At 38.0% G+C, this 110,000-nt stretch overlaps 4 protein-coding genes and 1 pseudogene across 23 annotated transcripts in view; 1 reads left to right on the top strand and 4 right to left on the bottom strand.

Moving 5' to 3' along the window:
* Nucleotides 1-12,205, bottom strand: part of celf6 (CUGBP Elav-like family member 6) — a 174,348-nt gene extending 162,143 nt beyond the window's left edge. For 7 of the 8 annotated variants that reach the window (XR_014535480.1, XR_014535481.1, XR_014535482.1 and 4 more), the window contains exons 1-2: nucleotides 11,452-12,171; nucleotides 703-785 (exon numbers count right to left, since the gene is read on the bottom strand). Coding sequence is in view for 5 of the 8 variants with exons in the window: in XM_083553050.1 (XP_083409176.1) it covers nucleotides 703-785; nucleotides 11,452-11,701 (333 nt within the window). In the remaining 3 variants the exon portion in view is untranslated. Of the gene's footprint in view, nucleotides 1-702; nucleotides 786-11,451 lie in introns of all 8 variants that reach the window. The other variant, XM_083553046.1, reaches the window with a different exon arrangement.
* A 32,972-nt stretch (nucleotides 12,206-45,177) lies between these two features.
* parp6a (poly (ADP-ribose) polymerase family, member 6a) lies at nucleotides 45,178-69,109 on the bottom strand. Of its 7 annotated transcripts, none has more exons than XM_083552985.1 (23): nucleotides 68,682-69,109; nucleotides 66,930-67,063; nucleotides 66,077-66,154; nucleotides 65,433-65,527; nucleotides 63,987-64,047; nucleotides 63,788-63,878; nucleotides 62,587-62,653; nucleotides 61,868-62,017; nucleotides 60,683-60,833; nucleotides 59,852-59,905; nucleotides 58,501-58,596; nucleotides 57,698-57,790; nucleotides 55,854-55,979; nucleotides 55,546-55,611; nucleotides 54,351-54,418; nucleotides 54,188-54,236; nucleotides 53,928-54,040; nucleotides 53,227-53,299; nucleotides 51,637-51,706; nucleotides 50,920-50,999; nucleotides 50,726-50,789; nucleotides 48,060-48,144; nucleotides 45,178-46,742 (listed from the first exon to the last, which is right to left on the bottom strand). In XM_083552985.1, exons 2-23 carry the CDS (start codon nucleotides 66,942-66,944, stop codon nucleotides 46,640-46,642), a joined length of 1,848 nt encoding a protein of 615 aa, XP_083409111.1. In that variant the 5' UTR covers nucleotides 66,945-67,063; nucleotides 68,682-69,109; the 3' UTR covers nucleotides 45,178-46,639. The 7 variants fall into 7 exon arrangements, with proteins under 7 accessions (XP_083409111.1, XP_083409109.1, XP_083409107.1 ...); XM_083552983.1 differs by having other exon boundaries at nucleotides 53,928-54,037; nucleotides 59,852-59,983; nucleotides 68,682-69,077; XM_083552981.1 differs by having other exon boundaries at nucleotides 59,852-59,983; nucleotides 68,682-69,035.
* Nucleotides 69,110-73,087: 3,978 nt separating this feature from the next.
* pkma (pyruvate kinase M1/2a) lies at nucleotides 73,088-87,996 on the top strand. 6 transcript variants are annotated; one of them, XM_083553001.1, is made up of 11 exons: nucleotides 73,088-73,424; nucleotides 80,081-80,265; nucleotides 80,485-80,576; nucleotides 81,637-81,768; nucleotides 81,855-82,041; nucleotides 82,219-82,489; nucleotides 82,635-82,785; nucleotides 82,947-83,099; nucleotides 84,185-84,351; nucleotides 85,675-85,856; nucleotides 86,997-87,996. In XM_083553001.1, exons 2-11 carry the CDS (start codon nucleotides 80,109-80,111, stop codon nucleotides 87,101-87,103), a joined length of 1,599 nt encoding a protein of 532 aa, XP_083409127.1. In that variant the 5' UTR covers nucleotides 73,088-73,424; nucleotides 80,081-80,108; the 3' UTR covers nucleotides 87,104-87,996. The 6 variants fall into 6 exon arrangements, 4 of the variants coding, with proteins under 4 accessions (XP_083409127.1, XP_083409128.1, XP_083409126.1 ...); XR_014535477.1 differs by lacking the exon at nucleotides 84,185-84,351 and adding an exon at nucleotides 84,700-84,866 and having other exon boundaries at nucleotides 73,272-73,424; nucleotides 85,675-86,715; nucleotides 86,924-87,996; XR_014535478.1 differs by having other exon boundaries at nucleotides 73,272-73,424; nucleotides 85,675-86,715; nucleotides 86,924-87,996.
* LOC310732560 (trans-1,2-dihydrobenzene-1,2-diol dehydrogenase-like) lies at nucleotides 87,284-94,739 on the bottom strand (annotated as a pseudogene). The gene is made up of 6 exons (XR_014538161.1): nucleotides 94,645-94,739; nucleotides 91,621-91,730; nucleotides 91,382-91,542; nucleotides 91,001-91,253; nucleotides 89,648-89,935; nucleotides 87,284-88,315 (listed from the first exon to the last, which is right to left on the bottom strand). The product of XR_014538161.1 is annotated as a trans-1,2-dihydrobenzene-1,2-diol dehydrogenase-like (transcript).
* Nucleotides 94,740-94,966: 227 nt separating this feature from the next.
* On the bottom strand, nucleotides 94,967-102,978 carry LOC310732504 (trans-1,2-dihydrobenzene-1,2-diol dehydrogenase-like). Its single transcript, XM_083553126.1, has 7 exons — nucleotides 102,828-102,978; nucleotides 100,743-100,854; nucleotides 100,501-100,664; nucleotides 100,131-100,383; nucleotides 96,797-96,921; nucleotides 96,554-96,704; nucleotides 94,967-95,262 (listed from the first exon to the last, which is right to left on the bottom strand). Exons 1-7 carry the CDS (start codon nucleotides 102,915-102,917, stop codon nucleotides 95,153-95,155), a joined length of 1,005 nt encoding a protein of 334 aa, XP_083409252.1. The 5' UTR covers nucleotides 102,918-102,978; the 3' UTR covers nucleotides 94,967-95,152.
* Nucleotides 102,979-110,000: the final 7,022 nt, after the last annotated feature.

The raw sequence follows: 110,000 nt of genomic DNA, 5'->3' as shown, positions 1-110,000 counted from the left end.
CAGTCATATAGACGTTGGTTCTCTTTTCCATAATGTACTGTATGTTGTATATTATCTGATCTTTAACTGTTACACAAACACAAGTGTTGCCAGAGTTTGTATTGTACTTTATTGACCATCTTTCAGCTTTCCTGTGATACATCATTTAGAAGAAATCAGCAAGTAATATCTGAACACAGCACAAGACACAAGTGTGAACTATTGTTTCAAAAAAATAAATAAATAAATAAAATTGAGTGAGTGAGTCCTACTTCAGCCCAGCAACACAAACACTGGAGCGAAGAACCTGCTGTATTCTCTATAAAAGCCAAGCTCACTGAATAGGAGTTTGCAAAACTTCAGCTTTAGAAGTGCATCCCGAAAGACATGAATTGCTTCTGACAGCATCTAAGGTCACGCGCAGTGAGTTTCGCAATGCCGCTAGTCGGTGGATAGTAGCGCTACGCCTCCACACCCGCGTAAGGACCAGGCCAAGCCTCATGGAGCATCATTAAGGGGAATAGCAAGATCAGACAGCATGGAGACTGAGCGAGGCATGGCACACTGCCAATCAGCTCCAGAAACACAGGCCTTCGATTGACATGATTTGTATCGGTTAGATTATGGGTTCAGCTGAGGACACCGCAGCCTAGCAGGCAGGAAAGAGAAAAGCAGAGAGAGAGAGAGAGGGAGAGAGGAGAAGAAGAAAGAGAGGAAACGTACCCCAGGCAGAGTCTTCTGCTCATGGAGAGCGCTCTGGGCCTTCAGCGCAGACTCCCTGGCACAGTAAGTTAGAAAGGCACATCCTGTAAACACACAAATACACAATCAGGCATCAGTGAGGCGCTTTTGTAGCATTCTGATATGATAATAAAATCATCTCCAAAAGTCTTTAGGTGATCAACTGAAAGAAAAAATAAGAAACAAATCAATGCAGATGTCTGGCAATTTATTTATGCTTTATTTTTGTTGATGTTGTTGTGTGGTTTTAAGTTGGGGTTTTTTTGTTTGTTTTGTTTCCTAGTTTTTTTTTTTTTTGCTAATTTGTATTTTTGTTGTTTTTTTTATTTTTGTTTAACAATTTTTTTTATTATTATTTATTTATTTTGTGTGTTTAATGTTCTTTTCTGGGTATTTTTTTTTTTTTTTTTTTTTCAGTAGATTTATTTATTTATTTATTTATTTATTTATTTGCTTATCTATTTATTTTTATGTGTGTATAATTAATTAATTGATTGAATTCAATGTAATCTATTTATACAATTCTTATTCTATGGCTCTATAATGTATTACATTTTATTATAATATAGAAAACATGACAAGCAGGAAGTTTTCAAGTGATACAAGAAAAAAAAAGAGGAAAAGAAGAAGAAAAAAATTCTTTACATTTCTAAATCCCCAAACAATTCTCACTTCCACTCCTGACAATCATTTTGCATGGTTGTTATTAAAGAATTAATCATTTGGGTTTGTAAATGAAAAAGCAGAATATTAATCAGTGAAACAGTTCTGCAGTTACAGTATGTAACCAAGAAATTGCAGCCATTTGCTTTTACAGGAAGTAGAGAGATTCTATAATAAACCCCTGTGAGTGAGCAGACACCATGTGACCTTTGTAAAGAGTTATTCTCTCAATGATACATGGTTTGCCCAGGGGAACACAAGCTCCAAAATCACCCATCAGTCTTAAACTAGCCATAAATACCAAGCACTTATTCAGTACTGTAAGCAGGATGTGTTCAGTCACATGTGTGTAGTGAGGATTTAATACAGAAACACATTACTACTATGACCTCAGACTCAACTACTGACTCTGTAAATGGGGTATTTTAGTTACACATAACTTTGACTCATAGCTGGAAAAACACCCTGTTTTAACTGGGAATTTCTAGTCGAGATTTCTTCTCAAGCTCAAGTTCAGCAAATGACATCAAATCCACATGACTGCTAACAGCATTAACATTAAACAAAGCAGTATTTTCTCAATTTAAATGACATACTGGAGTTATACATTAGGATATTGCTAAGAGAAGACAAACATTCAAGATTCTTTGTTGTATTTTCCAACTTGCAGCCTGAATACACAAAACCAGCAACAGTATTCCAGTACTAAGTCCAGTACTAGTGTCCAATCTCAGACATTTACAATTTAACATATGTTTTTGGTTGAAAATTTTAATTTGAATGCCATCAGAGATGAATATTTAATAAATATGCAGTAAAGTGTAGAAGGCATTATTAATTATTTAATAAATCTCATCAACATAAAAAGTTAAAGCATCTTTACAATACAGATTTGTTTTATTCATACACCTGAGCTTGTAGATGTGATTATGGAGTGCTTAGTCAGAATTTCAAGAACACATCCCAAAAATCATATAAATTTCACGAGTATTGTACAACATAATGAGGCTTCACTGCCTTTAATACCTCAAAACAAATTGGTGTGCAATATAAAAAAAAACTTAAATGCCAAAATACCTGGATGTACTGGATCAAGTGCTATTTTGCAACCTGTGGAATAACATGTGTAGAATCCATATTTTTAAATGACATTAAATTAAGATTATTAATGTGGAAATATATAGTATTGGCAATATACTATAAACCTGATCGATTTTACTCTTTTCTTAGTCACACATCATCATATCACAGTAGCATCTTGGGACACTCTGACTTTAGAAACATCTGGCAACCCTGGAGATGCCAGAATGTTGGAAACTGGATGTTTTTTTTTCCCTGTGCCATTTAATTTCCCTATTATATTTATTTAACCAAAAAGCATGAAAATAAGGTCAGATTAACAAGCTTGCATGTCAATATCTCTCAGAGAAATGTTTAATAAGCAATTATTATGACTTTATTATGAGATTATGACTGCATTGTTCCACCTCTCATAGCAAATTGTTTTGTTCCTTTAGGTGCATTTACTAATCTGAAAGGGAGAAAACGCATTCTTACCCCCAACCATGCAAAGACGATCCTCTCTTTGTCTGAGAATAAAGGAAAAGAACCTAACCGAACTATTCCAGCGTTACTTCATTACATAAACAACCAGGGTTCGCTATGATGAGCTGGAACACACGCAGTCATAATCTCTAGATCCGTGCTAAGTCTAAAGCTTGTTAATCTCTTACTACAAGTTTCTATGAACAAACGACAATCTATTGACATTCAAGCTAGTTAATCACACCTCATATTCATGCTCTCTGGTTAAATAAATGTAAATAGGAAAATAAAACGGCACGGGGGAGAAAGCAGACATTTTAATTTTTAATCTTTTTTTGTAAGTCATTTCTTACCACCGTAATTATTGCAACACAACAAACAGGTTCCTGTTCAGGACTGAATTCATTTACATCCTAATGAGGCCTAATTAGAAATTTTGATTTTGGGAAAAAGAGAGGAGAAAAAAAAAAAAGGTCCCAGTGATGCACATGTAGTAATAATCATGATAATCCCTTGAGCTAGATGCTAATCATTATGATAACTTGCAGAAATTGATATGAGAAAAAAAAAAGTGGAAAAAAGTGAATGCTTCAGCACCAATTGAGCAGAGGATTTCTCGGGTTAATGAAGCGGAGAGCTATGGCAAAGAGAAGGTGTCATTGTTTTATGTTTGGAACCGATATATATATGGTCACATGACATATATGAGTAACATCACAGTGTGGTTTGAGGTTTGCAGTTGAAAAGAATGTAAAAATGATGTAATCATACAGAAAGTGATTCAGCAGAGGTTCATGATTTTGATCATGATCTATTCATGACCATGGATTCTGGAGAGGAAGGGTGACATGAGTAACAACATAAGCTTAAACATAATTAATTCAAAAAGCTTTTACTTAATGTTATAATTGATTGGAAGCTGCCAGTCATCCATCATACAGCGTAGACGTACTTAGTTTTTTCTGATCCAATATATGGAAAAATGTACTGGAACTTTTCCATCGAAATGTACTTCATCCCCAAACTGTACCATTCATTTTTTCTTTTACTTGATCTAGAAGACCCAAACCTGTTCTTGCATTTCAATGTCCCTGTCCACAAAGCCAGTTCCATGAAGAGATACTTTATATTAGTTGTAGTGGAAGATCTTTGGTGCCCTCCAACAGAGCCCTGACAACCCAATTGTAAACCTTCGGGGTGAATTGGAAAGCCGAATGCACCCCAGGCCTCCTCATTTCACCTACATCACCACCAGACTTTTCCCAAACACCCTTGTGGCTGAATGAGATAAAAAAATCTCCACATCTACACTCTAAAACCCCGGTGGAACATCTTCCCAGAAGAATAGAGTTTTTTTAGAACATGGGATGATCATGTGTCAACAAACTTTTGTTTATGTAGAAATTGTACTTCGGTTTATCTTAAAAAAAAAAAAACACTTAAAGATCGAATAAGCATAAAAAATATAAGACTGTTTTTTTTTGAATGTTTGTTTTAATAATTGAAATGAGGCCTCTTTTTTGCAGCTTTTGGCTGCGAAACTAATTTCGGTTACCAGAACTTGATGATAGAAATTCTTTTAAACACCATATACACACTGTCTCTCTTTACATTTTGCTATTTTGTTAAAATGTATTCAATTTAATTAAGATAATTTGCTTTAAAGCAAGATCTTGGCAGCTGTAGAACATTAATGAACTACTCCAATCTGGTAAGCATGTTATTAACTGCGGAAGAAATGCATGAAGCAGGGAAATTCTTGCCCACATGGATGTTTATTGGTGCTTCTTGCAGTTATCATTTTTTTTTTACTACCAATTACTAAGCTAATCAATAACCAATTCAATGGGATATCAGTTAATATATGTCAGTCAGCAGCTCCTTTTTGAACTGTTGGTCACTCAAAAGACATAATTGCTATTTCATTTAAAATGTATGGAGTTGTGAATGAGGACTTTATAAAAAATAATATTTGTTGAAAAGCTGATATAAATAGTAGGGCACTTTTTCCCCATCTGTCCCTATAGACGAGCTAGCGCTGAATATGTTCTTCACACACGTCCACCAGTTTCATACAGTGTCATCATTCAGGCTGATGCTCCTGGTGGCTCAAAGCAACACATTTCAGTCTCTTTTATCACCAGTGTCAAAGCAGGGGCTGCACGATTAATGTGTTTTTTTCCTTTAATCATTACCATGATGTGCATTCCTTTTCTTTTTTTTTTTTACAACTGCACTTTTTCCTGTAAAAAAAAAAAAAAAAAAGACCAGCCAAATGTTTCTGAAAGGGTTAAACCCAAGCCCATAAAAACATGCCACAGGCCAAGTCAATACTGAAATATTGTTCCCACCTGGTGTTTTATATACAGTATAATATATATTTATATACAAATCAGGCTCCTCCTATCATAGCATTAAATATTTGACTATTTTGGGTATATGTATATATGTATAAGATTTGATGCTATGATAGGAGGAGCCTGATTTGACTACCAATCTCAGTCGAATTTTTGGCAGAAGTGTTATGAAACATAAGAATTATTATAAAAAATTGTAATAATCACATGTACATAAGTATTCACATCCTTTGCTCAATAATTTGTTAAAGCACCTTTGGCACCTATTACAGCCTCAAGTCTTTCTGAGTTTGATGCTACAAGCTTGGCACACCAATATTCAGGCACGTTCTCCCATTCTTCTTTGCAAAACCTCTCAAACTCCATCAGGTTGGATGGGGAGCGTCGGTGCACAGCCCTTTTCAGATCTCTTCAGAGATGTTCAATCGGGTTCAAGTCTTGGCCCTGTCTGAGCGTCCCGTAGCCACTCCTTTGTTATTTTGGCTGTGTGTTTAGGGTCGTTGTCCTGTTGGAAGATGAACCATTGCCCCAGTCTGAGGTCCAGACCGCTCTGGAGCAGGTTTTCATCAAGGATGTCTCTGTACATTGCTGCATTCATCTTTCCCTCGATCCTGACCAGTCTTCCAGTTTCTGCTGCTAAAAAACATCCCCACAGCATGATGCTGCCACCACCATGCTTCACTGTAGGGATGGTATTGGCCAAGTGATAAGTGGTGCTTGGTTTCCACAAGACATGACACTTGGCATTCAGGCCAGTGAGTTCAATCAGTCCTTCAGGTGCCTTTTAGCAAACTCCAGGCAGGCTGTCATGTGCCTTTTACTGAGAAGAGACTTCCGTTTGGCCAATCATTGGGACCTTCAATGCTGCAGAAATTTTTCTGTACCATACAATCCTGTCTCGGAGGTCTACAGACAATTCCTTGGAATACATGGCTTGATTTGTGCTCTGATATGCACGGTTAACTGTGGAACCTCATATGGACAGGTGTGTGTCTTTCCAAATCATGTCCAGGTGGACTCCAATCAAGTTGTAGAAACATTTCAACAATGATTAGTGAAAACAGGATTCACCTGAGCTCAATTTTGAAATGTTATGGCAAAGGCAGTGAATACTTATGTACATGATTTTTTCCATTTTTTTTTAATAAATTTGCAAAGATTTAAAACAAATCTTCTTTTATGTTTTCATTATGGGATATTGTTTGTAGAATTTTGAGTAAAATAATGTATTTACTAAATTTTGCAATAGGCTGTAACGAAATGTGGAACTGCAGTAAATACTTTTCAGATGCTCTGTTGAGCGCTCACACACACACACACACACACACACACACACACACACACACACACACACACACATGCATGTCTATCTGATTCGACTATGTAAATCATTCATCAAGGACACGCCTAAAATGTATATATATATATATATATATATATATATATATATATATATATATATATATATATATATATATATATATATATATATATATATATATATATATATATATATTTATTCATTTTTTGCAATCCTATTAGATTTTAATACATTTATGATACAAAACTAAACCCACCCAAAATAACCCATGTTTTTTATTTTCAAATGTTTTGCCATTAGTATTACATTTCTAATAACCTAATAATCATCCTCTATTACTAGCCCACGATAAAAGAAGATTTCAGTGAGAATGATATTATAATTTATATGAATTTCAACTATGAGGGTGATGTGTATGTAATTTGCACACAAGGAAATACACAGCTGCAAGCCCCACCCTTAGCCCTATAGTTGTTGAATGACTTGAAATTGTTAGGATCATGTCAGCTCCAGCTATCTCAAGTCAAGTCAAGTCAAGAGGCTTTTATTGTCGTTTCTTTTATACACAGTTAAAATGAGACAACGTTCCTCCAGAACCCTGGTGCTACACTAAACAACAGATCTATAAATACTATGAGCATGGCTAAATTACTTATCGTTCATGAGCATGCTAATAAAGGATAATGATAGCAGAGTTCACCTAAAGTCAACTGTGAAATGTTGGTTCAGCTTACAAACATTTTTTAGGATTTCTGTCAGACAGAATTTGTACTGACAAAAAAAAGGGCTAAAACTCGGGGCAGGATTGACACTCTCTCAACCTGTATGAGTCATTTTTTTTTTGGAAAATGTCAGTAAAATAGAAAATAGAAAGAGCGTGACCCTTGGGACTGTTACTATACTACAAGTATAGATGCACCACCTCTGTAATGTGAGTCTAGTGAATGGGGTGCTGGTATGAAGTCAACAAAATGCATCTATCAGGGCTAGTAAGTATTAGAAATTTTTCGGTAAAGAGCTTTTGGTTGCAATCCTTTTTTACGTGCGAAAAAGAGTTAAAATCTTTTATTATTATTATTATTAAACTTGAAAACACACAACAATGCCAGGTGTGTAAAAAAGAAACTAAAGTTAGCGCAGTGTCACTGTGGCTACTCACTCTACACTGGAAATAAGATTTGTTTTTGCGGATGCATGTAAACAGTAAAGATTCCTAAGCATTAGCGTTAGCCGCTAACCAGGAAGTGGATATCGGCTAACGCTAGGGCTATGGATTCTTCAGCGTTTGATGTGCAGACTTTCTCTTAAAAGGAGAAAATCCTTACAATTCCACATAACAAGGGAGTGAATGAATGAAAGATGAAAGGAATGAAGACATTTGTTGAAATAAGTAGAACAGTTAAGTAGAAGATATTAGAAATGTAAATATTAAATGTAAAACAGACACACACACACACACACACACACACACACACACACACACACACACACACACACACTTACATACACATCTTTATTACCCAAATGGGGTCTAACAAACTTGTTAATTAAATTTTCATTAATTTCATTATATTGAATCAATTGCATTTGTGCCAATTGAATTAATTACTTAATTTAATCAATATAAAAAAGGTGTATTGCATTAATTTGTTTTATTTACAGTATTTTAAATAAAAAAAAATTAAAAATAAATTTTAAAAAAGCTGGCATTTTATTACAATTGTTTTAAAAATGTAAATTGTTTAAATGCTGATCACAAACGTTAATAATAATAATAAACTGCGTTAGTAAAAAACGACAACCAATTGTATTTTTTGCATTTCTTCCCCCAACCATGCAGAAAATGAACCAAACAAAGACTTAAAAACTGAGACATGTACCGAACCATGAATTTTGTGTACCGTTACACCCCTATTTAATAGGCGTGGCCAATATGCATAACTGTGCCAGTAATAGAGGCATGACTGGCTTCCTGGTATTTACATTTTATCCAACTCATAAAGGAAGATACTCTACCATTCACAAAAAAGATATACCCTTATATTGGTTCCACAGTAAACAAAAGATACATGGAAATAGCCAAACAGATGTAATCTGTCACAGACAATCGTCGCACTGGAAGTTTTCTCGCCTTAAATAAAATAAAACCACGCGGTTGCCAGCTCTGTCAAATGCTTTCCTTGTTAATCAGAAAATAAAAATGTCAATGGAAGAGAAGCAGAAGTAACATAGTGGAAGAAATAACAATTCACAAAGCTGCCTTCCTGTTCAGCGCGCAATCTATCCTGGCTCGTTAAAGCAGCACCATCTTTCCTCTGACATTTTCACACTTTTGTATGCAGTGGAGTCCATTTGTAAAGCTATTTAAAACCAATTACATCTTTTATATAAGACTATTGGGGCACAAGTAATGAATGATAAAATTGAACATTACACAGATCAGGCTCAGTCCCACGGTGGTGGACTTTTGTGAGCTCAAGAAGTGGGCGGTAAAAATTTTAACATGATTTGTCTCCTACACGCACACACACACACACGCACACACACACACACACACACACACACACACACACACACACACACACACACACACACACACTAAGGAAAGGTGAAAGCTCACCTGCTAGCTAAAATACCTGTGCAATAAGAACTCAAAGAGCTGAAAGTGTGAAATAAAGCTAAATTGCAATTACAGTTCATGCATTACAAATGAATAGCTGTGGGAGTTTGATGACTTCTGTTTTGCAATGTTTGCAATTCTTATATGGATGATTTCATATTTATAAAAGTGTTGTTATTGATGCTGAATAGTTGATAATGACTTTAGTTAGATATCGCTAAAAAAAAAACAAAATTCTCGGCCTAATAACTCATCATTTATTATAGAGACAATGTTAGAAAATATTTGTAATAAATTTATATGAGATATTTTACTTTTTTCTTTTGTTATAATATTATTATTATTATTATTATTATTATTATTATTATTATTATTATTATTATTGGTACAACAGTTAATTTAGAAGTGTATATATATATATATATATATATATATATATATATATATATATATATATATATATATTTATATATACTGATCCTACTATGATATTTTAAACTGTTGAGTGTGTCATTTATGCATAAAGGAGCCTACTAAATCCTACAATCTACAGTTAACAACTAGTATCTCCAGTACTAGTAACTACAACTAGTATTATTTTAATTCACCGAAAAAACATGTAGAACAGTCTCGTTTTCTTCTTTTGTGCAATAAATCAAAATCTTAAGAGCAGTATTTCTTATTGGTGATCCTATCATGAAATTTTTTTTCATTAACTGCCAGGATTTTAACTCATCAGTCCGTTACCAAGCCTTTTGTGTGATTCTGCTCCCAAGGTAATAGTGTGTATCAGAACAGTCTGGTCACTCTGATACACATTCTAGACAAGGATTGGCCTCTTAATTATAATCCTGCATTAAGAGCCAAACTCAGGTAACATGTGTACAGTATGGGCCTGTATTTCTCACATGTTTACAAGCTGATTTGTTTTGCTCCTCCATTGTCACTCTCACACAGAGACAACTACAATTTCTCGTCTGAGCCGAGGATTGTGGCAGTAAAAAGCAGACACCCTGGGCACAGAGAAACTTCAGGGATCTATAAGCTGTGTAACTGTTTAGTGACACACCTGTGCTTTTTCTAATAGGCATAGTGCCAGTGTGTTCAACGACTGGTTCCACAGAGGTACTGTATAAATATAAATCCACCCTGTCTCAATCGCATGTAGCTGTTCTTTAGTGAGCAGGCAGTGCTCTGAAGGGGGGGGGGGGGGGGGGGGGTTTAAACGGAAATGCAGAACTCGCAGTAGACAATAAATAAACAAAATAGCAAACATAAATAATGAGGATGTCAATACATACCTACTCAAATACAATTAACAAATTTGTGCAAAAAATCTTAGTATTTTTAGAAAAAAATAATAGTCACTTTTTATTCCATTAGAAAAGCTCTCAACTCCATTTTTTCCCATTTTCATTACTGTAGTCATTTTGGAGTAGAGACACTCTGCACTCAGAAATTAAGCACCAGCCTTTACTTTTTTTTCTCAGTGTTGTGGTAAAACGATATGTAGCTTCAGCGTACGTTAGATATGATAGATTTTAAAAGTTTGTGGATCGTAAATTACTTCCGGATTTCCGGATGAAAGATACACACTAAAAACGTGGGAAAAAAATGCCATTTGATGCATTTTGTTCCTGAGAGATTGTGTTTAAATCTGATTGTACTTTTTTTTTTTTTTTTTTTCAATAGTGCTGCATTAAAGTCAGAGTATATTATTATTATTATTAATAATAGTATTATTATTATTATTATTATTATTCAAAATACTTTGCTGCAATAAATTACAATTAATTCATTACTTATTATAAAACTATTTTCTTTTTTCTGACTTAATTGAATCTTTTTTTTTTTAAACCTTTTTAAAAAAAAGAAAATAAAACTTTCACTCACACGCCTGGCTTCTAACATCTGGCAACATCCTAAATGTCTACCTATAATGATCCTCATTATGTACATTATCTACTTTGCTATAAAAGTAGCTGCTATTCACGTGGACGCGGGAACCCTGTGAGCATGCACCGACACGTGCGAATATACACATGCATACGCTACACCACACAGAAACACGCGCAAGGAGGGACACGCACGCACGCATGCATGCACACACGCATGCAGCCGTCCACTTGGATGTTGCATGCAGTCGCGTCTGTGTTTCTGCGTATCAACCCGTGCAAAGAGACAAAAATCAGACAGGGGTGGAAATGGAACGGAACGTGACCGACCTTTATGCATCCCCGTGAATCTGTCTTTGAGCACGGTGAGTTCGTAGATCTTGCCGAATTCCTCAAAGAGCGGCTTGAGGTCTTTTTCTTCCAGGTTGCGCGGGATCTGACCCACGAACAGCTTGATGGCGTCGTGGTCTTTCATGGGAATGGGGCTCTGACCGAGAGCGATGCCGTTCATTCTGCTGGAGCTGTTCGTGGTGCTGAAGCCATTCTCCTGCTGCACTCCGCTCGCCGCTACTGTAGCCATCTTTCTCTCTCTCTCTCTCTCTCTCTCTCTCTCTCTCTCTCTCTCTTACTAACTCACTCACACACTCTCAACACACACAGACATACACACACACACACACACACACACACGCACACACATAAACTCACTTTCTCCCTCCCACCCTGTCACCGCCCCCTCCTCTCTCGCAAATACACTCAGTCTATCTCTATCCTTTCTTTTTTCCTTTATCTCTCTCTCTCTTACCCACGCACGCTCGAATCTTTATTTTTCCCCTCTTTATTTTCTCCCTTCTCTTTTTTCTTTTCTTTTTTTCTCCTCTCTCTCTTTCTCTCTCTTTCTCTCTCTCTCTTTCTCTCTCTCTCTCTCTCTCTCTCTCTCTCTCTCTCTCTCTCTCTCTCTCTCTCTCTCTCTTTCTCTCGCTTATGTTCCTTTTTGCTATCTTTCCATCCCGCGCTCCCGTTTCCAGTTTTCACTCCCGTTTTCTTTTCTCCGTGGGTCAGCCACTGTGCCACTCCGCCGAGTGACGTCATGCTTGGTCGTAAGCTATCGAATAAACCCCGTCCCTCGCCTTGAGAATTTGCATACGATGTTCGGATCAGCCAATGGCAGGGCAGTACGGCAGAAGGGCCCGCAGGGTGGAGTGAGAATCCAAACATTTGTGGAAAGGGAGCTCGGGGAAGCAAACGGCGGGATACACACACACACACACACACACACACACACACACATTTCGATGTCTATTTAAAGCAAAATAATAAAAGGACGTGAATATACAAAGGAGTTTAATTTCCACCTGCACCTAGATTCCACAATTTCTTCTTCATTTTATAATAATAATAATCATAACAATCACCATCATAATCTGAACACAACAATTAAAAAATACTATTTCAGATTAGGACATGAAGATTGAAAACGTGCATATAGTTCCTAATGAATACGAGCTTGAGTAATGCCTGAGTAAAGAGGAAAGAAGTCTAATATATATTGACGAGGAGCCGCGTGAACGCGCGCGGTTTTAGCACCACGGCCAGCAACAAGTGTGGGCGCGCTCCCTCCGTGGCGATTCAAGGAATCATCAGTATGTACCCATTAATGCATGCACAGTTATAGACAGCGTTTTGGTTTTCTGTGAGAGAATTGTGTTGAATCACAAAAACACAAAAAATGATGTGTGTCATACGTCACACGTTTGTAAAGATGTTCCACTAAATTTTGGAGTGTGCTTGTGTAGATTTGTGAGATTTAATTAAGCCACAAGGGTGTTAGTAAATTTAGGTACTTATGTAGGTGAGGTGAGGAGGCCTGTGGAGAAGTCAGCATTCACATTCATCCCAAAGGTGTTTTAGAATTAAGGGTCAGAGCTCTAAAGCAAGCAAGAAAAGCTCTTCCAGTCCAACCCATGTAAAGCATATCTTCAAGGAGCTGGCTTTGTGCACAATGGCATGGCACACATTTGCCATGGATTTAAAAGTGATGGTTCACCACGATCCTTTCAAGTTATTATAATGCATTTAAACAGTTCTTAAACAAAGGACAGTAGTTTGACCTTTTTGAAACAGACTAATAACATGTTTTCCATGACCAAAGAAAATGGCTCCTGACATTTAGGAAATGAGAAGCTGCATCAGTTAGGGTTAAATAACTTGTTGCAGCTGAAACATAATCACTGCAGTAATTATCCAATGTAAGCCTCTTTAATTTGTTAAATCCAAGTGGTGACTTCTTTGTCCATGCTGTATTTGTATGTACATGCCACATGTACTGATTATCTATTCATCATAGCTCCTGTTAGTAGGTGGGATATATTAGGCAGCAAGTGAACATTTTGTCCTCAAAGTTCATGTGTTAGAAGCAGGAAAAATGGGCAAGCATATGGATTTGAGCGAGTTTGACAAGGGCCAAATTGTGATGACTAGACTACTGGGTCAAAACATCTCCAAAATTGCAGCTTTTGTGGACTGTTCCCGGTCTGCAGTGGTCAGTATCTATCAAAAGTGGTCCAAGGAAGTAACAGCGATAAACCGGCGACAGGGTCATGGGCGGCCGAGGCTCACTAATGTATGTGGGTAGCAATTTGCAGCAATAAAACTGGTACTCAGTAGATTGTATGGCCTCCATGTGCTTGTATGCAATGACAATATCGGAGCATGCTTTTAATGTCCTGGTGTATCTCCTCCCAGATCTAGACCAGGGCATCACTGAGCTCCTGGACAGTCTAAGATGCAACCTGGCAGCGTTGGATGGACCAAAACATAATGTCACAGAAGTGTTCTATTGGATCTAAGTCAGGTGAGCAATGGGGTTTATTCAATGTTATCAATTCCTTCATCCTCCAGGAACTGCCTGCATACTCTCGCCACATGAGGCTGGGAATTGCCATGCACCAGAAGGAACCCAGGACCCACTGCATCAGTGTAGAGTCTGACAATAGGTTCAAGGATTTCACCATGATGCCTAATGGCAGTCAGGGTGCCATTGTCTAGCCTGTAGAGGTCTGTGCGTCTCTTCATGGATATGCTTACCCAGACCATCACAGACTCACTACCATATTGGTCATTGTACTGCTTGTGAGACCTCTGTAGGGCTTAGGTATTGCCTCATGCTACAAGTAGTGACACTAACTTTAGCCAATTGCAAAACTAGTGAAGAACAGTCAGAAAAGATGAGAAAAGAAACTAATTCCTGTTTTAGCAGTCATCTCATTGTTGCCTTTCTAGTGCACTTGTTGTTAATTTCAATAACACCAAAGCAGCTCAGACTGATTAACAACCCCCTCTGCTACTTAACTGACCAGATCAATAGCCCAGAAGTTTAATGGACTTGATGCTATACTCTAATTAAAAAGTGTTCTTTTAATTTTTTCGAGCAATGTATATATATATATATTTATATGTGTGTTTTTTCCTAAATTAAGACATTTAATCAAAAGGTTTAGTCTTTATATATAAGTGCCTACCAGATACATTTGAACATCATGTTTTTTCTGCAAATGAAGCATTCATTTCACTTGATAATACATTTGGACATTTTCCAAAGCATTACTATCATAAAGACACACTTCAGAATGTCTGGGTTCACAGCCTGGTTTTCACTCTCCCATCATCAGCAATGCAAGGGATGTGCACGTGAAGCTCTACAGGAGACGAACCAGTCGATGTTTATACGCTATCTATTAAATATTCATGTTTATCCATCGTATATATATATATATATTCATAGTTTTCCTGTGCTCATCATTCTTAAAGATCTCCTATTGCGTTAATGTTCCAAGCCGGGCATGTACGCTCCACGGGCTGCTTCTCGCTATTCATTTCTATAAAGGCGTCGCTAATTCCGCCTCACTGATTCTTATTGGGCTTGTTTTGTTTTTATTTTTGTTTCCTCCGCTCTGGCATTTCGCAGCAGGCGTCTTCACAGCTGTGGCACTTTTTTCCGAAACATCTCACGCGGGGAGACTCTGCAACCACATGCTATCCAGCCTTCATGTTGCCTCATGCCTGCTTTTTGTTGCAAGACAGAGAAAGAGAGATAGAAAGACTTTGAGGAACTGATGGACTTGGCGAAAAAAAAAAAAAAAGAAAAAACACCTGCACAGCTGGAAGAGCCGAGAGGAGAGTGTACTCAGGCAAAACGCTGGCAGCTGGAGGTCGAACCCACTGAGAGACTCAGAATACGAGTCAGTCTGGAGTGGAGATCTGCAATGGAATATCGTTTTTGTAGTTTCATTCAAGTTTATTCAGTTTAACTGCAACAGTGACCAGAGGAATGCATTGGTAAATCTCAGATATTAATAAACTTGCTTTTACTCTCTTTTAAAAGGGTATTGAACTGTACTGTTTCTTGTTATTGTACCTGTACTCTCAAGACGTTGTCTTTTTCCAAACATGTATGTATCTCACCTGTTTTCATTCAGTGTCCACAATTATCCTGATTTTAGAAAATGAAAAGGAATTACTTTGAAATGATTCTGGTTTCATTTTACTCTTAAAACTATATTCCATTTTCCACTTCATGTTTCTCCATCTGTCACCACTGGTCAATTGCAACACCACACAGCGACACCAGTTGAAATTCTTGAAATACCCCACGTTGTGTGCTGTTGTGGAATCAGACACAGGACAGCAAGTGGCGGTTCACTGGAAGCATTTAATCTCTCACCTGATAAACATAGAACAAATAAGCAGCCTCTCAGGTATTACTGCCCTTATTTGTTTTCTCACCGATGAGATTCTACTACAAAAACAGAAGAGAAGGAGATAAAGGTAAATCAACATCTAATATTAAAGCATATAGGAGAAACAATCATTTTGGTCAGGTAACGACATCAGACTTAGAAATAAACAATTGTGTGTGAATTCTTTTTAACAGTACATGTATATTTAAAAGGGTAATTTCTATACCTGTTACATGTATTTATTTTGACCTGGCGCCCTTCGTGGCAGACGTGTTTGCTTCGTGCTCCCGATTATCTCCTTATTTGTGGTCAGGGAGTCAGGCAAAGTACGATTTTCATTGTACAGTTTAAACTGGTGTACATGACCAGTAAATAAATGTATCAATAAATAATGTTCGTATAGTGTACATATAAATATTTTTTTTAAAGCATGGTATATTCACATTTCCACCTGCAAAGTTATTAGAAAAAGGTTCAAAAGATGTGCACTTGAAGAAACCATTTTTAGTGACAGAATGAGTTAGAGTTCAGTATTATTCAGAGTGTATTCTGTGTGCCATCTATGTTACTTCCTCAAAATTGTGGCACAAACATGGTTAAGTTTTGTTTTGTTTAGTTTTTTGGTATTTGGTAAATGAAAGAGGGCGTAACCTTCTCCAGCAGCTGTCACTGGGTGAGGATGACTGGCAGATGGAGAGAGAGAGACTGAAACAGATGGCATTGATATTCATCAAGCTCCCGCAAAGAGGACTGACAGTACTTTATTTTAGGGTCCGTGCTGATCTGAAGCTTTATGCACAGGCATATAATGTGTATGAAGAGGAAGGTTATTTGTTGGCCATTCTTCTCCAATTCGAAAGACCGTTTTTCAGATCTGTTCCCACACCCGGATCTGATTCCTGCTACTCACGCCGAGGTACGAGGCATTTTTAAGCGGAAGCAAATTCTTTTTGTTAGTGTTTAAAAACTCTCAGTCATGTTGATGTTCCTTGGTGTTTTATTGCAGCAATTTCTGCTTCAGTAGGTGACACTGTGACCTTTCCACACAAAAAAAAAAAAACAGCTAATAAAAACCATTCATCCCGTAAAAAGCAAGGGACTGAATAAATGAAAAACAAATGAATAAGAGATCACTGGGACCGCTATGAGTCATCTGGTATTTGGCAACTAATGAATCCCAGAATTCTCACTGGCTGCCAACCTGTGGGTCTCCTGGAGCAAGCTGGCATTTCTCTCTGCGTCCGTTTCCTAGATTAGCGCCACAGCAGAAATGTGTCACAGTACAAAAGGGCAAAGAAATTGTGAAACTGTTAATTATTTCTTGGTTTTGACACAATGGCTAAAAAAAACAAGCCACACAGTTCCATTGTCCTCTATTGAGTGTCACAATCATTGTGGAGAAATGTTGTGTTGTCCTAGTATGCAGTCCATTAACATTTGAGGGATGTTTACACAACAATGCAAACATTTCTGCAAATGTTAACACACATAGGCTTAAAAAATAACCAAGAAAACTGTCCTGATGCCCTGATTGAGTTCTTATTTAATTGGACACCAATCAGCTGGACGGTTCTTTACATAAAACCAAAAAAAAAAAAAAAGTAGGTTACTGTTTATTACAATTACAGTTAACAGTTTTGCACTAAAAAATAATACAACTACTGTATATTGAATTAATTTCTGGTGGCACCAAACCTTTCTGAGTCTGGTTCTGCTCAATGTTTTTAACTTGTACCATCCCATAGAGTTTCTTCCAACCACCATCACCACTGGCTCATCAGGAAATTAAAATAGAAACAGATTTTGGAATTAAAAAATTATATAATATTAATCTATTGCTGCTTTGTGACGAATTCCATTGTTACAAGTAGAATTGATTTGAGCTAATTTTGATTTTATTTTAGAAAGAAAGGTGCTTTTTACTTGTCACGTGTACTTTACAGAAGAGTGAAATTCTCTCGTCGTATATCCCAGCGATGTTAGAAACTGAGGTCAGAGCACAGGGTCAGCTGTGATACAGAACCTCTGAAGCAATTAAGGTTTATGGCCTTGAGGGTAAGATCAGCTGCCTTCATGACTTCTTCTCATTTCAAGGTTGTACTTTGTATGTATTTGATCAAATTTGATTCAACGTTTTATGGTGATTCCTGTCCACTGACAGAAAAACAATGATCAAATTCTTCATAGATTTGTAGATAAAATCAGGTACCTCACAGTACACAGTGACCCAGGTTTCACTTAGTGTCACTTTAGACACACTTAGGATCACAATTTTCCCATTGGCAAATGAATAATATTTTGGAGGAATACAAAAAAATATTTTTTACTTGTCACATGTACATTACAGGACAGTGAAATTCTTTCCTCGCATAACGAATCCCAGTGATGTTAAAAAGCTGAGTTCAGAGAACACCGTCAGCCATGATACAGATACCTGAAGCACAGGGTATTAAGGGCCTTGCTCAAGGCAATACTGGGACTTGAACTAGCAACTTGAAAAACTCTTTTAGTATGGAATTAGTTCTAACACTATAGGTAGTTTTTCTTGTCACTTATATTGACACTTCCCTAAACAAAATCACTTTTTTTTGTTTAAATTTAATAAGAAAAATTAGCTTTTATTCTAAGAGACTGAAAGTCAAAAGTGTAAACTGTAAACTCAATTTTAAAAGTAAATATAAAAAGAAAAAAAGCACGATTTGTCATTTATTAATGAACTTAAATTGTAAATGTTGCTGTGATATGCTGAAAATACGGATATTAAATACTTCTAACTTTTCTGGCTTTATCAATATGTTGTTATTTTTATGCTAGCTGTTGTAGCAACCCCTACTTTGTCTATCCTTGTAGGCAATAACCAGGTAGCGGTCAGCTGGATCACAAAACTGGTCAAAAATGTAACCATAAAATTAAGCAAAAGAAACAAATATGGCTTGGCATGAACAAAGCTGTAATGGTTGGCAAGACTTTGTAATGAATGGAAGTTCTGTAATGAGTTGTTAATGGTAATTGGAGACAAATGACAGACAGACTGTTTTAGCTGTCAGCATTACTGCCCAAAAATAATGTCAGTTCATTAAAAAAATTACACTGTTAATATCTACTTAAAAATACAATGGGTCATTGGGCAACACCTAGGGATTAGCAAGTGCGCTATGCTAATGCACATGCAAAATTAGTTTGGCTGGGGCAGAAAGAAAACTGTTGCTAATATTGTTTTGTTGATGCCATTAGTAGCGCCTTGTGAGAGCGTAATAAATAAAGAATAATTATACAAATGAAAAGACAGGTATACCAAGGAATTAACAAGGGGCAGATCCCAGAGCCATTAGTCAGTGGAATGTGAAATGAAAGAGCTAAGTCAGATAACTAATTAATGTTGTGTTGGGAGCATGTGGCTCAGGCATGAATATGAATTATGTGTTGCTCCTGAGGGGTCACACTGACACTATTGCTTCTGATTGTGTGTAGAGGAATAATGACCTCATACCAGTGGATCTCTTAACTTTTTTTTTTCATGCATCCCACTCAATTTTGATTCCTGTTCATTTGCAACTTACATCTACAGTGAATAATTTAAAATAATATAGAAAATAATTTGTTATAGCCAATCATTATTATCACTAATTAGTAGAAAAAAATTATATGCAGAAAAAAAAAACACGTCCAGCCTCGGTTCCTAAACTTTTGACATCACAACACCAAATCAAAGCACAGGTGAACAATTTTCTACTATGAAATTAGAAATCTGTCTAGTAACACACAACAACAATATGGAGAACCAAAGATATTCACTTATCACTAGTTTAACAGGCTCTAAATTCCAGTGTTAAAGCAGCAGATAAGAGATAATTCAATTTAATTTAATTTGTATAGTGCATTTAACACTTAACATTTTCCCAAAGCAGCTTTCCATAGATAAATAAATTACAAATATAACTTTTGCATTTATAAATCAGTCCATATAAGGTTACTCATTCTTTTTTTTCCCTAATGAGTAATCCAGTGGTGATAGTCACAAGGAAAACCTTCCTGAGAGGGTGTAAGTAGAGAAACCAGACTCGACTGGGAACCTATGCTCACCTCACTTTACAAGATCTCCAGTCTTCTGGGAAGGCTATTAAATTAATTTAAGAACCCAGATATGAGGATTCTATTGACCTCAACCTAATTGAAAACATTAGAGATGATCTGGAACTCTGACTGCACCCGAGGCCTCCTCACCTCACCTACATCAGTACCTGACTGTAATAACACCCATGTGGCTGAACAACCAGACATCTAGTGGAACATCTTCCCAGAATAGTGAAGGTTATTATAAAAGCTAATAGGGGACCAAATCTGGACTATTTATTAATTTGTGGCTTTGTTGAATGTAATTTAAAGCAATATGTCCAAAACACAAAATCAGTTTATGTATAGAGTGATGAGTAAATTTGTTTTAAATAGTTAAAGAGATTTTGATATTAATCGGGGAAAATGTATAAACCGACTGATCACATGACCCATAGTTATGAAAACCCTGACATATGACAAAACACATAAGGAATTTTATTTAAATTTTTTTGTTTTTTGTTTGGTTGTTTGCTAGCTGTTGTTTTTTTTTAATAGTCTTATACATTTGAGTAAATTATATATAGTTTTTGTAATGCATTTTATATTATGCGCATAACCATATTGATTTCTGTAAAGAGCAGCAAAAAATAGATGAAAAAAAAATGTATTCTAGCCAAATTCATCACTGTTACTCTGGAGTGTGTGCTGAAGTAGTATGCAAAAAAAAGTTTATCAGTGTGGAGTTTAATAAGTTAGTCTACAGGTGAGAGGAGATATTATGGCTGTGTAATGAAGAAGTGATTGTGCTACAACAGCGTGACAGGCTGCTAGGGAAATGTATTTTTTCCCCTGTTCTGTGATAAAATGTAAATGGCTTGATTATGGAAGAGACATGCTTGACAGCCCATTCAATGTTTAGCTTTTTTTTTATTTATTTATCTTTTTGCTTTTGGCTATGTAGCATATGAAAACCATGCTGTTTGGATATTAGGGCAATGAGTCACGAACAATCTTTTGCACACGGCCCACATGTACATACACACTCACATACAGGGACTTAAAAACACATGACAGGTAGCAAATGAAATGGATTATCAATTTAAGGGTATTCAGGGCACTTGTACAATTCTGGCTGATAGACTTGAGGCAATCAGGCACAAAAGTGTTTGGAGCAGCCAATGAAGTGATTTACACTCGGTCCTATTCGGAATAAGTCATGAGTTCATGTTAAGCTAGTACACTAACCATACACAACCCAACCCTGCGGATTTACACTGACTGGGTATTATAGCATGTTATGACTCAATTGAAAAAAAAAACACAAGCAATATAGTGTTGGATTGAAGTAAATAAGACTAATCTCTTAATCATGCCAGCGGTTAGTGGGTGTGATATATTAGGCAGCAAGAGACCATTTTGTCCTCAAAGTTGATGTGTTAGAAGCAGGAAAAATGGGCCACCTTTTGATGGCTAGACGACTGGGTCAGAGCATCTCCAAAACTGCAGCTCTTTTGAGGTTTTCCTGGTAAGGGGACCCAAAAGCAGAAGATTGGTGAGGCTAAGATTTAAACTCATGACCTTCTGTTTCAAAAATCAATGCCTTAACATCTAAGCTATCATACCCAATTTTGTCAGCTGGCAACTCTTTATTCTAACCAATCAGATCGCTTGTTGGGAGGCAACACTATTACTAGTACTATTACCCTTAACTTTTTTTGACTGCACCCCAGGCCTCCTCACCCTACAACAGTACATGACTTTACTAACACCCTTGTGGCTGAATGAGCACCAATCTACTCAAGCACAATCAAAAATCTTCCCAGAAGTAAATATAATGTCTTAAAATAAATGAATGATCTTATATTTGTTTTATTGTAATCTTATTATAAAAAAAATACTGACTAAATGAATATATTTAAGATATAAATTCTTGCTAAGATCACTTGTGTACTGTGTATATTATCTGCAAATTTTTTTTGCATGAGATCAACAGAAAAAAAAATGCTTTTGGAGATTTTTGTGAGCCTAAAAATAGTGCAGGCTGACAAATATTGAGGGATGGTGTGTTCCAGATTTTTGGAGCATAAAAACAAAAGGGCGCTTCCCTAATTTTCTCGGCTTGTACCCTCGGGATGTCGAGCACGGCAACATTTGACGGTCTTAAAACTCAATTTAGAACAGCCTGTCGAGCATTTAGAGATATATAACTCTATAGCTATCACTCTCTGGGTTGATAGAGTAATACATTTCAAGCCTTCTGTGACTCCACCCTTCCTTATCTAGACTTTCTCTTTCCCTGTTCCTGCCTAATGAATGAACTCTTCTGCTCTAAGTCCCATCTTTTTGTAATTAGGAAAAAAAGAACGAGAGGTGTAATGAGCTAGCGAAAGAGAATGGCATGACCCAGAGCAGCAGTCGAAGTGCACACGAGGGAAAAGGGAATGAAGGGAGGGATATCTGTTAAAAAAAGAGGAATGTAGACATGGAGGAGAGAAAAAGAGAGGAGGGGAGTTAGATGTCTAGTCCGGTGTAAGATCCGATATGGTGTGGGGAAATTTGATAGGCATTTTAATGCTGGGCAATGACATTATTAATTAGTGCATGAGCGTGAAGGGTACTTAACACTTGGATAAAGACGTCGAATGATTGCGATGTGTAACGGCCGCTGCGTTCAGCCCGGGAGGAATACTAATCACTGGCAAACTAAATCAATCAAACTGTGAACAATTGACTATCCATACGGTTAAAGCTTAAAGGGGAAGGAGAAGGTGAAAGCAAGTGCGACAGAGATGTTGCAGGTTCTTTTTTTCAGCTCAGGTTTTTTTGTTTGTCTTATTTGTTAACAACAAATTTCCACAGTTGCATCAGCCATGTCGTATTTCCTGGACCCACAGAGTTTTTGAGAACCTGGTGGAAATGAGAATGTGGAAAACAGAAAACCTTTACAAAGCATGAGAACATTTCTCCAGGTTTCCTCCAGGTTCTCCAGAACTCTTTGTGATTCCTGGAAATGTCAAGACTGAGGGAATGAGACAACACAAATGAGACAAACAAGAGCTTCATTTTTGCCATGATTTCAGGAGTCAATTATGAGATCATGCAAATGTTGACTCAATAATACTGTATGTTTAATCATGACATGCGTAACTGTTGAATAGTCTATAAATGATGATGAAATGTATGTAGTTTCAGCAGTTGGGGATTTTGTGAAGCATCTATTAGCAATGAATATTGAATATGAACATTTGCTTAGGACAATATACACTATATGGACCAAAGTTTATGGACACCTGACCATAGAATGCATATGTGTAGAATATACATCGACCAGACATAACATTATGACCACCTGCCTAATATTGTGTTGGTCCCCTTTTTCTGCCAAAACAATCATGACCCATCGCGCATTAACAGCATGAACTTCTTTAGCAGTTTGAGCTACAGGAGCTCGTCTGTTGTATCGGACCACACGGACAAGCCTTCGCTCCCCACGTGCATTATTGAGCCTCACCCGCCCATGACCTTTCGCCAGTTTACCACTGTTCCTGTCTTAGGCCACTTTTGATAGATACTGACCACTGAAAACTAGGAACATTCCACAAGAGCTGCAGTTTTGGAGACAAGTTTTGGTCACAATTTGTCAAACTCTCTCAAATCCTTACGCTTGCTAATTTTTCGGTGGATCGGTGTATATTATATAGATAAGATTTTGTGGACACTCAACCATAAGATTTGTATGTGTAGTATATATGCTTTAATTTATTAAGGCGTTTCCAGACATATTAAGGTTCTTTTTAAGTGTATAATATACATTACCTCACAGTTAAATTAATTCTTTGCATATTTCATTGATGTAAGGAAGCTGGGTTCAAAGAGCGGTGTCAGCCATGATATAGCACCCCCTGGAGCACAGAGTGCTAAGGGCCTTGCTCAAGGGCCCAAGAAAGCAGCTTGGATAGATTGGGGCTTTAACCCCCAACCCAGAGCCTTACCTGCTGAGATTAACCTCTGAGCTACCACATTCCCACCACAGATGTGGTTCTTTTTAAACTGTTACCACAAAGTTGGAGGCACATATCCTTGTATAGGATGTTTTTGGATGCAGTAGCATGAAATATTTTCTTCAGTTCAACTAGGGGACACAAACCTGTTCCAGTATGACAATATCCCTCTGAGAAACAACAGTTCTATGAAGATATGGTTTCCATAGGTTGAAAGATCTCCTGCTATAAAGCTCTGACCTTAACCCTATTGAACACCTTTGGGATAAATGTAAATGCTGACTGCACTCCAGGCCTTCTCACCTTGCCTACATCAGTACCTGACTCTAACTAAATGTCAGGATTTGTGTGTGTGTGTGTGTGTGTGTGTGTGTGTGTGTGTGTGTGTGTGTGTGTGTGTGTGTGTGTGTGTGTGTGTGTGTGTGTAAGAGAAAGAGAAAGAGACTGTGTTAGTCCTCTGCCCAACCCTCAGCACTCATTCATGTTTTACAGTAGGAAAAGATCTAAATCAGCTGTGTATCAGAATAAGGCAAGAGAGAGAAGGAGAGTGTGGGCTTGGTGTCATTTTGAAATACACCTCATCACCATTCATTGCACAGCCACGCAGCCCAAACTGTCATAATAATTGCGTCTGGGAGTATTAATTGAAGACCTATAATGGAAATAAAAGCTGTCGACAAATGCATCAAGAGACAAAGAGTAAACAGCAAATGCAAACATCACTGACAAATGAATAAAGGATTTAGAATTGATGGATGAGATGGACATGTATACATTCATCACCTGGGAAATCGAATTATGCTGTAATAACACTACACTGTAGGCTTATAAGTTACAAAGACCAGAAGCAGTTCGCAAGTATCTCTCTCAAGCTCTCTCTTTCTCTCTCTCCCTCATTCTCTGTATTACTTCCTATGGGGGTGAAATCAGATGTGTGTGCAACCTAATTACTTGCGGGGGTTACGGTTTATGACTAAGAGTAACAAAAAAATTGCGAGGTTTTGACTCTCCTTTTGATGATTCCTTTTTCAAAGGGAATTGTTCATGTTCTGTAGCGTAAACTTAACGATACTTGTGAATTACTTGTCTGTTTTGATTACTACTTTAAATGAATAATACAATAATAAAATAGTTTTTCAAACATTTGAATGTAATTTATAAGTAAAAACTCGCAGCTTCTCGATAACGATCCGATTTTTCATGACTTACTCTCAGTCCGGTTTCAAATGAGAAGTCGCAAACCATCGAGTTTTAAGGTTTCACTGTATTGTTTTTTTTCTCCCCCAAGACCTTCGGCTTCATGTGACTGTAACAAACTTGGAAAAAAGACATCCAGGGTATAATTGAAGCAAATAAGTGACAGTAAAGCTGTTTCAGATACACAGAATTGGGCCCCCTGGTAGACCCAGGAACTTCTGGACTGATCAAATGACAAGAGATTTGGAAATGTTTGAGGTTTTCCAAGGTGAAGGTGAAACCTGTGGTTAGGGAAAGACAAGCCTAGACTGACTTCTCTTATGACAATGACTTGGAAATGTGGAAATGTGGAAAGACAATGAATAAATGAGCAAATGAATGAATGAATACATGAAATAGGGTTATTTTAAGGATCTTTGAATAGATTTGTTTTTCAAAGGTACTAGATTTCTGAAGTTCTGTTCACTCAATTTAACCGTTAGTTAAGAATTTTTTGTGTCTGCTGTAACACTTTACAAGTTCTTGCTTCAGCTTTAGATGTTCATTATGCATGAGAAAGCTTGTTCACTTGGCCTTCAGGAACTTTCGTACCCCAGATGTTGAGACTCTCCATCTGTGTCATCATGTCTCATTTTGTATCACCTCCAATCTGAAGGTTGCATCTAGCTTCAGGCTGAGATTTATATTAGCTTGTTGGAGTGTGCAGATGCACAGGTGGCTAAGCAGAGCTGTGGGGCAAAAGTGGTGTTGAATTTGTGCTTTCAATTTAAGGGCACTCAAATTAGTGTGGAACGCGATATGGGGAAAAGTGAATGAGGTTTGACAATTCTCATTTGTTCAGCAGCTTTTTTATTTGGAGAAGTTAATCATGAGTAATACTGGTCTGAATTTCCAGCGTCCAAGACTGATGGATTCAAATAGGCAGAACCACAAAACCAGTTTAGATTCTCTTTCTCTCTCTTACTCTCTTTATCTTTCTTTCTCTTTCTCCATTTTGCTCTAAGCTGTAATGCAGAGCCTGTTTCCCTACAGGGCAAGAAAGAAATGCAAATTTCAGAGACATGGGTAAAATGTTCCTCCAGTCTGGTGCGTCCTGATATGGACTAGCTTGCAGCTTATTTGATTAGCTTAATTCCAACCTCCTGTGGTCCTCCTCAGCAATGTTCCTCATGGACTGTAGACAAAAAAATCAAGGCAAATTATTCCACCTCACTATTTAATGAGCAATTTGTTCTTAAAGAGGGAACGACACAGGATGAACAATGTGTAGTCCGCATGGGTGCATATTTATATCTATTGTCCACAGTTATGCCAGATATCTTTGGTTTCTCAGCTTTTGCAAAGCACAACATTTGTCTTTCATCCCCAAGTTTTAAAAGATAACAGAATTGTGTTGTTATTCATATCGTAAAGCTTGAAAGATGCTTTTTTTTTATCTTTGTTTGTGTAAAAAAAAAAAAGGAAATCTCACAATAATCAGTCAGAGAACACAAGCAACAGCTTAGCACAGACACATAAAACACTTTTGAACAAAAAAAATTGCTTGAATAAAATTTTGCATAGTTGATAAAAATGCATCTGATTAAATATAATTGCATACTCGTGTTTATTAGTCTTCATGTGATCTTTGCAGCTGGATAAATTTAATTAATGTCAGAAATATAGCCCTGAAATATAGCCACAATTCGTATGATTAACTGCACGATCACATCACGGTCATTATTAGATTATTATTTCCATATTATTACAGAGAAGATTTGTGTTGCATAAAAATTATGCAAAACTGCACTTCATAACAACCATAAAAAAAACACTAAATACCTGAATATTAGAGATGTGCTCATTTTCTTTTCATGTGTGTTCTGACAAACATTAATTGGTGTATTTTTAACATTTTTTTAAATGTTCATTGTACAGTAAATGTGTCAAAAGTTTAATCTAGTCAAAAAATATTTTATCTAACAAACTATCAAAAAAGTTCAAGAGCAGTTTTGTAACATACCAAAAAATTGCAGCACAAAACTGCATGCACAGTCACAGGGAACACCAGCTCTCATAAGTCAGTGTGCCAAAAGACGTTGCTAATTTGTCCACATGCTTTATAACATGCGTTACCACATCTGCAATTTTACCAGGGACTGCAATTTAGAGAATTTTGAGAAGCAAGTGCTTTAAGAGGGGAAGAATATAAGTGGAAGACCATGACAGATCAGAAAAACATTTAATTAGCTCAACCCCCAAAAATGTGGAAACCATTCGGCAACTTGTGCATGATGATTGCCGGAGAACAATCCAGAACATTGCCTCCATTGTCGGTGTGTTATATGGAAAAGTCCAGGCGATCTTTACATGTGATTAGAACATGCGTTGTGTTGCTGACAATTTTGTCCCCAAGATCATATAGAAATGTACAAATGTTTAACTTTTTCATTGAAAAATCCACCTTTCCTTGTTTTTCTGCTCAAACATTCAAATGAAATACTTTGCTGTGCTTCTTGTAAAACTTGTCAAAGGTGTTCTACACTAGCTGGGGATTTCTTTCTGACCTTCATTCCAGAGCAGTTCGATAGGATTAAGGTGTGGTGACTGAACATCATAGATAACACTGCAGCTGACTGTTTGTTCTCTAAATAAGGCTTACAGAACTTGGACAAATGGTTTGGGTCATTGTCTTATTATATGGTGAAGTTCTATTTAGCTAAAGTCTAGATTTATCTGCATGGTTTTGAAGTATGTAATGGTACAGGTAGCCATGTTGATTCAGTATTCTTTTCACAATTTAACCTACATGTATATATATGTATGTATATAATGTTCTTCAAATATACACAGGAACTTGTGAAATGGAAAATGACGTATTTGCTTTATGTATTTGATCTAAAATCTACTGTTATTGTAAGATGACCATTTGATGAAAATGAATGGTATTTAATTACCTAGTTTGTTGCATATAAACAAAAGGAACATGCATGCGTCTCTCAAAAACGATGAATGTATAGGTGTTTCCAATCTGTTCACAGGCACTGTATATCTCATCATTTTGCCATCATTGTTTTTTTTGTTTATGAACAACATGCATGTATTTCTTTTTAAATGGTTAGAACAATCTACAAGAGAATAATTCTTAAATCTTTGATGTTAGATCCCTATTTCCTCACCAGACTATTTATTTTCTTTATTAAATTCAATGGAAACAAAAATTTTAACAAAAAATGTTGCTTTACAGATTACCAGAAAACCGGAAAGAACATACATCCTGACAGAGAAGGCAAAAGTACACACATCCTTCACTCTAAAAGAAGTACAGACACTCATGTTTTAAAAGACTCTGGTTAAAGGTAAAACACTGACTACACTTTTTCAAGTAAAGAAGTTTGGGTTCATGTACTTCAGTAAAAAGTAACTATTTTTACTACCTGTTTTAGCGTCACACTGGTAACCGAACCTCACATCATTTTAATATACCAAAATAAAAACAATTCTAAATTTGTTACCTAATGAATGTATCCAGGCTGAACATCCAGCATAAAGAACACAATCAGAGAAAAGATGATGATCAGATGATCAGGAATGTGTCTGTTCTCAGTCATGTTTACATCACTGACTACCTCTGTCTCATCCACGTTAACCCCAAACTTCCTGATGCCTTCTTCTTCCGTTCATTGTTATCTTCATAAACTAGCCTACGTCTGTGGTGTGTGAGAGCCAGGAAATGATACACCAGTGGTAGGCTGAAAAAACTGCATAATAACAAGAAATAGGTTGATGGGCTGAGTTGAAAAATTGAAAAAATATTGATCATGTCACCAAATAGATTAAAACTAAAGTAATGAACCTGTTTTGAAAGTCCAAAAAAGTAGTAGAAAGTACAGACTTTTGTGTAAAAATTTAATTAGTGAAAGTAAACGTTTGTCAGAAAAATAAATAGTGAAGTACTGATACCAGAAACATCTATTTAAGTAATGAAGTATTTGTACTTCATTACTTCCCATCTCTGCATCCTGAAGACTTTCCTGCGGTGGGAAACTTAACAACCAATTTCCTGTATTAAAACTGGAGATAAATGTTATTAAAGAATCGAATAATCTGATTAAAGAAGGCTTCACTAACAATTGAGTGAGATTACCTTTTAAATGTTTTTAATTCTTATGAAATTATTATATATATTGGGTTGTTCAGTTATATACCTTTGGTATACTTTTAATGTATAGGACAAGCTTCTGTTATCTACATCTAAGTACTAGACATACAAAAAAAAACTAGTGTAAAAGTTAATTTGCTCTCAATTGCCTCATTTCTTACCTTTACAATAAGAGCATCCAAACATACAGATGCAATCAATTAATTGCTGCTGGTGTAATAACAATTCAATTACTTTCCTGTGTATTACCTAGTTCCTTTGTCACTTAGTCACTAAAACAGAATTAATATTGAAATAAAAAGTTATTAAATCATAAGAAGCATAGGTAGAAGAAAAAGAAGACAGAGAATGGAAGATAGAAAGATGGAGTGCAGCAGTACAAGGAGTAACAAGCAACAAATGGAGTAATAAGAAGGGAGTGGTAAGGTAGGAGTATGGCAGGCCAACAGTTATTCACTGGTAAAACCAGTGGTGTTACATACACACCCACACTTCCTTTAAAAATCAGTTATATTGATCTTTATTCTGAGTCCAATGACTTTATTAGCCCAGTCACGGTCCATTGGCTGGATCTTGACGGCTTGGGCAACTTAACTTAAAAGTAAAAGCATGAGAGATAATTTCTTTGGAATTCATTTCAATCCAGTCATCAGAAAAGCTACAGCCACTAACCTCATCCTTCACCCAATCAAAAGTATTGCTAGACTCTGTTATCAATTGCCCCTTAAGATGTTTTACGCATATGCACTTGTGAAAAAGTGCTGGATTAAGTATTCAGGACCAGTAGAGTTTATTGAAGCTGGAGACTCCAGAACATCTACTTAAACAAAACTTCACCATTAATGATTAGATGTTTTTCTATGTTGGATTACTCCTGATTCAGTACCACCAGTCCAATCTGAGTTTAACAGTGCTGTGAAATGTGAGAATTTCACTTATTGTATACTTTTTATAGCCATGTAACAAAAGTTTTAATTAGAGTTTTAATTCATTAACAATATGGATCAGTTGTTGAGTAGAAATTCTTCCTCTATTGGGTTGTACAATTATACATTTTCATGATACCTTCCTATAATGTAGATGCAAAGCTTCTCTTATCTACATCTCAGTATTAAACCTATACAAAAAAACCAACAATCAGTGGAAAAGTTCATCTGCTCTATTGCCTTATTGGTTACATTTACATTGAGAGCATCCAAACATACAGATCCTATCAATTAATCACAACTGGTGTAAATACAATCCAATTAACCTTTCTTGGTGCATTGTGTTCCAAGGATAAGTTCTAGGATCTATTCCTATCAAGTAAGTTGCAGTAATTACTGTACTGTAATTCATGTGCGTTTCTCAGAGTAAGCTTTAGTCACAAAAGGTTTACACAGTATTCACATGAAATAGAATACATAAATTCATTTTCTTATTTATATATATATATATATATATATATATATATATATATATATATATATATATATATAGAGAGAGAGAGAGAGAGAGAGAGAGAGAGAGAGAGAGAGAGAGAGAGAGAGAGAGAGAAATTTTGCATAGCAGTGAAAGTAAATAAAATTGCACATTGTATGAGTAGTGTTATATAGTAATTCTTTTGAACATTTTGTAGATATGTAATACTGCACATTGTATGAATAGGTGATTTTGCACATGTTGAATATGTATAAATAATATTGCAGTGGGCTCTAACATACCGTACCCAAACAGAACAAAAGGTAAAGCTTGACTCAGAAAACTATGCTATTGCATGATTTGCAATTAGCTATAATTTTAGTTAATGTTAATGTTGTTGTTGGTTGTTTGTTTCGGCTCTTAAACTTGAGCTAGATCTTGAACTTCACACCACCAAAATTCAGTAATTATATTAATTCTGATGAAAAGAGTCCGGCAAAAATAACATTTTTGAAGTGATTTGACAATATTGCCACGATATAAGATTTCATCTACTAAAGGTATAAAAAAAGAGACAGAGATATTACTGGTCATGATACCCAATAAAGATTTGAGCACCTAACTCAATTTATTCTTCCCAATTTACTCATAGCCACTTTCCACCTGCTAGCTGAGTCTTTTCTATCACACTCGCATACAGTCTGCGAGAGGGAAAATGAAACTTCGGGAACATCTGGTCATCGGGAAAGCCACTATATCTTTAGAAACCGTTGCTTGTGTAATGCAATAAGGCAGCGCGACACGCTTGGGCTGATATGTGCCTAGTTGCAAGCTCTAGCATGCCATGTTCTATTTCTTTTGGTGAAGAACTCATAAAAGTTGCATTGTTTAGAAATCTGGCAGAAAGCTTTGCTTCGGTATTCTAATTGGCTAAAACGTGTTGAAAATCTCAGGTACTCAGGAACTGCAAAAATTGACTTCTGTATCAATGCACTAGACAACCGAGGCTTACTGTTAACAGCAAGTTGGTGCATCTCAATCAGCTCCCAAGGTTAAGTATATAGTGTACATGAGTTTGGGACCTGATGAGGACCCTGGGACACACATGACTTAATGTCCAGTTACATGACAATGTCCTTGAGTTCTAGAGCAATACTACTGGCATTTATCAACAACAGGCCAGGATGAACCATCTAATAACCTTTTAAATACATCAAATATCTAAGTTTATAGAATATATCATGTAAATATGGCAACCCAATCACACAATTTTTTACTTCAAGCAAAATCAAAACAAACTGTTAACAGAACATTAAATACATTTTAGAAATTGCTAACGTAACAATTTGACGGCTATGACACCAATATCGAGCTGACATGCTTCAGAAAATATGACATCATTTTCTGTTCAGTATTGATGCATCATGGATTTGGAGTGCATTGTGGTATTTTCGAAAAAAGCCAACTGTCCAGTGCACTGAAAAAGATTTTTGTAATGAAGAACAAACTTCCTAATCAGTGCCCTGACAAGTGAACTATAGAGCCGGATTGAGACGCACTGTTTAATCACAAGTAAGGGTTCTGTAAGTGCTCTATTTTGAAAAAGGTACTTGCTACCTACAATCCTTCACATCACCAGAGTTTTCAGTTTTATAATTGTTAATAATAGCTGATATGAGTTGAAAAACCTGTTGTTATGGTCACAGTATGTAAAGTTTGGATAATTCGTAGACATGCTGCAGTGCTTTTTTTGAATCCATGCAAATGATTGTTGTCCTTCTACAGTTGATGATATTTGCTTGCAGACTACATGGTTAGTCAGTGGAGTCAATGTCATTAAAGATTTTGAGTGCAGGATTGTAGACGTTTTCAAACTCCTGACATACTAAATTTGTTGAGGAAAATCTACAAGAAGAATATGGGTGGAAGCAGCTTAGTGGTTGAAGCATTGGACTTTGGATTTAAAGTCCTAAATTCAAATCCCAACCACTCATGGGCCCCTGAGCAAGGTCCTTAACCCTGTAGCTGCTGAGTTGTATGATTAATTTTTATATTTAGTTGCTATTTTAGTCGCTATTGATAACATTCACATTTATGGCATTTGACAGATGCCCTTATCCAGAACGACTTACATTTGTCTTATTTATATAACTAAGAGCAGACTGAATAAGTGTCTGAGACTGAAGTGATTTTCTAGAGCAAGCCAAAATTTGTTTCCTAAAAGTTTGAAGAATGAGAAAACAGTTTTTTTTTTTGTTGTTTTTTATAAAATTGGACACCTTTACAAGAAGACATTTGTGGGTATGGAAAATTAGGAGGAATTTTGAGGAGCTCTGTATTAACATTTGCACTAAGTATCCAACTTTATCAGAACTGATATAGGGGAAGTGTTAGCTTAGTGGTTCAACCTTTAGGTCATTGATCGAATAGTTGCAGTTTCAAATCTTAACAATGTCAAAGCTGCCATTGTCGGGCCCTAAAATGAGGCTCTTTAACCTTTCTGCCCTCGGAAGACTATGGTATTTGGGCAGACAACCTTATCCAGGGCAACTTTGCATTTCATTCAAATAACTGAGCAGCTATGGGGTTAAGGGCCTTGATCAGGAGCCCAGGAGTAGGAGTTTGGTGAGGTTGGGATTTGAACTCATGACCTTCTGATCCAAAGATCAATGCTTTAACCATTAAGCGACCTCTCCCCATAAATGTAAATGTGTTTGTCTAAAGAGCATAAATCCATAGATTCATAGAATCCATGCCTATATGTTTATATTGTAGAATAAAGTGATCCACTTGATTTTCCTTTTTTTTCCCTTTTCTTTTTTGCCTGAACACAGAAATGTTGAGAGACTATTGATTTATTTGGTCCTAGCTTAGTGACAACTGAAGTAATTGGCAACTCTGGGATTTTTGTAAAGACATGCAGTAGTTTCTGTTTATGTACATCATATAAAAAAAACCTGGCAACTCAGCGTGTGTATATAATATTTATGATGAAATGAAAAGAAGATTTGGGCTGGTGTGTCGTGGTTCGAAGCCGGCAGGAGGCCAAAGCAAGCGTTGCTAGCTGTCCTTGAGTAAAGTCGCATGACAAACACCCTAAAGGATTTCCAGCAGAAAGCTAAACATCTGAATGACAAAAATGTGTCACTCCACCCAGAAATCAAACGGCGACGATTTTAATATAACCTTCATTTTTAAAAGTTCAACTTTTTCCTTTTTCTGCACGCCGCAGCAGTTTTTAGGTGATTTCCTACGAAACTACAAAACAACACCGCGAGTCATACTGAAGGAGACACACAGCTTGGGAAAAAGGAGGTAAAGAGAATATAGGAGGTGACCTTGTGCACTATTTTACACTACTAATCAACAGAAATAGTAGTGAGAACACATGATTATGAAGCCAGGCGATGTAGAAGATGTGGGATATTTGGAATTGGACCTGTGATTTAAAGTGGGAGGTTAGGGGTAAGTGTTCCTGGGTGCACTTTGAAGGTTTGCATATGAGAAATGAGGGAACATCTTACTCTAAACAATGCAAGAGGTATCTGGTTCCTAGGAATACAAGCACACACACACACACACACACACACACACACACACACCTGTGTTCAAAAGGCTGTCATCAAAGCCAAGCACAAATGTCAGGTCTATTGGCAGCACCACAACCATAGATTTTGAATGTCAATGGTCAAAGACAGTAAGAAAGACAGCATGAAAGAAAGAAGAAGAAGAGAGAGAGAGAGTTTATTTTTTGTTTACAGAAAAAATGTCTGGTGTTTTTTTTTTTTTTTTTTTTTGGGGGGGAGGGGGGGGTTATATAGCGGCATCTATGAGAATTTTTCTTTTTTTTTATTGGACAAATGTTTTATTGTGTTTAATCTCATTTAAATATATTAGTAATGAGATAAAAAAGAGTCCTGCTGATATAAATCAATGTCTGAAATCAGTTTTCTCCTCTCCCTCCACTGTTTAAAAATCCTGATCAGTTTAGGAACACTACTTAGACAACAAAAGTATGGAGCACCTGACATTTCCAGCCATATGTGCTCCTTTCCCGAACTGTTACCACAACGTTCAAGGCACACAATTGTACAGGACGTCTTTGAATGCAGTAGTTTTACATTTGTGCTTTGAACTAGGAGAACCAAATCTGTTCCAGCATGGCAATGCTCCTGTGCACAAAGCAAACTCCATGAGGATATGCTTTAGATGGGTTGGAGTGGAAGATCTCCTGCTACAGAGCTCAGATCTCAACCCTACACATTTGGGATGAATGTGAACGCTGACTGCACCCCAGATCTCCTCACCTCACATACATCAGTACCTTTTACTACCTTTTACTAACTTTTTTTTTCACTTTGACTATCACCCTTGTGTCTGAATAAGCACAAATCTCCACTTTAAAAAGGAATGGAGGTTATTATAGCAGCAAATGTGGACTAAATGTGGAATGGGATGTTCAAAAAGCACATATGAGTTCTATGGTTAGGTGTCACACAAACTTTTCTGCATATAGTGTGTGTCTTGTTCTCTTGAAAACAGGCTTTAGAGACATTTTTTTTTTTTTTTCAAAACCAGCACTAGACACTTCATTAAAACCCGCAAATACACGCTGATCACTCAGAAATAATCATCAACGCTTACACACGGATATGCAAATTCGTTTCTGTCAGCTCTGACATTCACTGCAAATGAGGTTGTAAACCTGAATAACTGAATAAATGAAGGATAAGAACGTTCAGAGCGTAATTGTTTGCTGATTTCGGGATTGCCGGTGTGATGACATTGAACAAGGAGACGCACCTGTGTGAGGAGACTGACAGAAGATAAAATCCAACAAACAGCACGTTATCACGAAGAGAACAAAGAGAGGAAGAAAAGGAGGGCAAACAAAGAAGGAAGCTATCAGAATGAACACGTGCAAATTGCAAAACAGAGACGTGCACATGCATATACACACACACACACACACACACACACACACACACACACACACACACACAAACATCCTACTGAGCAGATCTTAGAGGATCCTTCAGATTCCAGGAGGGTAATTGAAATTGCGGACGATGCGGGAGGTATGTGCACGGCACAACACTTCAGCTTCAGCTCTGGGGAAATTCAGCACATGGATTTATAGAGATGCTGACTTCAGAGAAAAGTGAAGCTGTGTCTTCTCATCAGTACTTGTTTCACTGGCAATGATTTTGTTACTGAAATTTATTGAGAGAAACAAACAAGCAAACCAAACTATATTTGTTGCAGTGGCAGAAGGAGCATGGACAAGCGTAAATGGAGGACAAATCTGGGGGCGGTGAGTGGTAATTATCAAACACCTGTTTGTATTGTTCTTTCCACCACAAGTGAACGATCCCAGGTTTTGCCACCAGTGTAGAAAGCTGGTTGGCTCAGGAGAGAGGAAATGATAGTCAGGAGATGGTTTTCACCAGCTTTATTCTGCCACAGTCACTATTACTTTTGCATTTACTGATCACTAAATAAAGAAACATACACCAAACAGGAATAACACTATGTCGACCTGCCTAATATTGTGTTGGTCTCGCTTTTGTACCCAAACTGGAAATAACATCTTCAGCTACAGGAGTTCGTCTGTTGAATCGGACCACACATGCCAGCCTTCACTCCCTCGTGCATAAATGAGCCTCGGGCGCCAATGACCCTGTCGCCGGTTCCCCATTGTTCCTGACTTGGAGAACTTTTGATAGATTCTGACCAATGCAGACCAGGAACAGCCCACAAGAGCTGCAGTTTTGGAGATGCTCCTCCCCAGTCGTCTAGACATCACAATTTGTCAAACTCGCTCAAATCCTTACACCATTTTTCCTGCTTTTAACACGTCAAATTAGAGGACAAAATGTTCACTTGCTGCCTATTAAATTCCACCCACTATCGGGTGTTTTAATATTGATTATTGTAGCAGACACCAGCACAGAGAACCAAAATGTCAGACATGTTCTTTATTTCTGCATTCGCCCCTCCCCAATCCCCACAACACATGATAGTGCATCAGGCTGGTAATTGGCAGACAATTTGCATATCATGACACCAGGGGCCATGATGAAGAGACAATCAGTGTTATTCACGTCACCTGTCAATGTTATATATAAGTAAGAGATATGTTATAAAGTGCAAAGTCAGCAATGGTACAGCGTCCCTGGAACAGACAGGGGTAATGGTTCCCTATGGCCAAAAAGAGGCAGCTGGGTGGTATTGGAGTTTGAACCCATGGAAATTTTGATCCGTAACTCAGAACCTTTATTGTCCAAAAAGAAAATGACTTTATTTGTTTGATATGTAATGACACCGGATCTTGTTTAAGGGCTCAAAAGTGGCAGCTTGACAGAGCTAGAACTTCACAGTAACTCAGTACGATTTGACTAAAACAAATTGGACGAAAAAAATTCTCCTCCCTACATTTTCTTATAATCACATTTGAAAAAAATCTTGGTATGCCATATGGCAAAAAATGTCATATCACGAAGCAAAACCTAATACAGATTCAAGATTTAGTAGAAATTCTATTTGTAATCATTTCGATAAATTCAAATCATAGATACACATGAATCGGTTGTAAGAGTTCTGCGTGAAAAAAATGAATGCATTTATCAAAAATAAATGCATTCTATCATGACAGCTTCCTGATAATGCCAAACTCATCTAAATTCACCTCAGCCCCAGCATGTCACATGATCTCAGTCATTCACACCTGTGTGTCCTTTCCACATCAGCATCATTATACAAGTCCTCAGTGTCTTATGTTCTTACGTTGCCGATCATCTGTATTTTCATTGCTTTGTAATCCATGTTAATGTCGTTGTTTTTAGGTCTTTTTTTGTTTTATTAGCAATTTACTAAATCAAATCACCTCCACTTGCGTACGCCTTTGCATCCTATACAGGCAGCTACCGATTAGCAGTCAGCTAGTTTAAATGCCAGAGTTATTATCTTTGTGAGATCAAAGCAATCATGCTGGGTAACATTTGAGAGATTACACGACCGAGGCACAAAAGAGCATTTTAGTATAAACATATTTCATATTCTTTTTTTTACTTTTCAGAATGGATTTTCCCTTTACAATAAAACTTACTCTGTCATCCTGAAGTCCACAAGCTCCTGTTTTCTTTTCTCTTTAAACAAATTCATTCCTCTTTCTGCTGTGTACAATTTTAAAAATTAAGGTAATCAACATTTATGGCATTTGCCAGACAACCTGATCCAGAACAACATACAATTATCTAATTTTCAGTTCTTCCTGGGACCTTTGTTGCGATTGTAATCTGGATTATCTAAAACAGAACTGACTCATGATTTACACCATCATTAGTAGCTGGAAGTGTGAATGATGGCCTTCTTCCTGCTTACATCTGCTGGGTTTTGCTTTCTGCTGAGGTTTCTTTTTCTTATCACCGTCGCACTTCTCAGCGGACATTAAGGCAGGCTGTATACTCTGAAAGATGGAAGAAAAACGTAAATCAACACAATGCTGCGTAATTAAAAAGAATTCTAGGACATAATGTACTGTACGATTGGCTTTAAGTGCGCTGCTGAAGCAGTACCAGATGAAGCTCTGTATTTTTAACACTGCCTCGTTAGAATATATTGCACGATGTTACTTTAAAATATTACATTGCAGTTTTGTAATAGTGGTCTTGCAGCATCAGGGTTCCTTTTTTACCCTTTCGTGTCTATCCATATCAATATCCATGACAGTAATTAATTATTTTTATACCAGGATTGACAAGTACATAATCATTTATGCATCCCCGATAATGATGTGAGAACATTGACGACATTGCAGTGCTACACTTATAAAAAAAATATATATATATGTATATATTTTATTAACTTCCCATGGGCTCTCCACCTGCAGGAAGGACCGTAAGGGACGGTGCTGTGAGGATTGGGCAGCAGTCGAAGGTGGGGGCCTGCTTAGACTGCTGCCCCCGCGACCCGAATTACGGATAAGCGGGAGAAAATTAATGAATATTTTATTAAAATGTGTAAATATATAATCGGCTATAATATGGGGAGTTGATTGTACTCTTAAAGCACCCTGATCATAATATCACTGAAAAAACAAAGTTTTTTCTTGTTGCAAGAAGTCAACAAACAATAACTGACATTAAAAGTGTATCTTAGCACATAAAAAGATTTTTGGGATTTGAATACAAATTTCATTTTTGCATTTTCACCTGAAAATCTAAATTTGTATCTTGAATTACTGATTGATGCAACACAAACAGAGTTTATTTAAAGCCTAGGTGTAAGAGAAGCGCTAAGGAAACATATCTAACACACACACACACACACACACACACACACACACACACACACACACACACACACACACACACACACACACACACACACACAAACAAAACTTAATCTATTGAAGTCTAAATGTCTTGGAATAAAAGTGTAACATATCATAATGTGCAAAAAATGAAGCTCTGTGAATGTTTTCTGGATGCACTGTATTTTATCATACACTATATGGACAAAAGTATTTCTACATGTGAATTTCTCAGCCATGTGTGTGTTTTTTTCCTGAACTGTTATCACAAAGCCAAAGCATTTGCATGAAAGATGCATTACATCTTCCTTGAACTAGGAGACCCAAACCTGTTCCAGCACGACAATAGTGCTGGAACAGTCAAAGATAGCTCCATTAAGATATACATTGGATGGGTTGGAGGGGAAGATCTTCTGCTATAGAGCTCTGATCTCAACCCTATTGAACACCTTTGGTTTCCTCGCCTCACCTACATCAGTACCTAACTTTACTAACAGCCTTGTGTCTGAAAAGCACAAATGTCCACAATCACACTCCAAAGTCTAGTGCAACAGCTTCCCAGAAGAGTGAAGGGAATTATTTAAGAGTAAATTGGGACTAAATGTGGAATACGATGCTCAAAAATCCCATACTATACATGTGACCAGGTGTCCGCTAATGTTTAGCAATATTGTGTATCTCCGAACGGTTAAATGCTCTGCTCATTTTGCGCATAAAAAAAAAAAGTAGAAAAATATCCAGAAAATTGTTTTTGCATTTGCCTGTGTAATATTTATTTCTTTATTCATTTGTTTTTAAAATGTGCAATACTACTTTGTTAATTAAGTAGTTCTTTGTTAATTGCATTTTATTTTTTATATATTTTTTAATGTGCCACTGGAAGCTTCTGTCACAAAAACAAATTTCTTGTAAGTGCAAACTTACTGTATATACAATTGTGTGCCTCAGAATTTGTGGTAATTCGGTGGAAGAGTCAGGTGTCCCAATACTTTTGCCCATACGGTGTATGTATGAATAAGGACTGTAAGCTGTAATTGCCCAGTAATTAATCTTTATTTTTTGTACATCCAGAGCGAAGGCAGCTAACTCATTTTTTTATTTGTTTAAATCATTTGCACAAATGAAAAGGCACACACACACACACACACACACACACACACACACACACACACACACAAACACACACACACACACAGTTCCTCTCTGTGTCTTTCTCTGAAGCTTGGCAGGACGACCCATCAGAGTGTCATTGTCCTTGAACAGACTCCCAAAAGAAGCGGATTGACAGCTGCCGGCTCGGCTGACAGATGGAAACGAGTGTGTTGGAGCGAATGTACAGTCGCTTAGTGAACATCAACACACTGCTAGTTTCTTTTGCCCCTCTCCCCTCTCTTCCCAATGGTTCTACGTTGGCTCCAAAACCATGAGAGGGAACCAGAGAGAATGTCATCACCATGAACTATGCATATGGAGAAATAGATGACATTGAGTAGGAAAAGAACGATCGGGAGAATGAGAAAGAGGAGAAGGAGGAGGAGGAAGTGTGGATGGATGGATGGATGGATGGATGGATGGATGGATGGATGGATGGATGGATGGATGGATGGATGGATGGATGGATGGATAAATGATGGGAAGAAAGACGAGTGGCAGCAGAGAATTCGCCTGGTGGGTGTGAAGTTTGCTGATGTGCAGATGTCATCTACGCTGTGAAGTGGAAATAATAAGGAATTAAGATTGTCTCTCAAGACAAAAGATTTCATGCAAATGGGATAAAAACAAGAAAGAGAGAAGAGAAGAGAAATATAGCCAAATTGTTTTCTCTCTCTCTCTCTCTCTCTCTCTCTCTCTCTCTCTCTCTCTCTCTCTCTCTCTCTCTCTCTCTCTCTCTCGGAAAAAAATGCAGAAATCCAATTCTTGTTTAACAAAAAATATTATTATTATTAATTGATGAAAAGTATTGGTGAATGTTTGGTGAAGTATTGCTGTACATATAACATATAAACAAATGCAGTTAATATACATGAATTAAGATTAGTGCAGAATAAATGTCATTTTTCATAAAGGTAAGAAAAAAAAAACATTTATAGCAAGTGGAAGAAATACAAGGGCAATTCTATCTGTGTTTATATCTCCTTCTAAAGATTATTAACATTTGTGTCACCAAAAGTTAGGATACATATTCATAGAACAAACAATAAAGACAGCAAAAAAAAGCTACAGAAATAAAGTGCAAATAAAAACTATTAGCAATGATAGAGTGTAAAATAAAGACAAGCAGTTTTACTAACAGGAAAATTAAATGACAGAAAATGTAATTAAAATAAGATATATGCATACCAGTAGAGAATGGTGTGTGTGTGTGTGTGTGTGTGTGTGTGTGTGTGGCATATTATGACCACCTGCCTAATTTTGTGTTGGTCCCCTTTTGTTGCCAAAACAGTCGTGACCCGTCGATCATTAACAGCATGAACTTCTTCAGCAGTTTGAGCTACAGGAGCTCGTCTGTTGGATCGGACCACACGGCACAGCCGTCACTTCAAACGTGCATCGATGAGTCTCAGCCACGACCCTGACACCGGTTCACCACTGTTCCTTACTTGTAGCACTTTTGATGGATACTCACTACTGCAGACCGACATCCAGGAACATTCCACAAGAGCTGTAGTTTTTGGAGATGCTCTGACCCAGTCGTCTAGCCGTCACAATTTGTCAAACTCGCTCAAATCCTTACGCTCGCCCACTTTTCCTGCTTCGAACATCAACTTTGAGAACAAAATGTTCACTTGCTGCCTAATAAATATATCCACAAACTAACAGGTGCCATGATGAAGAGATAATCAGTGTTATTCACTTCACCAGCCATAATATTATAATCTCATAATGTCATGCCTGATCTGTGTATCTAAATGCTGGGTTTTTTTATTAATTAATAATTAATTAATTTTCTCCTTTTTGAAGAATTATAAATAAAAACCATTCATGGTCATTGATATCTTTTAGACCAGTATTTTAACAATAATCATACAATGAGAGCTGGAACTGATCCAATACCCAGGTTTCAATACATTTTGTACTGTAGCAAATGGAAATATCTTGACTGGTACTGGAACCATACCGTTGTACACAAAGACATACATTTATTTTTAGGATTGATATTGTTTTTTTTTAGAACCGCCATGTATTTGAATGAATTTTATTCAATTCCAGCTATGACGACTCTTGAATCCCAATACCACCAAGCTGCCACTGTTGGGGACTTGAGCAAAGTCCATAACCTTGTTTGTTTGTGAATGGAGTTAAAGGAACCCTATGGAAGATCCACAAAAGAGGTTCTTAAGAGTTTAAGGGTAGAACGAGAACATTAGTGAGAATAATGGTAGCTCAGTGGTTAGGATATGAGACTTCTGATTGAAAGGTCATGAATTTAGCACTGTCAAGTTGCCATTGCTGAGCCCAAGAGCATGGCATTTAAGTGTCAACTGCTCTGGTTGTATTAATCACATAATTGTAAGCCACTCTGGATAAATTGAGTGAATGTGGATATGAAGTTATGTAGATGGAAAAGCGAGCTTGATAGGCTGAGGCTCAAAAATCAGCATTATATATATATATATATATATATATATATATATATATATATATATATATATATATATATATATATATATATATATATATATATATATATATTATAATATTACACTCCAGTGCTCATGTTAGTTCTCACTCTCAGTGTTCTGTATTGTTTAAAGATTTATGATCACACTCTTGATGTCACCCAAATGAGGATGGGCTTCCCTTTCGAGTCTGGTTCTTCTCAAGGTTTCTTCCTCATAACATCTAAGGCAGTTTTTCCTTGCCACAGTCGCCACGGCTGCTCATCAGGGATAAACACACACCATTCACCTTGACTGTTGATTTCCGTAAAGCTGCTTTGAGACAATGTCTGTCGTAAAAAGCTCTATAGAAATAAACTGGACTTGACTTTTCAGTATTGGTATTGAAAACATTGTATCATGGCTTGTTTTCTTTAATTCCGGTGAATAGCATAAATCTCCACTTCACACCTAATAGCAACTAGACACTTCTAAGTCAATATATGACATAAACATAAATTATATCCATAACTGTAATAAAGCTGAGGCTATAGTTTTTGTCTGTCATTATTTTCCCTTCACAGAAGGATCTTTAAACAAAACACAATCATGGTTGATTATTGATAGAGGAAGCGAAAAACCAGACCCGTGGTGTTTCGTTGTACATCTGACCTTCTGCTGCAAAAAGGCAGCTTTCCGAAAGCTGTTATTTAAAAAAAAAAAAAAAAGAACTCGATTGAATTGCTTCTTTTGTGCCAAAAACAAAAGGACCTGTTTGTGGAGGCAAATAAAGGAAAAGCAAAAGGAAGCACAAGAAAGGGAGCATCACCATAGAGAGGGCAGGCCACGTGTTCTGACCAGGCAGCCTCACGTTCAGCCCACTTTTATCTAACAAAACAAGCAGCCACTCTGTGTGTGTGTGTGTGTGTGTGTGTGTGTGTGTGTGTGTGTGTGTGTGTGTGTGTTTGTGTGTGTGTGTGTGTGTGTGTGTTTGTGTGTGTGTGTGTGTGTGTGTGTGTGTGTGTGTGTGTGTGTGTGTGTGTGTGTGTGTGTGTGTAACCTCACATACTTTGCACATACGTGAAAAAAAAAGGATGCATTTGAACAGAGCCAGAGCTCCCCCTAAAGGAACTGCATGACAAAAGGAGATCTTTCAGTATGTTCCCAATGAATGAAAAAAGTAAGAAGTTTTGGAGAATATTCATAAAAGGTCAAGCCTCCATGTTCCGATCTCAGTAATCAATAAACCAGGAACTTAAAGAACATCTAGATAAGCTGTACAAGGGTGACGAAGGACATTGAATTCCACTAAAGACCACCTCTTCCTTCTTCTTTGGATAGGTTCAAGATAACATTCTTAAGATGCTTAGACAAAAGTATTGACTTTTCCAGCTATATGTGGAACTGCTAGCACACAGTTTGAGGCACACAATTGTATAAGACGTCTTTTTTTTTTACCTCACATGAACTAGGAGACCCAAACCTGATACAGCAAGCTTCATGAATACATGCATTAGAAGCATTGCAGTGGAAGATCTTCAGTGGTCAACAATAGAGCTCTGACCTCCACCCTGTTGAAAATTTCGAGATGAATTTGGACACTGACTGAACCCCAGGCCTCCTCACCTCACCTACATCAGTACCCGAATGAGAGAAAATCTCCAGAGGGTGAAGGTTATTATAAGAGCAAATGGAGAATACATTTGAAATAGGATGTTCAAAAAGCACATTCAAATCTGCTCAGATGCACACAAACTTTTTGTCCATATATTGTTTTTGTAAACGTGCTAGAATATAAATGATTTAAAACAAAATCCAGGCTTTATCTTATTGACAGTCAATGGATCAACACATAACTGCAGGAGTGTGAGAGACCACACTCTAAAAAAGAGTCTGAGGTGATCGTATGTCTTATAAAATTGCAGGCGCAACAGTTTAAAAGCATTGATCGACAAAACAGGCCTCATTTTCCACACAGGTGTGTTTCTAATGTTGTATTGTTGTATTGAAGGTCGCCCTCTACAGGAACACACAAAGGGAACGGCAACTTTTGTTAGACTGTAATGTCTGGTGTTTGCATCTCAGGACTAGCAACAAATTACTTCTGGTCCCCCTCATCAGGACCACCTGAGCCTACAAAAACATAAACCCTAGAACCTTTTCAATATTTTTTCTGAGAAGAAAATGCCTACAAATTTCAATATGCCAACAAAAGTCGAAAGGCATTGAGGGGTTTGCAAATTGCATAACCACAGACATTTAATGAGGATTAGTGCGTATGCGCTAGCATGTCATTTAAAAATAAAATCTAAAATTTCTGAGACTCAGGAACACTGGGAATTATGGGACACAGGAATTCGAAGTAATATTCAATAAAAAAAACAACAAGACTCTATTCAGTCTTACATTTTTCTTTGAATACAAAATACACTGAATTATCTGCAACTGTGCACACAGCGACCTTAATTTTTGCATTAGGTGACTGCTTTTGAATGTTTTTTTTTTTATGCTGGAGCACTGGGACACAATAAAAGCAATAATAAAGCAGAACTGGACAGACATAAATGCACCCAGGAGCCTGTAAAGGAGACGAAAGACGGCTATCCTGTTTGTTCGTTTGCAGTTAACACAGATTTTATTTACAAACTGCTTGCATTCATTCAAATGCCCCAAACGACGGCAAACATTCGTCAAGTCCGTAGTGTTCGTTCGCACGTTACACAGGTTTGTTTAAGTGATAACAGACTCCGAGCTTGTATGTGGAGAAACACATGGTTCAGGCTTGAAGAGCATTTTCAGAACTCACACCAAGCTGAAGGAATATATTTCAAAAGAACTCGAGCCGGAGGATTCAACGCCTCTCAGTTATACTGTATACTACGAAGAAACAGGGTTTGTGTCCATAACCAGTAGCTGTAAAGGAATGTTAAATGAGGTTTTGATTTCTTCGATTTATGTTAAATGACCTTGTCAGAGAGCTTTCCCCGCCCAGGACATAATGAAATTAGAGAACTCGGTGATTAGGAGGAATAGCTGTGAATATGAGCAATAATGAAATTCCGTTATTTAATTTGTCAAACCGAAGCGCCCGTGCTCCCGCTGATAAATTAACAGTAAACATCTTTCCAGCGCATGTGTATGTGTGTGTGTGTTCATGTTCATGATCGTGTTTCTGCCATGCTGTGCACCGGAGACAAAAGAAAAGGAAATTGATTTTACCAGAAGGAGTAGCTGAACAACAGCAGCCTCGGAGATAACCGCATCTTGGATATTAATACGCCATTACTCAAAGAATATGAAAGTAAACAGATCAAGAGCAGGATGTTTCTTTCTTCTTTTTTTTTTCTTGTAAAAACGCAATAAGGGTGCAAGAAGATCTGGCGCTCTCGATCCCGAGACCTGAAATATATATACTTTTTTAAAGATTCCGCCTGATAACTGTTTGGTGAATGAGAATGCTATAAACAGTAGAAGAGGTGTGATGGAGCGATACGGTTATTCAGCTCAGGACTGGACGGAAATGAAAGCGAGTGTCCGAGGATCGAAAGATAGGAGGCCATGGTGAGATGGGTGAGTTCACATCAGGTTGATGGATAGATTTAAGCATCCAATCAGGCATCTTGTCCGTCGTGATGGAAGGAGGTGGTATATAGATGCCACGAGTCGTGAAGTTCTGTTCTTGCTTTAGCATTCGTTGGCAGTGAAACTGCCTCTGGGCACAGTGTGCCAAAAGTTGGGTCTTTATAGTGTGCCATATAAAATACTTCCACATAAAGTTTGCTTCGTACTTTCTTATCACTTCCTGCTACAGATGGAGAAAAAGGACGGGTCCGTACGACTCAGCAGCCTCGAAACGGGACACGGGGAGAAGAGAGGGGACGCACATCCAAACCTTCTCATGAAAGTCCAGGAAAAGAAGAAAGAACAAAGGCAGAAGAGAAGCACAAGGGAGGACAGAGGGTGGATTGAAAGATTCGGTTCTCCTGCTTCTTCTCTCTGAGCAAAAGCTAAGGTGCTACAGCTGTGTTTCTGCAGCACCAAGTCCCTGGAGACAGCCCCGAGGTTCCCTCTCAGCCCGAGTAGATCTGAGTGCCAATCACACGCATGATCTCCTTCTGCACCTTGGGCTCCTGGGTGTTGATGTTAGCATCTCCCACCTGGCCATCTTCATATCTGAGAGAGAGACAGAAAGAGACAGGAAGAAAGAAAGAAGAGAGAACAGTGTGTCACAAACTTCCACTAGCTGCAGCCAGAACTTTCTTAGTTATAAAGTAGATTAAAAAAATGAGACATTTATTTATAGAATGCAATAAATCATTTATATATTAAAGACATAATATACACCGAACAGGCATGACATTATGACATTATAACATTATGAGCAGAGAAGGGAATAACTCTGTTAGTGGGTGGGATTTTTAATGAAGCTAGTGAACATTTTGTCCTCAAAGTTGACATGTTAGAAGCAGGAAAAATGGCATAAGGATTAGAGCGAGTTGTGATGTCTAGACGACTGGGTCAGAACATCTCCAAAACTGCAGCTCTTGTGGGATGTTTCTGGTCTGCGGTGGTCAGAATCTATCAAAAGTGCTCCAAGGAAGGAACAGTGATAGCGACAGGGTCATGGCCGGCCGAGACTCATTGATGCACGTGTGATAAAAAACAATAAAAACACCTGAGAGTTGAAATATCATGAGCACCAGGGTGTGTGATTTTGAGTAATGTTCTTTCTACAGTCAATTGGAGTTAGAACCAGGTGTTCCTCAGCAACTCATAAATTAACTCAACATCTGAGATCATTATAGATTCAACACCAACTCCTTCATGTCAAAGCCTTTACATTTTCAATGATGGAGAAACAGCAGATAAAGAGGTTGTTTTTACATAAGGTTAAATGTCTCCAAAATCTCATTGAAGTCAGATCCAACATAATACATATAACTGGTTATGAATCATTTGCCAAGCAATGTGGAGGGGTAGATTAGTGGTTAAGATGTTGGACTTTTGATCCGAAGGTCATGAGTTTGAATCCCACCACTGACGAGCTGTTACTGCTGGGCCCTTGAGCAAGGCCCTTGGCCCTTAAATGGTGATGTATTTTATAATCATTCAAAAATAATAATTATTATATAATCATATATTATAAGACAATAATCTGGTTTAATACAAAATACAGTTTTTGGTCACTGCATGTTCATAGCCATGGTCCTGGACTAGTTTTTGGGCTCTGTTCTGCACGTGTTTTTTTCTGCTCAAACACACCTTAGCTGAGAAAAAAACAGATGTGTTCAAACCAGAAAACAATTTAAACATGTTCATGTTCCAGTTATTCCAGGACTGGGGCTGGAACTCTAAACCAGAGATTCAGGATATGCATGGATTCATGTTTGGTCCAACATCGCCCCCTGGTGCGAGAGCATAAAGCAACTCTACATGTTCACAGAAAATCATACACACTAAACATCACACACTCAGTTCCTGGGTACTTACACAAAGAAAAAGCGTGTGCACACGTGGTCGGAAACAGGACACACCCAGATGTTTCCGTGTTTCTGGAGGTCTTTGGATGTGATCACTGTAACAGATCATATTACAAATAATTAACGTCATACTCTTGCAGGATTTTCTATGTTTCAGTTAAACCATGGTGAAGAGAAGAACACAGTCATCATGCTCGAGTTCAAGCTTCTCTATCATCTTCTCTAAGAGCAGCTGCCTGAGGTCATCTCGGTCCGTTCAAACACACAGACCCGGCACAATCCAGTACTGATAAAATCTCACTGAGGAAAGTAACTATGTTTATTGCATAAAACTCATCCGAGAGTATTTTTTCCAGCACTGTGCTTTTCCACAGCATTAACATCTAAAAAATATGAATAAAAAAAATTCTATGTGAAATCTGCATGAAATTCATACTACCAATTTTTAGGGGATTTTTTACGGGGGAAAAAATTCTGAGGGTGTTTTGGTAAGTGGTGGACCTGGAAACAATCATGGAATCATGAAAAATCTGGACAAAAGTTTGTGTGCTATCCCACATTTAATGTCCATTAACTCTTATAATAACCTCCACTCTTCTGGAAAGATGTTCTATTAGATTTTGGAGTGTGGTTTTGGAGATTTGTGCTCATCTGGCACAAGGGTGTTAGTAAAGTCCTGTACTGATGTAGGTCACGTGAGGAGGCCTGGGGTGCAGTCAGCAATCCAATTCATCCCAAAAGTGTTCAATAGAGATGTGGTCTTAGCTCTATAGCAGGCCAATCAAGATCTTCCACTCCAACCCATGTAAACCAGATCTTCATGGAGCTGACTTTGTGAACAAGGGCATTGTCCAAGTGAAGGGAAAATGTAAGACGTCCTATAGTGTGTGCCTCCAACTTAATGGTTAACAGTTTGGAGAAAAAACACATTTGGCTATATAAACATGACATTTCTATATTATATTGGGAATTATACTGCTGTTACTATGAAATATTCCAAATATTCATTGACTGATTTAATGTTACTACCTCAAAGTTTTCCATGACAGCACGTCCTAAAGTCTTTTATTCTTCTTCTACAACAGCAATTTGCCAAGCTTTTAATTTTTTAGATGTGTTTAATGATGTACGGACATCTGTGAAACACAGCCATAAACAGACAGCCCATCTCTTTCCTGTATTTTATACTCGTTTTCTTTAAGCTAAAAATACACAAAAAAAAAACTAGTCTTCTTAACAATACCATTCAAATCTTAATAGAAAATTTTAACATATTAGACACAGAATAGGAATCAAATCTTTCAGAGCAGAATGAAGAATGAGCTGTTGTGAACTAAAGTACAATAATAAGAACATTTTGGCCGGGAATTTGCCATAAAATGCTTCTTCTGACTCAGTGTGTTTGGTCACTTCCTGCAGGAAATGATTGTAAGTAGACATTTTGGTCTACACTTGGAAGGTAAAAGCACCAGGGAATAAACTCAGTAAATCTGAAAGCTCTTAAATATAAACTAATCGGACTCGGTAAACAGACCCCTGGACACTGTGCAACTTTTAGATATTTTATGCTTACTGTGCGAGTTCACATAAAAATGAGTGGTCATGATTTATTTTTAGGAATGCAGATAAAACACAATGATATTTATTGCACCTGCAAAATAATCTGCAGGCAAGAAATAATCTTTAGTAGAGGAGGAATAATTCATCTTTCAAGTTTACAGTAAAGTCTCTCAAACAGCATGAGACTCGCAAATGACTAAACACTGCAGACTATCTATCTATCTATCTATCTATCTATCTATCTATCTATCTATCTATCTATCTATCTATCTATCTATCTATCTATCTATCTATCTATCTATCTATCTATCTATCTATCATCTGTCCGTCCGTCTGTCTGTCTGTCTGTCTGTCTGTCTGTCTGTCTGTCTGTCCCTCACTTCCTTTCTTTCTATCTATCTATCTATCTATCTATCTATCTATCTATCTATCTATCTATCTATCTATCTATCTATCTATCTATCTATCTATCTATCTATCTATCTATCTATCTATCATCTGTCCGTCCGTCTGTCGGTCTGTCTGTCTGTCTGTCCCTCACTTCCTTTCTCACTATCTATCTATCTATCTATCTATCTATCTATCTATCTATCTATCTATCTATCTATCTATCTATCTATCTATCTATCTATCTATCTATCTATCTATCTATCTATCTATCTATCTATCTATCTATCTATCCCCCCTTTCTCTATCTTTCTCCAAATTATTATGATACAACAAATATAAAAGAATAAAAATGAATAAATAAAATAGAAGTGCAGTAAAATAAATATCAATTCTGAATTTATTTGTGAGTCGCCGGTTGTTTGCTAGATTTTACTGTATGCAAATTTGTGCAGGAAATAAGTTATTCCCCAAAGTTTATGTCTTGACTGCTGATTATCGTATAGTTAGAAATTTGTTGTTTCATCTGCGTTCCTAAAAATAAATAATGAACACTTATATTCTGTATGTGTCACTGGCATTTCACTGCTTGTCACACTCTGTGTGGTTGCGTATATGACAAATAAATGTTAAAATCAGTTTTTATCTGCCTATAGAAAAACAACATTAGCGTGAAGGTTTAGATTTCCACTCAACTAACACATTTCTAGACACGTTTGCACTACTTACCTTCACAAAGTGCAATGCAGTTTAGATTCCGACTCTGTAGAAATCGTGACTGAATCGGACGACTCTGAAAAGAAAAGAGAAGAAAAGAGAAAAAAATAAAAATATAAATTTATACTTAATTTAACTTAGTTTTAATACCTTGGGTACAAAATGAGCCAAATGCATTACATTCCTGGAGATTGTAAAGCTCTTACTTGAGGGATAGTGTTCATACGGTTATAGCGCTGCACCAGTTCATCTTTGGTTGGCATCCGGTGTTGTCCTTTACCCATTCCTGTATACACACACACACACACACACACACACACACACACACACACACACAAACTGAGCTATCATAACCAATATTTTTATACAGCACTCCCACTAAAGCCCATGCATCACATCATGAAGCATTGATGATGAATGAAAAATGCAATTGAATTAATGGAGCAGGTCCTACAATTAATCACATTAATGAAACGTTATTATACCCTAACTACAATAAAACAGTCCACATACTACAGCAGTTATGAGTCCTAACATCCAAAACAGTTATAACACCCATTTGTGTGCACTCTGACTATCAGCTGGGGAACTTCCTATGTTTTGTTTGGCCTGAGCATGTACACCAATCTTTGTTTATATGCTGTCAATCATGTGGGCAGCTTCTTCCAGGAATTGAGCTCACGACTGAAATTTATTTGTCGGTTAAATACATGAAAAAATGAAAGAAACAACAGTACAAATAGTATAACGAACAAATCCGAAATATGTACACAACAAGACCTCATGTAAATGACGTTATATTTGGACAACACACATCCACGAGCATGGTATAAACAGCACGGCACCGAAAGCACATGATGAGGCATAGGTGAGCACGACAGAGACGCATGGTGCCATGACACGATTCCGGCTGTGAGGCCTACCTGAATATCCAAAAGATATGCTGGAGATGGGGCTGAGATAGATGCCCTTGCCATAGGCTGCCCCATGCAGCTTGGGTTGAAGAGAGGAAGATTGTCTGATATTAGTCTAACTATGTTATATTTTAGTCATGGTTTAAATGAGGTTTCATGTCGACTGTAACTTGACATCTAATTAGATTTGCTAGATCACTTCATTGACTCCTACAACTTCATACCTTACAACTCTGAAGTACACTACATAGTTAAATGTATGTGGACACTAACCATCACGCCATAATCTGATCAGACATAACATTATGTTGCTGTTGCTACCAAAACAGTTCTGACTCATCCTACATTAACAGCATTAACTACTTCAGCAATTCCAGCTACAGGATTTCGGCTGTTGGATTGGACCACACGGGCCAGCCTTCACTCCCCGTGTGCATTGATGAGCCTTGACTCCTGACACCCATTGCTTTATCGCTGGTTCACCAATTTTCCTTCCTTGGATCACTTACCACTGCAGACCGAGAACATCCTACAAGAGCTGCAGTTTTGGAGATGCTCTGACCCAATCGTCTAGACGTCGCAATTTGAAAAAACAATTAGACTTCCTCAAATTCTTACGCTTGCCTATTTTTCATTTGGGGACAACTTTGAAGACAAAATGTTTCCTTGCTGCCTAATAAATATATCCACTCACTAACAGGTGACATGATGAAGACATAATCAGTGTTATTACCTTCACCTGTCCTAATGTTATAATTTCATAATGTTATGCCTGCAAACTGGTGCATAAAAAAGAAAGTACAGAATGCTTTGATACATAACATCATTATCATTTTCCTTCCCTGAACCCCAAACCAGTTCCAGAATGGCCATATCCATCAAGATATGGTTTATCAAGATTGGAGGGGAAGAGCCTGAGTATCCTTAGGGGTCTATCTGAACCCCAATAAACAACAAACTTTGGGATGAACAGCAGAGTCAAAATGCACCCCAGACGTCCTCGTCTGACAATCAGTGCCTGACCTCACTGCTAAATGAACACAAATCCCTAGACAAATCTAGACAAATGCCTTCACAGAAGAGTTGAGAATATTAAAAGAGAAGCACTAAATCTACAATATGTTCATATAAAGTCACATATAAAGTGTTCATAAGGACAGAAACTAAAATATAACAGAATAACCTGCATCTTTTTCCTATGAAGAATAATTCATTGTATTTACTCATTCATCTTTAGTAAACACTTCATCATACATTGGGTTGCTATGGGAATGTTCTCAACATAGAAACCAGTCCATTAAAATGTCCTTACATTACATTACATATTGGATGACTGGTTATAATTAAAGACGAGTTGATATTGAACTGGAGTCCTAATCACGTTGTATCCCCATTTCACATCCAGTTTTTCTTCCCACTATTATATTTATTACTTTAGTATGATTGTAAAACATGAACATCACTCTGGAGTGTGTGTAGTCATAAGCATAGCAAACCTCAAAGTCTCTTATGACCTGAAACCTGAAAGTAAAATGACATTCGGTACTAGTAAAATGCATTTGTGCCCCAGCAGGCAATCTGTAGCCTGTAGATAGATACCTGTAATTTGGTATAGGAGGCGTTGACTAGTCCATTTCTCAGAACAGAGTGCCAGTTCTCGATATGTGAACCACTACAATGAGAAGGAATATTCATGTGAAAGCTTGTGAATATAAAATCTGATTGTGTACATTTATGCATAATTACTCTGCAACTAAAGGTATTTTCTTTCTTTCTTTTCATCACATTTATCACGGCTGTGTTTGGGGTTTTTTTTACACGTCAATAGAAATCTGTTTAGAGTGGATTGTATTTTTTTAAAGGTGAATAAAGTGTGGAGATCTTTAAGGGTGTAATTTGCTGTATAAAAAAAAATCACTATACAAAAACAATAGTGTCATCAGGGTGAAGTTGGATTATGCGTATAAGTAAAGATCCTTAATTTGTATGTTTATTTTTTATTAAATGCCAACGCGAATGTGCATTAAAAATTTAAAGAAATAGCAGCTACAGAACAGGTGGTTGAGTTTAAATTGTAAATATGTTGGGTCTATAAGACGGATGGGTCTATGACACCAATATGCATATATATATATATATATATATATATATATATATATATATATATATATATATATATATATATATATATATATATAATTAATTAATTATAATTAATTACAATTAATATAATAAACCATATTAATGCATGCTTTTTCTGGTTGTAGAATAAGCAGTAAAGATAAAATAAAACTGCTCACTGGAATGCAAAGGTGCTACCGTAGAGCTTCTTGGCTGTCCGAAATCGAGCTTCTTTTGCAGGTGGGCTGCTCAGGAGCAAGAACTGATGGGACGTGTGCATAAACTTCAGCTGCTAATTAAACAGATTGTAATGCCCAGACTCAGCAGGTAAAATAAAGTAAATAGCATACAAGCATACAACATAATGAAATATCAATGTATCAAATAATACTGAATTTCACACAAGCCAGCCTCGAAGAAAAAATCTACCGTAGCATACCCTGCTTAGAGGCAATTTGACGATATGAGATCTGTTACTGGATATTATCCTACAGAAGGCAGAAGAACACAATCAGAAAGCAAATACAAGAGACAGACTAGTATCTGTGTAGTTTATAAAACTGTGAATGTACATAAAAGCTGAATATATTTATGTCACATACCACTGTAATAAAGGATGAGCCAGGGGGTCGAGTTTATCCATTTGTTTCTTTATCTCCAAATAGGATCCCTGTTATTATACACAGAGCCACAATTACACAAAAGACCACAGACAAATGTCTTTAAACCCTCAGAGTATAATAACAACAAACACTGCCTCATTCCTCATAGTAAAGTTCAACCAAAGAGATATTAACTGATCCCTAGTGTTACAGAAAATTAAACTCCATTATTCCTTATACAAGAACACCAAGAAATTCTCCCACACTTGTTATCCTGATAATCGCTGTAAAGACACACTCACTAATTTCATATAGTATTGTGACACAGTGCTCAACTATCCCAGGAACTATAGACATGTTTCCTGATGCCTCACACCCACACATCCCTCAGGTAATAGGGCTGCACGATTTGGGAAAAACGGCATATTGGGATTATTGTGGTCAATATTGGGATTGCGATATAATAAATGGTATCATGAGTCCAGTTGATTGGCTATCAAGGAAATTGCACACAGATTAGTGATAATGCTGAAATTTTCCAAATGTTTTTGAAGAAAATTTTTTTTTATTCTTTTTGAAGAACCTTTAATTTTGCAAATCTTGCACAATTCCTCTTTCTGCTCAGTGTTGATGATCTTAAAGCTAAAATATCGCCATATAACAGCGTTTTTTTTTTTTTTTTTTTGGGGGGGGGGGGGGGGGGGTTTGGCTAGCAGTAAAGTGTCGGTCTGTTCTGCATCCATCTACACGTGTTCTCCACACGCATGCATTCCTGATAGCACAGTAATTGAAGACATAGTCAACTATTATACACACATTCACTCATACTATTATAATGCAGTAACACCAAAGTCGTATTCATCCATGTCTCTTAGCAGAGTAATACCAAATACATAATCACTCATCCCTCATAACCAGTAATACCAAAGACACTTAATTTAACACCTAATTCGACATTTAAAGGACAGTATCTCACACATAGTTACACTATAGACATTCTCATTTAGGATACGGTTACACAAAAAACACTCACAGTTACAGTTACTCACAATAGAATTAAGGCAAAAATAAAAAATGGAAAGTCCAAAGACAGACACATCAAAGTATACCAAAGACAGAAATCTCATGAATGACACTAATTTATCTTTGGAATAGGTACAGCATTAGTATTTATTACTTTATTACAAAACAATACCTGAGTCATTTCCCGTATGGACATAACACTGTCTAGCGCCTTCTGCAGTCTTTCATAATTCTTCTTCTGTGGCCCAGCGTCCATGGAGAAGCATGCGCCATACAAACAGAAACGTAATTAAGTGTAAAACTGCATAGATTGATGAAAATGTCAAGTTTAAAACAAGTTCATCACTAGATCACATCATATAACACTGGTAAATATATATCTACAAATTTGATACGTATTTGAGAGTAAGGACAAGTAATATCATAGCGGAAATTGTAATATACAAACACTAAGTCCATGCTGAGAAGATGGGCAATCACCTTGGGATTAAAAGCGAGGGTTTTGGGATCATTGGGGTCGACTACGGAGGGATATGGTTCAAAGATGATGCTCTTTCTGGGAGACTCTAGAGCAGCTCTGCACATGGCAACTAGAAGATCCACAACCTGTATAAAAAAAGCAAAAAAATTCAAAATCTAGTGGAAGGATGGAGGTTATCGGGGACTAAATGTAGAATGGAATGTTCAAAAAGCCCAAGAAAATTATGGACAGGTGTCCACAAACCTTTGTCCATATAATGCATGTATAAGTGATTAGACTGAAACCTTTAAATCATTTTGTTCGCTTGTGTAAAGGGTTTAGGGAAACACTTACAAACTAGTTCAGGAAAAACTGTATTTAATGCAACTTTGATAGAAAAAGATTTGATTTGCCCTTCAGAAATGAATTCTCCACAGCAGGTGTGACAGATGGAATGAGTCATAGCTACAAGCCAAATGTTCCCTGAATCCATGGTAAATATCACTGCTATGACCACCTCATTAGACGCCTACACATGCTGCATTCAGATGCGTTGTCCTGCCCACAAACACACACACACACACACACACACACACACACACACACACACACACACACACACACACACACACACACACACACACCTGTCCTTCATCATTGTACAATCATCGATGACTGGAAAGTGCTTGTTTTTGTGTTTTTCAAGCTGGTAGTGTTCATCTGAGCTGTGATTATTATTGTTGTTTGTATCACTTGCAGCACAGTTGGTACTTTTTTAATTTTATTTATATTGTACAATCATTGATTTTCTTATTGAAGATTGTTTTTACATTAAACTGTGAAAGTGCGTATTCATAGCAACTACAAATATGAAGCAAATTTTGAGGAATGTTTGTATAACACTCTTGTTAATAATTAGCTAAACCTTATGCAAGTGTAGAAACAACATTTTCTTAATTGTGTTCATTTAGAGAGGGCTCATAAAGGGCAAAAATACAAACGCTCGTGCAACCTGGTTGCGACTTTTCCACAACCTGGTATTGAGTCAGGACCAAGTGGTTGGGGACTTCTGGTTTAACCCACATTTGTGTGTTCTTTACCTATAAACCTGGATATTGAAGAAACTGTCATGTAATGAGGAGAATGGATGCAAGTGCATAAAATAAAAATGAACCTGGAACAGAAATGTAAAATAGGTACAGAGGTCATGTGACATAGCAAATGAAGGTGCAGTGGAAAACAAATCTTTTGCCATAATCCTGTAAGAGTATGTTTATCTGAATGTGAAATTGCACCTGCAATCTGCAATAATGAAAAAAATTAAATAGCTTATACCTGTGGTTAGATTTGATATTGTCATAGCATGATCGATCATTAAATGTGCATAAAGTACTTTATAAGGGGTCAAAATCTCGAATTTTAAATGATTATTTTTGAGTTTGTTTTGTACATTTATGTAAAAACCTGCTCTTAGTCGATTCAAAATACAGCACACATGATGTTAACAATGCAAAATATAACCACGATGGATGGAAAGAGGCACTTATCAAGAGAAAATGCTAAAGAAGTGTTCCTTACAAATCGATTACTAATATAAGATTGCAGATAAAAATTGAGCTATGCAGCTATTCTGCCTGTTTGTTGCGGAGTTCTGCAGTTCGGCATTTCTGATGTGATGGATATTATTTTATTGGTTTCATGTTACAAATTACTTTATTTTAAGGTGTAAGAGTGTTTATTTCAGCTATTAGGTTTCTTTTCAGCAAAAAGAAAAAAAAGAAGAAAAAACAAACTCTTAACAGTGCACACAGAGCATCCTAGACAAGTGCGTGTGAAAACTGTTAACATGTATGTGTTTGAGTACCTCAGCTCCTGTAGCCACCTCTTCGGCTGCACCTGACATCACTCCCAAAGTGTAAAATGAGAACACACACAGCTCTCTGGTGCATACTGCAGGCTAAAAAAAAGAACACCACATCTATCAGAGAAACGCAATACGCTCCTATCATTAATTATACAATACAGCACTTTACAGTGATGAATAAGACGAGGGTGGAATGTCTTTGCTCTGTGAGTGCCATATGGAGGTGTTGCGTTCGTAAACAATTCGTTTGAGTGAATGAACCTTTCTCGTTCAATTCAACATTTTGAAACCTTTTTTTCTACGCTGAAAGCCTAATTTGAACATATGACTGCTTTGCTTGCATGTCATTGGTTGATTTAACCCATTGAAAAAAAAAACATGGCGCTGGTTCTAAATCAACTGAATGAACTACACAAACAGATAACTGTTGGTCATTATTTATATTAATGGCATTTGGTAGAGCTTTTATCCAGAGCAATGCTTATACAACTGAGCAGCTTGGGGTTGCTGGAATTTGAACTCACAACCTTTCAACCAGATGTCTAACATCTAAACACTGAGCTACCACTAATGAAATTAGAATACAAAAAATTCATTTTGGTGACCAGAATGGAGTCACTGGAATTAATCAGAATGAACACCGCTAGTGTGTGTGTGTGTGTGTGTGTGTGTGTGTGTGTGTGTGTGTGTGTGTGTGTGTGTGTGTGTGTATGTGTGTGTGTGCGTGCGTGCGTGCGTGCGTGCGTGCGTGCGTGCGTGTGTGTGTGTGTGTGTGTGTGTGTGTGTGTGTCTGTGTCTGGTACCTTGAGCATAGAGCCATTCTGAAAGACGTGCTGCTCATCACACACCACGCAGTACTCATTCAGGGTCGGGATGCGCTGCTCAGAATACTTCATTATCTGAAAGAGGAAGAGAAGAAGAAGAATAAACAAGTGGATGACTAACTTACACCTGCACTGATTACAAATACATAAGAAATATTAAGTAGATTTGAAGGTGCAGTCTGTACACTTTTGATGTACCTTTTGATCAGGGATTAGTTGTACTTGAAAGCTAATTCAGAAGAGATTTTTCCCACTGAAGAAATTTAATTAAAGGAAAAAAATGTCTGTGGTTGTGTTTTTTTTATTTACATACTGGTTTCCCCCCAAATATTTTAATCAAAGTTAGATTTTGGATTGATATGTTTGTTTGTAGGTATACATGGTGTTTAAAGGTGTGTGTGTGTATATATATATATATATATATATATATATATATATATATATATATATATATATATATATATATATATATATATATATATATATAAAACTTTATGTAAAAAAAAAAAAAAAAAAATATTGGAGATACTGTGGAGATAATGTATTAAAACTTTATTTATCTACAAAAAATAATTATGTAAAGAAATAACTATTTGAGATTTAACCAAAAACACCTGTTCTTTAATTACATAGAGAGAGAGAGAGAGAGAGAGAGAGAGAGACAGAGAGAGAGAGAGAGAGAGAGAGAGAGAGAGAGAGAGAGACAGAGACAGAGACAGAGAGAGATTCATTCATTAATTAATTTTGTTTTATATGTATGTAAATATGTAAAGAGAGAGAGAGAGAGAGAGAGAGAGAGAGAGAGAGAGAGAGAGAGAGAGAGAGAGAGAGAGAGAGAGAAAGAGAGAGAGAGAAAGAGAGACAGAGAGAGATGCATTAATTAATTAATTAGTTTTATATGTATGTAAATATGTAAATAAATGTTTTTGTTGTTTTGTTTGAGGGAGATGTTAAAGAAATTATTTTTTTTTGAGATTTTGTTGATTTCTTCAGCAATGTGCATTTCATGTATTGTTTTATACATCTGCACTGACTACATTAATGTTCTACAACATGTGGTCGGGTCGATTTCACATCACAAACACACAGATGAGTAAATTGTCCATGATAATGCTGCACGTAACTGATGATTCTGACAGATTTATGACAAATCATCAATTTTGCAAGGTGAATCATGCACATGAGTGGATGCACGCATTTTACACTTGTTGAGTTCACAGTTCATCAGCACAATAACATGAATGAAATCCATAAGATGAAGTGATTAGTCTATTTATGTATGAAGATTTGTACTGATTTTTTGGTTGTAAAGCTTGAACCAAGATGGTACCTGCACTAAGAAACCGTACTCCAGAGTGGGGATGTTCTTGCAGTGGCCGCCCGCCTGGGATGAGAAAAACAATTCAATCAGCTGCCGCGTGGTAATCTGCGCCGGGGCCCTGCCCGCCGGGACTGCCACAGTCTGATGGGTCAATGGAGACAAAGCATTATGGGAAAGGGCGCCAGCCAGCCACGCTAGGCAGAGGCAGACGAGGGGGGAGACAGGCTTCAGGAAGGGGGACCTGTGGTGGCTTTAAAATCATCTTCTGTCAAAATGGCTTCATTGTAACTGAATTTCAGCTGCAAAGAACCATTTGATTGGAAACGTTCAGCTTGGCAAAATAGCACTGTAAGAACCTTTTCAGTCAGTTTCAAACAACAAATAAAGAATGATCATTATAATATACATAAGGGACACTATAGAATAAAGAAACATGACTTTATAACAAATATAATAGCAAATCCAAAATCATGACCATTAAACCACAAAAAAAGAGCACCACAGCAAAACCACAAACGTCATAAACAAATCAAAAACCTCACAGAAACAGAAAGGGAGAGAAAAACGCAAATATGGAAACACAAAAACAGAACCGAAATCTTTACACTTTTACCATGTATTTAAAATTTCCTAAACATTCGGAACCCAAAGTGTACCAGACAACCAGTGTATAACCAGTGTACACTATTTTGAATTCAGTTATCAATGCGTTAGACCTGTGCTGCTATTCTTTTAAACATTGGAAGCGTTACATGGCTGCGTTTTAATTGTTTGTTGTAATTCAGCATAATGGGTGAAGTGTGAGGTGTTCATGAGTCATGAAATAGGCTGCTATCTGACCTGGCTATTTGGGGGATAACTGAACAGCTCCCCCTTCGGGTTCTTCATGGTACAGGAGATGGATCGATTCATAAGACGAGTCATTCTCAGCTCAGGCACGTTCAGTTTCCCCTTCAGCGCCGTGTCCTGGATCAGGGGAAAACTGGGAGATCTGGAGCCAATATAGAGACATTGGGTATGAAGAATCATCAGGGTTGTAAAAAGAATTTCAGAATCTATAGCATAATCCTGTAACGCAGTGATGTTTTTTATCATTAGAATTGAAATCTTGTCATTTTAGTGCTGTTTGAGAGCTAAAAAAGTGGCTGTCAGGTGAAAGCTACTGTATCTAAAGAGTTATAAGTCTAAATTGTAGAATCAGGCAATATAAAAATGGCATTTACAAGCCATGATGTTTATATCTGGTTTTATAATACTGTTGTGATGTTACCATCACTAATAATTATCATGATGCACTATATAGGCGGAAGTTTGTGGACAACTGGCCATGAGATTTTGAACATTTTCTTCCACATTTAGTCCCCATTTGCTTTTATAATAACCTCCATTCTTCTGGCCATATGTTCCACCAGATTTTGGAGTGTGCTTGTTGAGATTTGTGCTCATTTGCTCAAAAGAGCATCAGTGCAAACATCAAGACTTTTTTCTAAAATCAGAGCAGATCTATTATTGTCACCATGTCATCCCAAAAATCTCCCAGAAGAAGGGGACAGCTTTCCGAATTAACTATAAAATTCAGAAATCAAAACAGGACTTTATAGTTATGGATTTTCCTTTTTTTTTTTACAATATTACATCTAGAGATTATTTACAGTCTATACATATTATATTATATATTAATATATTACATATATACATGTCTAGAGCACTTTCTTAGTGATTCTGAGTGGTGTTGATATGTTTGGGTTTGACCAGTAAGTCATGTTTATTTATGATGTAATGATTGGAAGCTGATGATGATGAGTTCAGCCCCACTGAGAGGGCTAGTAATCGTCAAAAAGAGAGGATGTGTATCCGGGCAGGACAAGCGACAAGCACATTGTACACATTGTACACACAGTTTATATGCTCTATGTTCTCCACTAAATTTACAAAGTTAAATTCTTTAAATGGAAACACACCAAATTGCATGATAATGACAATGTAGTAAAATAGAAAAAATCGAATTAGAAACAGATGTCATACTTAGGGATAGGGGAGAAGATGCTGAGGCCTGCACGAAACTTCTTTATAGTCCCTCCAGCCTTAAACCAGCTGTGTCTCTTCTCCTGCTGAACTTTCAGGAACTCATTACTCAGGTGTTTCCATTGCTGGGAGATGAAGGTGCTGAGGATCCTGAAGTATTAAACACATTTTGTACTTTTGTATATTGTAAAACATGAAAAAGTTTTATTGGTGATACGTATTTCGTGTTTCTAAGGAATTTATATTAATTTGGAAATGGAAATTTTTTCCATTGGTAAATGGGACACAAATAAATAAAGAGAAGAAATAATGTATTATGAAAAGCTCATTAATAATGTCCTTGTATATTATTATTAAGCATTTTAACACCCACACACATCCACTATTAAAATTATTTAAACTACAAACCTGTTTCACAGACATTCCACATCATTTAAAAAAAAATTTTTTTTTAAATACATACAAATTTCAACTAATGAACTTGGGCATTGAGAGTAACTCTGTTTTGCATCAGGCCACCTTATTATCTTCCCAGTGCATTTTATTTCCTATTTATTCAGTAATGACTGTATAATGCAAGGGAATGTGAATAGAATATGATAGAATGTAAGCCAGGCATCCGGATAATTGAAAATGTTAAAGACAAGGAATTTAATTTGATTTACACAAAAGGAAAAATGTTGCCAAACTCTGTGCTGTCAAATTCTAAGATGTCTTACTTCTTTAGTTGAAGTCCGAGGCTGAATCCATCTTTATTAGAAGGTTGAAATACATCGACTGAGGGCTCTGTAACAGATTTAGTTACACTATAATGTAGCAAACACAAAAGAAACAAACCAAATGGCAAAATATGATAATATGTACCACCATTAACATGGGTAATTAAGGAGGTGGTAGCTTAATAGTTAAGACATTGAACTTGAACTTTTAATCCCAGCCACACCAAGCAGCCACTCCGTGGGCCCCTGAGCAAGGCTCTTAACCACATAGATGCTCATCTGTATAAACAAGCTAAATGTAAGTCGCTCTGGATAACGACGTCTGTCAAATTTAATAATTCTTCTGTACTTAAAGGTCAAATCATGATCATGTTTCAATTGTTTGGTGTAAAATTCACCACATTTGGGTTCACAAACGCATTTAAAATGTTCGAAGCTCATTAACATGGAACAAATATTGACTTTTCTTTCTGTAAAAATCAAGTTACTTTGCCAATTTGTTACGTTCTTGATGATTTTCTGACTAATTATTTGTTATTAAGACCATTAAAAGCTTCAGGTTTTGTCAGTTATTGCCCAGCAGTGTATGTATAAACTGTATATACATTTAGATGCCAGTTTATTGCCCTACATTTAAACTAGCAGTTGATTCTAGTGCATGCATCATCTTCTGAACATGTCAGAGATCTTTTGTCAATAATTTACCATGTAACCTCCAGAAACATAATATACACCAATCAGGCGTAACATTATGACACTATAACATTATGACAGGTGAAGTGAATAACACTGATTATCTCTTCATCATGGCACCTGTTAGTGGGTGGGATTTTATTAGGCAACAAGTGAACATTTTGTTCTCAAAGTTGACGTGTTCAAAGCAGGAAAAATGGGCAAGCGTAAAGATTTAAACAAATTTGACAAATTGTGACGACTAGACGAACCGTCTACAGCAAGCATAGCACATGCTGTCAAACCAATAAGCATAAAACTTACAATTCTATTAATTTTTTTTAAAAATTTGCCAAATATTAAAACCTTATTTTGATCTAAACGTATTTCTCAGAAAGGACGATTGGTGAACCGTATTGGCACCAGACTTGAGACTTGCCTGAACATTATTGGAATCTTGTACAGTTCACACATAGACAAATTCATGGTGCTCAAAAGATAGCAGTGTATTCAGGTACTCGCTGCTTACCAGGTCCATCCAAGTACTGCGAGAGGGAGAAGCGGAGGCGCAGGATGATGGGCTCTGTTCGAATGACCTTCCATGCTGTCGCAACTTCCTCCTACAAATGACATATAGCAGAATACCAAGTACTCAGGACAAAACACCATGAGCACTTCTGCTTATTTTACTTTATTAAAACTGTGACCATTAGAGGAGAATTACATACATCTAGGAAGCTGATGTTGATATGGAGGTCGATATCCACATCATCAATTGTGCCGTATTCTCTGTTTGGTTTAAAAACACAATAAATACAATGATGGGTTTTTAGCTTATATTCAGATGCTTATATCATAATAAAGAGATGTTTTTCTTGTAATGATGAGATGCTTTTCTTGGGATAATGAAATTATTCTTTTTAATAAGATGTTTTTATTTCTGGTTATAACGAGATGCTTTTCTTCTAAAATTGAGATCTTTTAATTTTTTCGTCAAAATTAAACAAATCTTTCATAACAATTAAAAGTTTACTCATACAGTAATAGCAAGAAGTTTTCTTTTAATAATAAGATTACATCAGTAACAATAAGAGCTCACAAGTAATCATGCACTAATACCGCAATTAATCCCTGCTTAAACATGACGAGTCGAGGCATGTACTTATCACGAATGAATTAATGTACTAATCACAAATAAAAGCCTGACCTTTGCAAGAGCATAAGTCTTGTGAGGTCAAGTTGTGTAAATAACGACCATGCCAGTACATGTTAAAACTTAATTAACAAATCTGATAATATTGGTACCCTTAGTAAATATGAGCAAAGAAAGCTCTGAAATATTTTCCCATTGATATTTAACATTTACATGATGGAAATGGAAATTTTCAATGTAATTCTGCTATTTCCTTAAAGCCATTTCCCCTTTTGTGAAGCTTAACTAATGACTAATAGAATTTGGCCTATGTGTTACTTCCCAAGTGTATTCAAAAATGGAAAATATCATGGGAATAACCTTCTAATATATTTTACTCATAGATCCATAAGTGTGCTAATAATTGTGCCACCCATGTTTAATACATATTTTCAAATATAACTGTGTTGTGTATGTAATTGTTCAGCATTTTTGTGCTTCTTTTTTTTAATGAAAGCTCAAACTGGTTATTATTACAGACAAAATTTTATTACTTTGTTCATATTTATAAGTATGGCAATAATAGTGGAGGAAATCTTATACATACACATAAAATGATGTATAGAAATGTATAGAAATAGTAGCCTATTTCCTAATTAGTTACTTTAACCTGCAAATTTTATATAATTGGCTATAAATTATAAATTGAATTTACATATAATTTTTTGTTATAATATAATATATCTGTATGTAACACTTTTAGTTGCCAGTTGCTATTTCCTAATTAGTTACTTTAAACTGCGAATTCAATATAATTGGCTATAAAATATAAATTTCATTTACCGGAACATATAATTTTTAGTTGCAATAAAATATGTTTGTATGTAGTACTTTTAGTTCCCAATTTCTATTTCCTAATTAGTTACTTTAACCTGCGAATTTCATATAATTGGCTATAAACTATTAATTACATTTACATATAATTTTTATTCTAAATAAAATATATCTGTACGTTGTTGCTCAAGGATCCATCTCACGCTACCTGACTGATATTGCACTATCCGTGTAAATGTCTTTTACAGCCTCGATGTCAGCATCCAGTTGGGGATGGCGATACAGATCAGCCGCACAGCTCCCCTGTGTGATGAAAAATGAAAAGAACATTTCATTATAACACTAAAGCTACATCACTTTACTCTACAATGTTCTACAGCAGGTATCATAATGTGCTGTCTTAAGTTCACAGAGTTCCCTCAGGTTGTTGGTTGTTTAAATTATGATGAGGGTCTTGTACAGATCATGTCAATCATATATTTTATATTCTGTACATGTTTGAAAATCCTGAAGTCATCGAATTTATTATGAATTTATTTTACATTATATTACATTATTGTAAATGATAAACTAACAAGGCTGAATTCTCATTGGTCTTTTCTAGGAGCTTATAAAGTAAATAAATTTTGTTTCCAGAGCTAATTTTTTACTCATTTTTTTTCGTAGTTCCTAGTTCCTAGTTCCTAGTTCGTACGATTATCTGATGTTAATTATCTACAATTACAGATTTTCTTTCCCTGCCAGTATGTTGACTCTGAATATTGGAAAGCCATTCAATGTAATCAGGTTAAACTTAAGTATTTACACATAAAGACTAATTTCTTTAACTTGCTTCTGGTGTTTGCTGTTTACCTGAATTCCATAGAGGAACTGCTCAGGCTCATTCTCTCCATCTGAGTCCTCATCTGTCCAGCACTGACCTTTGATGTCCTGCATTATTTTAAACACAAAATGTTATTATACCGCATCTAAAGACATCCTATACAATTGTGTGCCTCCAGCTTTGTGGTAACAGTTTGGAGAAGAATCATATTGCAGGAAAGGTCAGGTGTCCCAATACTTGTCCATATAGTGTATTACTGTTCATGGCTGACAGAAATGGAGTCTGATTTGGTTTTTTGCATTTGTCGCTTCATGTTTTGACATGTTATGCATTCTGAAATGGTTTTCTGCTCAACACAATTGTACAGAGTTGTATGCTGAGTTACTATAGCCCTTCTAGGCCATTCTTTATTGATACTGATTCGTAGTCAGGAATCTGAGTCATAGAAATACTCAAACCAGCCTGACTGGCACCAACAATCATGCCACGGTCAGAAGCAGTGAGATAAATTTATTTCCCCGTTTTGACAGTTGATGGGAACTTACTCTGAAGATATTGACCTGTACTGGTGTGATTTTATGCATTGTGCTGCTGCTTCATGAAATGCTTATTACATAATCGTACAAATTAGTAGGTATGCATGTGATAATAATGAAGAATGGGAATTTGTTGTATATTAAAGGACAATAGAGCAAATGCTTTTCTGGTACACCAATGAAGATGCCATTATCTGCTTTTCTTTATCAATGACCTTGGATAAACCATCTGTCACTATCTTCAAGGCAATGAGAAAAGTCGATCCGAGAGCCAACAACTCTGTAAGCCACATTCTATACACATGACCCCTGATCAAACCCGAGCTAATTAAAAATGCAGTTTTACCATTGGATCAGTCATTTAGAGATGAAGCTCTGACAGGTTTGTACTGTTCCCATCCATTTCACATCAAACACCCTGAAGGCATGGATTATACTGCTTCAATGGAGTCTAAAGATCTGCAGCTTCTGTGTGGAGAACTGTGAAGAGAAACAACATTGTAAAGCACAGGAACCTAAAAATAGCCTCGAATGACATCTCATTATTTTAGAGGGAAGTGTATCGAGCTCACATTGCGGCTGATTTAATACGATGACAGATCCTCGGCTTTCATTTACCAATTACACACACTTTACAATCGCTCTCCATCTCTGACTTTGCTTGATCATCGACTCTGCACCTTACCATGTCTCTTAGCAACCACCATTTCTGGCTTGTATAACTGTTTCATGAATCATGCCGGAGTGTGTGGGTGAGAGGCTCTGTGTGTGTGTGTGTGTGTGTGTGTGTGTGTGTGTGTGTGTGTGTGTGTGTGTGTGTGTGTTTTGTGACTTTAACATTTCCATTTTTATCAGCAATTATTTGATTACTAAAAATATAGCTAATTGTTAAAAAATAAGACATAAGATTATATCTATATTATATGCTTATAATTATCATATAATTATATTATATAGTTACTCTATAACTTTATAGCATTTCTATAGCAAAAATAGAATATTAATATACTAAATAGAAAAACCCAAAAAGTAGGTATTAATGAAATGGAGAGTGACAAAATTGGAGACATAATTTAATGTAAAAAATAATAATAATAATCTCCAAAAATCTGAAACAATTTTAAAGGTTTATTGCTCAACTGTTATCATTTTGACCTCAGACCCAATATGTTTAAGTATAAGTAAAAAAAAATTTATTTCAAAGTGGAACTACGTGATTTAATATGCTTTATACCACTGATATATTATATTAGGATATATTAGAATATTTACTAATATTTGACACGTTTAGAGCCATCTATGATTTCAATCAATAACAATATCTTAATAATCTTAAGCAATTAAAAACTATTCGCTTGACACCGCTTCTGTGATGATTATTTGAGCTGAAAAATTAAGAATTCAGAGGATGTTTTGATCCAAAAATCTAATTTAATTGAAATTGTATTTGTCAAATACACATTTATACAGAGTACGACGTGTAGTGTAATGTCCAACATGTAAAAAATAAAAATAGAAACAGAAAATAAAAATTAAATGAAGTATAAAAGTGTATATATATATATATATATATATATATATATATATATATATATATATATATATATATATATATATATATATATACATAGAGAGAGAGAGAGAGAGAGAGAGAGAGAGAGAGAGAGACAGACAGACAGAGAGACAGACAGACAGACAGAGAGAATTGGACAAGATGTTAAAGGTTTTAATGCAAATGCAAAACTCTTGTTATGTCTGTTTGTCTTCGTAAAGGTGCCAAAACATTTTTATTAATCTTGAATCGGAGATTCAAATAACACTAGATACACAAACCCTGCACATTTCTTTACACCATGTTTGGATCTACCTTATGCATGTCCTCAGATTTGGGTTTAATTTCTCTAATTGAGCAGCATCCTGTCCTTCTGCCTCCTCCATGTCCTTGACACGACATCAACTATCCTCACACATCATACCTCTGACAGGTTTGCATCACATACCGATGGATTCTATATATCACATCATGGATGCTTGCAAAGCTAAAGGCCACCCTTCCCCCCATAATTCTTTCCTCCTCTTTCATCCCTGTATCACTTACCTTGATGGAAAAAAGATGGAGGGACAAGCTCTTTGCAGTCCCCTTTGCATCAATGGACTTTTCCACCAGTGATGTGTCCTCCCCTCTTTTCTTGGTTTACAGGCGCCTTCTAAAGGAGAGCATCCAATGCCTGGGCACAAAAAATGAAAAATGAAAATGAGGACGTAACTTCCGTTTTCGTGCTGTTTGACACTGATTTTCCCTTTCTGGCTTCATCCAAATGTGTGTTTAAATGTGTGTGCGTGTGTGTGTTTATCTGTTGCAGATCTCTGCTTCCAGTGCTGGCTTATTCTTTGCCTGACAACACGGAGCAGGCTGAGCATGCGCAGCAGGAGCAAGGCTCCAAGATCATGTGATCTACAGCTGACCGGCTAAGGGGAAAGAAAAAAATGTCCCTCTCTCTCTCTCTCTCTCTCTCTCTCTCTCTCTCTCTCTCTCTCTCTCTCTCTTTCTCACACACACATACTTCCTTCCTCCCTCCCTCCCTCCATCTCTCTCTCTCTCTCTCTCTCTCTCTCTCTCTCTCTCTCTCTCTCTCTCTGTCTCACCACTATCATGTCGCAATTTTAGAAACCATCAATACTATACAAAAATGGCTGCTATTATAGAGATGCGCATTTCGCATATGGAGGGTGAATACCATTTTACTAAAGCAAACTCCAAACCTCCACACTACAACCGCAACTGTGCACCTACATCATCTGGAGCAGTTCAGAATCAATATTTGTCTAATCATGTGACAATAACATATAGATTTAAATAAAATACAACCTACTCACCAGAGATGCAGACTCATAATTTGCACCGCTCCTCAGAGGCTGTTATTCAGTGGTTCCGCTCGCATTTACTGGTCTGGAAGTGATGAACAAACCCTTTCCCAGGCTGAGACAAGCTAGCTAGCCTCGGGGTTGGCCGACCTCCTCACAATGTCTAGCTTTTCTTGAAAATTTATTTTTAATTATGTCTGAGACCAAATCAATTTATCTTCCTTCATAGGCATAAAAAGTGTAACTCAGATGTATTAATGTGTGCAGAGCTACACACGTGTTTTGCCAGTCGAACTTGGCTGTAACAGTTTCCCTCTGACCAACCAATTAGAGGACGGAAAAATGCTGATGCTATTCTGGGCCAGCTAGCTGTCCCTGTAAGGCGAATATGAAATCTGATTGGTTAAAGAAACAGACCCATTGCTAATATTCTCTGTGGTAAAAGAGCCAGCAGGACAGACTTTGAAGGCCCTGGGCAGATAAGATTGACATGGCAGCACATAGAGGCTGAAATCTGATTGGACAAAAAAATCTAACATCCACATACACATACTGGAAGCAGTGCAGCCAAGACTCATTGATGCACGTGGGGAGCAAAGGCTGGTCCGTGTGGTCTGATCTAACAGACAAGCTCCCGTTACTCAAACTGCTCAAGAAGTAAATGTTGTTAGTGCTCTATGGGTCACGGCTGTTTTCGCAGCAAAAGGGGGGACCGTCACAAGATTAGGAAAGTGGTCATCATGTATTGCCTGATTTAAGGCCATTTAAAGCCTTTAAAGTTTTGGGAAGATTTATCTAGAAAGTTTTATGCAATTAACTAAATTTCCCAAACACTCACATCTTTATATTTACATGAGAAAAGAGCAAACAGGACAATTTGATTGAACCCAAACAGTTAGCACTGGGTTAGCATTTGCAGAGGACATGCAGTTGGATTGACTTTAAGATTATAATGCAAATTGACAGTTAGGGGTTTGCTCTGATTGGATTGCAGCAGCAGTGAGAAGGCTCAGGTGAGAAGCTAGAGATAATGCCTCCGGCTAAGGACGGGGCAGCATGGGCATTGGGAGCAGCAGCAACACACAAACAGTTGCAGCATTCAGGTGAGTAAATACACACGTTCACCTGGGACAGATGAAGCTTTGTGACAAACATTGCTATATTATTTACAGAGCAATAATGTCTGCCCCGAGAGCTACCTAGATGACTGTGTGAGTGTGTGTGATCCTTTCAGTAAGAAGCCATTATCTGATTAAGCTTACTTATAATGAAATGTGGAATAAATCTGAAATATGTATCATCTTACTTAAACTTGATTTGAGCTTCAGCAATTATTTTCTTTAAATAAACTAAGAGGCACACCCACAGTTTGAGTAAGGAGTGGTATTTGTATGAATGATTCAGGTTTACAATAATGGTAATAGCTTTCAGTTGGTTGAAGAAGGGATGATAATGATAGTAACAATTGATGATAGGAATAGTTATGACAAAAGAAAAGGCAGTGGCTGGCTGTGCATTTAACACGTAGGCCTTCAGCGGATTCCTACCTGAATCAATCCACCTCTTAATACCATTATTATGACACCACAACTACAGTATAGAGCTTATCAATATTATACAGAAATGCAGTATAATAGAGCACTGCATCAGACAGGTATCTAATGCAGTGAGCATGAACGCCATTACTAAAGCAAGAAACCCAATTAACACAATCCAACAAGTCACTGCAGTCACTGCAACCACAGAGTCATCGCCCGCACATCATCTCTCACATCATATTAGCAGAAGCAGCAATATTAACCTTATAAAATTACTCAGGCTTTCCCTGCATTTTTGTGTATTTTGTCCGTGCGTTATGGTTTTCTTGAGCGTTTAAAATGAATTTTTGTGTAAAATTCAATGGCAAAAACAACACAAAAGTAAAAAATGGTTCATGAAGAAGCTTAACAACTGTTTTAACCTGTATTAACTGACTTTTCCTTACAATGTCCAGCTTTTATTTTTTTAGAAAATTCCATCTTGTAAATGTCCTTGTAAGTATATTTGTGACCAAATCAATTTATTTTCTTCTGTCAGCCATTGAGGAATGAAAATACAGCTATTGAATATATTAGAGCTTGTGCAGTTTTCTACAGATGCCGTGTGCGAGCTCTGATTAGTGTGCTCTCTGACCATCTAATCAAAGAACGTGAAAATGCCGACATGATTGGACACCTTCTAGAGGGCCCTATCGGCACTGTCTTGAGTTATGTGTTTTGTCTTGTGCTGTCTGTCTGTCTGTCTGTCTGTCTGTCTGTCTGCACTGTTTTTCGCCTGCACTGTTTGCACTAGGTTGCACTTGATGCACTTTATGTAGCTTTGTGTTGTGTTGTAGCTCTAAGTTGTTTAGTGTAGCACCAGGGTTCTGGAAGAACGTTGTCTTGTTTTTACTGTGTACTGTGTACCACTGTGTGTAGTAGAATTGACAATAAAAGCCTCTGGACTTAATTTGACTTGACTTGACATGACTTGCAAAAACCTGCAGTCTAATTGGTTAAGCCAACAGCTTCATTCTAATGTATTGCACGCTGCCAAAAGCCCGCAGTGTTGATTTCTGAAGGCCTTACGGCAGATAGATTCCTTTGCCCCGGCAACATGTGATGTGACATCTGATTGGATAGAAACTCCAACGCATACAGACACTAATTTGCAACAGCACAATAGAGAAAAACACTATAAAATTAACAGAATAGATTTTTGTGGATAATTAAATACATGTTTATGGAACAAATATATTAAAACCTAAGTCAATGATTCTAACAGGGTTTAAGCAAGCAGAGAAGGTCTTGTTGGTCCTGATGGCCTGCCACCGAGAAAAGGTTCTCCTGAGAAATTATATATATGATCACTTACATTAGACAGGGTTTTTTTTTACTTGTAACATGTACTTTACAGCACAGTGAAATTCAATCTGTTCATATCCCAATGATGTAAGGAAGCTGATGCATAATACAGCACTCCTGGAGTACAGGGGGCTTGCTCAAGGGCCTAACGGTGGCAGCTTGGCCATGATGGGGTTTAAACCTTCCGATCAGTAACCCAGAGCCTAAACATGTGAGCTACAACTTCCCCCAAGAAACTGTGTCAAAACTGATTTGGACTTATATTTAATAAAATGGATGCTTTGGCAGAACTATATAATTGCAATGTCGCAGTCGGACAATAGAGGGAGCTTTTGTAGCAGAAGTAATTTCAGGAAGATTGTATGAAAAAGAAAATCTGATTCTGTTAGGAATTTACATCTCAGGTTCTTAGCTCTAGTCCAGGAATATCCTTGCAATCCAGATTTATGTTTTTGTTTAGTGCTGAGATTCTAAAAAAAAAAAAAAAAAAAAAAAAAAAAAAAAGTAAATACATTGCAATCTATGCTAATTGAACACATTATAATCTATAATTAGAATGGATTGATTTTTAAATCTGCGCTGCAATGCATATTAAAGAGGACTGATGCATGCTATTAAAGAGAAAAATAATCAAGCTGTGCGTTTTATAGCGCGTTATAACGTCATGGGTTTCTGCAGCAAAGCCTTTGCAGTGTACAGCATCTCCTGTCAGACGCGTGCGCGGCTCGTGTACGACAACGTGCCCTAATCTCGTTTTCTGATTGGCTATCCCGGGAAGCCTTACTTCCTTCTTTTTTGTGCCACATAACCTTCCGCTGACATTGTTCATTTGGAGAAATGAATATTGCTTCATCTTTGGCGTGGGAGTTTTTTTATATATACAAACTTCGATACTATACAAAATAAATTGGCGAAATATCAAATGAAGTTTAAAGTTATAGATGTTTCTGAGAAAAACTATTTGCTCGGTTGCGTAGGAATACATCCGCGTGTTGTGGTTTAAAGTAGTGCCGGCTGATTACACGGATCACCTTGAGGACTATCGGGCGGCGTTGTGAAGCGCATCACTTGAGGCTGACGGTCATTTCAGGAAGGTAAGGCTTACTGATGCACAAAATCCAGCCGTTATTATGGCTTTACACGCTAATAAATACATATCTACTGTTTAACTAATAGCAAGTTTTTTCTTTTTGGAGAAATTAACCTAACCTTTCTCAGCGTTTTCACGTCAGATGGCTGTATTCCAAATCTTCATGTGGAGAAACTGTAGTGAACTATTTCTCTCTGATTTAGTCCCTGAGGTAGTGCGCATGTTTAGGAAATACTCTGCTATTTGCGATTCGGCCCATCGCTGCAGGTTTAACGAGGTATATGTGCTAAAAAAATTTGGAATGTTGGAACAGTTGTTAAACCAAAAAATTTAAGTAAGCTTTAAATTAATTGAAGGTTAATCACTTAGAATTACATTCCCACGTTATTTCCTGGCTACGTGCTAGCATGAACTAGCCGTATTGCGCATGCGCGGTTTGCGTTCTACTGTGGTGGATGCGGTGAATGTCATACCGCGCAACCTTTTTAATTATAATTATTATAATTATAAATGATCGGACTGACAGCACGGATTTGTTCATGTGTAGGTCGGAGGGTAAACGTAGCCTGCGTTTTATTTCATTTTTGGCTCAGTTCCACTGCTTCCTACTTGGAGGAAAATGTGACGCAGAGTGAACGTGACTTTGAACACATCCGCCGCAATGCTGTTTAATAGACAGACAAACCCCACAGTGTGTCCGTATATAAACATCCCTGGGATTAAAAAGATCTTCAGTAAATACACGAGAGACTGCTTTGCAAAAAACACAGATTCATCCTTAAGGTTGATCTTCAAATCTGTCCAAGATTGAAGTGATGTTTTAGATCATGTGAATTAGATGTGGAAAAAATAGCTTTAAGGAACGATGCATTAAAAAAAAGAGAGAGGAAAAATAAATGCATTTCTACCCTGTTTTTCTTGGTGTGTTGCCAAATTGCCCCTCCCTCCCATTTGCCCACCCATATGCCCACCCACCAGCCAGCCAGGTCTACCTTCACTCAATCACGTACCACGTTCTTCCTCTTTTCAGACTCCTTCATGCATGAGCTGGCAAAACAGATCATTTCACTCTGACGATTGTGTTATGCCATTTATTGCATCTATAACCGTTTTGCTCTCTTGGCTCCTTGCACCGTATGTCCTTGGGGTTTGTCTCCTGATGATGGTGTAAATGTTTTTCCGTTGTGCCCCTTGATGCCCCGGTGCACTGAAAACCATTATTTGTTTCCTAATGTCTGCTTCATTCCTTTTTCAGCACATTGTGCATGTGGTGAAAGGGTACAGGAAAACCTGATACGTTTATCATTTATTTCTCGCTCGTCTCCGATTACCGAGCACCTCACTCAGATCCTGATGGGGGGGTCAAAATAGCCAAGAAGCTTCTGGTTGTCATCACTTTCATCAGGTGTTTATTTGCTTTCCATGTCTCTGAAATTGAGTCTATCGGTGTGGATGGAACGGCAAAGAAATCGAGGAAAAAGACGTGATTTCAGTGATTCAGTGTGACTGTATTCTGAACTGTAATGATTGATTAGTTTGATGGTTTGCAGTTGCAATGGTGGAACATCAAAAGTTGTTACCAGGCTCATTTGTTTTCTTATCAAGTAAAATCAGCAGTGTCATGTGCCTCTTTTCCCCCACCTTTTGGCAGGAAGGCAGGTTGGGTAACCAGGCCCTTTTTTGCTCTTCACAATGCTGGAGAGGAAGCAGAACTCTGCCTGCTGTACACGCAGTTATACAAACAGGCACTCAGTCAACCAGATTTCATTCTAGAGTGTTTGAGCTTTCGGAAAGATTTACAAGTAAAATTCAGTGGCATTCACGTTCAGAGTGGAAAGAAAGGAAATTAATCATTTATAGTAAAGAAACAATTAGTCAGTTCTTAATGGTGGTTTGCTGTGTATTTTTGCAGTGACTCAAATCACGTCTTCTGAAGCCAAGTCAAAGAACAGTGTTAGTCATCTTTTTCTTTTTTTTTTAAGAATGCGTTGGCAGGTTTTGAGTAATTACATGCTCGGTAGGGGAAAAAAAAAATTCCTGCCCACAAAGACATTAACTACTTCAGGATCTTGTGATTCATTTCTTTGGGCGAGGGGAAAAAAAAAAAAACGTGTAAAATTTGCATGTTGGTCGTATTCAAATTGTTTGTAGAGCTCTGTTTGGATTGGGTGGATATCAGTGTGGGCCTGGTTATGAAACACTCATCTGAACAGCAACAAGAGTTGTTTTTTCTTTGATCCTGGATGTTTGCATCATACGGTTCGATTCAAATCATTGAGTTTCAATTCAATATAAAAAATGTAGAGGGGGGGGGCCTCAGCCTGTCATAACGCTAAAAAGGAAATCAACAGAAAAATGCACCCGTAAGATAAGAAATTACCCCACGACTTTGTAGTTTTAGATGTTCTTATGTTCCTCAATCAGCATTAATTAATGATCACAGGATGCAAGAGCTGTGTATAAATCACAGAAATGAGGTCATCATAAATGTGCAATAATCACACAATCTATATGTAACTGCAAATACCTCGTAATTCAATCTTATTTTCTTTTCTTCTATTAGAAATGTTTGACTTGAAATGCTTGACAGGGTCATGTTGGTCACATGACTATTTACACTTACATTTTTATGAACTCAACCCACATGTATGTGCTGTCGTTTTTTGTTTTTTTTGTTTTGTTAGTGTATCTATATTTTGTTGTGAATAAAATGTATTGTATTTTAACTAGGTTTTAGCACAAGATTGAAAATAAAGGGTCTTTTTAATTGTGAAATTTTTTTTACCCGACAAAAATGTATAATGGATTCTCTCTTTCTCATATATAACGCTCAATTATTAACCCAAAGTTGATGAGTGAAGATCAGGTTGTATACGAGGTCCTCTTTGATTGATCGGTCTATAACATACCCTCACATAGAGTATTATTTTAGTCCGTATGCTATTTTAGTGTCTGTGCATGTAACCTGATCCAGGTTGTGGTTGTTTTGCTTAGCTAAAGCAGTTAACCTCTCCATTGACTCATGTTGGTCCAAAGCTTTAGGAAAGGCCTGATTAACTTGCACAGTTTATCCGTTCTTAAGGGAAGAGGATTTCATGTTCAAGTCTTTGTAGAGCATGCAGAACCCAGGTTCATTCGGTTCAATCTCTCGGGTAGGGAAAAGCCAATATTCAGATCGGACCAGTTGGGGACAATTCTGCTGACTCGGTGCCCTTATAGTTCACAGAAAATCTGGGAACTCCACAGGTATGTGTATTAATTTCATAAAGCAAGGTAATTCACAAGTCTTATGTAGGACTGGAGTGTAGCCAAGGTTGGTAAGACATGAAGGATTGAGACTAGATAAGAATTTGAGTACGGAAGCTTATTGAGTTATTGTGTGTGAGAGTAAGTAGGTGTATGTGGGTTAATGGACAATGGTGTAAAGTGTTGCGGGTGTGTCAGGTTTTTGAATGAATAAATCTCATGAATTTAGTCACAAGGTTCTTCAGCAGTCATAGAAAGCAATATGGTGTTTATATGGTACCCAGTGGGTTCTTATGCTTGAGACGGTGGTCAGTTCCGTGGTTTCAGCCTGGTGACCTTTTTTTCGCTAGCAAATCTAACAACTACGCTGATATCGAGCTGCTTTATGGGCAGGTATGCTGAAAGTGTACACTGAAGTGGTCATCGAACAAAATAATTACAGCAGCAAGCAGTCAGATATAAAACTCCTGGACAATGAAAAGCTATTAGTTAGAATATATTGTGGTGTGCCCACACCAGAGCACATCCTTGTTCCATGCTTTTTCCAAACTCTCTTTGAAAACGGTTTACGGACACTATTGGTTATCTGCCAGAAACTAATCTTCATACAAGGGCACATTATATGTTTAGTATCTGTGTGTGAGTAGAGTTGTTTATATTATACATGCTTTGTGGCACATTTACAATATAGGAGGATTATAGCTCTGGCTCGAACAGCTTTCGGTACAGATTGACAGCGGCAGGTAGTTGTTTCATCGTCCTTAAAATTGATGTGAACATTTGAATCCTCTCTAAAGCTGTATCTTCATGGCTGGTGCACATATTTTCCTAATGTTAAATCTGGTTAATGTTTTTCCATACAATTGAGTATTTTTTTAAGGGGTGTTAAATTAAAAGCCTTTGGTACTTTGGTATTTGTTAAATGCTTTTTAAGTCTTTGTAATAATACTGTGAAAACTTGGATTTTGAAAGAGGACAGTCTTGTGCAACCTTGAGAAAACCAGAAGTGCTTCATTTGTGCAAATTTGCTTAATCAGATCATCTTCAGAAGGCCAACTGATATCTGACACTGGTAATCTAATCATGACTTTTACTGGTTATGTTTTCTTTCAGACTTGAAAAATATTGGCCATGTTTTATTATTCCGCCGCCAAAATGAATTTGGATGCATAGTGTTGCTACAGCATCTCGAGTGTCTAGACTTTGAGTATTTACCATCTTGTGAAATGCAGAAAAGTATCTCAGAACACTGGTTCTTATTGCTTATTGTAACTTGGCAAGAACCGGCTACTTGATGTTGCTTAGATCCTACAAATCGCTGTTTCTGCTATACATGTTATATGTGCTAAAAGTGTATGCAAAGATGATGGTTGCTAGTCATCAGATTCTAAAGTTTCTGATTATAACTTATTGCATTTGAGGCCTCGAGCAGTTTATTCCTTATTGGTTGTACATCTAAACCTCTGGTGATTCTGTCCACAGCAAGCTGGGATTGGATTTTCATCCCTGACTGCAGTAGGGTTTGGTCACAATGTGTGTGAGTGTTGTGATGTGAGATTCCTCACGTACAGCAGCTTACTGGCTCAGCCCCGTCTCACCATCCTGGTCTGAGCTGCAGTGGAATAAATTGTGACTGTTTGTGATGAGTCAGAATTTACTGGTAGTCAGACACGTGTAATAAATGAGGCCTTCAGGAAATCTGTGGGTGGGCAGACTCTCTACTGGACTCTCTTTAAACATGTCATGCTAATATTTTAATGCTTTAAACACCTTTATATTTGGATGGATGTTAAGCACTATACTGTAAGCTACTCGATACGCGAATAAATGTTCTTGGCATTAAAACATCCATAGCTGATGAAAAATAAAGTGCTTACTAAAAACTTAATATAAATATTGCCTGACTTTAAACTTTTTACTTTCCTTTTCTTTTTTTTTCCTTTCCAAATCGCACTATATCTTGGTTACAGGTTTTTGTGTGTCACAGTGAATGGAAACAATGCACCATTTAGGTCATGTTATTGGTTGTAATATTATTACAAGCTCCCCTATGCTCCTAAAACCTAAAATGGTGGCGTATTTTCCCGTCTATTTATTTGTTTTGTTTTTTTTGTGGGAAAGAGGAAGAAAAAGATTAGCAACTTTTTATTATGCCATTAAAGAGATCTGAACAGTGTAAAGATTTCTCACATTTGTCATGCCAATTAATTGATTCTAGGTGGAGACAAATCTGTTATTTGTGTGTGTGTGTGGAGACATAGCACTGTAGGGAACTGATCTCCTGTTTTTAAGTTACACTGGACTTCTGGGATTTGGGAAAGGCTTTCTGGATTTACTTTGCATTGAATATTCATATTGATCTTCTCCAGCAGTCAAGTTTGGACTTATCATTTGATCTTTGTGAAACATGGGGCACAGCAGGACATTCATGCTCCTGCCCTTCACATTGTCTCGAACATTTGCTGTAATCTCTCAAAGATATATAGTTTGGTACTGTTTGATTTGTTCTTTTAAATGCTACAATCTGTCCATATTTCAGGGTGGGGAAGAACACTGCTGCAGTGGCTCTTTTCCAAATCCTAGACACAATAAGAAAAGATATGTAGGCATGGTGAATAAACTGATACAGCAAAGGGGAAAATTGAAAACCAGTCCAAAGCTTCCCTGCTGTTTAAACACTGGAGTGAAAATAAAGCTCTGAAATGTTTGTTAAGGATGATTAGAAAAGGATTGGATCTAAATTGTCCATGTGCCCTGTCTGTTGTTTTCCACAGTAGATCAATTGCATGCCCTATTGATTTGTACTTTAAGAATCCATTATAGTATTTATATAACCCTGCAAATAAAAGGCCCATATTTGGCATAGAATGTGAAAATATTTTGGCAGAATGTTTTTATTAATTGTATTTTTTTTATTTAAAAAAAAAAAAAAATTTACATAGGAATGGCAGCACAATTTATTTATTTATTTATTATTATTTTTTTTTTACTTTTAAATTGCACAAAAGAATTACCCAACATCCTTAGTTATTAAAACACAGCAAGCTTTTTGTAAGTGATTAGAGGAGAGGATGTAGAGCACATGCAAGTTTCTCCTGGACAAGACTGAAACGTACACTATGTGGAGAAAAGTATTTGGACACCGCTTTGCACAGAGGCATTGTCATGTGGGAACAGGTTCGGGTCTGAAGGAAAAAATGCCATGCGGTCTCATCCTTTGACATACTAAACAATTGTGTGCCTATAGCTTTGTGGTAACATTTTGGGGGAAGAGCTACAAATTGCTGGAAATGTAAAGTGTCCCAATACTTTTATTCCTATAGTGTAGATATTTGTAATGAATGCACACCTTATGCCTATTGTTATGTCCGCCTTCTTATATCGATTACTGCGTCTCTTCCTGTTTATCTCAAGGACATCACCAGGCAACTCTGCTCTCACCATGTCGCAAACGAAGACTCAGGATTTGGGCTCCGCGTTCATTCAGACGCAGCAGCTGAACGCTGCCATGGCAGACACTTTCCTGGAGCACATGTGCCTGCTGGACATTGACTCAGAGCCCACCAGTGCCCGCAACACTGGCATCATCTGCACCATCGGTCCGTCATCTTACATTGCACATGTATTAGTGTTGGATGTGATTAATGTTCCATATCATTAGAGGGTTTTAAATCTTGCCAATAACAGCATTTGTATTTTAAATTATTTATTTAAAACATATGATAACTGATCAGTGATGTATCAGTAGAGCAGCTTTGATTTAAATATAACATAGAATCTGGATTATAATATAAAATTTATAATTTTATTTTTTGCAGGACCAGCCTCCCGCTCAGTGGATATGCTGAAAGAAATGATCAAGTCAGGAATGAACATCGCTCGCATGAACTTCTCCCACGGTTCCCACGAGGTTCGACCTTCTGCTTTTCGCTTATCATCTATGTGACACCATGAAATTATCTAGTGCTTAGACAGTGACTAAATGAGCTCTACTGCATTTGGGCTCAAAGATCGCAGACAGTCCCAGTGTCAGTCACGTGATCATGATAAAGATGTCAAGGTCATTGTGGCCACTAAACTGGAGAGTGATGGCGCTATAAATAACTCTTCAGACTCTTAACAGAGCCTTATCTCCTTTAAACAAAAAATATTGAGGCTCTCTTACAGTGGCCTAAACAAGTCTTCTCTGTCTAGAACTTAAAAATTATGATTTGGGAAAAAAAGTCCCTTTTTGTAATTCTTAATTTCCTTCAGCCTCTTTAAATCCTTAAATTTCTTTCTTCATGGACTTTTAATGAAGCAGTTGATTTAATTTTTTTATCTAATTTAGTGAGAACTTGAATGTTTTCCTCTCCAGGATTTCTAGAGCTTTCCCACTGCCATTCATACCTCCTGTGCAAAACGGCACAATATTGGTCAAACCCAACTAAACCTTTTGTGAGGCTTTTAAGATTTCGAACATCACGGCAGAGCGAGACTTGATGTAATTGGTGGAAACTCTTGGCTGGCATTGAAAGGTCTAATTCAGGTCCACGTTCTTTTGGTGTTTGTGATCTGACCGATCAAAAGCTCTCTCCTGACATATGGATACCGTTCACCGTCCTGTTATTGCTTTTGCCATCGATAGCAAATTGTGGCGTTAACAAAAATCATGGACAACGCACCAATTGAAAAACCTATAGATCTAGATATCGAGTGAAAATAAGGAAATTGACAAGATGTATAAGAAAAATCGCATAGATTTTTCTATCTCCAAATCTTCAGCATAGGCACACGGCGTCTTCAGCACCAGCGTTGTATTTGTAATGAAATTCAGGACACCTGACTATTAGACCATATCTGTTTTTCTGTCAAAATCACACTGTTGTATAAACAGAATAGCTTTATGTACTGTAGCATTAGTTTTTTTTCCTTCAATTGAAAAAGGTGAAGCTTGTTGGGCATAAACATTACGTTGCATGTATTTACAGTATCATGGTGAGACCATAAAGAACGTCCGTGAGGCGTGCGAAAGCTTTGAAGCAGGCAGCATCCACTACCGGCCTATAGGCATCGCCCTGGATACCAAGGGACCAGAGATCAGAACTGGACTCATCAAAGGGGTAACTTGATTTATCTTTTACAGAAAGCTAGATCTGGTGTAATGCTCGGAAAAGTACTCCCTTATGTTAATTTCTGTGTATGACAGAGTGGCACTGCTGAGGTGGAGCTGAAGAAAGGGAACCAGATCAAGGTGTCTCTGGATGATGCCTACATGGAGAACTGTGACGAGAACATCCTTTGGCTGGATTACAAGAACATCACTAATGTGGTGGAAGTGGGCAGCAAGGTCTACATCGACGATGGCCTCATCTCTCTCCAAGTCAAAGAGATTGGTGAGCATAATGTTCCTTTTTTTTGCCAAATTGTAAAAGCTGGATTTACATGGGGGGAAATGGAGTTCAGAAGTATATCAATGTATTAGTTTATATTCCAGTCACTTGTTTCTGCTTTACAGTTGTGTAAATGTGACTTTAAATCAAAGGTTTTTATCCGCCTCATCTATTTAACAGGCTCCGACTACCTAATTTGTGACATTGAGAACGGCGGTACCCTCGGCAGCAAGAAGGGTGTCAACCTGCCTGGGGCTGCCGTGGACCTGCCTGCCGTGTCCGAGAAGGACATCAAGGACCTGCAGTTCGGAGTGGAAATGGGAGTCGACATGGTCTTCGCTTCATTCATCCGCAAAGCAGCTGATGTCCATGAGGTCAGGAAGGTGCTGGGAGAGAAGGGAAAGAACATCAAGATCATTAGCAAGCTGGAGAACCATGAAGGAGTTCGTAGGTAAGCAATAATTGGGGCTAATACATATGGCTGTGCAAAATTTACAGCTCTATTTCTAGAATTTCTTTTGGCTGGAGTATTCTCCTAGTCTTATACTTGATTTGTATCAAGAATTTAAAAAGTATGTCAAATTGTCTACTTGCAGGTTTGATGAGATTATGGAGGCCAGTGATGGCATCATGGTTGCTCGTGGTGACCTGGGAATTGAGATCCCCACTGAGAAGGTTTTCCTCGCCCAGAAGATGATGATTGGACGCTGTAATAGAGCCGGCAAGCCAATTACATGCGCCACACAGGTTATGATTTTAATGTTTTTTTTTTTCTTCTTGTCATTTGTAGGTGTTTGTGTTTGAGTGTCGTGTGTTTTTATTTATTTATTGTTTTTGTATAATTTGCTTTTCTCCTTATCAAGAACATGAACAAGAAAATTGATTCAGATCTCTTTCCTGTCCTCTAGATGTTGGAGAGCATGATCAAAAAGCCCCGGCCCACACGTGCCGAAGGTAGTGACGTGGCTAACGCTGTTCTGGATGGGGCCGACTGCATTATGTTGAGTGGAGAGACTGCAAAGGGAGACTATCCTCTGGAAGCCGTGCGCACACAGCACATGGTACGTATGCTGCAACTGGTGCATTTCAGAACAAAAACACTAAACTTGCGCCGTTAATATATTGTGTTCATGTGATGTTTGCTGTTACAGTAGGGTCAGATTCCAGAGAGAGCTTAAGAACCATATTGGCAGCTGATTTATTGATTTTTGGTTGTTGAGAAACAGAATGGCTTTGCTGTCTTTACTCCTAACATGTCTGCATGTTGCCGACTTCCTTCGGCTGATTCAGTGTTTTCCGCTTCTTAGTGTTCACTTGGTGTCGCACTCTGGCTGCTGAGTCACCCGGACAGTCCAATGGGAGCATGACGTGCATGCTGAGCCCTCGTTAGCCTTGAACACTGTGCCAAGTGGCTTATAGCTTTAACCTTAATCTACAACACGGATATTTTGATTTTATTTTCAAAGCAGGGTCATATACATGCGTCATAGTGTTTGTCTTCCGCAAGCTTGGCTTCTGTACGTCTTTCCTTCCACACCCCCCCCCCCCCCCCCTTTCCTATCATTGCTTGCTATTTAAAAGTGTACTGCAACCAAATGTCAGCAGATTCATGAGCTTTTAATTGATTTTTAACACTGTTCTGGTTAAACTATTCCATAAAGTCCTAGGCATGAACAGTGGACTAACCCTGTGTACCTGCATGTTACGCCTCCATTAAGCAACTTAATCCCCCCTCTTTCTCCTCCAGCTTTCTTTGAGATCAGATGCGATATACTAAGGAATTTGCCAAAATGTGCTTATAAATCATAATTGGTGTTTGAATAATTGTTGTGACATTTCTTGCATGACTGACAATAGCCACATGAATCTGGGATCAATTCTAACATAGCCAATTTATTTTTGTTTTTTATTTGTGTGTCCTCCTGACTCATCTGTATTCTGTGGTGTAACACTTGCACTAATTCTTTCTTCTGTGTCTTCTTTGCAACATTTTCTCTCATACTTCATCTTTTGCTTTCCTTCTTTGCCCGACCCGTCTCATTGTCTGCACCGGTCTTTCCATTATTTATTTATTTTTTTTTTTTCCCCCTCCTTTCCCCTCTTTTCAATGCCTTTGCCTCATGTGCTTGCTGCATGGTTGAGTCAGATCGCTCGTGAGGCAGAGGCGGCCATGTTCCACCGGCAGTTGTTTGAGGACCTGCGCCGCTGCACAGCCTACTCTACCGATCCTGCTGAGGCCATCGCCATTGGGGCCGTGGAGGCTTCGCTTAAAATCCTCGCCTCCGCTTTCATAGTGCTCACAGGCTCCGGCAGGTAGGCAGGAGGTCAAGATCTAAAGGACAACCGCAGCCAGGAAGTGTACAGCAGGGACAGACAGGGAGCATGAGAGAGAAAGGGAGAGCGAGAGAGAGACCTGAATGTTACAATGGGCTGATGTTCATCTAAATAAAAAAACAAACAAACAAAATAAAACACAAATAAAATTATGGACTTTTGGCAACCAAGTTAACGCTTAAACATTTGGCCCATCTCTCTCTCTCGCTCTCACTCGGGCAGTGCGAATGCTATTGGCGGTGTGACTGCTTTATTATAACCCCTTCCTTTTCACTCCACCTCCCTCCCCTTGGTGGCACTCTTTCCTTTCCCCTTACACACACTCAGATTGCCAGAGAGGCAGAAGCAGCCATGTTCCACCGGCAGCTGTTTGAGGAGCTGAGGCGCTCCACGAAACTAAGCCAAGATCCCTCCGAGGCCGTAGCCATTGGGGCTGTCGAGGCCTCCTTCAAATGCTGTGCCAGTGCTTTAATTATTCTCACCAAGACTGGCAGGTAAGATGAGACTGCTGGGGCAGGGAAGGAGGAAACCGGTGCCAGGATGTCTAACTACTCTGTATGACCATATTACGATGGCTCGGTTGCCATTTGTGGGTTTATTTTCAGTCCTTTCTTTTCTTATAAAGAATTTATTAATTGGCTAGGGTGTAAAATTTAAAACCAGTCCGTTATTGTTATACCGCTAAATATGGATATAGATTATTTTTCAGGCACGTGTTTCTGCACATGCTCAGAATGCGTGTTGATCTTTTTGTTTTATTTGTAGGATAAGTTCATCACATAGCACAAGCTTGTTCTGCATAACCAAATATACTCGTTTATAGTATTTCCCCACCCCAGTGCCCCTGCCCTACCCTGGACCCGGAGCCTAGGGAAGTGAAAGATAATGAGTGTTAAACGTACATGTGTTGGGAAATGTATAAAAGAGCTTAGGGGAAATTACACGTTCACTATATAAATATTAATCTTCCTTCCTCTGTTCTACCTCTGAATGTGTGAGTAATAATGTAGGACTATGAATAGGGCTGGGCAGTGTAGAAGTTTTTATTTTATTCTTTTTTGTTTAAAAAAAGTAATGTGAAAGTTTCATTTCCCCTTAATGAAAGTACTGAGCAGTTTTTAGACTATGAGGAGTTCAGAGTTATGTATCAAACTTTCATTGAAAGCTTATGAATTTTTGTTTCATTTTCTATAACAGTCTGATTGGTCAGTATGTACAGTATTAATAGTTGTTACATTTTATTTTATTCACCGTTTATTATTGATAACAATCTGTGCTACATCATGCTCCTTTCATTATCAGGTCTGCTCATTTGCTCTCCCGGTATCGCCCCCGTGCCCCCATTATGGCCGTGACACGTAACGGGCAGACCGCCCGCCAGGCTCACTTGTATCGCGGCATCTTCCCCGTATTTTACAACCAAGCCGCTCATGACGTCTGGGCTGAGGATGTTGACCTCCGAGTCAACTTTGCCATGGAAGTTGGTAAGAGGAGGCTAAAAGACTTAAAATGTTTAATATAAACTTGTATTGTTTGTGGTGTTGAATGTCTGTGGTTTCACCAGTTGCAGCACTGCATCAGCTAAAGAATAAATTCAAGTGGCTCGTGGCATTAGATGCATTTTAATCAGGTGTTACACTGTTGAACTATGGGAAGGATTAATGCCAGGTGCATCCTTGGATCACTTGCCAGGGTTTCTGTCCTTAATTTCTATTCGTACATTTTAAATTCTCAAGAAAACTTTTTACTAACAGAAATGCATTATTTAGGACTGAGCCCAGTTTGCAAATCAAATGGATTTGGTTTTCTTACAGGTTTAATGTGCAGGTCAAAAGAAGGTCATTAGATTATGAAGCTCTAAACATTTTCAAGGCCGAAGAAATCACCGAGAAAACTGGAAAACACATTTAGCACTTTCCTTAAACTTAACATTATTCAAAGCAGAGGCTGTTACAACCTGATGTTAGCCTTTTCTTCATTTTTTTTCTGTTTATCAGTGGTTTAGGTGTTCAGGTACTTAACCCTCTCTGCTCCAGATGTGCTGGATCATAGCTGACACTGAGCTCTGACCCTAGCTTCTGAACATGGCTAAGATACGCAGAGAAAGAATTTCACTGTGTGCTGTAATTTGCACGTGACGAATAAAAAGCCCCTTTAGCTTCCCTAAATACCCTACACACCCACCTGCACTAAAATCTGTTCTCTCTGGAAATGTTACATACCAAGTGTGTCTGACTCACAAGTGGTTTGAGTGATCAGATCATTTACAAGTTCACACCTGCCCAATTGTGATCACATCCATAAAATATCTAAACTCCCAGACTGCATTTGACTTTGAAAAATGTCCTGCAGGATTTTTGTTCTTGGCTCGAATGATTATTATTTATATAACATTATTTATAATTTTTTTAAAAGGTTCTGTGATGTAAAGGTTTTGTCACATTTCCCCTAGAAAATGAAAGTGCAGAACAGTGTTTTAGACTGAACTGATTTGACTTTCATTGGATCCATTCCAAAATCTAAAGTCTCTTCCATTTCAAATGTCTAAAAGTTTGGGGGTGGGGGGGTTATTTGATTAATTTTTCTCTCATCTTTCCCTCATCTTCCTTTCCCTTGTTCTTTAGGCAAGGCTCGAGGATTCTTCAAGCCCGGTGATGTCGTTATCGTGCTCACCGGCTGGCGCCCAGGCTCCGGTTACACCAACACCATGCGTGTGGTACCCGTGCAGTAGACCTTCACTCCTCCTCCTCTACATTCCAGCACTTCTTACCGTTCTCTTGCTCCTTTACACTCAAAGCACTTCTAGCAGACTGGCATTAGCTTTAGCAAGGTTTTTCAGTCTGGGCTTCACCTGTAACAAGGTCAGTTGTGACATCTTGTCTAATCCTAGTCAAGTATTTTTGTTAAAATATTTGCTTTTTTTTTTTTTTTTGGCACGCGTGTCAATCCATAGTCCTTTATGTTCACAAACGACAATGTATTTATTCCATACACGAGTCGGGCGGAATAAACCTGTCAGACTGCAGCGTATAGGAGATCGTAGGTCAGAGCTACTGTACTTCAAATGCATTCAGTATTCATCTAGAGCGCCACATTGACCGTAAAATCAACCACGCTGTACTGAAGCAAAACTGCTACCCTAGCAGCTTCAACTTTTCCACCTTTCTTCACAATGACCAAGTGCAGAGGAATGTATATGTGCAAATGTGATTTTTGTCTGTGTGTTAGTTTATTTACCTGCAATGCACTCCCACGGCTACTGTAGGCGATGTTACATCCTGTATTATACTTGACCCCGAGATGACTGTATTTGGGGAAAGCCAGCACCTCCTAATAGAGTATATTTTTCTCCTATTCAGATGCTGTAAGTGTCTTCAGTTAATTCAGTGGCGTTTCAGAAAGACTCTAAAAGAATCTAGAAATGAAAGCTAATCGGTTCCATCACCCCTTTTCTGCTCTCCGGCTCGCATTTCGAACTCGCGTCCGTGTGCAGTTTTCTTATCCAAACGCTTCTGATTGCGACACTAGCATTTAAAGTGTATGTATTGTGAGCTCAGACTTGTTTTGTTGTGTTGTCAAATACTGGTTTAATCGAATAAAGAGAAGAGCACCTGTCATGACTGACTCTGGTCTTCAATCGTGTACTTTTATTTCAACACATTTACAGCCTCTATACAGCTTTGTACCAGGTGGAGCAACCTGGAAAAAACATCTTACTCTAGCATTTTGATGTTAATGTAAAACAAAAAAAAGGAAAGGGGGACCCCAGACATTTTTATTTAATCTATTAGAGGGAAAACTGGGGCAAACTTCCAGAATGATTGGTGACGAGTTAAATGGTGGTCTTGGCTGTATACTACTCCGACCTGCCTCCTGCATTCATCCATTATCTCAGCCAGCAGAGCCGAATCGGAATGTGACATCCGCAAACTCTCCTTTAGTCCTGAGGGGAATAAAAAAAAAAAATACACTTGAGTTACTATAATAATAATATAATATATATATTAATTACACTGATCAGTCATATCATTATGACCACCTTCCTAATATTGTTTCCCCCTTTTGCTGCCAAAACTGTCGTGACCCATCAAGCATCAACTTCTTCAGCAGTTGAGCTACAGGAGCTCATCTGTTGGATCTGACCATACAGACCAGCCTTCGCTCCCCACATGCATCAATGAGCCTTGGCCGCCCATGACCCTGTTGGAGGTTCATCTCTGTTCCTTCTCTGACCAAGTCGTCGTGCCATTAAAAAATTCTCTTTCCTTCTTCTAACATGTCAGCTTTAAGGCCAAAACATTTAAGATTATGAGCAGGGAAGTGAAAAACACTGATTATCTCTTTAACATTGCCACTGTTTGTAGGCATGATGGAGATAGTGTTCATTTCACTGCTCATAATGTTATGCCTGATCCATGTAAATATACAACACTATATTTAACATTGTGGTTGGAAAGGTCTTGGTGTTGCATGTATTGATGTCACAACATATCGGTGGTGTTAAAAATGTGTTTGCTGTTTTTACATGTAGCAGCTTCAGTCAACTGCTTTATATAGTGGTGATGGTGGCTGTTTTTATTTTCACTGAGCCACTAAAATGATAGTGATGTTTAGAAAGGCTGCATTTGTTTTGACATTTGATTTATTTCATTGTTTAACAATTGGAGTGATCGATACCGATCCTCTGAACCGAGTTCCTCAAAAGCATTACACAGAAACCGGGATTCTCATCATTTAAGGACCTTTTCGAAAGCGTGACCTTGGCTTTGAAATAAAGAACCTGTTAGGAGTCAGAGGAGTTGATTCTGGGTGTTACGTTGATCCGAGTGCTCTGATTCAATAAATGGAGTCAGAAATCGTATTCCAAAATCATGAAGATTTAATTAATTTAAATTACATTCTTTGCCCTCTCAATGTGACCTTGATGGGGAGGGAAAAACGGAACGAGAGTTCAAGCGCCATCTAGTGGTTTATTTTATTATGTGGCAGTAATGTGTATACACTATATAGACAGAAGTATTGGGACACGACTTTTCCGGCTGTATGAGGTTGTTTCCTAACCATTAATGCAGAAAAGGAGGGACACAAATTTTGTGTTTTTGGATGCAGCAGCACTAAATTTTCCCTTCACTTGTACAAGGAGAACCAAACCTGACCATGTTTTGATGAAAATAATGAATTTAAAAGTCAAGCCTGTGCATACTTTCCAGATGCACTGTATATTTATATAAAAATCAAACCCTGAAGACATTTTCATATTCATTCCAGTCCTCACCTTTAAGGAGACACTGTCTCACTTCCTCAGCCTCGTATCTCATTCCAGTGCTGTTTATGAAGTTGAGAGGCAGGTACGGCTCAGGTACTGGGTATTGCGTCTCTTTCCCATTTACAATTATGGATGTAGGAGAACACATATGAGGAGGAACCTGTTTAGATACAGTAAGCATGACCAGAATGTGTTTAGCTTCTCTTGGAAAATCCACGCCTATGGTGCTGGTGCACGTGCACACTGCTAATCTTCCCTGGGAGAACTTCAGTGTGACCCCCATGCTCTCGTCCAATCCTGCAGTGCCCATGTCGATGGAGAAGCTTCACTCTGTCACGTTTGTCTTGATGGTACAGTCGTAACATAATTGCTATTCTAGAGTAGGGGTGTAACGGTACACAAAATTTACGGTTTGGTAAATAACGGGTCATGTACGGTTAATTTTTTTTGTACGATAGAGGGAAAAATTGCTTGTCTTTTTTTTTGTTAACGCAGTTTTTTTATTACTATTAGCATTTGGGAACATCAAAATTTAAAACGTAAAAAAAAATGCCTGTTTAAAAAATATTTTTTAGAAAATTATAAATTAAAATATAAAAATAAACTAGAATAAAATGAATACAATACACATTATTATATTGATTCAGTTAAGTAATTGCTTAAAATAGCACAAATCTATTGACTAAAATATATTAAATAAATGGAAAGATTTAATTACATAGTTTACATTTGTTAGACCTTATTTGGTTAAAACAGATGTGTGTGTGTGTATATATGTGTGTATATATGTGTGTATATATATATATACATACACACATTCCTTCCATCCTTCATTCTTTTACTCCCTCAATATGGAGAGTTGTCAGGATTTTCTCCTTTTTAATAGAAAGTCTTGAAGCTCGACATAAAACGCTAAATAATCCATATCACTAGAGTGTCATAAAAATGAAAGTTGCAGCGAATTAGTGCATGTGCAAAGCAAAATCTTAGTTTTACAACTATTTCCAGTACGGAGTGAGTAGCCACAGTGACACTGCGCTAACTCTAGTACCTTTTTTTTTTTTTCTTCCATTTTATATATCCCTCACATTGTTGTGTATAAAGTTTAACAATAATCTATATATATATATATATATATATAAAAATACAAACAGCTCAAGTGCGAGGTGGAGACTAAACAAAGCTGCAGTCGGCCACTTAATACATTTGTTAGAAAACTCAGATTTTCCGCAAAAGGATTGCATTCGGTAAACGTGTAACGTTACATCCCTAGTTTAGAGGATATTTAATAAATCAGTTATCAGCCACAGCTGGAGTTTTCCAAATGCACGTAGCATGTTGATTAGAACACCTTGCTACTACCTGTGTCCAGACAAACCCCAGTCGCCTGGATGCTTTCAGGCTTCTCCCCGTCGTACACCATTAGGGCAAACTGCAAACAGTAGATCCCGATATCGAGCAGAGCCCCTCCTCCCAGCTCCTTTTCCACAGAGCGAGGGACGTTCTTCAAAAACGCCCCGAAATCCACTCTCACCAGCTTCACCTCCCAGACAGTTTTTTGCTTCAACAACCTGGAGATCTCCAACGAGGCAGGAAAGAAGCGTGTCGACACAGCCTGGAGAGGACGTAAGAGGAGAAAAGTTCAGTAAAAAAAAAAATAAAAAAATCCACCCAGGATGTCTCAAAGTGAAAATCCTCATCAAATGTTACACAAAAAAAAAAAGAAAAACCCACACTTCTTACTTCCATCAAGAAGACGTCATTGGTCTTTGCAGAAGCCTGCAGCTCCTTCACCTCTTTTAGGGTAATAGCTAGAGGTTTCTCGCACAGGACGTTCTTCTTAGCGTTGAGGAACATTCTTACTGGGTGATGATGAGGATGGATGGTGCCCACGTATACCACATCTACAATAAAGTGATTTTTATTCAACTTGTACTACTACTCTGTTCGTGTGCATAGAAAACGTGCGAACGTCTTCGTACCTATCTCGGGATTTAGCGAGCTCCTCGTAGCTGCTGTACACGTTGGGGATGCGGTGTTTCTGTGCAAACTCTTCCGCTCACTTTGAGCTCCGTGCCGCCACGACGACCACCTGAAACGGCGTTATAGACTTTAATACGTCCACGAGAACAGGAAACGTGTAATAACTTGACATTTCTGCAGAACCAGATTGCATTAATGCCTCAAGAACGTAAAAAAAGGATAAAAGATGATCTTGTTCCTCAAAACCATGTCCTTATAATAGTGAGATTGGCAAAGTCTGACTCTTTTATGGAATCTAATGTTCCTGTTTAATGTTTTGGTCTATGGAACGATGAGATTTTTTAGAACATATTCATGATTTAAGGTCTATGCGCCTTATTTCGAGTTGACGTTTATATTCTAGCAAACGTTCAAGTTTCTGTCAGTCAGTATGTAAAAAGCATTATTTCCCCTACTATATAAAACATCTATAGAGAATAAAAGATCATCACAATATAGCAAAATTCTATAATTTTGCCTCATTTCTTTACAGTTTTTCTCAGTCGCTTTGGAACATTTCTCGAATCATCCTTAAGATTTGCAAATCAGTAAGTGCATTCTCAAAACAATGTGAACAAACAGCACAATACATCGGATTTCTTGCAAGAGCGTGTTTTTTACTCAAAATCCTTAGTAAATCTCTCAAAAGTAAGTATTTGTGTCAATGAACATATCATTGTCATCAAAATACCAAGTCCTTTTATCATTGTCTACGAACAAGAGAGTCAAAATGTTTAGTCATCTTTTTTCAATATAACAAGTATTGAAAATACACGAGGCTGAATTGCCAACTATGAATTTAAACAGCACAAATTTACACATTACTGTATGTGGGATATTGATTGTAAGAGACTGGACAGGATTCACACTTTTTTATTTTTCTTTACTAGTGGACTGACTAAAAAATGACTAATGTCATTGTGATAGAAAATAAAAAGACACAAATTAAAATTCAAAAAGGTAAACATAGGAAACACTCATTAGGTAGAACTGCACATGCTGCACTATACAGTGCAATCAGTCTCTACCCCCTGACGTCCCAGTCTGTCAGGCCACAGATTTTCATCCACATCACAACAGATATCATCCCTTGCAATACCATCGTGAGGCCATGACTGACAACATGGTCCACAGTAGTGGCTCTAATTTTATCTGAAATATATCTCTGTCTCTGGCCTCTTCTTCCTCTTCCTATATTTTGCCTCCTTACCCTTCCAGCACACATCCTTATTTTTGGCTCTTGACCATGTTCATTTCCTAGTTGTTATCCGTTTTTAACTATTGTAAATCTGGTTTGCTCTTTTTATATACACACTCGCCAATTACAGTAAAGTTTTACGAGATACAGCCTTGACCTATTTTAGAGAACTAGTTGATTATAGGTTGATCTAAAGTGAACATGCCCCTTAATTAGTGACATTCAAGGTTCATCTGCACAATTCATCAGGACACATTTACCAAAAAAGTTTAATAGAACTGTGAAGAAGAAAAGCTTGACAAATTTTGACAACTGGTTTAACCATTCTGCATTCATTGACTTATGCAATGAACTGATGCCTAAATGTTGTGAGGGTTAAGACCATTTAGGTGAAACTAGTATAATACATTTTAATCAACATGACATAAACAACTGATAATGTAGGAAAAAGCAGACACTTGTACACAATCGATTGACTGATGTACAAAAGCATTTGCAATTTGATCAAAGCAATGAGAAATGTTCTTATGAAGAGCACAAATGACTAAATGATGTGGAGTTTGAACAAGTAGTTTTGAGAATTTCATTTCTGATCTGAGAAATGCTCCAAAGCGACTGAGAAAAACTGTAAAACAATTATGCAAATTTTAACAACAAAAGTATTGGGACACCTGACTTTTCCAGCCGTATGTGGTTCTTTCCCAAACTGTTACCACAGAGTTGAAGGCACACGATTGTATCTGATGTCTTTGGATGCAGTAGCATGACATTTTCCCTTCTCTTGAACTAAGAGACCCAAACCTGTTCCAGCATGACAATGCTCTTGTGCACAAAGCCAGCTCCATGGGTTGGAGTGGAAGATCTCCAACCCTACTGAACACCTTTGGGATGAATTTTTCACGCTGATTGCACCCCCAGGCCTCCTCACCTCACCTACATCAGTACCTGATTTTACCAACACTCTTGTGTCTGAATGAGGCACAAGCAAATTGGGACTAAATGTTTAACACGTTGCTCAAAAAACATCAATCTTATGGTCAGGTGTCCACAAACCTTTGGAACTACAGTGTATACCTGCTATGTCCTTTATTATATATTTGTATTTAATAATATTAAAAAACATTACAGCACAGTGAAATTATTTCACAAATCCCAGCAATGTTAGGAAGCAGTGAAGATCGAATCATTTTAGTGACTCAGTTCTTTGAATCTCGTTCATCGAATCTTTTGTTGAGTCATGCAATTCGGCTCCTGTGTAATGCACTGCATAAAAGCGTCTATGGGAGTCACGTGATTAACGAATAAACGACTCGGACTATAAGAGTCAGGAGTTAAACTACTCAATTCTGTTTCCTGTATATAAATTACTGAGATTTTGCGATGTCCAGTAGAAAATGAACAAATCACTCGTTCTTCTGAGCCAAATTGAAGACTCGTTTAAAATGAACGAATCACTCGTTCTTCTGAGTCAAATGAAAGACTCGTTTAAAATTAACAAATCACTCGTTCTTCTGAGTCAAATTAAAGACTTGTTTAAAATGAACGAATCATTCAAGAGTGGAAGATCTCCTACTATACAACTATGACACTGAACCCTACGTAACACCTTTGGGATGAATCCAGAAGTAAACTCCAAAATCTAGTAGAACATCTTTCCAGAAGTGTGAAGGATATTATAAGATCACATAGAGACTAAATGTGGAACATGATGTCCTAAAAGCACATAATCTTAAGGGCAGGTGTTTTTTTGTGGAAGTGTGTGGAAGTGTGTATGCATCTGCACTACCTGGTGCTCTTCAGGAGCAAGAGTCTTCAACGCCACTGTGAAGTCATGGCTGATTTTCCCAGCGCTGCAAATTCCCCACTTGACCACCATGATGGCAAATATTGCAAAATACACACACACTCTCTCACACACACACTCCTACTCACACTCCCATAGAGGCGTTTCCCAGTCCCTATATGGAGGATTTGACATTTATAAATAAGACCAAACTCAAGTAGCATTGCTTCTGGTTTTGTTTGCAGCAGCGATTACCATGAGAAGCTCGTTTTGCAGTGAAATAACACTGAATTTACACACACAATTGTGAAAACAGATCTCTAAGCTTTATTTCAACACATTTACAGCCTCTATACAGCTCTGTACCAGGTAGAGCAACCCGGAAAAACCATCTTATTCTAGCATTTTGATGTTAATGTAAAAAAAAGGAAAGGAAAGGGGGACCCCAGACATTTTATTTATTCTATTAGAGGAAAACTGGGGCAAACTTTCAGAATGATTGGTGAAAAGTTTAATGGTGGTCTTGGCTGTATACTACTCCGACCTGCCGCCTGCATTCATCCATTATCTCAGATAGCAGAGCAGAATCGGAATGTGACATCCGCAAACTCTCCTTCAGTCCTGAGGGGAATAAAAAATAAAATACATTTGGGTTACTTATATATTACACACTGATCAGTCATATCATAACCACCTGCCTAATATTGTTCCCCCTTTTGCTGCCAAAACAGTTGTGACCCATCGAGCATCAACTTCTTTAGCAGTTTGAGCTACAGGAGCTCATCTGTTGGATCTGACCACACAGACCAGCCTTCGCTCCTCACATGCATCAATGAGCCTCGGCTGCCCACGATCCTGTTAGAGGTTCATCTCTGTTCCTTCTCTGACCAAGTCGTCTCGCCATTAAAAAAATTTCCTCTTTCCTTCTTCTAACATGTCAGCTTTAAGGCCAAGACATTTAAGATTATGAGCATGAGTTATCTCTTTATCATTTCCCCTGTTTGAAGGCATGATGGAGATAATCAGTGTTATTCACTTCACTACTCATTATGTCATGTTATGATGTTATGCCTGATCCGTGTAAATATACAACACTATATTTAACATTGTGGTTGGAAAAGTCTTGGTGTTGCACATGTATTGATGTAGTCAATACAGTAAAAATGTGTTTGCTGTTTTTACATGTAGCAGCTTCAGTCAACTGCTTTATATAGTCATTACTATGTGATGGTGGATGTTTATTTACACTGATCCACTAAAATGATGGTGATGATTAGAAAGGCTGCATTTGTTTTCACATTTGATGTGATCTATAGACTCAACCAATTTCCTCAAAAGTATCACACAGAAAACATGATGCTCGCACAATCATTTAATGACCTTTTCGAAAGCGTGACCTTGGCTTTGAAATAAAGAACCAGTTAGGAGTCAGAGGAGTTGATTCAGGGTGATACGTTGATCCAATTGCTCTGATTCAATAAATGGAGTCAGAAATCGTATTTCAAAATCATGAAGATTTAATTCAAATCAAATCTTTTGCCCTCTCAATGTGACCTTGATGGGTAGGAAAAAAAAAGAACGAGAGTACAAGCGCCATCTAGTCGTTCATTTTATTATGTGGCAGTAATGTGTATACACTATATGGACAAAAGTATTGGGACACTTGACTTTTCCGGCCGTATGAGGTTGTTCCCTAACCATTAACTCAAAAATGGAGGGACACAAATTTAGTGTTTTTGGATGCAGCAGCACTAAATTTTCCCTTCACTTGTACAAGGAGAACCAAACCTGACCATGTTTTGAGGAAAATAATACATTTAAAAGTCAAGCCTGTGCATACTTTCCAGATGCACTGTATATTTATATAAAAGTCAAACCCTGAAGACATTTTCATAATTATTCCAGTCCTCACCTTTAAGGAGACACTGTCTCACTTCCTCAGCCTCGTATCTCATTCCAGTGCTGTTTATGAAGTTGAGAGGCAGGTACGGCTCAGGTACTGGGTATTGCGTCTCTTTCCCATTTACAATTATGGATGTAGGGGACCACATATGAGAAGGAACCTGTTTAGATACATTAAGCATGACCAGAATGTGTTTAGCTGTGCATGTGGCTTGGGCATAATTAACATTAGCAAAGCAAAACACGTCCTCACCCTGATCGTTCCTTCAGTCCCAAAGATAATGGCTTCGCTTGGAAGATCCACGCCTATGGTGCACGTGCACACTGCTAATCTTCCCTGAGAGAACTTCAGTGTGACCACCATGCTTTCGTCCACTCCTGCAGTGCACATGTTGATGGAGAAGCTTCACTCTGTCACTTTTGTCTTGATGGTACAGTCGTAACATAATTGATATTCTAGAGTAGGGGTGTAACGGTACACAAAATTTACGGTTCGGTAAATAACGGGTTTAAAGTCATGTACGGTTAGTTTTTTTGTACGATAGAGGGAAAAATTGCTCGTCATTTTTTGTTAACGCAGTTTCCCTTCAGGAACTCGATCTGCGTCGAAACGCTATGGGAACGCCCCTGCGTTGTCCACGCTCTGAACCACATGTGAAATCTAGCCAGTAGGCAAGCCGTAACGTCATAGACAGGCGACGTTGCGTAAACCAGGAATCTACAAGATGGCAGGTGGTAGCAACATTAGCTTCTGCTCTTTAGCTTCTGCTCGTTCAGGTAAGCGCTTTGAGTGTGTTATCTGTGCAGTCATGAGCTTATATGCAGGCAGAATTCCGTCTGCGTGTTTCCTGCTTGCAAAGATTCATTTCGGGGGGGGCCGATGTGTTGTTTGATTAGCTTAGGAGCGTGCTTAGTCGGCTCTCGAGGGTATCGGTTGTTAGCATTTTAGCCGTGTGGCTATGTGTTCCTGGCTGCGAGGCGAGCCGAGCTCCCGTTCCCCGGGGATTGCGCTTGTTTGGCGGTTCCTTCTCTGGTGCGTGTAATGCCGTGCTCCGTATTTCTTCCTCCGAGGTGGAAGGATTTTCGGAGAGCGCTCTCCGAGGTGAGTGCTCTCCCTACCGGCTTTGGCTCTCGAAGGTATCGGCTGTTAGCATTTTAGCCGTGTGGCTATGCGCTCCCGGCTGCTAGCCAAGCTCCCGTTCCCCAAGGAGAGCGTTTGTTTGGAAAAGTTTTTTTTCCCGGTGTGTGTGACGCGGTGCTGCGTATTTCTTCCTTTCTCGTTGCGGATGGGGGTCATCCGCCGCCTCTCAGGAGGCTTCAATGGCCACAGTACGCTGCTCCTGCCGTTCGGGTTCAGGAGGGCGCAGCTTTCTCCAGCGGTTTGCTCCTTGTATTCCGCCCGTATGATCGCTGCAGATGGGAGGACCTGCCACCTCTCAGGAGGTGTAGTCGGCTGCAGAGCACCGCTCCAGCCGCTCTGAGTGGGTCAGGGGTCAGCCCCGAGGGGTTGGTTCTCCCTGTGGAAACTTTCTGTCAGTCCTTCCGTTCGGCCTAGCGCTCTCACCCCGTACCTTCACAGAGTGTGTGAACACAGCATCCGCATTTTGTATTATATCGAAGATTGGTTGATGTTGGCTCATTAGAGCACCAGGCAGTTCGGCATTGAGATGCTGTTCTCGCCTGCATGAAGGTACTGGGGTTCAGACTAAAACGCCGGGTGGAGTGCACTTTCTCCAGCACGGAGAACCACCTTTTCAGCGTGGTGTGGGACTCAGCCGGGTTGTCTCCCGCCCGGTTTGTAATCATCCTCACCGCAGTCAGGAGTTACATGTTCGCTGGGTAGGCTCCCATTGGTGGCACGTTTCCTCTGCAGCGCCCGGAGGCTGAGGCCCGGGACGTGACTCAAAGTGCCTGTCTGGGACTTGCCAGTTGCCTCGTCCCGCCTGGAGTTTGCCCCCTGGCATGGCCAGAGTGTTTCTTTACACGAGGCTGGGTGCTCCCACATGATGTGTCGTGTTACAGGCATTCTGCCCTCCTCTGTTTATAGCCCCCGACCAGGGGTTACAAGGCCCGGCTGTGTCCAGTGCGAGCACTGGGTGCTTATCTTCACAGGACGAGTCCTTGGAGGCGGTCGGTGCAGCTGTTCTTCTGCTGTGGCCTTACGAGGGCGGGTCTCCTGGCCGATGGGTGGACGTTAAGCAGGTGAATAGCGGATGCCATCCTTTCAGATGCAAGTCCTGGTCCCCGCTCCGATCGGGGTTAGGGCTCACTCCACCGGAGTGTGGCAGCCTCTACGGCCGGGTCCGTTGGAGTGTCACTCCGGGACATCTGTGACGCTGCAGGTTGGCCCACCCCGCTGACCTTGGCCAGGTTATATGGCCTTGACCTCAGAGCTGAGGTGCTGGTGCCAAAGCCCTCACTCTCTCGGCAGGGTCTGGTCGGTGTGGCGTGATTGGACACTCATTCCCATAGCGTTTTGACGCAGCTCGAGTTCCTGAAGGGGAACATCTCTAGGTTACGAACGTAACCCTAGTTCCCAAGGGAACGAGACGCTGCGTCTCCGTGCCACACTCCCTGCATCCCTGCGGCGCTTCCCTTCTCTCTTTGCAGAAGCTAATGTCGCTACCACCACACAGCCATCTTGTAGCTTCCTGGTTTACGCGACGTCGCCTGTCTATGACGTCACGGCTTGCCTATTGGCTAGATTTCACATGTGGTTCAGAGCATGGACATCGCAGGGGCGTTCCCATAGAGTTTCGATGCAGCGTTCCCTCGGGGAACTAGGGTTACGTTCGTAACCTAGAGACGTTTTTTATTATTATTAGCATTTGCAACAGGTTTTTTTTTTTTTTTTTTTACTTTTTTTAAAACCATAAAAAAAAATGTCTGTTTAAATATTATTTTTATAATAAAATTATAAATAGAAATATAAAGATAAACTAGAATAAAATGAATACAATACACTTATTATTATATTGATTCGATTAAGTAATTGCTCTAAAAAATTGCACTAATCTATTGATTAAAATATATTAAATAAATAGAAAAGATTTAATTAAATAGTTTTAATTTGTTAGACCTTATTTGGTTAATACAGATGTGTGTGTGTGTGTATATAAAGATGGAAGGAATGTGTTTTTTCACTCCCTTAATATGGAGAGTTGTCAGGATTTTCTCCTTTTAATAGAAAGTCTTGAAGCTGGACATAAAACGCTAAATAATCCATATCACTAGTGTCGTAAAAATAAAAGTGGCAGCGAATTGGTGCATGTGCAAAGCAAAATCTTAGTTTTACAACCCTACATATCGTATTTCCAGTACAGAGTGAGTAGCCACAGTGACACTGCGCTAACGCTAGTACCTTTTTTTTTAAATTATATATATCCCTCGCATTGTTGTGTATAAAGTTTAACAATAATATATATTTAAAAAATTACATTCATGTGGAAACTTAGATTTTCCGCAAAAGGATGGATCGGTACACGTTTAACGTTACACCCCTAATTTAGAGGCTATTTAATAAATCAGTTATCAGCTGGAGTTTTCCAAATGCACGTAGCATGTTGATTAGAACACCTTGCTACTACCTGTGTCCAGAAAAACCCCGGTCGCCTGGATGCTTTCAGGCTTCTCCCCGTTGTACACCATGAGGGCAAACTGCAAACAGTAGATCCCGATATCGAGCAGAGCCCCTCCTCCCAGCTCCTTTTCCACAGAGCGAGGGACGTTCTTTAAAAACGCCCCGAAATCTACTCTCACCAGCTTCACCTCCCCGACAGCTTTTTGCTCCAACAACCTGGAGATCTCCAACGAGGCGGGAAAGAAGCGTGTCCACACAGCCTGGAGAGGACGTAAGAGGAGAAAATTTCAGTAAAAAAAAAATTTTTATCCACCCAGGATGTCTTGAAGTGAAAAACCTCATCAAATGTTACACAAAAAAAACCCCACACTTCTTACTTCCATCAAGAAGACGTCATTGGTCTTTGCAGCAGCCTGCAGTTCCTTCACCTCTCTCAGGTTCATAGCTAGAGGTTTCTCGCACAGGACGTTCTTCTTAGCGTTGAGGAACATGATGCTTACTGGGTGATGATGAGGATGGATGGTGCCCACGTATACCACATCTACAATAAAGTGATTTTTATTCCACTCGTACTACTACTCTGTTCGTGTGCATAGAAAACGTGCGAACGTCTCCGTACCTATCTCGGGATCTTTAGCGAGCTCCTCGTAGCTGCTGTACACGTTGGGGATGCGGTGTTTCTGTGCAAACTCTTCCGCTCGCTTTGAGCTCCGTGCCGCCACGGCGAACACCTGAAACGACGTTATAGACTTTAATACGTCCACGAGAACAGGAAACGTGTAATAACTTGACATTTCTGCAGAACCAGATTGCATTAGTGCCTCAAGAACGTAAAAAAAGGATGAAAGATGATCTTGTTCCTCAAAACCATGTCCTTATAATAGTGAGATTGGCAAAGTCCGACTCTTTTATCAAATCAAATGGTTCTGTTTAATGTTTTGGTCTATGAAACGGTGACATTTTTTAGAGCATATTCATGATTTAAGGTCTATGCGCCTTATTTTGAGTCGACGTTTATATTCTAGCAAAAGTTCAAGTTTCTGTCAGTCAGTATGTAAAAAGCATTATTTCCCCTACTATATAAAACATCTATAGATAATAAAAGACCATCACAATATAGCAACATTCTATAATTTTGCCTCATTTCTTTAAAACAATTATGCAAATTTTAACAACGAATATGCTAATTAACATATAAATACAATGAGCTGGTTTTGGCTATTTTCAACTCTGCAACTAATCTGCAAAATATACATGAACTTTAGCCTGTGAGAATATTGATTTACTGATAATATTGCCAGCTCCATGAAGATATCGCTTTCATGGGTTGGAGTGGAAGATCTCCAACCCTACTGAACACCTTTGGGATGAATTTTTCACGCTGATTGCACCCCCAGGCCTCCTCACCTACATCAGTACCTGATTTTACCAACACCCTTATGTCTAAATGAGGGATAAGCAAATTGGGATTAAATGTTGAACACGTTGCTCAAAAAACATCAATCTTATGGTCAAGTGTCCACAAACCTTTGGAACTACAGCGTATACCTGCTATGTCCTTTATTATATATTTGTATTTAATAATAAAAAACATTACAGCACAGTGAAATTATTTCTTCACAAATTCCAGCAATGTTAGGAAGCAGTGAAGATCGGATTTTAGTGACTCGGTTCTTTGAATCTAGTTCATCTACATAAACGAATCTTTTGTTGAGTCATGTAGTTCGGCTCCTGTGTAATGCACTGCATAGCGTTTAAGGGAGTCACGTGATTAAAGAACAAACGACTCGGACTATAAGAGTCAGGAGTTAAACTACTCAATTATGTTTCCTGTATATAAACTACGAAGATTTTTCGATGTTTTGTTCATGCGCGTCCGGTAGAAAATGAACAAAACACTCGTTCTTCTGAGTCAATTTAAAAGACTCGTTTAAAATGAACGAATCACTCGTTTTTCTGAGTCAAATTTAAGACTCGTTTAAAATGAACGAATCACTCGTTCTTCTGAGTCGAATTGAAGACTCGTTTAAAATGAACAAATCACTCGTTCTTCTGAGTCAAATTAAAGACTCGTTTAAAATGAACAAACCACTCGTTCGTCTGAGTCAAATTAACGACTCTTTAAAATGAACAAATCACTCGTTCGTCTGAGTCAAATTAAAGATTCGTTTAAAATGAACGAATCATTCGTTCGTCTGAGTCAAATTAAAGACTCGTTTAAAATGAACGATTCATTCAAGAGTGGAAGATCTCCTGCTATACAACTGACACTGAACCCTGCGTAATTCCTTTGGGATAAATGTTAGCACAAATCTGCAGAAGTAAACTCCAAAATGTAGTGGAACATCTTTCCAGAAAAGTGAAGGATATTATAAGATCACATAGAGACTAAATGTGGAACATGATGTCCTAAAAGCACATAATCTTATGGGCTGGTGTTTTTTAGGGTATTGGTCTGTAACATCACGCCCCCTAGTGGTCTGATCCTTATTCAGTGTGTTTCAATGATCTAATAGTTTTGATAAAACTCGAGTGTTGAAGCTGAAGTTCATGAAGCTTATTCTTGAGCCATGCAGAAGTTCAGGACAGCTCTGTCTGATCTAATGTAATCTGTCCATTCTTTTAATGCACTTCGGTTTCGTTTTCAGAGTGAAACCAAACAGGATAAAAATACATGAAGAAAGTGTGTATGCATCTGCACTACCTGGTGGTCTTCAGGAGCAAGAGTCTTCAACGCCACTGTGAAGTCATGGCTGATTTTCCCAGCGCTGCAAATTCCCCACCTGACCACCATGATGGCGAATATTTCACAATACACACACACACACTCCTACTCACACTCCCATAGAGGCGTTTCCCAGTCCCTATATGGAGGATTTGACATTTATAAATAAGACCACAAGAGGGCGCCAAACTCAAGTATTATTGCTTCTGGTTTTGTTTGCAGCCGCGATTACCATGAGAAGCTCGTTTTGCAGTGAAATAACACTGAATTTACACACAAAATTGTGAAAACAGATGTCTAAGCTTTAATAAACCCACTAAAACCATTAAACATGACCCGAATCTTTGCCTGACCTGCTAAATCTACAGTGCAGATATGCCCAAACTGGGGCCCAGGGGCCAAAGTGAGCCTGTGGTGACCCTTTGATTTGGCCTGCAATGCCATTTGTGAGAAGAGTCATCCTGAAAATGAATGAATAAATAAAAACACAAATTAAAGCCTTCAAAACTAAACATAAATATTTATTATAACTTGCCCAGCTAGATACAACCAGCAGACCTGCTTGAACCAGCATAACCAGCTATAATCAACCTGACCAAAAGACCTACTCAACAAACTAGAACTAACCAAAAAGGTAAGAATTAGTGCCACCTATAAAACCAAAAATGTTGTGTTAGAAACACCTTTAACAGTTACAACCTGCCTACCCAGATAGTCATGGCCTGAAAAATCCCCCAAACCATCTAAACTGGCAGAATTTACCCATTATAACTAGTCTGACCAGATACAGAACCTGCCTAATCAGATACAATCAGCCGTGACCCCCAAAACCAACCCCTCAAAAACATCTAAATTGACCAGCATGATGTACTTTAACTAGCCTGACCAGATACATCCAGCTGGTATATGCAGTTTTAGGCTAGACCTAACATTAACATGACTAAAAGGATCATCAAAAACACAAAACCTGCAACCTTAGAACCAACTTAACTAATTAGATCCAGTCTACCCAGATAGAACTAGCCTTAAAGTGAACAATAACTAGCAGATAAAGCAGAATAAAGCAAATAAAAAGCAGAACTGTGAGCAGGACAGTGAACCGGACAGGGAGCAGGACAGTGAGCAGGACAGTGAGCATGATAGTGAACCGGACAGGGAGCAGGACAGTGAGCAGGACAGTGAGCAGGACAGTGAACCAGACAGTACGCAGGACAGTAAATCAGACAGTGAACTGGACAGTGAGCAGGATAGTGAACCAAACAGTGAGCAGGACAGTGAACTAGACAGTGAGCAGGACAGTGAACCGGACAGTGAACTGGACAGTGAGCAGGACAGTGAACCGGACAGTGAGCAGGACAGTGAGCAGGACAGTGAACCGGACAGTACGCAGGACAGTGAATCGGACAGTAAACAGGACAGTGAAGTGGACAGTAAGCAGGACAGTGAACCTGACAGTGAGCAGTACAGTGAGCAGGACAGTGAGCAGTACAGTGAGCAGGACAGTGAACTAGACAGTGAGCAGGATAGTGAGCAGGACAGTGAACTGGACAGTGATCAGGACAGTGATCAGGATAGTAAGCAGGAAAGTGAGCAGGACAGTGAACTGGACAGTGATCAGGACAGTGATCAGGATAGTAAGCAGGAAAGTGAGCAGGACAGTGAACTGGACAGTGATCAGGACAGTGATCAGGATAGTAAGCAGGAAAGTGAGCAGGACAGTGAACTGGACAGTGAGCAGGACAGTGAACTGGACAGTGAGCAGGACAGTGATCAGGAAAGTAAACCTGACAGTGAGCAGGACAGTGAGCAGGACAGTAAGCAGGAAAGTGAGCAGGACAGTGAGCGGGACAGTGATCAGGACAGTGAACCTGACAGTGAGCAGGACAGTGTTGCGAACATCATACAATTTGGGAAGACTTGGTGAGATTTTTAATTAATGGAATTAATGGATACCTGTACACAGCCCTGTTACTAACTTACTTAGTGCTACAGTGAAATGAATACATAAAGAGTTTAATCTGATTTTTTTTTACCTCAAACAGTAGGGAATAGTGTTCCTGCAGTCAGTTCTAAATGTTCTTATACCAAATACGATAATCTTCCGGCCTGTCAGCATCATTTATATCGTATGCAAGTGTTTACTTGATGTTAAAATTTAATAAAGAAGCTCTTCAATAGCCTGATAGTGAATCAGACATTTATTACTGTGTAATGAGGTATTGTAGAGTATCTGAATAAGACAGCTGAGGAATAAATAGGGGAAAAAAAGATTCCCTCTTCCTGTCTGTTTCTATTTGGACTGTGATTAGATTAATCCATCAGTTTAAAAGCAAACAATAAATTGGGCCTTCAGATATTCACTTAAAACCAGTTAATGCAGAATCTGGTCCATCCATTATCATAAGTAAAATAACTGTAAGCTGCTCTGTATAAGGGCATCTGCCAAATACTGTAAATGTAAATGAACTTATTTGTGAAGTTTATTAGAATGACCCCTCAAATGCATGTTGTTGTAACACCATTTTTTCTTCTAAATAGCATTTAAAGAAGACAGAGTCACCGACTGGACTTATTATTTTATACGTAGTATACAGTACACGGTTTATATTTACCAATTCTGTATTGTGTGATGATGATCGCGTCTTCAATCATCCTGTTTTCCACACTGAACAGCATTTTGGCCTCATTAATAATTTACACATTTTCTCCAAAAATTTGGATATTTATTGAACTTAAAACATTTTTAAATGTATTTGTATGTATTTTATTTAATAAATTATGTTGACATGCAGCAGCCTTGGATGAGAAAGGATGATCATATTAATAATAATAATAATAATAATAATAATAATAATAATAATAATAATAATAATTATTATTATTATTATTATTATTGTTATTATTATTATTATTATTGGCCATTGTTGTTGTTGTTTAAATAATTAGATTTCTTTAAGATTCTGAAATATTTATTGATATTCTATAATATTCATACTTTCTATTTTTTTTGGCCTCTTCAGCCAATTATATGTGAATATTTATGGTGATAAGATGAAATGATCATCTATTTATATAACCCAAAAAATGTTAGTTTAAAATCTACATGTAGGTGAATGGAAAATTCGTCCTATTTCTAAAAATTGAAGCACTGATAATAAAATTAATATTTATGATTTCTGCAGGCTGAATATGAATGTTATATATTGTATACCTCAGTTATTTGGACTACTGTTAAATTATACTGATTATTTATTTTATTATTTTTTTATTAAAAAAAACTTCCTCTAGGGAGCAGTGTTCAACCACAATATAGACTTTTTTAGATTTGCTGAGACAGATTTCTTCCTCCTTCTTCTTCCTCCTCCTTCTTCTTTTTCTTCTTCTTTGTCTTCTGATTATCTGTAGCTGTATATCTAATGAGCTATTCAGTTATTCAGATGACATTACATTCAGTTTGCCTGATCACATGACACCAAAATGCAGAATCACATGACACCAATTTGAGAGAAAAGCTTTAAATAAACCAGTGAACTAAAAATACGAAAATAAAGAAACAGACATTATACATGTATATGATACAAATAAAATAAAATTGCTGAATATTTTGCAGAGGTTTTTTCTGTTCCATTTTCTCATTTCTGATTGAGTGAAAGCTGCTTTTTGCTCATTTATAAACTTGTCTACATGTCATTTTAAGGTGTGTGTGTGTGTGTGTGTGTGTGTGTGTGTGTGTGTGTGTGTGTGTGTGTGTGTGTGTGTGTGTGTGTGTGTGTGTGCGTGTGTGTGTGTGTGTGTGTGTATACGTGCGTTTGTTTAGGAGAGTGGCTCCAATCAATGACTCCTGGCTGACCTCTCTTTTGTACCACTTCTCCTGGAGAATGCTGGGAGCTGTGTGCTGTTGTCATCACGACAAGGTACCAGCTGGCCAATTTGCATGCAAATGTATGCAAATCTCGCGTCTGTACCGCACAACCTGGTTGCTATGGGAACATCCGGTTTCTTGCGTTGCCACGAAATCCGACTGTTTAAACGGAAATTCTTTGTAGAAGTGGTAGGGACGATAAGGGCAACATAATATTACAGAATATGACGGTTATTGTCTGGTTACTTCTCATGACATGACATGACATATGTGTGTGTGTGTTTGTTTGGGTGTGCGTAACTATTATGTTACTAGTGAATGACACCAAACCCTGATGCTCTTTGTAAACCACAATCCTTTGCTAAATAACAACAATGTTCGTCAGGACTTCAGCAAGGATCTAGAGCTACTGAAGGTAAATGTACTATAAGTATAACTTGAAGTACTCTGAGTACCCAATACCCAATACTGTATTCTATCCACCAAATGAAATCCAGCCAATAATAAAAATCTTTTCTGTGAATGCCAACTGATTTTTACTGCCTCCTGAATGTATTGATTTTTAACTAAAAAGCTTTTTCACACGTATCATGTATTAGTCTGAATCAGTGCAAAATAGGTACTTTTTTGAATGTTTTGAAAGTTTCACATTTTAAAAGTTTGCTATTGGGTTTAGTTAATTATATAAGCCGAATGAAACAATTTTGGCTTCAGGGCATGCAGTGCTGCAAACATACTCATAATTGTGTGAATGCAATAGAAAAAAAAATCTAAATCAAAAACCTTTACAAATTAGAATCCCAAAACTCAGTAGATGACAAAGAATACTGAGTTGGTATAAATAAATGACTGCATATAATAACTATTCTGAAACATTTGGTGTGTCATTTCCATGGATAATTAATGAAACTATAGCTATACAGGGTGGAACTAGGAGTTGGCAACCCTGGAACGTCTGCAATTGTTTTGAACCATGGCGACCGTCTCACATCAAGACCCAGCAACCATACTCAATGGACCCCATGCAGTTTGTGTATCGTTCAAACTGTTCTATGATCGATGCCATCGCCAGCCATCGGCAGGCATCGCCAGACCCTCCATCTCCATCTCCAATTCTTGTCTTTAAATAACTGGTTATTGTATGTTCTGAGATGCTTTCCCGCTCATCACGGGTGTATATAGTTGTTATTGTAGCCTTCTTGTCAACACAAACCAATCTGGCCGTTCATCTCAGAAGTTTTTCCTGCGTACACAACAACAACCCCTCACTTTTTTTTATCTTTCCACACCATTTCCATGCAAACCCTAGAGACTGTTGTGTGTGGAAACTTCCCAACAGTTTCTGAAATCTATAGGTTTTTTTCTGTTCAGATTTTTTTATGCGAAAATGAACTTGTGTGTGATTCGACACATTGCTCTGTTGCCACGTAATTGGCTGCCTGGATAACTGCATGAATAAGCAGGTGTCCTATTAAAGTGGCGGGTGAGTGTTCATTTGCGGACAAGCCTGAGTGTACCGATGCAATCTGGTTGAGTGGTGACAAAAATAGAGCTGAAGGAATTGATGAGCATGGGCACATTGGTTGCTGTTTTTAATACTTACTATCATGAATAGTATCTCGTACCTGCATAATCTTGTGAGATTTACTTTACTGTACACCTTGTTGTCTTGTGTGAATGATAAGGTTATACATCATTCAGCATCTCTCTCTCTCTCTCTCTCTCTCTCTCTCTCTCTCTCTCTCTCTCTCTCTCTCTCTCTCTCTCTCTCTGCAAGCTTCCTTTTATTAAAACTGCATGCTCGGTCACTATCTGTGTTACTTTGTCAGAGTGAGATGAGCTAAACCGTTGCGCTACGTGACCTGTCACTGGGCTTACTATAATGCTGCCATGACCATGAGTGTGAAGGTAGCTAATCTCACACACACTCACACACACACACACACACACACACACACACACACACACACACACACACACACACACACATTTGTCTTATTATCCTTCCAAGGACCTTCCAGTGGCGTAATTATTGATGCAGGTAATTACTGCTATGCTACACCAAAACCCTGGCCTTAACCTCAGAAAGCAAAACTTTTAGTTGTCGTTGTCATTGTTATTGTTGTTTTTGTTGTTGTTGTTGTTGTGGTTTTATATAAAGTTAAGTATTTTCAAGAAGTTTTCCAAGAGATATTTCAAGAGATAAAAAGTATTATATTGAAAAATCTGTAATATAAAGCAAAGCTAATGGAGCTCAGGTGAATCCTGTTTGCTCTGAGATGCTTTTTGGACTTAATAGGAGTCCAGCTGTGACTAATTCATTGGATTGAGCTAGATTTGAAAAGGCACCCACCTCAGACCAGACTTTCAGAATTTCAGACCAAAATACAAGCCAGGAAGCGCACATGCCACTTAAAACACCTCGAACAACTCATTGCAGCTTCGCCGTATGCAGATTTTCCCAGTTTCACACAAGATTTCACGTTTGTTTTCTGTCCTAACTTGCTGTCCATAATGAAATCGCAGATGTGGTAACAAATGTTGTTAGAATAGCACCAGTTACACAGCTTCTCTTTTGGCACACTGACTTATGAAGGTTGGTGCTCCCTGTGATTGTGCGTGCAGCCTTGTGCTGCCCTCTGTTGCCGTGCTACAAAACTAGTCCCGAAACTTTTTGATACCACCTCGTATCTCAATGAATGAGCGTCAGAGTGAGCTTCAGGAAAAGACAAACTCGAGCACAAAGCCATAATCATACCTTAATGACTCTGGGACACGTTTCCGAATGTCTCTGAGTGTCCTGGCTCAAAGTCCAATTCAAACATTGGAGTGGTCTGAATATTTTCTGCACTTATTGTATTAGTAATGAAATATGTATGACAAAAATCTTTTTATCTTTTAGAAATCTCTAATGGGTGGTGAAATTAATTTTTGCATTGAATTTTTGTGTGATTATTGATTATTCTGTCAATCCCTATTCACATTCTCTTGCTTAAATAGTATGATTAACAGCAGTAGTGTGTGTGTGTGTGCGCGCGCGCGCGTGTGTGTGTTCCTGATGGCGTGTGTGGAAGGAAATGCCCCGTTCTTTTTTTTCCCAGCAGCTTTGCATTTTAGAACATACCTACAGCACAGACTCAAGGTCACAGGTCTGACAGGAGTGTAGAGGGGGTCGTGTGTGTGTGTGTGTGTGTGTGTGTGTGTGTGTGTGTGTGTGTGTGTGTGTGTGTGTGTGTGTGTGTGTGAGTGTGGTATGTGTGTTAGAAAGTGGGTCTATGTATGTGATTGTT

This window comes from Silurus aristotelis, assembly GCF_946808225.1.
Source record: "Silurus aristotelis genome assembly, chromosome: 10".
Classification (NCBI taxonomy): domain Eukaryota; kingdom Metazoa; phylum Chordata; class Actinopteri; order Siluriformes; family Siluridae; genus Silurus; species Silurus aristotelis.
The sequence above is the reverse complement of the archived record's forward strand: the minus strand, read 5'-3'. Positions and strand labels throughout refer to the sequence as shown.

Excerpts from the sequence above, each read along its gene's own strand:
- parp6a (XM_083552981.1), bottom strand. Across the intron at positions 51,707-53,226 it reads CCTCCTATACCAAATTACAG|CTGCATGGGGCAGCCTATGG; the intron begins GTATCTATCTAC and ends CTTCAACCCAAG. Across the intron at positions 48,145-50,725 it reads CTGCATTGCACTTTGTGAAG|TGATCACATCCAAAGACCTC; the intron begins GTAAGTAGTGCA and ends GATCTGTTACAG.
- pkma (XM_083553000.1), top strand. The coding sequence starts at position 76,443 with ATGTTGGTCCAAAGCTTTAGGAAAGGCCTGATTAACTTGCACAGTTTA. Across the intron at positions 80,266-80,484 it reads TGGCATCATCTGCACCATCG|GACCAGCCTCCCGCTCAGTG; the intron begins GTCCGTCATCTT and ends TATTTTTTGCAG. Across the intron at positions 84,867-85,674 it reads ATTCTCACCAAGACTGGCAG|GTCTGCTCATTTGCTCTCCC; the intron begins GTAAGATGAGAC and ends TTTCATTATCAG.
- LOC310732504 (XM_083553126.1), bottom strand. The coding sequence starts at position 102,917 with ATGGTGGTCAGGTGGGGAATTTGCAGCGCTGGGAAAATCAGCCATGAC. Across the intron at positions 100,384-100,500 it reads ATGACGTCTTCTTGATGGAA|GCTGTGTGGACACGCTTCTT; the intron begins GTAAGAAGTGTG and ends CGTCCTCTCCAG. Across the intron at positions 95,263-96,553 it reads GAGACAGTGTCTCCTTAAAG|GACTGAAGGAGAGTTTGCGG; the intron begins GTGAGGACTGGA and ends TATTCCCCTCAG.